Genomic DNA, 120,383 nt, shown 5'->3' on the forward strand with positions numbered 1-120,383 from the left:
AGAAAATGTACATGGAGAATACACAATGAAAGAGAGAGAACAATTGATAAAGGAAGGATATAGTTTTCATTGGTTTGCCTATTTACAATTGTTAGAAAGATATAAAATGGACAAGAAAATGTATGGGTTTGAAATAAGTAAATCTGATTTTGAAATAGGTTTGTATACAAATGATGAAAACATAATTGCAAAAATGTATAAACTTTTATTGAAAATGGATATGGAGGAAGAACAAGTAAAAGAGTGCATGGTAAAGTGGGCAAAAAATTTTGGTCATAACATACAAATGGATCAATGGGAAAATATGTGGAAAAAAGGCTTGAAATTTACATTATGTTATAATCTTAAAGAAAATTTTTATAAAATGATGTACCGTTGGTACATGACTCCAGAAAAGCTGTCAAAAATGTATAGTAATGTCTCTAATGTTTGTTGGAAATGTAAACAACAAGAAGGATCTTTTTATCATATGTGGTGGTCATGTAAAAAGGCGAAATTATTTTGGGCACAGATAGGTAGGAAGATGCAAAAAATTTTAAAGATAAATATTCAGTCAAAACCAGAATTTTTTTTACTGGGTTTTATGGATAAACAAATAGAAAAGAAATATGGAAGAATATTATTATATATGATTACGGCAGCAAGATTATTATATGCACAAAAGTGGAAAATGGAATCAATACCAACAATGGAAGAATGGCTATTGAAATTAATGGACTTAGTAGAAATGGATAAATTGACGTGTTTACTTAGAGAAAAATCGACAGATACATTCCTTAAGGATTGGAAGCCTCTCTTAGACTTTTTGTCGAAAGATCAAAATAAAATGATGATACTGGGATTTGATGATTAATTAAGACAGCTTATGGAGAAAAGGGATTCTGTATGTACATATTAAGGGACAGGTTTGATGTATATTGTATACTTATAGCTGATCTGTGACAAATCGGAAGTCAACCATTTTATTTTCATTTTTTGTTGTAGTATTGTTATGTTTTTTCTTTCTTTGTTTTGTTTGTTTTTTGGAAAAATTTGAATAAAAACTATATATAAAAAAATAAAATAAAAAAAAAAGATAAAAATCTTAGCTTAAAGATGGAGCCTGGGTAGGGAACATTTAATCTAGCCAGCTCACTTCTGGCAAAAATGGTGTAAGTGCCCTCAGGCCAGGCCAGTCAGCGGATGAGCATTGTAGGAAGAAAGGAGCCTAGTGTTGTGGAGATGTTAGATGAGAGCACTCGGGAGTAAAGTTGGATGCCCCCAAAGGCTGCAATTCTAAACACACTTACTAAGGGACTAAGCCCTATAGAACTCAATGGGACTTACTTCTCTGTAGATTTGGTTTGGATTGTGTTGTTGGTAAAGCTTGACTAGGGATTCTCTACAAAGATATCCATATCCAAGTAGGGTTGGCAACCCCCTGCCAGCAATGCCCTGCCCCTACATTTTAATATCCAAATTTCTTTACAGATTTGATCCTATACTTCAGAATGAGGTCTGAGCAGAGCTTGGAAGATTACTTTTAAAAATTAATAAATTACAGCTACAATTACTTGGCCCAAAAAAGTAGTAATTGCCATCGCAATTACAATTGCTCTGAAAGTAACTGATTACTTTTTCTCAAAAGTAATCACTACAGTTACATTTCAGTTACTTAAAAAAAACACCTACAAGGTGCTGGCCTTGGCTGCTGCACATCTAAGTAACTTAAAACAATATTAAAAATAAACACACACACAGGGGGTAGTAGAATAAAAAAAATATCCATAAGATTAACAGAATGGCATAACAGAATCTTACATCCCCCAGCCCCCAAGCAATGATGATACCCCAACACTTGAAATCAAAATTTACACTTGAAATGCTGCTTTTATAGTATATTTCTGTTATGTCTGAAGAGAACAAGATGCTCAAACAGCACGTCAGACAAGGAATGTCTTTTTACAGTCATTACATTATCACCAGTACTGAACAGACATTCTACTGCAGCACTTGAAGGCATGCCTGTGTTGTGCTGCAAAAAACAATGGAGCACACTTGGAAAACCATGGAGTGATGACAGTTCACTGCTGGGAGACCTCATGTACTTCAACAATTCCTCATCAGCAGTGTCCACTGCTGACTTCTTGCCCTGGGACTGAAAGTTAAAGAAGTCATTTTCCAAATCATCTCCTTCCTGGTCTTTGTCTGAAGACTGATCACTGTCCTCATTGAGTGCACCCATCTTTATTTCAGCTTCCATTGTGTATCTAAGAAAGAGAGAGGATATGTTAACACATATATGTTAGGAAACCACCACCTGCTCTTGATTTCCTGATGCTTGTCATGTCCCCTGGTTCAGGGTCCAACTGTCAGCCTGAGACTGTGGGTGATGACATGAAAGGTGACCAAGTCACCACACTCATGGGGCAGCACAGAAGGTCCTTAAGGATTACCTGCAGCAACCCAAGGTTGTGATGAGGAGCCCCAGGAAGAAAAGGCCCAGTGCTGCCTACCACCTTAAGCCCTCTGATGCCTCCCTTGAGACAACATTTCCCTTGGAGTAATCCACCCAAAGGACTTCCCTAATGTTCTTACTTGTTGGTATGGGTGGTTGCCTGGCACGATTCAAGCCACTCTAGTTTGAAGCGAGGGTGTAGGCAGGCTGCCAGAAGAAGACTCTTGTCCTCCCAGATAGCTGCAAACCACTTTCTTAGGGCTTCACGCACCTGAAAACAGTATATGTACCTCACAGGTTTGTTTTCCAGCCCTTCTAACTTGCGGTCCAGATTGTAGAGCGTAGGTAGCAAATACCCCATGAACATGCCATTCTCCCATTGCAGGATGTCTAGGGACTGGGCTAGTGGCCCCATAATCTCTGTGTATTTCTGCACCACTTCAATCTCAGCAGCTGTGATTCTGGACAAGGAGCAGTGGTCCATTATGGAGTGCATTTTTAGTGGCACTGTTGACAGGAGCTCATGTTGTTGCTTCAACACATCAAAGGTGGAATTCCATCTGGTCTTATTTGGTACCTTCAGATACACACCACATTGCGTATGGATGTACTCAGCAATCTGTGCTGACTGGTTCTGCTTGGACCACAATGTGCTGCACTTTCCCATCAAGGAACGAAACTGTTTCTTGAAAGAATCAAGAAGACTACTTTTGGAGGAGTCAGAAAGCATGGCCTCTGTGTCTTGTGCTGCCACGAGGTTGAGGGTGTGGCTAGCACATCTCTGGTGTGGTGGTAAAACAAAATATTTTCCCGAGTCTGCAGCTTCTTCCTCTGCCTCAGGTCCTGTGTCCAGGATCCACCTCAGCCTCCTGGTTACCACCATCATCGTCATTTGCACTGGTGCCTGCAGCTTTCTGCTTCCTGACTCCTAACAGAGCAGAGCACAGAAGAGCAGAGCAGAGCAGAGCAGAGGGAGCTGTCTCAGTTGATCTATGGGTTAGGACATATAAGCAAGCCAGCTTTCAGAGAGAGAGCGAACAGAGCGAATGAACAGGCAGAGCAAACAGGAGTTTGACAAAGGAGCTGTAGCGAGGAAAGGAAAAAGGCGAGAGGGCTCTGAAGCCATGTGCTCTAAGCCGTGTGCTCTGAAGGGCTCCATAGCAGCTTGATTGGAAGGGGTGTGGCCTGATAGCTATTGGCTTCAGGTCGTGGCCCGAGATCTGCTGAGAGCAACAAGCAGCAGCTGTGTGTGCTGGGACTCTCAGTCTGCTTCCTGACTCCTAACAGAGCAGAGCAGAGGGAGCTGTCTCAGTTGATCTACAGGTGAGGACATATAAGCAAGCCAGCTTTCAGAGAGCGAGCGAACAGGCAGAGCAAACAGGAGTTTGATAAAGGAGTTCGACAGGGGAGGTCAAGGGGAAGTCCCTAAAACAACCCAAACCAATCTATCAAATTACTAATTCTCCTTGTACAGCGCACTGCATACTAGTGGGACTCTCAAGGTTACCCTGAAGTAGGACAGGCCACTCCAAAACAAGTAGTTAGAAAGAAACAAAAGGTAGAAGAGAGTATGAATGGGAAGGATTCTCTAGTGGTTGTGACCTGCAAGGTGTGTACCATGTTTGTTTTCTTGCCTGAGAACAACATGGCGTACACCTGCAACAAGTGCAAGGCTGTGGCACTGTTGGAAGAAAAGGTGAGAGGCCTGGAATGGCGGGTGGCCACACAGGACTATAAGAGAAGATGAAGAGTTCTTAGACAGAATGCTGGATCAACAGCAGCAAAGAAATGTGGAGGTGGAGGAGCAACAGCATGTGGTAGCAGAAGAGGAGACTGCTTTGGAGAGGAATAACGAAGTGGAGGAAACTCCATGGGAAAGGGTGACAGTTAGGAGCAGAAGAGCTAGAAGACACCCTTCACCAGTGGAGCTATGGAACCGCTTTCAACCACTCGAGGAGGAGACTGGAGAACAGCCTGTGGAGGAAGAATTACAGGAGACTCCATGCGACAATGAGCAAGAGGCTGAAGCTCAATCAAGCAGGGACAATGAAACCACACCCCACAACCAGAAGAGAAGAGTACTAGTAGTGGGAGACTCTCTACTGCGTGGGATTGAAACCCAAGTATGCAGAGAAGATCCGTGGACTTGCCAGGCATGCTGTCTACCAGGAGGACGGATTAGAGATGTGACGGAAAGGTTGCCATCACTCATCAAGCCCACGGACAGGTATCCCTTTCTCCTCATCCATGTGGGAACAAATGACACTGCTAAACGGAGCTATGAAGAAATCACATCAGACTTTGAAGCTCTGGGAAGGAAACTCAAGGACCATGGGGCCCAGATAGTTTTTTCATCCATCCTTCCAGTACTTAGGAGTAGAAAGGGAAAGAAAAATACTCCGTGTGAATGAATGGCTATGAAGGTGATGCAGACGTGAGAGATTTGGATTCTGGGACCATGGGCTATGGTTCCTGGAAGATGGACTGCTGGCAAGTGATGGATTGCATCTCACAAGGACTGGGAAGAATGTGTTTGGCCACAGCATGGAGAAGTTCATCAGGAGGGCTTTAAACTGAATCCTAAAGGGGAGGGAGATGTAAACTTGGTGGTAACGACTGATGAAGGCTTATGCACAGTAGCGGGACCAAAGAGATTGGCTCTAATAGGGCCCAGTAACAGTCCTCAGAAAAATGTAGTAAGGAAGCCAAGCCATAACTCACATGGTCTTTGATGTCTGTATACTAACATGCAGAGCATGGGAAACAAGCAGGACGAACTTGAACTCTTAATACAGGAGGGCAATTACAACTTGATAGGTATAACTGAAACTTGGTGGGATGACTCCCATGACTGGAATACAGCAATTGAAGGATCCAACTTGTTGAAGAAGAACAGAAGGAATAAAAAGGGAGGTGGAGTCATGCTATATGTTAAAAATATATATCCCTGCACAGAAATACAGGAAGATGAACTTGGTAGCTCCATCGAGAGTATCTGCATTAAAATTAATGGGGCAAGTAACAAAAGGAATGTGGTGCTTGGAGTCTACTACCGACCACCCAATCAAGGAGAAGATGAGAATGTAACTTTTGAAAAGCAAATTGCCAATGTTTCGAGGAGGCATGATATAGTAGTAATGGGGGATTTCTATTATCCCGATCTCTGTTGGGAGACAAATTCTGTCAAACACACACACCCCAAGAAATTTCTGACTTGTGTTGCAGATAACTTCCTCCTACAAAAAGTGGAGGAAGCAAACAGAGGATCAGCTATCCTGGACTTGATTCTAACCAATAGAGATGATTTGGTGGATGAAGTGGCAGTTACGGGTACTCTGGGGGAAAGTGACCACACCATACTTGAATTCTTGATTTTAACAGAAGCGAAAGCTGAGATTAGCCATACACGCACCCTGGACTTCAGGAAAGCTGATTTTAATGAACTCAGAACAATTGTAAGTACAGTTCCATGGCAAGCCACCCTAATGAGAAAAGGAGTCTAAGATGGGTGGGAGTTTCTAAAAAAGGAAATTCTAAAAGCACAATGGCAAGCAATTCCAACAAGGAAAAATGGGGGGAAACAGCAGAATAAGGCAATGTGGCTTCACAAAAAGCTTAGAGATGACCTGAAAACAAAAAAAGACACATACAGTAAGTGGAAAGAAGGCCAGGCCACAAAGGAAAAGTACACGCAGGTATCACGGAATTGCAGGGATGGTGTCAGGAAGGCTAAAGAGGAAACTGAGCTGAGGCTAGCGAGGGATGCTGAAAGCAACAAAAAAGCTTTCTTCAGGTATGTCCATAGTAAAAGACAGAGAAAAGAAATGGTGGCACAGCTACTCAATGAGGATGGCAAAATGATAACAGATGATAAAGAAAAGGCAGAAGTGCTCAATTCCTACTTTGGCTCAGTCTTCTCCCAAAAAAGGGCCTATGACCCTCCCGGGAAACATGAAGTAGAAGGGGCAGGATTGGACCTTGAGATGGATAGACAAACGGTCAAGGAATACCTAATCACTTGAATGATTTCAAATCGGCAGGGCCAGATAAACTGCATCCTAGAGTATTGAAGGAAATGGCTGAAGAACTCTCAGAACTGCTGTCTATTATCTTTGCGAAATCATGGAGGACTGGTGAAGTGCTGGATGACTGGAGGAGAGCTAATGTTGTCCCTATCTGCAAAAGGACAAGAAGGAGGAACCAGGAAACTACAGACCAGTCAGTCTAACATCAATCCCTGGAAAAATTCTGTTCTGGAGCAGATTATAAAGCAGTCAATCTGCAAGCACCTTGAAAACAATGCAGTGATTACTAGGAGACAACATGGATTTATGAAGAACAAATCCTGCCAAACTAACCTTATCTCATTTTTTGACCGGGTAACCTCCCTTGTAGAATGTGGGAATGCTGTGGACATAATATATCTCGACTTCAGCAAAGCTTTTGACAAAGTGCCCCATAATATTTTGATTAGCAACCTAGCTAAATGTGGGCTGGATGGAACAACTATCAGATGGATCCACAATTGGCTCCAGAATCGTACTCAAAGAGTGCTTATCAATGGTTCCTTCTCAAACTGGGTGGAAGTAACGAGTGGGGTACCACAGGGCTTGGTCCTGGGCCCAGTGCTTTTTAACATTTTTATTAACGACTTGGATGAGGAGGTACAAAGCATGCTTATCAAATCTGCAGAAGATACAAAGTTGGGGGGCATAGCTAATACCGTGGAAGACAGAAACAACATTCAAAGGGACCTTGATAGACTGGAGCATTGGACTGAAAACAACACAATGAAATTCAACAGGGATAATTGCAAGGTTCTACACTTAGGAAAAAGAAACCAAATGCACAGTTATAAGATGGGGGTTACTTGGCTCAGCAGTATGACATGTGAGAAGGATCTTGGAATTGTCGTTGATCACAAGCTGAATATGAGCCAACAGTGTGATGGGGCTGCAAAAAAGGTGAATGCTATATTAGGCTGCATTAACAGAAGTATCATTTCCAAATCGCGCTGTCAGGCCCAGGATGTGACTCAGGAACCAGACCAACGTCTGTAGTTAATTTGTGTTTTATTAGGGTAATGTCCAAACAAAGGCTGCGTTTTCTCATGAAGCAATACAGGGATACAGGTCCTGCGGCATTGGGAGAAAGTTGACAGAGCAAGGGACTTGTTCCCACCTGTTCTTTAAGAAGGGGCCAAACGGGCGCGTAATCTTTCGCTCCTCCTTAACTGCCCCTCAGGTACTGCCCGCCTTCCCCCCCTTCTCTCCTGTCTTTTCAGCTGTCTGCGTGTGCGTGGTGAGGGGGGAAGCATCACCCCCTCCTCTTCTGAAGTTTCCGATTCCAGGATGGGGGATAGGGGAGGGGCTGATGGTAAACTGCCTCCCCGCTTTTCGGCTGTGAGCAGCCCTCCCTCTTTCCCCTCTTGCTCTGAGCCTGAAAGAGGGGGAGGCGTGAGAATGTCCAGGGAGGGCTCAGGCTCCCCGTTGCTAAGCGACCTTATCACTGGCAGTTCCTCTGTTTCGTCTTCGCTCCAAAGGGGGGAAGTTCCTCCCCCTTCCCTCTGCCATCCATCCGAATACTCTTCTCCCAACTCTCCAGGATCCAGCTCCCCGGGATTGGGACCCCAGCTCTGCATTCTGACACCATCCCCCCTCCCAGGCTGTGCCCCCCTCCCCTTGTCTGGCTTGGGACGGTGGGGAAAACGTTGATGGAAAAGTTTTACCAATTCTGGAGCATGCACATCAGCTGCATCTTCCCATGATCTGTCAGCCACCCCATAGCCTTTCCAGTGAATCAAGTACTGCAGCTTGTGGCGTCTGATCCTGGAATCTAAGATCTCCTCAACTTCAAACTCAAGCTGCTCATTTACCAGGAGTGGAGCTCCGGGAGGTTCCTCCGGCCGTAACTCACTGGGAGGGGCGGCTTTCGTTAAGAGGAATCGATGGAACACAGGATTTATTTTAAACGTGTCAGGCAGCTTCAGTCGGTACGCCATGGGATTGATTTGAGTTTCTATTTCGAAAGGACCCACCCTCTTGTCTTGTAATTTTCTACATTTGCCCGGCATCTGGAGGAAGCGGGTGGACAGCCATACCTGGTCTCTCGGTTGAAGGGGGGGGGCCTCCTTCCTGTGCAGGTCAGCAACTCGCTTGTACTCCGTTTTGGCTTCGTTTAACTGCTGTTTCAGTGTCTGTTGCGCCGCTTGCAATTCCTTAAGGAAGTTCTCAGCTGCCGGTACCAGCATTCCTTCTGAGCTGCTTGGAAAGACTTTAGGATGGAATCCATAATTAGCGAAGAACGGGGTTTGTTGAGTGCTGGAGTGCAGAGAATTGTTGTAGGCGAACTCTGCAAAATGCAAATATGATACCCAGTCAGTCTGTTGATAGGACACATAACTTCGTAAATATCTTTCCAAAACGGCGTTCAAGCGTTCCGTCTGCCCATCTGTCTGGGGGTGATGGGCGGAGGAGAGTTTTAATTCCGTCTGCAACTGTTTCCACATTGCTCTCCAAAATTTGGCTGTGAACTGAGTTCCTCGGTCTGAGACTACGCTGTTTGGCAATCCATGCAGCTGGTAGACTTCTTTTATGAATAACTTGGCCGTTTCTTTAGCCTCTAAGGCCCCTGCACAAGGAAGAAAGTGTGCCATTTTGGTAAGTAGATCCACCACTACTAAGATGGCTGTCATTCCTTGGGACTTGGGTAGATCAGTTATAAAATCCATGGAGAGGTCCTTCCAGGGTTCGTGCGGGACAGGCAACGTTGTAACAGTCCTGCTGGTGTCCCTGTTTGTGTTTTTGTCCGCAGACAGACAGAGCAGGACTTTACATAACTCTCAATATCCCGACGCATTTTAGGCCACCAGAAGTCCTTGGCCACGTTCTGAATGGTCTTGTAAATCCCAAAGTGTCCCGCTGTGATGGAATCATGACACTGGCGTAGGATTCTGAGCCTTAATTCCCCTTCTGGCACATATCTGGCGGTTTTGAACCATAACAGTCCATTTCTCCAGTGAAAGGTTACTTCTGAGTCTTGACCTTGTCCCGTCTCCTGCTGATATTTTAGCATGTCTGCATCTTCTTGTTGTGCCTTTTTGAGTTCCTCTTCCCATGAAGGCTGGCATACTCCCAACGTTAATTTCTCTGGCGGGATTACGTACTGAGGCTGGTCCTCAGATTCACTTTCTTTGTATTGTGGCTGTCTGGATAAGGCATCCGCTCTCTGGTTTTTGGCTTGGGCATGGTAAGTAATCTTGAAGTTAAACCTAGTGAAGAACTGGGACCATCTTATCTGTCTCTGGTTCAGCTTTCTGGCGGTTTGGAGGCTTTCAAGATTCTTGTGGTCGGAGCGCACTTCAATTCGATGAGAGGTCCCCTCTAGGTATTGTCTCCAGTTTTCAAAAGAGTCCTTGATGGCCAGCAGGTCCTTCTCCCAAACTGTGTAGTTCTTCTCTGCAGGCTTTAACTTCCGAGAGAAGTACGCACAGGGGTGCAGCTCCTTCCCTTCTTGGTCTAATTGTAGCAGGACCCCCCGATGGCAAAATCTGAAGCATCTGCTTCCACTACGAAACGGCGGTTCGGATCAGCAAAGCGCAGAATGGGCTCAGTAGCAAACCTTCTCTTCAGCTCCTCAAAGGCCTCGGTGGCGTTCTCTGTCCATTGAAACTTCTTCTTCCCCCTTAAACAGTCAGTCAGAGGAGCTGTTAATTTGGAAAACCCTGGAATGAACTTTCTGTAATAATTGGCAAACCCCCAAAACCGTTGTACATCCTTTTTGGTGACAGGTTGGCCCCAGTCCAATATGCAGCTTACTTTCCCTGGGTCCATCTCCATGCCTTCCGCTGAGATTCGATATCCAAGGAAGTCTAGAGACTTGAGGTCAAATCCACATTTCTCTAATTTAGCATACAGGTGATTTTCTCTCAGTCTCTTCAACACCGTCTTCACATGCTGGTCATGGTCTTCCTGGTTCTTTGAGAACACCAGGATATCATCTAAGTAACAGATTACATACGTGTCCAACAAGTCTCTAAACACGTCATTCATTAATTTTTGAAAAATTCCTGGCCTTCCACAAAGTCCGAACGGCATGACCAGGTATTCATATTGTCCGTAAGCGGTCAAGAATCCTGTTTTCCATTCATCTCCCTCCTTCATTCTGATCAGATTGTACGCTCCTCTCAAATCCAACTTCGTGAAGATTTTTGCAGAGCGCAGTCGGTCCAGCAACTCTGAGATCAGCGGCAGCGGGTAGCTGTTGGGGATGGTGATCTGGTTCAATGCGCGATAGTCGTTACAGGGTCTGAGTTCCCCCCCTTCTTTTTCACAAACAATAGTGGTGCTCCAGCAGGGGATTGTGAGGGGCGTATGAATCCTCGCCTCAGGTTTTTATCCAGGAATTCCTTCAGGGCCTCCCTCTCATTCTCTGTGAGAGAGTAGATTCTCCCTGATGGGATGCTGGCTCCTGGCACTAGGTCAATCGCACAGTCGTAAGGGCGGTGGGGGGATAAAGTCTCTGCCTCTTTTTCATCAAACACATCTTTGAATTCTTCATACTTTGGCGGCAGGGTCACTTGCTCGATCTCTTGCACTGCCCCCGCTAAGGTGTTCTTGATTCCTTCAGGTTGACAGTTCTCCTGGCAATACTGTGAGGTGAACCACACCACCGCCTCCTTCCAACTTATTTTGGGTTCATGCTTTGCTAGCCAGGGCATTCCCAGAATCACCTCAAAGTTCGAGAGATCTGACACGTATAGCGAAATGAACTCTTCGTGCCCAGGGATTTGAAGTTTCACTTCCTCCGTGGCTTGTGTCACCCCTCCTGACTTCAGGGGTCTCCCATCGATAGTCTCCACAGCTAGGGGAGCGTCCAGTTTCCACCGGGAAATTCCATGACGCTTGACTAACTTTGCATCAATAAAATTTGTGGAGGCTCCACTGTCAATTAAGGCAGTGGAATTAAACACCACTCCTCTGGAAGTTGTAATCCGAATAGGTAAGACCAACACCCCCTTTGAGGGAGGTTGGATCGTTGGGGGGCCTTTATACAACACTGCCCCCAGTCCACCGGCCTGCATGTGGACTGGGTGTTCTAGTTTCCCGACGGCTCGGCTTTCCCCCCTTTCAGTCCACAGTCTCTGGCCACATGGCCTGGCTTTGAACAATAAAAGCATAAACGTTCCCAGCATTGTCTTTCCTTTTCTTCTTCTGACAGTCTTGGCCTAGCCCCTCCCTGTCCCTCAGTTGCATTACCTGCCATCCCTGCAGTGGGAAGGGTCTTGTTGCGGGATGCCGAGGCTGAGTATCTCGGGACCTCCTGCTTCCTTTCCAGTTGCCTTCCTTCCATCCGGTGATCTATCTGTAGGCATAGCCGGATGAGCCCTGGTAGGTCAGCGGGGGGGGAGGTCCTGGCCAACTCATCCAGGATTTCAGCATTTAATCCAATCCGGTACATAAACATCAGGGCGGCGTCATTGTAACCAATTTCCTGGGACAGAATTTTAAAAGCGTTAGTGTACTTGGAAACAGTCTCTTTAGCTTGCTTCAGAGCGCCTAGTTGCCGCGCTACTGTTTCAGCCCTTTGCGGGTCTTGAAACATCTCAGTCATCTCCTGTATAAATCCTCTGTACCTTGCTAAGACAGTATCCTTTCTCACGAGATACGGAGTCACCCATTTTGCAGCTTCTCCCTCCAGGAGACTAATCACGAAAGCTACTTTGCCCCATCATCTGGAAATTCCGTGTGCCTGACATCCAGATAGAACTCACATTGAGCCACGAAGGTTGCCAACTGATCACTTTGTCCCGCATATTTTGGGGGCAATCCAATGGGAACCTTTACTACGGCAGCTGGAGGGGCTGTTCGCATCTGGTCTATCGTGGCCTTCAAGGTTCGATTATCCGTCTTCAGCGCCTTGACTGCTGCTAGCAGGGCTTGAACATCCGTCTGCAAATCAGCTACCTTAGTCCTCAAGAGTTCCACTTCTTCCGTCTCAGAAGTGGGGTTCGTCCCCCCCGCTGCTCCCTTTGACATCTTGTCACAGTCAAGTGAAGAGAGCGTTGAGGGTGATTTAGGTGGCTCTGTCAAGCTGTCAGGCCCAGGATGTGACTCAGGAACCAGACCAACGGCTGTAGTTAATTCGTGTTTTATTAGGGTAATGTCCAAACAAAGACTGTGTTTTCTCATGAAGCAACAGGTCCTGCGGCATTGGGAGAAAGTTGACAGAGCAAGGGACTTGTTCCCGCCTGTTCTTTAAGAAGGGGCCAAACGGGCGCGCAATCTTTTGCTCCTCCTTAACTGCCCCTCAGGTACTGCCCACCTTCCCCCCCTTCTCTCCTGTCTTTTCAGCTGTCTGCGTGTGCGCAGTGAGGGGGGAAGCATCACCCCCTCCTCTTCTGAAGTTTCCGATTCCAGGATGGGGGATAGGGGAGGGGCTGATGGTAAACTGCCTCCCTGGTAAACTGCCTGTGAGCAGCCCTCCCTCTTTCCCCTCTTGCTCTGAGCCTGAAAGAGGGGGAGGCGTGAGAATGTCCAGGGAGGGCTCAGGCTCCCCGTTGCTAAGCGACCTTATCACTGGCAGTTCCTCTGTTTCGTCTTCGCTCCAAAGGGGGGAAGTTCCTCCCCCTTCCCTCTGCCATCCATCCGAATACTCTTCTCCCAACTCTCTGGGATCCAGCTCCCCGGGATTGGGGCCCCAGCTCTGCCTTCCGACACGCGCGAAGTATTAGTTCCCCTCTATTCAGCACTGGTTAGGCCTCATCTTGATAACTGCGTCCTCTCCGCACTTCAAGAAGGATTCAGACAAACTGGAATGGGTTCAGAGGAGGGCAACAAAGATGATCAGGGGACTGGAAACAAAGCCCTATGAGGAGAGACTGAAAGAACTGGGCATGTTTAGCGTGGAGAAGAGGAGACTGAGAGGAGATATGATAGCACTCTTCAAGTACATGAAAGGTTGTCACACGGAGGAGGGCCAGGATCTCGGTTGTCCCAGAGTGCAGGATATGGAATAATGGGCTCAAGTTGCAGGAAGTCAGATTTCGACTGGACATCAGGAAAAACTTCCTAACTGTTAGAGCCATACAACAATTAAACCAATTACCTAGAGAGGTAGTGGGCTCTCTGACACTGGAGGCCTTCAAGAGGCAGCTGGACAGCCATCTGTCGGGAATGCTTTGATTTGGATTCTTGCATTGAGCAGGGGGTTGGACTTGATGGCCTTATAGGCCCCTTCCAACTCTACTATTCTATGGTTCTAATTCTGACCAATTTCACAAAGTTGGAGCCATTGTCTGTAGTAGTGCACATAACTTTGTTGTGAATCCTGTACTGCACATGCACATCATGCAGTGCTTTTGCATGGATATCGTATGTATGACGCCCCTTCAGATGCTTACAAGCCAAGGTCCTGACCTCATGTTTCAAGGTAGTTGGGTTGATCCAGTGGGCTGTTACCCCAAAGAGGGAGAGAGCAGACGGTCGAACAAAAGAGAAAGGGGAAAGGGTGGAAGGAGGAAGGGCAGATAAGCTTCCCTAAACATATCAGTCTGCGAGGGAAGGAACTCAGTCAGAGCATCACAGGTAAAGGCAGGCAAGCCTAGCCAGGAGTTTCATCTCAGAATTATGGCTTCTAAGGTTTCTGGCGTCCAAGAGGTCCTCTGTATCTTTAAAAGTTGTGCAGGGGGAAGGGAGAATTCCACCTTGTGGTTTTTCTCATTATAGTGTTGCAAGAACACCTGCACTTGGCTGAATTTCTCTTTTCCTAAAGATACAGGATCAATCTCAGGCCATGAACCTGGCAACCCAAGGTCCAGAAAATGGTTGATTGAGAGAGATGATGCTTGTTGACTGAGAGTGCATGCGTGTTATTGAACGTGTTGCTGTACTTCACATATTCACAGAAACAGAAGCAAAAGAAAAGAATTTACCACAGGAAGATTCACTAAAATTGCAAAGTAAATCAAGAACATAAGAACATAAGAACAGCCTGCTGGATCAGGCCAGTGGCCCACCTAGTCCAGCATCCTGTTCTCACAGTGGCTAACCAGGTGCCTGGGGGAAGCCCGCAAGCGGGACCCGAGCGCAAAAACACTCTCCCCTCCTGAGGCTTCCGGCAACTGGTTTTCAGAAGCATGCTGCCTCTGACTAGGGTGGCAGAGCACAGCCATCATGGCTAGTAGCCATTGATAGCCCTGTCCTCCATGAATTAGTCTTACCTTCTTTTAAAGCCATCCAAGCTGGTGGCCATTACTGCGTCTTGTGGGAGCAAATTCCATAGTTTAACTATGCGCTGAGTAAAGAAGTACTTCCTTTTGTCTGTCCTGAATCTGCCAGCATTCAGCTTCTTTGAATGTCCACAAGTTCTAGTATTATGAGAGAGGGAGAAGAACTTTCCTCTATCCACTTTCTCAATGACATGCATAATTTTATACACTTCTATCATGTCTCCTCTGACCCACCTTTTCTCTAAACTAAAAAGCCCCAAATGCTGCAACCTTTCCTCATAAGGGAGTCGCTCCATCCCCTTGATCATTCTGGTTGCCCTCTTCTGAACCTTTTCCAACTCTAGAATATCCTTTTTGAGATGAGGCGACCAGAACTGTACACAGTATTCCAAATGTGGCCGCACCATAGATTTATACAACGGCATTATGATATCGGCTGTTTTATTTTCAATACCTTTCCTAATTATCCCTAGCATGGAATTTGCCTTTTTCACAGCTGCCGCACACTGGGTCGACATTTTCATCGTGCTGTCCACTACAACCCCGAGGTCTCTCTCCTGGTCGGTCACCGCCAGTTCAGATCCCATGAGCGTATATGTGAAATTCAGATTTTTTGCTCCAATATGCATAATTTTACACTTGTTTATATTGAATTGCATTTGCCATTTTTCCGCCCATTCACTCAGTTTGGAGAGATCTTTTTGGAGCTCTTCGCAATCCCTTTTTGTTTTAACAACCCTGAACAATTTAGTGTCGTCAGCAAACTTGGCCACTTCACTGCTCACTCCTAATTCTAGGTCATTAATGAACAAGTTGAAAAGTACAGGTCCCAATACTGATCCTTGAGGGACTCCACTTTCTACAGCCCTCCATTGGGAGAACTGTCCGTTTATTCCTACTCTCTGCTTTCTGCTTCTTAACCAATTCCTTATCCACAAGAGGACCTCTCCTCTTTTTCCATGACTGCTAAGCTTCCTCAGAAGCCTTTGGTGAGGTACCTTGTCAAACGCTTTTTGAAAGTCTAAGTACACTATGTCCACTGGATCACCTCTATCTATATACTTGTTGACACTCTCAAAGAATTCTAATAGGTTCCTGAGACAGGACTTTCCCTTGCAGAAGCCATGCTGGCTCTGCTTCAGCAAGGCTTGTTCTTCTATGTGCTTAGTTAATCTAGCTTTAATAATACTTTCTACCAGTTTTCCAGGGACAGAAGTTAAGCTAACTGGCCTGTAATTTCCGGGATCCCCCCTGGATCCCTTTTTGAAGATTGGTGTTACATTTGCCACTTTCCAGTCCTCAGGCACGGAGGAGGACCCAAGGGACAAGTTACATATTTTAGTTAGCAGATCAGCAATTTCACATTTGAGTTCTTTGAGAACTCTCGGGTGGATGCCATCTGGGCCCGGTGATTTGTCAGTTTTTATATTGTCCATTAAGCTTAGAACTTCCTCTCTCGTTACCACTATTTGTCTCAGTTCCTCAGAATCCCTTCCTGCAAATGTTAGTTCAGGTTCAGGGATCTGCCCTATATCTTCCACTGTGAAGACAGATGCAAAGAATTCATTTAGCTTCTCTGCAATCTCCTTATCGTTCTTTAGTACACCTTTGACTCCCTTATCATCCAAGGGTCCAATTGTCTCCCTAGATGGTCTCCTGCTTTGAATGTATTTATAGAATTTTTTGTTGTTGGTTTTTATGTTCTTAGCAATGTGCTCCTCAAATTCTTTTTTAGCATCCCTTATTGTCTTCTTCCATTTCTTTTGCCAGAGTTTGTGTTCTTTTTTATTTTCTTCATTTGGACAAGACTTCCATTTTTTGAAGGAAGACTTTTTGCCTCTAAGAGCTTCCTTGACTTTGCTCGTTAACCATGCTGGCATCTTCTTGGCCCTGGCGGTACCTTTTCTGATCTGCGGTATGCACTCCAGTTGAGCTTCTGATATAGTGTTTTTAAACAACTTCCAAGCATTTTCGAGTGATGTGACCCTCTGGACTTTGTTTTTCAGCTTTCTTTTTACCAATCGCCTCATTTTTGTGAAGTTTCCTCTTTTGAAGTCAAATGTAACTGTGTTGGATTTTCTTGGCAATTGGCCAGTTACATGTATGTTTAATTTAATAGCACTGTGGTCACTGCTCCCAATCGGTTCGACAACACTTACATCTTGCACCAGGTCCCAGTCCCCACTGAGGATTAAGTCCAGGGTTGCCATCCCTCTGGTTGGTTCCATGACCAACTGGTCTAGAGCATAGTCATTTAGAATATCTAGAAATTTTCCTTCTTTGTCATGACTGGAACACATATGCGGCCAGTCTATGTCCGGGTAGTTGAAGTCACCCATTACTACCACATTTCCTAGTTTGGATGCTTCCTCCATTTCATATCTCATCTCAAGGTCTCCCTGAGCATTTTGATCAGGGGGACGATAGATCGTTCCCAGTATTAAATCCCTCCTGGGGCATGGTATCACCACCCACAACGATTCTGTGGAGCAGTCCGCCTCTTTGGGGGTTTCGAGCTTGCTGGATTCAATGCCTTCTTTCATGTATAGAGTGACACCACCACCAATACGTCCTTCCCTGTCCTTCCGATATAGTTTATATCCAGGGATAACCGTATCCCACTGGTTTTCTCCATTCCACCAGGTCTCCGTTATGCTCACTATATCAATGCTCTTCTCTAAGACCAAGCACTCCAGTTCTCCCATCTTGGTTCGCAGGCTCCTAGCATTAGCGTACAGGCACTTGTAAGCAGTGTCTTTCTTCAAGTGTCTTTGGCACTTGTGGTTTGGCCTGTGGTAATCTTGCCCTTCTGAATTGATATCCTGTGCCCCTGCTCTCACAATGCCTACTTCTAGGCCTACCCCTTTTAAAATTTCCTCATTTGTTTGGTCTTTATCCCAGGGGAGAGGTTTATTCCGAACCGGACCTTCCTCAGCTCCTGTCGGGTTTCCCCCCTTGGTCAGTTTAAAAGCTGCTCTGCTACCTTTTTAATTTTAAGTGCCAGCAGTCTGGTTCCATTCTGGTTCACGTGGAGCCCATCCCTTTTGTACAGGCCCGGCTTGTATCAAAATGTTCCCCAGTGCCTAACAAATCCAAACCCTTCCACCCAACACCATCGTCTCATCCACGCATTGAGACTGCAAAGCTGTGCCTGTCTGGCTGGTCCTGCGCATGGAACTGGTAGCATTTCAGAGAAAGCCACCTTGGAGGTCCTGGCTTTCAGCATCCTACCTAGCAACCTAAATTTTGCTTCCAGGACCTCACGGCTGCATCTCCCCATGTCATTGGTGCCAACATGCACCACGACCACTGACTCCTCCCCAGCACTGTCTACCAAACTATCTAAATGACGGACAATATCCGCAACCTTCGCACCAGGCAGGCAGATCACCTTGCGGTCTGCACGCCCATCACACACCCCACTGTCTATGTTCCTAATGATCGAATCACCCACTACAAGGATCCCTCCACCCCTGGAGATATATCCTCAGCACGAGAGGATAGCTGCTTATCCCCCAAGGAATGGGTCCCTTCTAAGGGATCGTTTCCCTCTTCCTCAGCTGGATGCTCTCCTTCCCTGAGACCATCGTTCTCCATGATAGCAGGAGAGCTATCATCGTTGGAGTGGAACACAGCTATAACGTCCCTGAAGGCCTCCACACACCTCTCTGCCTTTCTCAGCTTTTCCAGGTCCGCCACCTTGGCCTCAAGGAATGAAGTTGTTCCCGGAGAGCCAGGAGCTCATTGCACCGAGAGCACACCCACGATTTCTGTCCAAAAGGCAGATAGTCGTACATGCTGCAGGCAGTGCAAAACATGGGAAAGCCCCCACAACCCTGCTGCCTTCTTACCTGCATAGTTTTGTTTAAGGTTTATTACATTAATGGGTTGGAAACTGCTGTTTAGTTGAGGCCAGGGAACAGATGGGCAGAGTGGGGGGCCCTGGCCTCCTCGCCCTGCTGCCGAACTCGCTCTGCTGCTTAACTGGCCTAGATGCTTCGTCAGTTGGGGCTCCCTGTAGCTCGTAGAACTTGTTGGCTACATTCACACCATACATTTATTTCACTTTCAATGGCCACAGCTTCCTCCAAAGAATCCTGGGAAGTGTGTTTTTTTCAGCTGCTGAAAGTTGTTAGGAGACTCCTATTCCCCTCACACAGCAACAATTCCCAGAGTGGCTTAATAATCAATACCTCTTCCCAGGGAACTCTGGGAATGCAACACAGTTCATCACTTACCTATTGCCTCCACTCCGCTCCCTCCACTTGTCAACATGTGTTGTTACTCCAGGTTCTTTAGGTCCTTCAGGGCTGACAAACTGTCTTCAGGTAGGCTGCCTTGTACTCCACAGCCACCATTGACCAACCCACAATCCCTGGAGTCCGGGAAGACTCCTGGAAGAGAGATTTGGGCCTGTTGTTGAGCCCCCTGGCTTTGGAAGCAGCTGCATCCCAATGGGGAGGAGGCAAGGAGGAAGTTACACTAGGGCTCACCCTGTGACATCACTAGGGCCCACCCCCACAATCTCAAGGTTTGGGATGCTCCTGACCTGGCCACCCTGGGACGAAAGAGGAGAAGGAGGCAGCAGCGGAATGGAGATGGAGATGAAGTACTGTGGAGGTGAGAGAAGATGACGTGTATGTGTGTGTGTGTTGATACTGTGTTTGCACTAGGCACATAAAGTAGCCTCTGCCACCCTCTGTGGCTACTTTGTTGCATTTGCAGTGTTTTAACTTTTTTGCACTCCAAGGGTATACCTTAGTAGGTGGTAGGGCAGGGTCCAGGAGATGGTTGAGTGAGAGAGATTATACTTGTTGGCTGAGAGTGCATGTGTGTTATTCAAAGTGTTGCTGTACTTCACGTAAAGTGTTGCTGTACTTCACATGGGCTCCTGTTGGGAGGAAGGGTGGGATACAAATCAAATAATAAATAAATAAATAACATTCACAGGAACAGAAGCAAAAGAAAAGAATTTGCCATAGGAAGGTTCACTAAAATTGCCAAGTAAATAAAAAATATTTAAAGTGAATATCTGAACTACAGCAACTATTGTTGCTTCCTCCTTACTAAAATGAGACCAGCACAGCATAGCACCTGTCTTGTTTCTGTTATTTGGGCTGATTGCAGGTGTTGCCCGCACTCACCATATGCTCAGAGGCAGGTTACCAAATTCTTCCAACCTACACAGGAAGTATATTGGACTGTGAAAGACCAACCCAAATTGTGTTTGCATTTTACACATTTGTAGGCCAGTACAATATCTCAGAAATGAGATCACATCTCCTGCTCGCCTGGTGCATTCACTATAGCTGCTCAATTTCCTTGCTTTTTGAAGTTTGATAGAAATAGCTGTGACTATAGCTACCTTCTTAAACTGCAAGGTTTTTTAGCTATTAGTGAATTATAATGAGTAGAGCAGGATTGGGTGCTTATTGCTAAAGGGTGAAATAAAGATACAACTTAAAGTGGTCTGAAAAATGGCTACCCTTTACTCTTTTAAAGCATTCACTATATTCAGAATTATAGTGGCTATTTTTTCTTATTTTTCTTGATTACTTGATGGCAAAGCATGAAAACAGCCCTAGAGAAGTAGAAATATTGCTGTGTACACTACAGTTAGCTAGAGATTAGCAAGGCTAGAAGGATGTACTCTGAAGGAGGAGTTGAAAAATAGTATTTAATTTCTCTCTGCCCTTCCCTAAACTTGTAGTATGGACAAGTTTGTTTTTCAGGTGAAATCTAAAACTGAGATACTTGGTGCAGCATCAAAGCCAAACTCAGGAGCTCACTGTCTTTAACAAACTAGTAGGCTCTTATTACAAAGAAGGGTGGGATATTATTTTAATTAAAAAATAAGTAAAAAATAGTTCAATTCATGAAGAATCAGTAACACGGACAGGTGAAAGGGGACTGTAGCTATAGGCAAAGTCAAGCTTTTGAGTCTGGTATTCCTGGGGACCTCTCAAAAAAGGGTGAGATAATTCAATAGATTAAACTTCATTCATGTAAGGTAACCACTCTCTGGATGGCGGAGGAGTAAGGGGAAGATCACTGCCTTTCCCCTCATATCCTCTCCACCAGTGAGAGGTGGGGTATTGGCTGGCACTATGCACCTCCCCCCCAAATGCTCCACCTAGATATGTGGCTGCCCCACCTATCAAGGAAGGCTGTCTATAGGGCTGGTAATAAGGTATATAACTCTAGTATCATAGGGAAAAAACAGAACAGAAATAGATGCTGAATAGAGGGGAACTAGTACTTCACACAATTTGGAAACTATACTTCTGTTAATGCAGCCTAATATAGCATTTGCCTTTTTTGCAGCCACATCACACTGTTGGCTCATATTCAGTTTGTGATCAACCACAATTCCAAGATCCTTCTCACATGTCATATTGCTGAGACTGCTTTATATTTGCCTAGGCCCTCACAGGCACTGCCCTTCAGCACATAAATACAAAAGTTAAAAAAAAATTAAACAAAGAACTAAATACGATGTTGTTTTAGAATAAAAGGAAATCTTTTTTAAAGAGAAGGATTATGATAAACAAATGCTGTTTTATTTGAAAAATCTGAATGTAACGTTAATGGGGAATTTTATATATCCACACATATATAATCATAGATATTAAGAAGGTATATGTTTCATAATCACAAGGAGTTAAGCATAGGCTTGTAGGCTTATTAAGACCTGAGATTCAGTCTCACAGAGAACCCTAAATTTCCATAGGCCTCAATCAGATCTGTGAGAAAGCAGGCAAAGTAAACTTATTTATTTATTTATTATTTAATTACACTTTTAAACCACCCTATAGCAACAAGCTCTCAGGGCGGTGTACAACAAATTAAAACCACATTTAAAATCTGAGTAAGTGTGGTTAACACTATACAAAGTTAAAATACAATAACAATAAAATTTACAGATTGCAGTTAGATTTAAAATTGAAATTAAAATTAAGCTTAAAATGCCTGGGCAAAGAGGTAGGTTTTCACCTGGCGCCGAAAAGATATCAAAGAAGGCACCAGGCGTATTTCGTCTGGGAGGGCATTCCATAGTTCGGGGGCCACTACTGAAAAGGCCCTAGATCTAGTTGCTGTTCTCCGGGCCTCCCTATGAGTTGGGACCCGGAGAAGGGCCTTGGATGTTGAGCGCAGTGAACGGGTAGGTACATAGCGGGAGAGGCATTCCATCAGATATTGCGGTCCGATGCCGTTCAGGGCTTTATAGGTAAGAACCAACACTTTGAATCTGGCCCGGAAACATATTGGTAGCCAGTGCAGTTGGGCCAGAATAGGTGTTATGTGGTCAAATTTTCTTGTCCACGTAAGAACTCTGGCCACAGCATTCTGCACTAGCTGAAGTTTCCGAACCGTCTTCAGAGGTAACCCAACGTAGAGTGCATTACAGTAGTCCAATCTAGAGGTTACCAGAGCATGAATAACTGAGGCGAGGTACTCCCTGTCCAGATAGGGTCGTAGTTGGGCTACCAGGCGAAGCTGGTAGAACGCATTCCGTACCACCGAGGCTACCTGAGCCTCAAGTGACAGGAGCGGATCTAATAAGACCCCCAAACTACGGACCTGCTCCTTTAGGGGGAGTGTAACCCCATCAAGGGCAGGTCGAACATCAACCATCTGGGCAGAAAGCCCTCCTACCAACAGCATCTCAGTCTTGTCAGGATTGAGTCTCAGTTTATTAGCCCTCATCCAGCCCATTATCGCCGCCAGGCAGCGGTTTAGTACATTAACAGCCTCACCTGAAGCAGATGAAAAGGAGAAGTAGAGCTGCGTATCATCAGCATATTGCTGGAAACGCACTCCAAAACTCCTAATGACCTCACCCAGCGGCTTCATATAGATATTAAAGAATATGGGGGACAGAACTGAGCCCTGCGGAACCCCATATTGGAGTACCCAAGGACTCGAGCAATGCTCCCCAAGCATCACCTTCTGGAGACGATTCCCGAGATAGGAGCACAGCCACTGCCAAGGTGTGCCTCCAACTCCTAACTCCGTGAGTTGTTCCAGAAGGATACCATGGTCGATGGTATCAAAAGCCGCTGAGAGATCAAGGAGAACCAACAGAGTTACACTCCCTCTGTCTTTCTCCCGACAGAGGTCATCATACAGGGCGACCAAGGCCGTTTCTGTACCAAACCCCGGCCGAAAGCCCGATTGAAATGGGTCAAGATAATCAGTTTCATCCAAGACAGCCTGGAGTTGACGAGCGACCACACGTTCTAGAACCTTGCCCAGGAATGGAACATTTGCTACCGGCCTATAGTTGTTAAGATTATAAGGGTCCAAGGAGGGTTTTTTTAGGAGCGGTCTCACCACCGCCTGTTTCAGACAGGGTGGGACCACTCCCTCTCGTAAAGAGGCATTAATCACCTCCTTGGCCCAGCCGGCTGTTCCATTCCTGCTAGCTTTTATTAGCCACGAGGGGCAAGAGTCCAGAACAGAGGTGGTCGCCCGTACCTGGCCAAGCACCTTGTCCACATCCTCGAGCTGCACCAACTGAAACTCATCCAATTAAACAGGACAGGACTGTGCTCTGGATACCTCATTAGGTTCAACTGCTACAATATTGGAGTCAAGGTCCCGGCGGATGTTCGTGATCTTATCTTGGAAGTGTCTCGCAAACTCATTGCAGCGGGCTGTAGATGGTATTGTTACGTCCTGAGAACCAGAATATAAAAGTCCCCGGACAACTTTATAAAGTTCCGCTGGGCAGTTACAAGGTGACTGTATTGCTTCTTCGCTGCCCTCACCGCCTTCACATAGCGCTTAGTAGAGACCTTCACAAGTACATAATTACAGCCGTCGGGAGTTTGCCTCCATTTGCACTCAAGCCTTCTCCTTTCTTGCTTCATCACTCTTAGCTCCGAGGTGAACCAGGGAGCCAATTGAGTTCTGCACAGGAGAGGGCGCACCGGGGCGATCATGTCAACTGCCCGGGTCATTTCCGTATTCCACAGAGTGACCAGGGTTTCGACAGGATCGTCAGTTTTATCAGCCGGAAAATTCCCCAGAACCTTTTGAAAACCCTCAGGATCCATTAGTCTCTGGGGACGGACCATCTTAATTTGTCCTCCACCCTTGCAGAGGGAAGAAAACAATGTGAGTCTAAACCTCAATAGGCGGTGATCTGTCCATGACAAAGGAATAGATGTAAAATCCCTCACTCCCAGATCACCATCCCCTAATCCAGTGGCAAAAATCAAGTCTAGAGTGTGCCCCGACACATGCGTAGGGCCAGTAGCAAATTGAGACAGCCCCATGGCTGTCATGGAGGTCATGAAGTCCTGAGCTGCTCCAGATAAAGCGGTCCCGGCATGAATGTTGAGGTCCCCCAACACCAAAAGTTTGGGGGATCGCAACAGCAAATCCGAGACCACCTCTGTCAGCTCAGTTAGGGAGGCTGTTGGGCAGCAGGGTGGACGGTACACCAACAGTAATCCCAGTCTGTCTCGCTGACCCAACGTAATGTGCAGACACTCCAGACCATTAGCCACCTGGATAGGGTGCCTAACCAGAGGGATGGAATTTCTATAGACCACAGCGATTTCCCCTCCCCGACCCTCGGATCTACCCAGATGCTGGACCGAATACCCAGGTGGGCACAGCTGGGAGAGATTAATGCCTCCCAGATCGCTCAACCAGGTTTCGGTAATGCATGCCAGATCGGCCATCTCATCCACAATTAAAACTTAGTTTGAACTCTTATGTTCTTGCCAAATTGGCCAGTGCATGACAGGTATTAATTAGCCTATTGTTTAGAATTAGAAGAGCATATTGGTTAGAATTAGAAGAGCATATAATGTGGGAAAAGCTGTGATTAATGAGAATAAGTAGAGACCGCTGGTATTTGATTCTTGGGTAAAGCAATAATGCCATCTAGGGGGAAAAGTTTGTAACAAGTATTAGGTGTTTTAATGAAGAGAAACAGTGAGATTTCACAATGATTTTAAAATAATTCAGTGTGTTATATTATATTTATAACTTTATAAGTGTGTTTTCATTAAGAAAAAGGTACTCTGGGGTGGCCTGCCTCCTCTATATCTCTGAGGCTGAAAGATACTAGTTAGCCAGAGTCACCCAGTCTTTTCCTTAGTCTGTGTGGCTTCAAAATGAAGCTCAAGTGTTTTAAATAAAATCCCCTCTCTTGAGCTATGTATTTTATAAGTAAGGAAATGGGATTTCTGAGAAAGGATAAGGACATAAGAACCCCTATGGCAAAGGAATAGAACTGGGGGTGCTCATACATTCCCAAACACCCTACGTTGAGGCAAACTTAACTCACGGAACCTGTTCAAATATCTCCAGGTGTACCTGGGTCAGCGTAGCCGATCAGAACAATGAAAGTACAGGGATGCATGAAAGAACATTCACACTAGCAGAATGTAAGTGTATGACAGAAACTGGTCCCAGCTAGCCCCAAAATTCATTAGTCTTGAAAAGACAGCAGAACAATGGTGATCTTAACAAGATGGACAGGATCTTGGAATCAGGAGTAGAATTGCCTATGCTTTCTGATTGGTTTGGAATGATTGCTGTAAGGAGGAACTGTGATATTATGAGGGAAACAACTTGTAGGATTGGTGAACTACTGTCACATGCTGTAACTGTACTGTAAAAAAGAGCCTGCACACAGTGCCTCAGTGCAGTCTCTCCTGGATGTTTCTAGGAGGCTGACCCTGCATATGCTTGTAAAGAATAAAGGCCTACCTTTTTGCTTTAAGCCTGTGTTCTAAGTCCTAAAATATTTTTAAGGACCCCCAGCAAAAGATCCCAATGGAGAAAAATTCTCCATCAACGTTTTGTTATAAAAAAATGTTACTTTAAATAAATGATTTATTGATTTTATTTGCCTCTCTTTTATGTGCTTTTAATAATCTTTCTGTTGGCTTCTACTATAGTATTAATCCATGAAGTGATTGATTTCAAGTATTTTGTTCCCCCACCCCCACCAGGGGGGCAGATGGCTCCTTAATAATGGGTAGTCAATTACAGCCTCATATCTCTTCGGCTCAGTCACTAAGGTTTTTCACAAGAGCGGCTCCAAGCTATTGGTAGGTGGAGGTTTAGGGCCTATAAACTGTATATTAAGCCTTGCAACAAGCTTCCAAGCCTTGATGTTTAATTGGTTGCAATTTGTTCTCCTTTTGTTGATGGGTTGCTGAATGGGATCAGACTGTGTGTGCATCCTACTCTGCGGGCACAGTATAGACTTCTGGGCTGGTTATAGGATGGCAAAGTCTCAGTTTGGTTCGTAGTTGGGGCTTAACCAATGGGCTACAGTTCAGTGGTTGGGCAACGGGGATGCACTGTGATGGGCTTCTACCCATATTGTCCCAGCAAACTTTGGTGCAGACAGTTCTGCATGTTCTGGTCATTCACTTCGGGAGGATGATCTTGGTTTGTTGAAGGGCAAGGCCCTTAGTTTACAGGCATGCCATGACTTCTGGGACATCAAGCAACATTGGCCTCATGTTTGTTTGGTCTTGTCTGATATCCTACCTTGTAGGGTTGAACTGTTTGGGGATCCGAGGGGCATAAATAGGACCTGCAAGAAGGTCAACCAGGAGCTTAGATTGGCTCTCCTTGGGTTGGGGGGCTTTGTCTTACATCGCCCTGAGATCTAGTACACTAGGGTTGAGCTATATAGGCCCGATAGCATTCACCGGACAGATGAGGGTAACAACATATTTCTGGCAGACCTGAAGGAGATGCCTTTGAGACATTGTTCTCAGATGTGGCATGAAGGGGGTCTAAATTGAGATTTGTCCCCTTCCTGTGGCAGGAAGGTGTGGGAAGGGGAACAGATTAGGACAGCTAGGTGGCCCTCTTAGGCACCTGTGGAGGTGATTGGTGGTTCCGGAGGCCTGCAGTTCAGGGCTATAGGGCCCGGGGGGCAGGATATGTGCTGCCTTTGGGGTCAACTTATCTCATCTGCCTGGAGATGTAGGGCTCCATGGGGTGGTGATGTGGAAAGGCCCCCCAACTCACTTTCAGGGTGTGGCTGGGGTAGAGGGTAGGCAGAATGGCTTGCCCTTGCCCCATTAGGGGCTGGTCGCCCTATAGCTGTCATTCCGCAGTTTTGCTCATAGACAGCCGCTGCACCTATGTTTGCCTTCTGCAGGTTTAGTTTAAAAAGTTGTGTTTAAAGTTTAGTAAAGTGGCCCTTAATTCAACCCAGCTCATGGTGTTTGTGTCTTATTTCAACGTTCTGCTGCAATAGCTGCTCATCCCCAAAGGAATGAGTCTTTTCTAAAGATTCATTTCCCTCTTCCTCAGGGGGATGCTCTCCTTCCCCAAGACCCTCATTCTCCCTGACAGCAGGGGGAACTATCTTCGTGGCAGTAGTATACATAGTACAGTGTTTACAAACTTTGCTGGAAGAAGACACAGTAATACCCCAGTTAACAAATCCTTCAGGAAAGAAGTGTCTTTTAACGAAGTCTTCTTTTGGGGTGCGTGGAGCAGGCATACTCCTACGTAGTCAGAATGTGGCTCCTAGTCTCCTGGATTGTGGCTGCTGCAGGCAGCTCTCTCACACCTGGAAGCACTGTTTACTGCAGACACGCCTGCTTCAGTCTGGAGGAGGATGGCAGAGAGGGAGGGAGGGAGGGATAGGGGGGAGTGGGGAGTGGGGAGAGGGAGAGAGGGGCACAGGATGGTGGAGAGAGAAGCACAGGATGGTGATGGTGGCTACCCTTTGCCTTCCTGCTCGAGTGTACAGAGAGGAGAACTGTGCTCAGAGCTCTGATTGCTATAGCAAGATGCTACATGATAAAATGAAAAAAGGCAAGGCAGGCATCTCTGGATGCATTTTGGAAGAAGCCTTCAAGTGGTCTGTATGCAAGGCTGACCTGACCTGGTTGTTTCATTTCAGACATGCATATTGTTAGTTTTGAGTAAAACGTTTGCTGAAATATGTTGAACTGCTTTTCTTCTTTGTGGTGTAGGAGCCTATCCCTTTTCTTTCCATGTTTTTCCTACCTTTTGTACCAAAGTTTCTGTTAAAGAAGTAATGTCTTGAATGCAGTGAATCTGTGGTCACATAGCAGAATCATTCCATGCCCAAGTGACCTTGACAGTCAAGACAAATGTCTTGTCTTGACATCATGTGCTACACGCAGCATATATATTAAATGAATACAAATATATCCAGTAGGCGCACATCCTAGGTGTTTATTATGTGTGCCAAAGAGCAACACTCCATGCACAATACACATCATGTCACATGCGACATGAGAACACAAAACCATGCATAAACAAAAGGCTTTTGATTTGATTTTACAAACAACACCAACCTCTACAAATTCATTGTGAGGTGAAAGAGGGCTGCAGTACAGTGAATGTTGCTCACATGAAATTAATTCTGTTTTTCAAGACTGTGATCTTAGAGATGATTCACCCTGTAAAATAACATAATTCCATTATATGCAGATTAATGTGCAAAGTATGTGCTTCCACTGAAGTGTATTATGTTTGCATTGGTAACAGGAGATAGGAAAGCTTGATGGAATATTTTTGCCTATGATATTTGATCTGCGATTAGGGATGCGTGAGAAATTTGATTCAGTTTCATTTAAAGCTGAATCTATCACATTTGCACTTTCCGAAACAATTATGGGAACCAGAACACAGCCATCCTTTGAAATGTGCACTCATCTGAATTTTGTGATGAAGTTCTCCAACCAAAGAAAGTTGATAAATATATATATTAAGAGAAAGTATGCATGAATGCTGCACAATTTTAAGGAGGATTTCTTTTTAAAAAATTGCAAATTGCTGTGGAAATGTGGAGAACTGAATTTAAGATTGGAAAAATGAGAAACGGAGAGAACCAAAAGTGACAAATCCTTCCTTCCCAATCTGTGACATTTAGACTCATTTAGAGTTTAACTAGTTTGGGAATGCATGACAGGGACTGGATCTCTTCACGCATGCTGCATATAAGAAATCATGCCTGTGCAGGATTTTTAATTTTTGTCATGAACAGAATATAATCCCCTTGTATGATTAGAGTCAGGAAGGGCCTATTGAATTTCATTTCAAGGGGAAAGGAGATGGGAACCTCTTCAGCAATGGTGGTGGCTGCAGCTTCAGTGCCATTCTCATGGACATTTAAATAAGCTTTGTGAATAGCCTGCAGAGAAAGTAAGCAAGAATTAGTGCAAGATAGAGACTCAGATTTTATTATGCAAACATCTAGTCCTTCAAACAGACCTACTCCTTGAATAACTTAAGAGACTGCAACATGGTCATTTCTCGCCTGGTTGATCTATTGCTCTCACTCTCCAAAACAATTCTCAGCATCATATTCTTGAAACAATTAGTCTCTAGAACTGCCCTGCTCCCAAATGATCCTTTGTGATATGCATCCTCCTCCTTCTAAAAAAGGAAATTCGAAAAGAGCAACGGGAAGCAATTCCAACAAGGAAAAAAGGGGTAAAACAGCAGAAGAAGCCAATGTGGCTTCACAAAGAGCTTAGAGATGACCTGAAAACAAAAAAGGACACATACAGGAAGCAGAAAGAAGGTCAGGCCACAAAGGAAAAGTACAGGCAGGTATCACGGAATTGAAGGGATGGTGTCAGGAAGGCTAAAGCTCAGAATGAGCTGAGGTTAGGGAGGGATGCTAAAAGCAACAAAAAAGCTTTCTTCAGGTATGTGCATAGTAAAAGACAGAGAAAGGAAATGGTGGAACAGCTACTCAATGAGGATAAAAAAATGATAACAGATGACAAAGAAAAGGCAGAAGGGCTCAATTCCTACTTTGGCTCAGTCTTCTCCAAAAAAAGATCTATGGGTCTCCCAGGAAACATGAAGTAGAAGGGGCAGGATTGGAGCTTGAGATTGACAGACAAAATGGTCAAGGAACACCTAATCACTTTAAACAAGTTCAAATCGGCAGGGCCCGATAAGCTGCATCCTAGAGTATTGAAAGAATTGGCTGAAGAACTCTCAGAACTGCTGTCTATTATCTTTGTGAAATCATGGAGGACTGGTGAAGTGCCAGATGACTGGAGGAGAGCTAATGTTGTCCCTATCTTCACAAAAGGCAAAAAGGAGGAACCGGGGAACTACAGACCAGTCAACCTAACCTCAATCTCTGGAAAAACTCTGGAGCAGATTATAAAGCAGTCAATCTGTAAGCACCTTGAAAACAATGCAGTGATTGCTAGGAGACAACATGGACTTATGAAGAACAAATCCTGCTAAACTAACCTTATCTCATTTTTGGATCAGGTGACGTCACTTGTAGACTGTGGGGATGCTGTGGACATACTATATCTCAACTTCAGCAAAGCTTTTGACAAAGTGCCCCATGATGTTCTGATTAGCAAGCTAGCTAAATGTGGGCTGGATGGAACAACTATCAGGTGGATCCACAGTTGGCTCCAGAATCGTACTCAAAGAGTGCTTATCACTGCTTCCTTCTCAAACTGGGCAGAAGTAAAGAGTAGGTTACCACAGGGCTCGGTCCTGGGCCCAGTGCTCTTTAACATTTTTATTAACGACTTGGATGAGGAGGTACAGTCAACAGTCTTCCTTCCTGAGCTAGCCGGGGTGGTCTCGGGGTTGATGTTGCAGTCCCCTCGGCTTGTGGTGCTAGGGGACTTCAACATCCATGCCGAGGCCGCCCTGTCTGGAGTGGCTCAGGACTTTATTGCCTCCATGACAGCCATGGGTCTGTCCCAAGTAATATCTGGCCCCACTCATGTTGCTGGCCACACCCTGGACCTTGTTTTCTGTGTGCAGGGGGATTATGGTGATCTTGGTGTGGAGGAACTTTCTGTAGTTCCGTTGTCATGGACAGACCACTACCTGGTTGGGTTTAGACTCACTGGGACTCAGAACCTCTGCAGGGGTGGGGAACCGATTAGGATGGTCTGCCCCAGGAGGCTGATGGATCCGGATGGTTTCCTGATGGCTCTTGGGGATTTTCCTGTCACCTCAGCAGGCGATTCTGTCGAAGCTCTGGTTGACCTCTGGAATGGGGAAATGGCCAGGGTGGTGGACACCATCGCTCCTGAGCGTCCCCTCTCATGAAGTGGAGCCAGACCAGCCCCCTGGTTTACCAAGGAGCTGGTGGTGATGAAACGAATGAGACGGAGACTAGCGCGACGTTGGTGGAAGACTCGGAGTGAGTCTGATCGAACACGGGCTAGAGCCTATTTGAAGGCCTACTCTGTGGCAGTACGGGCAGCAAAGAAAGCATTCTTTTCTGCCACTATTGTGTCTGCAGGGAGCCGTCCAGCAGAGCTGTTTCAAGTGGTCAGAGGTCTTTTACATCTTGGCCCCCGTAGGGATAATATAGACCATTCAACAGACCGCTGCCAAGAATTTGCACTGCACTTTGCAGATAAAATCACTCAGATTCGTTCCGACTTGGATGCTATAGTTGATACAGTCTCAGTGGATGTAACTTTGGCTCCTGCCTGTCCAATAATAATGGATTCTTTTCAATTTGTACAGCCCGAGGATGTGGACAGGATCCTTGGAGAGGTGAGAGCCACCACATGTCTTCTAGACCCCTGCCCTTCCTGGCTCATTCAATGCGCCAGAGAGGGACTGGCTGAGTGGGTGAAGGGAGTGATCACTGCCTCTTTACAACAAGGCAGAGTTCCAGTGTGCCTAAAGGAGGCAGTTGTAAGGCCTTTGTTGAAAAAGCCCTCCCTGGATCCCTCCATAATGGATAATTATCGGCCAGTGTCCAATATCCCATTTTTGGGCAAGGTAATAGAGCGTATGGTGGCCTCCCAGGTCCAGGGATTCCTGGATGAAACGGAGTATCTAGATCCATTTCAGTCTGGTTTCAGGCCTGGTTATGGGATGGAGACGGCTTTGGTCACCTTGGTGGACGACCTACGCAGAGAACTGGACAGGGGGAGTGTGTCCCTGTTGGTGTCAGCTCCACACTGCATCAGCAGTGTCAGGGGGGGCTGGAAATTCCTGGGTCTTTGGCAGGGAAGGAAAGTCCTTAGCCAGCAGTCAGGTTGTAAATCTGCCAGGCCTATCCGAAGCGTACTTGCCAAGTCAGAAGTCCAGAAGCGAGGTCAGTGGAGGTCCGGGATCAATTGCCAAGGAGGTCAGTCAAAGAGATGCTGCAGGGAAACTAGGTCTACACAAAGCCACGCCTGACGTTGCAGTCAGCAACAAGCTGCAGCCAAGGTGTGCCTTATAAAGAGCAGGATGGACAGCAGGTGTGAGCCCTCAGTGTTTGGGCCTTAAGGAGACAGGCCTGCCTCTCTTCTGCCTGACCTTCTGCTGTCTACGTTCTGCAGGTGAGGGGGGAGTATCTTGTTCACTGTCTGTGTCTGGCTGCAGGGCCTCTGCTGTCCCTGGGGTGCTCTGCAGCTGAGGGGCAGAAGGAGCTGGATTCTCAGGAGGCTCCTCCGTGTCTCCTGCTGCTCCTGGGTCTGCTGCTGTTACTCCCGAGTCGTCCTCATCTGAGGAGTCCTCTGACGGGGCCATGACACTTGGTTCTGCTGGACCTCTCAGTGGCTTTCGATACCATCGACCATGGTATCCTTCTGGGCCGCCTTGCTGGGATGGGACTTGGGGGCACTGTTTTACAGTGGCTCCATTCCTTCCTGGAGGGACGAACCCAGAAAGTGGTGCTGGGGGATTCCTGTTCAACTCCTTGGCCGTTGGCCTGTGGGGTCCCTCAGGTCTCAGTTTTGTCCCCCATGCTATTTAACATCTACATGAAACCACTGGGAGAGGTTGTCCGCGGGTTTGGGGTTCAGTGCCATCAGTATGCTGATGACACCCAACTCTACTTCTCCTTTCCACCTAACTCCAAGAAAGCTGTCTTGGTTTTAAACCGGTGTCTGTCATCAGTGGTGGACTGGATGAGGGCGAACAAATTGAAGCTTAATCCAGACAAGACAGAGGTGCTCCTGGTCAGTTGAAAGGCAAATCAGGGAATAGGGATTCAGCCTGTGCTGGATGGGGTTACACTCCCCCTGAAGATGCAGGTTCGCGGTTTGGGTGTGCTCCTGGACTCAGCTTTAAATTTGGAGGCCCAGGTTTCTGCAGTGGCCAGGAGTGCTTTTGCACAATTAAGATTAGTGCGCCAACTGCGCCCGTTCCTTGAGCCGTCTGATCTGGCCACGGTGACACATGCCTTAGTTACATCCCGTTTAGATTACTGTAACATGCTCTACGTGGGGCTGCCTCTGAAGACTGTTCAGAAACTTCAGTTGGTGCAACGTGCTGCAGCCAGAATGTTAACTGGGCTGGTTACAGGGACCATACGACTCCCCTGTTACAAAAGCTCCACTGGTTGCCACTCTGTTTCTGGACACAATTCTAAGTGCTGGTGATGACCTATAAAGCCCTATATGGCTTAGGTCCAGGCTATCTGTCAGACCGTATCTCCCTATATGAGCCTGCCCGGGCCCTGAGATCCTCAGGAGAGGCCCTTCTCTCAATACCTACGTCCTTACAAGCACGACTAGTGGGGACGCGAGATAGGGCCTTTTCGGTGGCTGCCCCGAGGCTTTGGAACTCCCTTCCTAGGGAAGCAAGAATGGCCCCCTCTTTGCAGTCCTTCCGTCGGCAAGCAAAGACTTTTTTATTTCAGCAAGCCTTTGGAACTGAAAGCTGTTAAGGACAGGTCTTGAAGGGTGCTGCATTGCTGTTGCCTAACTGTATTATTTTAAACTGAGTTTGAATTATTTTAACTGTATGTATGAATGGTTTTAATACTGTAAATGGTTTAATTTGATTTTAATCTAGACTTTTGTATGTTTTTAATTATATGTGTGCTTTTATCTGGAAGCCGCCGTGAGTTCCAGTTTTGGAGAAAGGGCGGGGTAAAAATAATAATAATAGATAAAAAATAAATAGAGCTGTGCATGACCCCCTCCTCCAACCTGTGGCCTACCCATTCCAGATCCAGGCCCTGAATTGATTATGAAGCCCACCCTGATGCTTAAAATTAGGGTTTAATTAGGGGGTTGGGGAAGGAGAAGCTGCATTTCCTTTCCTGCTCCCAACCACATGTTGAAGTAGGGTTTTAAAATCCGAATTAAACATACGGTCGGGAGGGAGGCGGAGGAAAAGAGAAGTAATTGTGGCTACCTGGGGGGCAGGCAGGGTAGTGTTGCTTACCTGGCTTTTTGCTGCCTATTACTAAGGGTGGGAGGGAGGGGCAAGGCAGTGGGGAGCTCCCTAGAGGGCAGGCGCAGGCGCAGGAGCATTAGATCGGTTCCACCACTACGCCCGCACTACACAGAACTGCTGGCTGCCTCAACTCTCCTCAACCAGAAATGGCAGATGGCCTTGGGAAGCCAAGAAAGCCATGACGTCTACCAACGCCGTCCCACCAGCTCCTATGGCATGCATGCTTAATTGAAAGGAGCTCCCAGCAAGATATTCAATTTATAGCCTGCCCTTCCTTCCAAAGGAGCCCAGGGTGGCAAAGCCCAGAGATAAAGGACGCTTACCTTCGAGTAAGAATATGTGCCTATCCCTCCTTACCACCCATTGCCTGACTGCTTCCACTACTTCTGGAAAGATAGAAAGGTGTGCATCCGTCCACATGTGACAAATTGTGCAAGGGTCTATGAGGCTGCAATTGCATCCATTGGCAAAGCTACTGTGGAAATTGATTATTTTTACATGGAGACAATCTTCATTGGTGATGCAACACTCGGAGGCAGATGCAAGTACTGTAGTCCCCAAATGACACTTCTTTGAACTTTTAGACAGGATGGCACCTCTGGCCTACAAAGAAACATGCCTAACAATGCTTCTTGCAGCATGATGAACTTTGAGAAGCCTACCTTGGAAACCTTCAGCTCTGGCTTCCCAGTAATTCCGGAGAGGTCTGCTTGGTCTGTGAATACATCAGTAATGCCCATTCTTCTTAATATCCCTTTGAGAGCATAGCTGCCAGAGATTGAGATCCTTGGAAGGGATAGACGTATTACTCTGTTGAAAGAAGAACCAGAGGCCTGTGAGATACCACTTGCAGAAAATATAGAATACAAATAATAGGATTTTACAGTTTGGCTAGATTAAAAATGTTTGAGAATAACTTATTAAAAGGAAGCAATTTAAATGGAAGATATTAATGTCTTTTTATAAGAATGGGACTCAGAGACAATGTATTGAAATCAATAGACATGACTAAATTTGATCCACTGCTTACAGTGGGTCTGCACTGAGTAGGATTAGCATTAAATGCAACTCTGTGTGTGTATACACCCACACCCAAACATACACACTCCAGGTCATACACTCTTTCCCCTACAGCCTTACATACCCTGGTTTCAGTGATTGCAACCATTTTGACAAAACGTCTTTCCCCAGAGCGTCTTCCACCTGCTTCAGTTTTCCTTGGTCAGGCAGAATGAATAATGCTGAAGCATTGCCCTTGTAGGGGAGCTTCACCACCCGACAGGACAGATCCTGATCATAGTAAGTCTCAAAGATGCTGTCTTTGTTCATCATAGGGACTTTCACCGTTGTTTGCTCATCCACGAAGAAATCATCTTCTCTAGTGCTTAGATAATCGAAAGGCTTTTCCCAATACGCTTATGAAAAGAACAAGAGCACAGAGGTTATTGGAGAGAGCGCCAAGCAATTTGTTCATGTTTAGGATGGAAAACTACTTTACCCAAATTCAACATTCAGTAATATGTTAGAATTTGAAAATAAGTATTTGAAAGTGTAAAAAATATTCCTTTTGCAAATTAAGGGCTGAATTACATGGATACCCATAAATCTTAAATCATGTTAATGGATTTCAGGGCATGAACATTAATCATCAGCTATTCTTAATACTTTTGCAGTTTTCTGTTTTTCATTTTTAGAGATCTTAAATTTAATGGTTCCAATAGCCAGGACTGATGAAAACAGCGTAGCTCCAAAACATTTTAAATCTTGTAAGCAGATTTTGCTAGAATTGTTTAACTGTCTGCAAATTTTGAATTTTATCCCCTGATCCACCTGCCTGGTGGAGATTTGGATGAAGTGGAGGTGTCCCTCCAGTTAGACCTCCCTCACTCTGACAGGCTCCACTAGTATGGAGCTCTTCAATGCATCCAACCAAACAGTGCATGGAAGCTATTGCTAGCTTTACCCTTATAGCATTAGCTAGTGGAACCCCCTGATACAGGGTGTTTTAGGGAGGTGAGGGGGTGGAACTAGGTCAGCCATGGATCCACTGGATTCTGAGCTGACCTTGCTGCCATCACGTGACAGGAGCAGGCCCAAACCAGGCATTTGTACCATGCCAGCCTGGGAGGTGGTGGAGCAAAATGATATTTTTCCTGATTCCCATCTTCTTCCTGGGCAGGCACAAATGTCAGAGCTGTGGATGCAGTAGTGGCAATGATGCTCCATTAAACCTTCCACTGCTGTGAGTGCCAGGCTGCTTTCACACATGGAGCTGATTGCGTTAGTTTAACGGATTAAAAGGGTAGTGCTTCTGTCCTGCTACTATCTGCACCAATGCTAGAATATCGGTACAGCATTTGTCAGGCAAAAACAACAAAAACCCTGCTTGACTAAAGGGCGGGAATGCACTGCATGCTGGGATTCCTGTCACATGAGTGGCTGCAGCTACGCAGAAACCTCCAGCTTTCTTCCAGGTTCCCAGCCTTGCTAACGGATTATTGCTGGTATCATTTATCAAGGAAATTTGCACTAAACTTGCACTACATTCCACTAGAATTCTGGAGCTAGCTTGTGCATTGTATGAAAGATCAAATATAATGTGCAAATTACCAGGTAAGAAATAGTCAGAATAAAGGAATAAAATGCACTGTGAAAACACCCCCAGTCAATGGTTTGGATAGCTCTGTAAGATCCAAGTTCAAGATGGTGGTTTTGGTGTACAAAGCCTTATACAGCTTGAGACAAGGATACCTGAAAGACCATATTGCCCTTTATATACCCAGTCGATCACTGAGCTCTGCAGGTGAGGCCCTCCTGCAGATACTATCTTATCAGGAAGTCTGTTCTGCACAACATAGAAAACAGACCTTTAGTCCTACCCTTTGTAATTCCCTCCCCTTAAATATTAGACAGTAGTCATCTTTTTGGCGCATACTAAAGATTTCCTTCTTTCAACAAACCTATTAAGTAGAGACTTTGTTCCAGTCTGTGTCTGTGTTGGAATTGTCTTTTAAGATGTTTCTAAAGCTTTTTTAAAAAGATGTTTTGTTTTAATATGTTTCTAAAGATGTTTTATAGTAATATGTTTTAAAGTCTGTTTTTATGATGTTTTAGAGTATTTTTGGTGCTTTTGTTTGCTGCCCTGGGCTCCTTCTGGGAGGACAGGAGGGATATAAATCTAATAAACAAACAAATAAATAAAGTTAGCTATTTAAATCTTTAATATATTTATTGACATACTAAGGGGCTATTGGGAAAAGCTTGTGTTTTAGGAGCACTTTATTATGCTGAAATGCCGGTCTTTGTAGCTCTGAATTAGCTATTTAAATCTTCAATATATTTATTGCCATATGTTGGCACTGTGAGTAGGTGATTCCCAAGTCTGGATAATTGGCCTGCTCCCTCTGAAAGAGTAAGTTTATAGTCTGGTGGTGTTCCTGGATCCACCTTTGTTGCTAGACGCCCAGGTGACCTTATGTCATGGCCCCGTCAGAGGACTCCTCAGATGAGGACGACTCGGGAGTAACAGCAGCAGACCCAGGAGCAGCAGACTCAGAAGGAGACATGGAGGAGCCTGCTGAGAATCCAGCTCCTTCTCCCCCTCAGCTGCAGAGCACCCCAGATACAGCAGAGGCCCTGCAGCCAGACACAGACAGTGCACAGGATACTCCCCCCTCACCTGCAGAAGGTAGACAGCAGAAGGTCAGGCAGAAGAGGGGCAGGCCTGTCTCCTTAAGGCCCAAACGCTGAGGGCTCACACCTGCTGTCAACCTTGCTCTTTATAAGGCACACCTTGGCTGCAGCTTGTTGCTGACTGCAACGTCAGGCGTGGCTTGTGTGTTCCTAGTTTTCTGGCACCCTCTTTCGGACTGACCCCTTGGCACTTGATCCCGGACCTCTACTGACCTCACTTCTGGACTCCTGACTCGGCAAGTACGCTTCGCACAAGCCTGGCCCTTATCAGCTCCCCTCCTCCTAGACCTGGCAGATTTATGGCCAGACTGCCGGCTAAGGACTTTGCTTCCCTGCCAACCACCCAGGAATTTCCAGCCCCCCACCGGCACCTTATTGGCTTGGAGTACCTTTTACCAGCTTCAGTTAGTAAGACAACTGCGGCTGTTTCTGGAACAGGATAGCCTGACCACAGTTGCCTATGCACTAGTATTAGGGTTACCAGACCTCTGGCTTTGGGGGTGCTCTCCAGACCTCGGTAAGATCACCCCCCCATGTCCCTGGACCTCCAGAGTTTTTGGATTCCCACCCAGCCACGCATGCGTGTTCTAACTTTCAGACATGTATAAGCCAAATCCCCTCAGGCTTCCACATCTCCTTCCTTTGCCTCAGTGGGGACGGGTGGGAGAAGAGGCACGAACTGCCCCCCAGGGTCTCCCTGTCTTTGTTTTGCACGCATGCGTGCCACTCCAAATTTTCATGTATGCACATTGTGTGGAGAGCGTATCACGGCGGGACAACGCTCGCCTGCCTCAGAAGTGCTGCCCTCGATCAAATCCTCGATCAAAGGGGAAGAATCCTTGAGAGAGTGGAAAGGCATTGCAGGAGAAACAAGCTGTGCCACCTCCTCCGGATTCCAGCCAACCAGAGAGGCTGGATCCCAGTCCCTCCTCCTGGATGGGGGGAGTTGAGTGGCTGACTGGAGAGAGATTGGAAGGGAGGGAGGAAATCCAGAGTCCCACCGGCCTCCTCGTTGACTCTGCTATGATTGGGGAGCTTCACAGAGCTCTGCTGCTTCGACGGCAAGAGCTCCACATGGGGGCTGCCCTCGAGGCTGCGATCCTGCATGCACTTTACCTGGGTGGGACTGAACCCCCTTGAAAAGAATAGGGCTGACTGCTAAGTGGACCCACTTAAGATTGCGCTGGAGGAAGTCTCTCGGCCTCAGTTCCCCCCCCCCAATAAGGGCGCAAAGCCACACACAACTCAGGGTTAGAGTTACAGAAGCAACGAGGAAGCTTGTCGCCCTCCAGATGTTGCTGGAGTATACCTCTCATCATAGCTCCCGTCCAATTGATATGGGAATAATAATATGGGATAATTTTATTTCTTCCCCTGCAGGAAGCATTTCCAGGGTGGTTGTTTTTTTGGCAAGCTCATTTGTGTCACACACACAAAATAATAATAATGAAATAATAATAAAATAAATAATGTTTATACCACACAAGAAGATGTGAAGCGAAACAGCTCCTGTAAGACGCAAGTACTCATATTGATTTTTAATTGTATTTGTATTGCTTCTTTTATATCTTATATAGTAGGGGGTCCTAAACTGTGGTCCGTGGACTACCTTCAGGTGGTCTGTGGTATGTTGGCATTTAACATTCAAATTGATATTTATTTTTATTGCTTCCTTTATTTCTTATGTTGTATTTTATTGTATTACAGTTTGAATTCTATAGACTTTATTTCTGTGTAAGAAATTTCTATGTAAGAAATAAAAGAAGCAATAAAATACAGTTAAAATCATACAGCATTTAGCACCGCACAATTGCTAAAACAGACAGAAAAAATCATTAAGTGGTCTGAAGCTGCCAAAAAGAGTACAATGAAGGCACCTGCTAATGTCAATAGTCAGGGAGTTCCAAGGAATAAGTGCTGCCACACTAAAGGATCGGTTTCTTACAAGAGCAGAACAAGTACTATGTGACACCCGTAACATGGAAAGCACACCTTGAACTTGGCCTGGTAGCAAATCAGCAACCAGTGCAGATTTCAGGGCAGAGTTATTATATGCTAATAGGGTCTCACTCATGTCAGCAATCATGCCTCAGCATTCTGCACTAACTGTAGCCCCTGAGTCAGGCTGTGCTGCATGGGGATTTCTGTGACCTTGGCTGACTGGCTGCCAGGATTTTTTTAGTTTTGGGTTTCGGTTAGGAATCCTGACTGGTTGTGGGAAGCTTAATTTTCTGCCTTACTCATAGGAATCTTGTTGTGGTTGGTACGGTATTGTATTTAAGAAATCATCACTATCTTTTGTTTTTCTATTGGCATTTCATTTCATTTATTTATTTATTATTTGATTTATATCCCTCCCTTCCTCCCAGCAGGAGTCCAGGATAATTTACCTTTATCCTCACTCTCTTTCATCTATAGAAGAAACAACAGTGGTTCCATGCTCTCCGCTCAACCATCTAAAACCCACTGATGATGCACCTTGTTGTTCGTTTCTTCCCCAATAGTAGTAAAAGAGAATTCACATACTGGGCAGCAAGGCTGCAATTGTTGTTGTTCCCAAGCTACTACCTATGACGGTAGACCAAATCATGTGTGCATTCTCTCTGTGCTGCCTCCGCAGGGTTAGAATTGTATATAGAGATACTCCTGTTGTGTTAAATAAGACATTTATTTGGTTAAGAGTTATGGAATTCTAGAGGGCTGTCTCTATGCTCCCCTAGCCTCACAGTAACTTCCTGTCAGGTGACATCACCCCTCTCTTTAATTGGTTAGTTATTTTTTCCCTCCAAAAACCTGCCTCAGTTTGTTCCAGTCATCAGTGAAGCTAGCAGCAGGCCTAGTAGCACCAGAGGACAACACTCCTTTTTTACCTATCTCTCTCGCAGAAGCTATCTCTCTCGCAGAAGCTATCTCTCTCGCAGAAGCTATCTCTCTCGCAGAAGATACTTCTCTACCAGAATTGCCTCTTGCAGAAGCTTCTCCCTCAGAAGGTAACTCTCCTCCATTTAATCTAGCTCATCAACAATCCTACAATATAATTTACCTGCTACCAATCTTCTTCATCATCATCACCCTCCTCAGTTCATCATCCCCAGAGACTGTATGCTTTCCTTTAAGTTTTTGTATACCTTTGTGTTTCCTGGTTTAATAAAATAGTCCTGATTAAAACAGAGAGATTGAGTTGACTGTCTGGCAAAGTGGGTTTCAGAACCACGGGCTCAGAACACTCTCTGTCAATTATATTGACTAGAATTGGGTGGGCTGACTAAGTGAGTTTATAGCAGCCTACAGGGGAGACAGAAAAGGGTAGAGAATCTTCTTACTCATTTCTCAGACCTCTTTCTGAAGTGAAGGGTCAAATCTGTAAAGAAATTTGGATGTTAACATGTAGGGGCAGGGCATTGCTGGCAGGGGGTTGCCAACCCTATTTGGATATGGATATCTTTGCAGAGGATCCCTAGTCAAGCTTTACCAACAACACAATCCAAACCATCTCTACAGTCCTCTTGAGTTCTATGGGGCTTAGTCCCTTAGTAAGTATGTTTAGAATTGCAGTCTTCAAGGGCATCCATCTTTACTCCTGAGTGCTCCCATCTCCACAACACTAGGCTCCTTTCTTCCTACAATGGCCTTCTGGTGACTGGCCTGGCCTGAGGGCACTTAAACCCTCCTTGCCAGAAGCAAGTAGGCTAGATTAAATGTTCCCTACCCAGGCTCCATCTTTTAGCTAAGATTTCTATCTTAATTTCCAATCCAAATGTTTTTGTATGAATTGTATGCGCCAAGCAACTGTGGTTGATGCTTAAAGTATCATAGTTAATGACATCACCTGGGCCCACCCCATGACATCACTCAGACCCGCCCCATGACATCACTTGGACCTGCCCCATGATGTTACTTGGACCCACCCTGTGACATCACTCAGGCATGCCCCATGACATCATTAATGTTCATTAATGACCTAGAATTAGGAGTGAGCAGTGAAGTGGCCAAGTTTGCTGACGATACTAAATTGTTCAGAGTTGTTAAAACAAAAAGGGATTGCGAAGAGCTCCAAAAAGACCTCTCCAAACTGAGTGAATGGGCGGAAAAATGGCAAATGCAATTCAATATAAACAAGTGTAAAATTATGCATATTGGAGCAAAAAATCTTCATTTCACATATACGCTCATGGGGTCTGAACTGGCGGTGACCGACCAGGAGAGACACCTTGGGTTGTAGTGGACAGCACGATGAAAATGTCGACCCAGTGTGCGGCAGCTGTGAAAAAGGCAAATTCCATGCTAGGGATAATTAGGAAAGGTTTTGAAAATAAAACAGCCGATATCATAATGCCATTGTATAAATCTATGGTGCGGCCACATTTGGAATACTGTGTACAGTTCTGGTCGCCTCATCTCAAAAAGGATATTCTAGAGTTGGAAAAGGTTCAGAAGAGGGCAACCAGAATGATCATGGGGATGGAGCGACTCCCTTATGAGGAAAGGTTTCAGCATTTGGGGCTTTTTAGTTTAGAGAAAAAGCGGGTCAGAGGAGACATGATAGAAGTGTATAAAATTATGCATGGCATTGAGAAAGTGGATAGAGAAAAGTTCTTCTCCCTCTCTCATAATACTAGAACTCGTGGACATTCAAAGAAGCTGAATGTTGGAAGATTCAGGACAGACAAAAGGAAGTACTTCTTTACTCAGCGCATAGTTAAACTATGGAATTTGCTCCCACAAGATGCAGTAATGGCCACCAGCTTGGACGGCTTTAAAAGAAGATTAGACAAATTCATGGAGGACAGGGCTATCAATGGCTACTAGCCATGATGGCTGTGCTCTGCCACCCTAGTCAGAGGCAGCATGCTTCTGAAAACCAGTTGCCGGAAGCCTCAGGAGGGGAGAGTGTTCTTGCACTCTGGTCCTGCTTGCGGGCTTCCCCCAGGCACCTGGTTGGCCACTGTGAGAACAGGATGCTGGACTAGATGGGCCACTGGCCTGATCCAGCAGGCTCTTCTTATGTTCTTATCACTCGGGCTCGCCCCCAAAATCTCAGGGTTTGGGATGCTTCTGACCAGGCAACCGTAACTGGTAAACTCCAGCCTGGATTACTGTAATGTGCTCTATGTGGGGGCTGTTCTTGTAGTTGGTCCAGAAGCTGCAGCTAGTGAAAAATTCTGTGGCGCGACTGCTCACTGCGGCAAGATATTGCCAACATGTTACCAACTGCTAGAATAATCACACTGGCTGCCCATTAGCTTCTGGGCCAAGTTCAAGGTGCTGGTTTTGGTGAACAAAGCCCTATACAGTTTGGGACCAGGATGACTGAAATATTGTCTTATCCTTTATATACCCAGTTGATCACTGTGTGCTGCAGGAGAGGGCCTGCTGCAGATACCATCGCATGAGGGATGTGTTCCATACAACATAGGAGGCAGGTCTTTAGTGTTGTGGCACCTATTTAAGTAGAGACCTTATCCTAGTCTGAGTCTGTTCTGCAATTGCTTCCCCCAGGCACCTGGTTGGCCACTGTGAGAACAGGATGCTGGACTAGATGGGCCTGATCCAGCAGGCTCTTCTTATGTTCTTAAGAAGGGCGGGACAGAATATTATTAATATTACTACTACTACTACTTCTGTGAGCCACTGAGGAAAGCTGCTGTTTTTGTGGCACCTTGTTGTGACGAAATACCTGTGTTTACAACTCAGCTCCTATTCCAGTACCCAAATACTGCATCTTATTATCAGGACAAAAGTACCAGCACTATATTAAATATGTCTTGATAATGTTGGAGAAGGTCATTTTCCCCCTTGATTTAGGAATCTTCTCTGTGATGAAGTCTCAGACGTTTGAGTTCATATGATAGGTCCAGACTAAAGCAGCAACAAATCTGTACCTGGAACCAACGCTTAAGGCTAGGCCTTAAATTGTAAACATTTGAGAAAAAGTAAAGGGAGGTTACAACAGGGTATAAAACAACATCTGACTTACCTTTCATGAAAATATAGTTTACAAGGACCATTACAACCTCTGGGTCAAAACCCTTAACAACTTCAACCAATTTTCCATGAGTTTTCTTTTCTATGTAGCTATTGATCTGGCTCTCAGCTTCTGTTGAATTCTTGAAGTTAGTAGGACAAACTTCTGTCTCATAAAAATGTTGGGCATCATCCAAGAACTTCTTTAGGGGTTTCATTCGGGCATCTGTGAACATGGCATTCCCAATGCTCAACTGGATTTCAGCAGTAGGGCTATTTAACAGATGGAGGAGATGATGGAATCCTTCATGTATTTCCTGCTCACTAATGTCAGTCTGGTTAAAGCCAAGTCCTGACAAAAGCTGACTCCGTGTGGTGGATCTAGCTCCCATTAACAACAAGGCCAAGGAAGTGGAAATGCTCAGAGGTGAGAAGAAAATGTTCGTATTAGCACCCTCTGAAGCAAGCTGGTGGAAGAATTTCATGGCAAACTCAGTATTGCCTGAGGCTATCTTTGAAGAGATGGGATCACTGTGATCTTCAGCAGAAGGATGGTCCTCATGGTGGTCGGGGACGTGGTGACAGTGGGCAAAAGCAAAGAGCCCAGCAAGAAGTAAGCTCAGGTAAAACTGAGGCATTGTGTTCATCTGGGAGGAACCTGTACGCAAAGAATGACATTTAAAATTTCTCATTACATTGATATGAGGAAGGATGTTTGTACTGTGTTTCTATCTGTCTCATATTAATACAGCAAACAATTTCTATTTGTTGCTTGAGTTGTTTCTTCTGTCTCCAGGCTTAATTGTACAGGTGGATTTATAGGGATTGTTCAGTGAAGGGTGCTGGCTTCCATTTGTTAGTTATTCATATCTTATATGCTTTTCCAGGACAATTTTGTTTAAAAAAATATTTTCTTTTAACAGAATATTACGAGCAATGTGATCTTTGCAAAAACCTCTATTCGTGAGTCAGAGTGCAAAGGGGTAGAACACAGCAAGGTTCTTTGCATCTTCATTCAGGTTTGAGTTTCTGTGGGAACAAGCGGTACAGCAAACCTCTTTCACATCTACCTGTAACTAGCAAGCTGCTGTTTGGCATTTCTCTTCTTTCTTTTAAAATAATGGTATTGGTTTTTTGCTAGAGGTAAAAAAGTATCAGACCTTTGCAGCAAAACACACCAAAGAGTCTTATGGCAGCTTAAGGACACAACATAATCCACCAATGTCTTCTTAGAAGCAAGTCCGATGAAATTCAGGTAACTGGGGTTAGGATTGCAGCCTTTTCTTAATGGCAGAAGCTTTACAGCAGTAATCTTCAATGTTTTCAGATTTTATTTCAAAATTATTGGACCTGTTAGTTTCTGAATAAATAATAGTTCTCACAAAAATCCATCAGTTTCTTTGTGTGCACCTTCCCTAACATACACAGACAACTTTCCTTACTATTGTTTTAGGATTGAGGGTTTGGTCTGGATGCTGTGTGTGTGTGTGCCCTCCTAGCCTGTCATTTTGTCTGTTTGGTTGATGAACCTGATTTTCATGTCTGAAGACATGAGGAAAGCAATGCATTGCCATAGAAACAAAGGTATCTCTCTCCCCCTCATCTGGTTGGGGCAGGATGTCGTATTTATGTTAGTCTGGGGTGAAGCTGGAAAGTCACAGAGAGGCTTCCTCACTCTCTGGATTGAATCCATAGCTCTGGGAAGCCTCCCTAGAAGCCAGATGGGGAAGCAAGTTCTGTTGGGGTGTTGATGCTGTGAGCCCCTCTATCTTGCATTCAGGTTGTATATATGTGTAAATAAACCCATATATCCTAAAGAGACCACAGCCTCCTAACCTTCATTCCAAGGAAATCAAACTGTGAGTAAGGACTGAAACCCCGGAAGTTTCTCACCACTCAGAGATTGGGGTGTGTGCAAAAATACTATGCATTTTTGTATATTATATTAGTAAGTCAAATCTTTGTTACGGTGCAAGACCAGCAATGTATATTATATTCAGGCCTGCACCAGCAGGTGGCCAGGTCAGAAACTGGCCAAGGGCCCCTGTGGCCTAGAAGGACCCCTCCACATGCTGGCAGGGTGAAGCTCCCCATCTGCAGTCTGTGCTAGCATTGAGTCATGGGGCAAATCACACCCAGCAACCTGATGCTGCTGCAGATTGCAGAGCAGGAGTCCACTCTCCCAGGCAACACTTGCCATGCAGGCAGTGCTGGCTTAAATAGGCTTGCCCACCCCACCTACCTCCTGCACCGCTGCATCAGGGTGCTGCACGCACATGCCTTCCATCACCCAAGATTTGTTTTCTTGCTTGAAAACAACATGGCACACAAGTGCAACAAGTGCAAGAAGGTGGTGCTGTTGCATGAAAAAGTGAGGGGTCTGGAAGGGCGGGAGGCCACACTAAAGAGTATAAGAGAAGACAAAGAGTTTGAAGATAGAACACTGGAACAACAGCAGCAAAGGGAAGTACAGGAGGTGGAAGAACATCAGCGAGTTGAAGCAGAAGAAAAGCCTGTTGTGGAGAATAACAATGAAGTGGAGGAAACTCCATGGAAAAGAGTGACAGTAGCAGAAGAGCTAGAAGGCACCCTTCACCGTCGGAACTATGGAAGTGCTTCCAGGCACTTGAGGATGAGATTAGAGGACAATCTGCAGGGGAAGAATTACAGGAGCCCCCCACAACAGCAAGAGAGAGGCTAAAGCTCAGTCAAGCAAAGGCAATGGAACCACACCCCACGACAAGAAGAAGAGAAGAGCAGTAGTGGTGAGAGACTCCCTGCTGCATGGGATTGAAACCCAAGTGTGCTGAGAAGATCCATGGACTCACCAGGTATGCTGTCTCCCTGCAGGACGGATTAGAGATGTGAAGTCTACTCCTGATGATCTAATGAAGGAGAAGACAAGGATGAAACTGTTGAAAAGCAAATTGCCAATGTGTTGAGGAAGCATGATATAGTAGTAATTGGGGACTTCAATTACCCCGATATCTGTTAGGACACAAATACTGCCAAACACAGTCCTTCCAAGAAATTCCTGACTTGTGTTGGACTTAACTTTCTCCTACAGAAAGTGGAGGAAGCAACCAGAGTTCCCCTCTATTTGACACTTGATTCTAACCAATAGAGAAGACTTGGTGGATGAAGTGGCAGTTATGGGATCTCTGGGGGAAAGTGACCATGCTATACTTGAGTCCTTTATCTTAAAGGAAGCAAAAGCTGAGAGTAGCCATATGCATATCCTGGAGTTCAGGAAAGCTGATTTTAATAAACTCAGAACAATGGTAAGTAAGGTTCCGTGGCAAGCAACCCTAATGAGAAAAGGAGTCCAAGATGGGTGGGAGTTTCTAAAAAAAAGGAAATTCTAAAGGCACAATGGCAAACAATTCCATCAAGGAAAAAGGGGGAAGACAGCAGAAGAAGTCAACGTGGCTTCACAAAAAGCTCAGAGGTGGCCTGAAAACAATAAAGGACACATACAGGAAGTGGAAAGAAGGAAAGAAGAGTACAGACAGGTAACACAGAATTGCAGAGATGGTGTCAGGAAGGCTAAAGCTGAGAATAAGCTGAGGTTAGTGAGAGATGTCAAAAGCAACAAAAAAGCTTTCTTCAGGTACATCCATAGTAAAAGACAGAGAAAAGAGATGGTAGTACAGCTACTCAGTGAGGATGGCAAAATGATAACAGATGACAAAGAAAAGGCAGAAATGTTTAGTTCCTACCTTGGCTCAGTCTTCTCCCACAAGAGGGTCTATAAGCCTCCTGGGAGACGTGAAGCAGAAGGGGCAGGATTGCAGCTGGAAATTGATAAACAAATGGTCAAGGAATACCTAATCACTCAGAATGAGTTCAAATAGGCAGGGCCTGACCAAGTGCATCCTAGAGTATTGAAGGAACTGGCTGAGGAACTCTCGGAACCACTGCCTATTAACTTTGTAAAATCGTGGAGGATGGGTTAAATGCCAGATGACTGGAGGAGGGCTATGTTAGAATAGGCAAACGTGCATGTTCCCTTTAAGGGATATTTGGGGAAATATCCCATGTACCTGTTTACCATGATGTAACTTCCTAATGGGTGGGATTAGTTACCTGGCTTCCTCCTCCTTTGTCCTGGAGATTCCTAAATAATCTCCATTACTGATCTTTTTACCTCTGGGGGTGGCCGCATGGCAGATGCTCTCCTCAGAGCATCACTATCAAAAACTAAGATGGACTAAGACTTCTACTCTTTCTTCCATCTAAGCTAGAGCCTATGTTTCTGATCATATGAAAGGTCGTCAGTAAATATTTGTTATCTTTTAACCTAATAAGGTTGTGTCTGCTGTTATTTGTGCCTAGGGAAAGGTGTGGACTGGTTTACATTCTCACTGTGCTGCTTGCATTTATATCTCTGCTAAGAAATAGGACCACGAAACTTAGTTCCTATTTCATTTTATAATTTTAAAATACCAAACAGGTTAATGTTATCCCTATCTTCAAAAAGGGCAAAAAGGAGGAAACTGGAAACTACTGACCAGTCAGTCTGATATCAATCCCTGGGAAAATGTTTGTTGTGAGCCAAGTAGAGACTTGGCGGGTAGATGAGGGCAAGACAGATGATGAGGGCTTGGACTGGAAACCTGGGGAGGACACACTGAGTGTTGCAACCCCTGTCTTTGACAGCTCAGTCCCCAGCTGCTTAGGACACGGAATAATGGTCTCAAGTCACAGGAAGCCAGATTTCGACTGAACATCAGGAAAGACTTACTAACTGTTAGAGCAGTACTACAATGGAACCAATTACCTAGGGACGTGGTACACTCTCCAAGACTGGAGGCATTCAAGAGCCAGCTGGATTGGCACCTGTCGGGTATGCTTTAATCTGGATTCCTGCATTGAGCAGGGTGTTGGACTCAATGGCCTTATAGCCCCCTTCCATGATTATGACTCTGTGAGTCTAAGATGGTGGTGGAGGTGTCCTTAAGGGATTGATGCCCTATCCGCCATCTTAACTGATGGCAGGTATGCCTTTGCAGCATGCTGATGTGGAAAATGGGAGATGGGGCAGGTGGGCTTATTTAAGTATGCTCTGTCTGCATTGAGAGGGGGTATTGGGCAGCAACCAAGTGCCCAGTCATACCTGGTGCCAGCCCTGGTTATATTCACAAATATATGAATTTTTATGCACACTTTCTCCTAATATATATATTTTTGTACTCATCATTTCTTTGGAGAACTGCATTACGTAAGTCAGAGAAGTGTGGATTTTGAAGTATAGCTGTGTTTCAGTCTGTGTATGGTTTTGGGAAATGCAAATTAAGTAAGTTTGGAAATATATTTCCCTCCCATCCCTAATCCTAGATGATGAGATGGCCAAATGATTGGCTCAGTGAACAGAATCACTTTAAACAGAAGGATGGGGGGAGGGCAGTGAAGGACTGAGGAGGACAACCAGGACTTTGCAAGCAGAAGAAATCCCAGCCTGGAGAAAAGGAAATCAATTTCATTTGCTCAACAGAAACACACACTGGCAGTTGGACTTGGCCCCATTTCTATTTTACAGGGAAACAAACAACTGGAAACGTTCCTTTCCTAGCTGTCCAAATCCGCCTGCTTCAGCCCAATGGAAATAGGAGGGAAGATATTGCATGGGGGGGGGTTTCTTTCATGTTTTTTATTTATTTATTTATTTATTGTACTTATATACCGCCCCATAGCTGAAGCTCTCTGGGTGGTTTACAGTAACTAAAAACATTAAAACAAGTATACAAATTTAAAAACACATCTTTTAAGAACAATTTAAAACACAATTTAAAAATTTAAAACAATATAAAACACATGCTAAAATGCCTGGGAGAAGAGGAAAGTCTTGACCTGGTGCCGAAAAGGTAACAGTGTTGGCACCAGGCACACCTCATCAGGAAGATCATTCCATAATTTGGGGGCCACCACTAAGAAGGCCCTCTCCCTTGTTACCAGACTCCCAGCTTCCCTTGCAGTAGGCACCCAGAGGAGCGCCTTTGTTCTTGAACGTAGCGTACGGGTGGGTTCGTATCAGGAGAGGCGTTCCATCCGGTATTGTGGTCTCAAGCCGTGTAAGGCTTTATAGGTTAAAACCAGCATCTTGAATTGAACTCGGAAACACACAGGCAGCCAATGCAAGCGGTTTTATATGTTTGGACCGTCTGGTCCCTGTTACCAATCTGGCTGTTGCATTTTGCACAAGCTGCAGTTTCCGAACCGTCTTCAAAGGCAGCCCCCACGTAGAGTGCATTGCAGTAATCTAATTTGGAGGTTACTAGAGCATGGACAACTGAAGCCAGGCTATCTCTGTCCAGATAGGAACATATTTGGGCCACCAACCGAAGTTGGTAGAAGGCACTCCGCGTCACCGAGGCTACCTGAGCCTCAAATGACAGAGATGGTTCTAGGAGAACCCCCAAGCTACGAACCTGCTCCTCAGGTGGAGTGCAACCCCATCCAGGACAGGTTGGACATTCACCATCTGGTCAGAAGAACGACCAACTAGCAGCATCTCGACTTCCGGTTTGACTCTCTTTCCGGTAAGATGTATTTCTTTGAGCTCCTGCTTACTCTGTTTTATTTTGTTATGTTTTAAACCTTTTTAGTAATTCCCTACTAAAGATTATTGGAGTGTAAAGATGTCTAAAGGGGACTTTTTATTGTATTTAAAATTTTACAATCCTTTGGCTCCTCTGGCTCCTCTCGCTTTTCGGAGCTCTGGATTCTAACCTCTGAGACAGTTTTATTGTTTTACAACTTTCAAGCTTCGTCAGCACTACCCTAAGAATTCCAACTCACCATTCCTGGTTTATGTGGAGATAGTAATTTGCGTAGCTATCTGTGCAGTAATTTGTGCATTCATGAACTGGATATATTTGAAGCTACTCCCTGAACTTTTATAGGGGTTGGTAAACTCTTATTTCTTCGTTTTTGTGCTGTGATGCTTCAAATGGTAATGACAAGGAGTAACTCACAGCTGCAGGGAGTTCTTTCAGAGGATGATCGTATGGCAAGAACTACACAATCTAAAATCACAAGCTTTTTTCCATCTGTGCATGACTCATCCCTTGCAACCCTGCAGTGCCCTTTAAGAGTTCAACCAAATACTCCGTCAATTAATTCACATGACTGGACGTTAGAACACCCGCTCTCGGTTAAATCCTCTATGAACCCTCCCACTGCCAAAAATCTTGCAGAGGAACTACAGGACGCTGGATTTAATAATTCACTGAACTTTTGTAATGAAACACCTCCCTCAACTTTTTAAACTATTGACTCCTTTTGTCTATCCAGGGGGCACACGACGTCATCCTCTGATAGGAAGGAGCAGTCTCTCCCAGCTCAGGACTTTGTACAGACAGAGCAGACATTGCTGCTAGATGAACTAAGACTTATTAAAACTTATATTTCGGAAACTAATCAATTACTCATCACATTGGTACAGGCGTTCCGATCTTTTACTTCTATACCCCAGGGAGATCAGAATGACTCCTCCAACTCTTCGGGAAAGTATAACCATAAGAAAAGATCCAGGAGAAACTCATCCATTTCAGTACACGTTAAGAAATCTAAAAACATCAAAAACCCCAAAATGGACTTCTCTAATAAGATGAATGATAAGCCCCTGTTTAAATTGCTGGACCCTCAAAAGCCGACGATCTCTGTAAAACAAACGCCCACGACAAACAGGAGAAATTGCTGTAACTTAAATTCCGTTTCTTCTCATGTGAATCTGAACACTCGGGCCTCCAACCCCCAGAATGATGAGGGAGAGACTATTGCCCTGTCCACGTGTGGCTTCCAGCCTCCTCCGAAGATATCCAATTATTATTCTAATTGTAATCTACTATCTCCGTCGAAACTAGTTCTGCAAACTGATAAACTGGCTATCTCTTATAAGTCTATAGTTAATGAGCGGTGTTACTCGATACCTAGTATCCCCTTTTTGGATGTCTGTATTGGTAAAGCCATGTGTGCCCCCAGATGTATCAGTTTTATAAGATCTATGAAAATTCTACATTTTACCCCCTACGAATGGCGTGTGATTATTACCTGCCGTTCCCGCGATGTAGCAAATCAAATTCTTCCCTCAAGGAATTCCCTGGGCAAAATGGGTTTCTCTGTGCAAAGATTTTATTTAGATTTGTCTCCTCCTACTCCTCTGGATATACCTTTTAGGCAACCCGTACATTGCAGTTTCTTATCTCCAGTTACCAAAACAAGTAATACTGTTTACTCACCGCCTGTGTGTGAGCGTATTTCCACACCAACTAACCATTATGAGAAGGGGGATTACTTACAATCTCCAGGGACATTATCTCAGGAATTGGAACCTGAGGAAACTCAGCTTGCGGAACTATACTCCTCATTACCTGAGTCCGAAAGAGTGTCGTTAATCAACAGGCCTCTACATTTGGTACTCGGACTTAGAACGTCATCTCCGGCCAAAATTACAGTAGAAACGTCGACCTCTACCAAAGCCTCAAAGTCAGAATGCCCTCAGCAAAACACTCTTGTTGGCTGTATAAGGAATCATAAAGTAAACACTCCTTTACAAGCAGGTGAGGAATGGGTCAGATCAAGATTCTTGTACCCTAATGAACTTGGATCTCCGTCAGGGAAAACGAAATCGTTAGCTCCCATAACTGACTATAATACAAAGCAGCTCCTTCGTATCAATAATGGTGCAATTTTCAGCGATGCTGCAGGTTCCTTAAACCAAATAATGGAACTAAATTGACAACTTCATGCAACTCTTAATTGCATAGCCCCTATTATTTCTACTTGTCTCCTTTCATCCCCAAAGGCTTTTAAGTCTGTCTCTACACCTAATCGGCTTTTACATTTACTTTCATGGAACATTGCAGGATGGAACGCTAACTCAACTGACCAAGAATAGATTACTTATCTTTCCAACTATGATATCATCCTTCTTCAAGAGACTTGGATTACCTACAAACCCTATTTAAACGGCTTTTCTACTGCATATCTCCCAGCGTTACCTCCAACGAAAGGCAGAGCAAAAGGGGGTATGGCAATTTCCCCCCCCCACCTCCTTGGATATTCAAATATCATATCTCCAACCCCTAGATTTCTTCATGATGGCAGCTCTAATATCCTTTGAGGCATTTTCTTTACTCCTTATTAATGTATATATGTCTCCCATGTCGCCGCGTATCTCCACAGAACACCATTGGGAGGAGTTAGATCAATACATATTAGATCTAGAAACGGCCCATCCTCATGCACATCTGATAATAATGGGTGACTTTAACGCAAGGATAGGTCCCAATAACAACGCTCGCCTCTAAATTATGGCGTGGTGAGGACTGTGACCACTCTGCTTTCCCTTTTCCCAGGAAATAGAAAGATTCAAAAATTAATACTGGAGGGATTTGTCTAGCACGTTTTGTAGCCTCTCACCATCTGACCATTTTAAATGCTCTTGAACAGGTTGATGACTATGTAGAATATACGTTTATATCCAAAATGGGAAGCAGTGTAATTAATTACGCGCTAATATCTCACAAAATACTGACCCTGATGGAAAAATTCGCTATCAGTACTAAACTAAATAGTGGTCACCTGCCCCTCTGTCTTTCATGCCGTATACCTGCGAGGTTTCATTTAACTTCCAATTTTAATCTCACAGTAAATCATTCTAATTCTCAATATAAGAGATTCGCTTGGACATCCTCATTAGCCTCTAGGATAGAAGTTTTTTTATAATCTCCAAAAGCTTTGATCACCAGAAGGCTTTTAATGAACTCAGACTCTTTAGATGCACTTTTTAATGTATATGCTTCTTTAATTTATATGTTTAACAATAAAATGAGTTTTGCGTTTGCCGACCCCAAGGCACGTAGGAATAGAGGCCCCAAATGGTTTGATAAAGAATGCTTATTGCTTAAACATCAGCTATTGCATGTTTATTTACAATATTGCCAACAACAACTGGTCCATCTCCCTCCAGTGTACTATTTAATTAAAAGAAGATACAAGGCAACTTTAGCTATTAAAAAGAACCTAGCAGAGAAAGAGGACTGGAATAGTCTCATTCGAGCGTTGAGGACCAAAAATTCAAAAAATTTTGGTCAATAATCTCGAATGCTTTTAGACCTTCACGACCAGTCATTTATAACATCTCTGCCCATACTTGGGAATGTTACTTTATGACCCTATATAATAACGACTGTTCTAAGGTCACTACTGCATTCCTTCCCCCAGAGCCCTCTTCGCTTACACCCTGGCTGCCCGTGAGTCCAATCGAAATTAAGAATTTGATCGCCGGGCTGAAAACAGGTAAAGCGCCTGGGCCAGACAACATTCCTCCTGAACTTCTAAAAAGTTTCCCAGACTGGTGGGCCCCGATACTTGCAAAATTTTTTACCAGACTTAACGAATCGGGTCTTTTCCTGGCATCTTGGCGAGAAGCAATAGTCATCCCCATTTTTAAAAAAGGGGATAGAGAGGATCCCTCTAACTACCGTCCTATCAGTCTTTTATCAGTAATCGCAAAACTATATGCGTCTTACTTGAAAGTAAAGCTCCAGAATTGGATGGTTGATCAAAATATTCTTGGTAAGGAACAGGCAGGATTTAGAAAAGGTTCATCTGTTTTAGATCACTGCCTTATTTTACAACATCTAGCGGAAAAGTACAGTAAACAGAAGGGCAATGGTTGATATGCCGCCTTTATTGATTTAAAGGCTGCATTCGACTCGATCCCCCGGGATATTTTGTGGTCTAAACTATCCAAAACTTCTATTGACAAAATACTTTTATTTTTGATGTACCACCTGCACCAGCAGACCTCCCTACGTGTCCGCTGTGGAAAAGAGGGTGGGTTAACCAATTCCATTCCCACGTCCACAGGGGTGAGACAGGGCTGTATACTTGCCCCTCTCCTTTTCAATTTATTTTTAAATGACCTGAACGAACGTTGCATTTCTCATGCTTTCCACACCCCCAAGATTGCGGATGAAAGATGTCCTTTGTTACTTATGCTGATGATGCTGTGATTCTCTCATTATCGAAGGTTGGCCTAAAACGTACACTAAGGGTGTTTATGTCCTATTGTACAGAGAACCATCTAATTATAAATTTTGATAAAATGAAAATTTTAGTGTTCTCCAAGCGAATAATCACCCCAGCTTGGATAGTCAATAAACATCCAATTGAACAAGTAACCCACTATAAATATCTTGGCATCACCTTCCACTCTTCAATGAATTGGTCTTTTCATATAAGAATGATGTTAAGGAGAATTAAGAATTCCCTAAACAGTCTGATTCGTTATTTTTACTATAAAGGGGGACAATTCATTCCTGCGGTCATCCAGATATTTAAAAATAAAATCGTTCCCCAAATTCTATATGGAGCTCCAATTTGGATCCACTCTATGGACCACACAGTTGAAGCAGTTCTTTCTTCTTTCTTACAACGCTTGATAGGTGTCCCCAGATGTGCGCCCTCAGTGGCGCTTAGATTAGAATGTGGGTTTAGTTCAATGTAAAGCCAAGCTTGGCTGGCGACTGTAAATTATTGGGTCAAAATATCAACTAATATTTCGTCTGGGCTTCTATTTTTATTTTGGAATGATAATTGGTCATCTAAATGGAACCATAAATTGGAAATGAAACTATTACAAATGGGTCTTTCGAAGGAATATTTACTATCTCATTCTCCAAGCGATGCTTTAGCTATAATACGCTCGCGAATTAAGGATATTGATTATCAAACTACAATCTCCCTAGCTTCTAAAACATATTCCCCATTGTATTTGAAATTAAACTTTCTCCCTGGAAAATTTAGTTCCTATTTAGGTTTGCTTACAATCCCCAAATTTCGCCTAGCATTTTCTAAAGCTAGGTTTAACTGCGGTTCTGGAAGGGAGGTTCAGGGGGGTTCCCTATGAGCAGCGTGTCTGCCCTTGTGGTGCTGGTATTGAAACCCTTCAGCACAGCTTTTTATCTTGCCCCTTGTATTCTCAGATTCGTTGTAAGTACCTTAATGATATATTGCTAAAAGCTTCCCATAAGTCGTCTGAAGCTTCCATTGTTTATCTACTATCTGGTTCTGATAAAGAAATCACCTTCCAAGTTGCCAAGTTTGTTTATGCGGCTCAGCAGAAACGCATTTCTCATACATGCACTTAATTTTTGCTGTTCGTACTGTATTTTCCCTTTTGTTTATATATATTGTGTATTGTTCTGAAATATGGGTCTATGATTGACTGTAAATAAACTACTACTACAACTAGCAGCATCTCAGTCTTGTCTGGATTGAGCCTCAGTTTATTAGCCCTCATCCAGTCCATTGTAGCAGCCAGGAACTGATTCAGCACATTGACAGCCTCACCTGAAGAAGATGAAAAGGAGAAATAGAGCTGTGTGTGATCAGCATAGTGATGGCAACGCACTCCAAAGCTCCGGATGACCACACCCAACGGTTTCATGTAGATGTTGAACAGCATGGGGGACAGAACTGACCCCTGCAGAACCCCATACTGGAGAGTCCAGGGTGCCGAGCAATGTTCCCCAAGCACCACCTTTTGGAGGTGACCAGCCAAGTAGGAGGGGAACCACTGCAATGCAGTACCTCCCACTCCCAACTCAGCCAGTCTCCCCAGAAGGATACCATGGTCGATGGTATCGAAAGCTGGTGAGAGATCAAGAAGAATCAACAGAGTCACACTCCCCCTGTCTCTCTCCCAACAAAGGTCATCATATAGAGCAACCAAGGCTGTTTGCGTGCCAAAACCAGGCCTGAAACCCAACTGAAATGGATCCAGATAATCGGTCTCATCCAAAATGTCTGGAGCTGGCCCGCAACCACTCGTTCAAGGACCTTGCCCAGGAATGGAACATTTGCTACCGGCCTATAGTTATTAAAATTTTCTGAGTCCGGGGAGGGTCTCTTCAGGAATGGTATCACTACTGCCTCTTTCAGGCAGCCAGGGACCACCTAGTCTCGCAGAGAGACATTAATCACTTCCCTGGCCCAGCTGGCTGTTCCATCCCTGCTAGAATTTATTAGCCAAGAAGGGCAAGAATCCAGCACAGAAGTAGTTGCACGCACCTGTCCAAGCACCTTGTCAACGTCCTCAAGCTGCACCAACTGAAACTCATCCATGAAATCGGGACAAGGCTGTGTTCTGGATACCTTGCTTGATTCACCTGCTATAACACTGGAGTCTAAGTCCTGGCTAAAGATTTTATTCTGCAAGTGCCTAGCAAATTCATTACAGTGCGCCTCAGATGGTTCTACCATGTCCCTGGGGCCATTCAAGGACCATGGGCTCCTTTCATCCACACATGAACTAGATCATGGTGAAATTGTCCTCTTCCTTCTGCTGCTTCTTTCATCAATTACTGTAAGGACAATGGAGAGAGGGAATGGTGAGGGGAGAGGGGGAGGCCAAGGCAGCAACAAGCCCGGCAGCAGTTGCTGGTGATATTTGGGCTGGGACTGGACCACTGTTTGGTAATCCCTGATTTAAAACATACACCCATTACTCCATATTTCCCTACATTCACAGTTGGCTACAGCTGAGGGGCAGAAGGAAGAGCCTGAAGTGGATGAAGCGGAAAAAGGGAAAGATACTGGTGGCTGAAGGAACGAGAAGAACACGACGGCAAAGGGGTTGAGGTAAGGAGTGATGGGTGAAACAGGCAATCAAACAAAGAGGTGTGGGAGAGACATTAGAAAGATGAGAGCCAGTGTGGTGTAGTGGTTAAGGTGCTGGACTACGACCTTGGAGACCAAGGTTCAAATCCCCACACAGCCATGAAGCTCACTGGATGACCTTGGGCCAGTCACTGCCTCTCGGCCTCGGAGGAAGGCAATGGTAAACCACCTCTGAAAACTGCTTACCATGAAAACCCTATTCATAGGGTCGCCATAAGTCGGGATCCACTTGAAGGCAGTCCATTTCCATTTTTCTATAATATTATATTATAGAAAATTATATTATATATTTATTTATTTATTATTTATTTCATTTCATTTATAAACCGCCCATAGCTAGTAGCTCTCTGGGCAGTGTACAACAAGATTAAAATACAATGTTACAATAAAATCTATCATGAGTATCAGCAAATTTAAGCTAAAACATTAAACATAAACATTAAAACATTAAAATGCCTGGGAGCATAGCCAGGTCTTAACCTGGCACCAAAAGGAAAGTACTGTAGGCGCCAGGCGGATCTCTTCAGGTAGGCTGTTCCACAATTCGGGGACCACTACAGAAAAGGCCCTAGATCTAGTAACAGTTCTCCAGGCATCTAGATGGGTTGGTACCCAGAGGAGGGCCTTAGATACTGAACGAAGCGCACGGGTAGGTTCATAGCGGGAGAGGCTTTCCACAAGATATTGCGGTCCCACGCCGTGTAAGGCTTTATAGGTCAACACCAGCACCTTGAATCTGGCTCGGAAACAGATAGGTAGCCAGTGCAAACGAGCCAGGACAGGTGTTATATGCGCGAACCGATCGGTCCCCGTCAACAACCTGGCTGCCACGTTTTGCACTAGCTGAAGTTTCCGGACTGTCTTCAAGGGCAGCCCTACATAGAGTGCATTACAGTAATCCAATCTAGAAGTTACCAGAGCATGAACAACTGAAGCGAGATCATCACTGTCAAGATAACAGCGTAGTTGGGCTACTAAACGCATTTCGTGCCACCGAGGCTACTTGAGCCTCAAGCGACAAGGAAGGGTCAAAAAGGACCCCCAAACTACGAACCTGTTCCTTCAAGGGGAGTGTAACCCCATCTAGAACAGGACGAGCATCTATCATCTGGGCAGGGAAAGAGCTCACGAACAGTGTCTCGGTCTTGTCAGGATTGAGTTTCAGTTTATTAGCTCTCATCCAGTCCATTATCGCGGTCAGGCAACGGTTCAGTACATCAACAGCCTTACCTGAAGAAGGTGAAAAGGAGAAGTAGAGCTGTGTGTCATCAGCGTACTGATGGCAACGCACTCCAAAACTCCTGATGACCGCACCCAGAGGCTGCATGTAGATGTTAAAAAGCATGGGGGACAGAACCGACCCCTGAGGGACTCCACAATGGAGAGTCCAGGGTGTCGAGCAGTGTTCCCCAAGCACTACCTTCTGGCGACGATCCGCTAAGTAGGAGCGAAGCCACTGCCAAGCAGTGCCCCCAACTCCCAACTCCGCAAGCCTCCCCAGAAGGATACCATGGTCGATGGTATCAAACGCCGCTGAGAAGTCAAGGAGAATCAACAGGGTCACACTCCCCCTTTCCCTCTCCCGACAAAGGTCATCATACAGGGCGACCAAGGCTGTTTTAGTGCCAAAACCGGACCTAAAACCGGATTGAAATGGATCCAGATAATCGGTTTCATCCAAAAGCGCCTGGAGCTGGCCGGCGACCACCCGCTCCAAAACCTTGCCCAAGAAAGGGACATTCGCCACCAGTCTATAGTTGTTCAAAATATCTGGGTCCAAAGAAGGTTTCTTTAAAAGAGGTCTCACTACTGCCTCCTTAAGACTAACAGGGACTACTCCCTCCTTCAATGAGGCATTTATCACCTCTTTGGCCCAGCCGGTGGTTTCAGCCCTGCCAGCCTTCACCAGCCAAGATGGGCAAGGGTCTAGAGCAGATGTGGTCGGCCACACCATTCCAAGCACCTTGTCCACTTCCTCAAGCTGCACCAACTGAAACTCATACAATAACAAAGGACAAGGCCACGTTCTGGACACTTCAATGGATTCATCTGTCATAACATGGAAGTCTAAGTCCCGACGGATGCATGCGATCTTGTCCTGGAAGTGCTCCGCAAACTCGTTGCGGCGGGCTTCAGATGTCTCTTTAGTATCATGAGGGCCGGAATGTAAAAGTCCACGTACCACCCTAAAAAGCTCCACTGGGCGGCAAAGAGATGATCTAATGGTGGCAGCAAAGTAAGACTTTTTTGCCGCCCTAACTGCCTTTACATACAACTTAGTGGAAGCACTTACCAAAGCATGACTACATCCGTCAGGAGTTCGCCTCCACCTGCACTCTAGCCTCCTTCTCTCTTGCTTCATCACTCTCAGCTCTGGGGTATACCACGGTGCTGTATGAGTTCTGCACCGAAGGGGGCGCACGGGAGCGATCGTGTCAATGGCCCAGGTCATCTCCATATTCCACAGGTCGACCAAGGCCTCGACAGGAGCGCCAGTACTATCAGCCGGAAAAACTCCCAGAGCCCTCTGGAAAGTTGTAGGATCCATAAGCCTCCGGGAGCGGACCAACTTAATAGGTTGAATATACACATATTCATGGGAATAATTTGAAGAGATTGGTCAACACAATGAAATAGGGGCCGTCCTGGCAAATCAGAAGTGTTGATTACACCATCATCAATTATCCCCTGTCTGCCCTATGGAGGATATTGAAAAGAAAGAACTGGAATTAATTGGCCAAAAACTGCTTTTAACAGGCCAAAAATGTCTGCAGCTACAATTTGCGATTGCGACCAAAGAAACGGAAAACATCAAATCTTTCCTAGAAGAAACTAACAACTTGTTAAGATTGTTTCTGGCAGAACTAACTAAACTAAAATCATTTCTAAATTATACCTCATCCTCACACAAAACAATCATATCGAAGATTACAAACTCAAAGAAAACTCGGACTGCTCCTAAAAGGAAAAAATCTGCAAATATAAAAAAAATTAAACCACCAAGAAGTAAAAAAATGAACTTCCAGAAGCTTTTTCAACTGCTTGCTGTCCAACAACAACCGAAATTACAAACAAAGAATTCACTGACTCCAGCGTTAAGATCCTCAGTCTCACACACAGCGAGAACACCCCCCAAAACCCATGATGATACTTCACTTCAAAACAAGACAAACTCAAACTCAAATATCTTAAAAATGCGTACACGTTCTGACCCGAAGATTGATGAAGAAAAAACTGCCATTATTAATAAGAACTTACAACAAGAAAATCCAAAGGAAAGCTGGTGCCTTAAATGTGACTCAAATAAGCTTGTACTACTGAACCTTCCTTTTCAAAGATACAGAGGAAAAGTAGCTACTTGGAAATACAGAGTTTATTATACACTCCAGTCATTAGGCCTAATGGCTTTATGGCCTGACGACATTATAAAGGTGGAATTCCTCTACAACCCCTCCTTAAAAACATCCGTCTTACTCACCTTTAAATCATCTGCTGTAACAGCTCGAATAATTGCAAATAAATTACTTCTTGGAAATTACGGAATTTCCATCCACAGACATTTCTCCAATCTAGCTAAACCTGCTCCTCTGTTCACAAAGAGAATACTATCAACAAATATAATAACCCCATCAAATGGGAGTGGAAATTCCCCACTAAACAAAAGAAATAATCTGCTAAAACCTGGAAACTTGGATCTACCTCCGGACCGGCTTCCCTCCATCAATCTGCTAAACTCAAACAGCTCTCTTTTACAAACAAATTCGATTGTGCAGAATTACAACTTAACTCTTCCAACCCCCTCCTCACAAGAAAAACAAAAACCTGAAACTTTCAACACCTTAGTCTCCAATACCACTTCGCTGCCATCCTCTCCTAATCTGGTAAATACTGAAGCTATTCAAGAAGCCCCTTTTGACTTTACATGTGAAGGGGAGGAAGAATTAATAAATAGCTTCCATACTTTCACAGATGCTGAACAGAGTGAAGCTATTAATAAAATGCAAAACCTATTAACCAACCTCAGAGCAAAAAGGACAAGCTCCAGATACTTGGAAGGCTCAGAACTGGGCTCATCACCCATAATTCAAATACTCCCTTCTAATAGCACTCTAAATGAACGTCCACCTTACTATTCAAATGTCTGCAGACCCAGTATGCTTTGCGATGCAATAGTACATGAGGCACCAGAACTAATTTGACAATCTTCATCAATACTTGCGAACTCCTTTTCAACTACTAAATCACCTGAGAGAAGGGTCAACCATCATCCCCATATAGCAAATTACCCAGGCCTATTTGCAAAAGAGACTGCCGATTTTAGTGTAACAAATTCTGACCCCTTCATAACGTTAGTACCCACCTCGCCCTATACATACCGTCAAAGGAGTCCTGACGTTAGGCCTATCCCAACACTGCTAGGCAAAGGGAAATACAAAAGACTAAACATCGCCAAATCTTCTAAAGATATCATTATTTCACGTTGCCTAGTAACCCCTACTCGAGTTAATCAACAAAAGGGACAACTTACTCCAGAAAAAGACACGCATTGATTACTCAATATTACTCTTTAATGCCAGATCAGTCAATAATAAGACTTCAATAATCTATGATCTTATCCTAGATGAACAGGCTGATATTGTCTGCATAACAGAAACCTGGCTTAACAATTTAGGCGGAGCCAACTTAGTTGGTATATGCCCGCCTGATTACGCTGTCTACCACCAACCTAGGTTGGATTACCGTGGTGGTGGAGTAGCGCTTATATACCATAAATCTATTCCCTTATCTAGAATTTTCCTCCAGCCTTCCCCTGGTTTTGAATCTCTTTGTCTGAAACTTGGTCATCATAATCACATTGTGATTCTTGTGATTTATCGTCCTCCCAATTCACCAAGCCGCTTCTTGTTTGATTTATCCAATCTAATTGCAGGTTTACTATTGGATTCTCCTAAACTCTTAATTTTGGGAGACTTCAATATTCACATAGAATCCTCTGCCTCAAGTAACGCTCTTGACTTTCTATCCTCAATGTCTACATTGGGGTTGCAACAGTTAATTTCAACCCCAACACATATTGCAGGCCATATCTTAGATCTTGTCTTCCTACCAGACACAGGTACTTCTGATTTCTGAATAGAGAATATAACCTCTACCCCACTATCATGGTCTGACCATTATTTAATTAGCTTTAACCTTCTTGTGTCACCTGTACCCCCCAAAACTAGAACTTCAACTAAATTATATCGCCCTAAGAGATTGTTAGATCCCGACCTATTCGCATCAAAGTTTAAGGAATATTCATGCCCCCCTACTGGAACTCCAATCGACACTTTGATCTCCTCTTGGAACAACATCATGACTGAAATTATGGATTCAATGGCTCCCCTTCACCCGTTAAAAATTACAAGATCTAAATCAGTCCCCTGGTTCTCCAAAGAATTGCTAGAAATGAAGCGTACCTATCGAAAGTTAGAACGCCGATGGCAAAAAACTAGGAGTCCATCCGACCGAGCTCAAACCAAGGAATTTGTGAAAACCTATACTTTGGCCAGACATGCTGCCCAAAAAGCATGCTATTCAACTGCAATCAATTCAGCCGGAAATCAACCAGAACAACTTTTTCAGATAGTTAACAGCCTCCTCCATCCTAAACAGCCGGTTTCTGATATAGTCCACTCTCAATCCCGTTGCCAGGAGTTTGCTACATTCTTTGAAACTAAGGTAGATCAGATTCGCTCCACCTTGGACTCTATTAAAATGGCAAAACATAATGATATTCCATCAGAAATTGATGTAGCTAAATTGGCAGAATCCAGTGACACTCCATCTGAAACTGTTCTTCCATCCCAATTTACGAACTTTCAACCTATCTCACCGGTTGATATTCCCCAACTTCTCACTAGAATGAGACCGACAAATTGCTCACTTGATGTCTGCCCTTCATGGCTTATAAAAACATCAAAAGCTGAACTTGCGAATTGGCTCTGTGTGATAATCAATGCCTCACTTCAACAAGGCCATGTTCCCCAGACATTGAAAGAAGCAATTGTAGTTCCATTATTGAAGAAGCCTTCCCTTGACCCCACACTTCTTACCAATTTCCGTCCAGTATCTAACTTATCTTTTATCAGTAAAGTTATTGAACGAGCTATAGCCACACAACTGCAAACATTTATAGATACTAATGATTGTTATGACTCCTTCCAATCAGGTTTTCGGCCAAAACATGGGACCGAAACAGTGCTAACGGCACTGGTAGATGATCTACGACTTGAATTGGATAGAGGAAATCTAACTTATTTAATTTTGTTAGATCTGTCAGCCGCATTCGACACTATCGATCATACCATTCTCCTAGACCGCCTCTTTAGTATGGGATGCCGAGGAACGGTACTACAATGGCTCCGCTCCTTTTTGGAGGGCAGACTACAAAGAGTTGTCCTTGAAAATTTCTCATCCAAGGTTTGGCTATTACGATACGGTGTCCCCCAAGGCTCCGTATTATCCCCAATGTTATTCAATATTTATATGGAGCCCCTAGGAAGGATTATCCGTGAATTCGGAATACACTACCATCAATACGCAGATGACACCCAACTCTACTACTCTTTCCCTCCAGATGCCATAGAGGCGGTTCGTCCCTTAAACCAATGCCTGGTTGCCATACAAAACTGGACTAATAGGAATAAACTAAAACTTAATCCAGAAAAGACGGAGGTTCTGTTAATTGGACAAAAACCGTCCCATGAAATCAAAAACCTACTTACCTTAGACGGGGTCTCACTCCCTTTGAAATCCCAAGTTCGGAGTTTGGGCATTATCTTAGATTCCGCTCTGACCCTTGAACCTCAAATTGCAACAGTATCCAGAAGTGCTTTCACTCAATTAAAACTAGTCCGTCAACTCCGTCCTTTTTTAGGAATGTCGGACTTGAAGCAAGTGACACAGGCTCTTGTGACCTCAAGACTGGACTATTGCGACTTCCGGGAAGGGTGACTTAGCCTGTGCCTGCTTTTGAGACGGGCTCCTGCCTCAAAAGAAGCTTATTCAGATATATCAGTCAGTTTTTTCTTTTTTTTTTGACTGATTAAACTTCTCCCGGGTAGGGAGAAACGAAGAGATTAACCTCAAAGCCTATTTTTGTTGGGACGACCAGATCTCATTAATTTATGGGACGAGGTCCAGCCGACGAAGGTGGGACGGATTTTCAACAGCAAGCTCTATCTGTTAAAGCGAACGTTCATCTTATCTTCTAAGAGAGAACGCACTAACAGGCAAGCACCCTTCTTTCTATATTTTTCTTTTACTTGACTTAAATTGTTGCTGTTTAAAAGAGATTTGCCAGATTGATCGGTTTTTGACATCTCACTGGGGAGCCGTAACTTCTCTCTGCTACGCACTAATTAATAGCTTATCTCTGTTTTTGTTGCAAAAAGCTGTCCTGGATTTGCATTCTAAAGATATACACAGAAGAGGGATTTCTATTCCAGATTTTTATTTTGAAAAATATTATACTGTTTTGAGACTACTCTCTTTTTGGTCTATTTTATTTTGACGAATCTGTTTCTTGACGATTGCCATTAATTGTTTCGATCCTGGGAACTGCATTTTGTTTACTTAACTATTGGAGAGATAAGGCTGTCTGCTCTGTTTATACTGTGATGTCACCAAGTTTGGAGTATTAACCCAATTGTTGCTGAAATAAGAAGTGGTTTTCCTATATTTTTCTTTTAAAATGGCAATTAAGAAAGTGGCTGAGAATCTGGAAATAACTATGTTTCAGAAAATAATGGATGAGATTGAGATAACGAAAATTGAATTGAGTAAAATGAAGCAGGAGATTAAAGATATAAGGGTCCCTGTGAGAGAGGTGACCCTGGAAGGGGTCCCTGTGAGAGAGGAGACCCCGGAGATTGGAACAGGGGTCCCTGTGAGAGAGGAGACCCTGGAGACTGGAATAGGGGTCCCTGTGAGAGAGGAGATCCCGGAGATTGGAACAAACGTGGAACAGGAACAAGATTTGGAGTCTATGGACTTTAGAAATAAAATCTATTGTTTGGAACTCAATGTTATCTCTGAAGAAATTAATGAAGATTCTAGAGATAAAGTTATCAATGGCATGGATTATCTTCTGGACTGGAATGATGTGATGGAGCCCAATATAGAGAAAATCTATGGAATTAACTGCAGCCATGTGACAATGGAAAAACTTTTAAGAGATGACCCAGTGTATTTTGAAAAAAAGAACAGAGATATGATTTTACAGCAGTATTTCAGCAACCTATTCAGAATGGATGGCAAGAAAATATTTGGGATAGAGGTAATTCCCATCAGACTCTTACTATATGACTATGGCTTTGACAGCAAGATTATTATGGAATACTGATAATGGAAGATTGGATATTGAAATTACTGGACTTAACAAGACTACTGAAGATGGAAGATGGAAAATGGAACTAATAGAGATAATAGAACAATGGCTACTGAAATTACTGAACCTAACAGATTCTGATGTGATGGATTAATTGAAATGTTTATTTTGACTATGGTTATGACAATAAGATTATCATAATTAGTAATGAGATGGATTAATCGATATGCTTATCTGGAAAAAAAAATTGATAGATATATTTCTTAAAGAATTGAAACCTCTCTTTGACTTTTTGTGGAAAGAATAAAGTAATGTTTATGAGATTTGATGATTAAGTAAGATAACTACTGGAGGAAAGTGATTTTATAATATGACTTAAGAGACAGGATTGTTATATATTATAGACTTATAACTGATTTGATCTTTGACAAATGGGAAGTCAATATTTTACTCTTTATTTTTTATTTTTGTTTTTTTTTTCTTTTTTTCTTTTTGTTTAACTATTTTTGATTTTGTTTTTTGTCTTTGAATGTTTTATGATTTTGTTTTGTATGTTTTATGAAAATCTGAATAAAAATTATTGAAAAAAAAAAAAAAGACTGGACTATTGCAACTCTCTTTATATTGGACTATCTGCAAGATCACTTCGCCCGCTTAAGCTGATACAGAGAGCGACGGCAAGAATGCTGACCAGAGCAGGTCCACAAACACACACCACACCTCTTCTTTATTAACTTCATTGGCTTCCGATCTCATTCCGTCATCAGTTTAAAATTTTAGTATTAACTTTTAAAGCTCTAAATGGTTTAGCACCAATATATTTATCAAATCGTATTCTGGAATTTAAACCTCAGCGACCGACAAGAATACATTTCGAACACTCTCTCATCATCCCATCCACCTTTATAATCCGCAGTGCCAATACTAGAAATAAAGCCTTCTCGACCATAGCGCCCATCCTATGGAATAATCTTCCACCAGAGATCCGACGTTCTTCTTCACTCATGGACTTTCGCTGTCAGTTAAAAACTTTTTTGTTTCTTCTAGCTTTTAAACATTTAATAGTTAATTGATTTTTAATGATTTTATTGTACTCTTATTATTTTATATTAGATTGTATTGGACATTGTTTTTTGTTCGCCACTCTGAATTCTATGAACTAGGGCGGGGTATAAATTATTAAAATAAATAAATAAATAAATCATCATTAGTACAATTCCTGCACTGAGCAGGGGCTTGGACCCAATGACCCAACTGTCCAATTCTATGATTCTATTTATATCCAGTCCATTCTCCCAGAGGAGTCCAGGGTCTTACTTTGCCTACAGACACTAAATACAGGCAAATCTCTGTCACAGCAATGTCAGAAGAACAAGTTAATTTGATACTTACCTTACATTCAGAGGTGACTCTCTGAAGAAGAAGGGCAAGATATTTGCATTGGTCTATCATTTAAATAAGTCAGGGCATTTTGAGAAATGTATGCTCTCCATTAAACATTAAACAGATCCAAGAACAACAAATATTGATCAGGAGTTGCATTTCCGGACAACAGCAGTCCTAAGTCTGCAAAGCCTACTGTCCCCTAGAGTGAGGATTCACTGCGTGGGGCTAATGCTTGTTTCAAGACAGTAGGGTTGCTTAGAGCGTCAGATAAACTGTGCTTTAGAAACCAACATACCTTTTCTTTAAATAAAAGTTGTACAGAGCTTTCTCGATTAGTGTCCTCTATATCCTTAGACCAGTGGCAGTAGGTGGTTGTTCTTACATGCATTCAAGTCGATTACAACTTAAGGCGACCCTATGAATCAGCGACCTCCAGTAGCATCTGTTATAAACCACCCTGTTCAGAACTTGTAAGTTCAGTCTCTGGCTTCCTTTATGGAATCAATCCATCTCTTCTTTGGTCTTCCTCTTTTTCTAATCCCTTCTGTTTTCCCCAGCATTATTATCTTTTCTAGTGAATCATGCCTTCTCATTACGTGTCCAGAGTATGATAACCTCAGTTTCATCATTTTAGCTTCTAGTGATTTAGTTTCTAGTGACTGGTTTAATTTGTTCTAACACCCAATTATTGGCGTTCAAGGTATGCGCAAAGCTCTCCTCCAATACCACATTTCAAATGAGTTGATTTTTCTCTTATCTGCTTTTTTCACTGTCCAACTTTCACATCCATACATAGAGATCAGGATACCATGGTCTGAATGATCCTGACTTTTAGCGTTCAGTGATACATCTTTGCATTCAAGGACCTTTTCTAGTTCACTCATAGCTGCCCTCCCCAATCCTAGCCTTCTTCTGATTTCTTGACTATTGTCTCCATTTTGGTTAATGAATGTGCAAAGGTATTGATAATCCTTGACAAGTTCAATGTCCTCGTTGTCAACTTTAAAGTTACATAAATCTTCTGCTGTCATTACTTTAGTCTTCTTGATGTTCAGCTGTAGTCCTGCTTTTGTTCTTTCCTCTTTAACTTTCATCAGCATTCGTTTCAAACCATTAGTGGTTTTGCTAGTAGTATGGTATCATCTGCATATCTTAAATTATTGATATTTCCCTATCCAGTTTTCACACCTCCTTCATCTTGGTCCAATCCCACTTTGTGTATGATGTGTTCTGCGTATAGATTAAACAAATAGGGTGATAAAATACACCTCTGTGTTACACTGTTTCCGTTTGGGAACCAATCGATTTCTCCATATTCTGTCCTTACAGTAGCCTCTTGCCAAGGGGAAGGAGTTGCTGTGGCACCCCCATTTCTTTTAAAGCATTCCATAGATTTTCATGATCTACAAGGTCAAGGTCTTTGCTGTAATCCATAAAGCACAGGGTGATTTCCTTCTGAAATTCCTTTGTCTGTTCCATTATCCAATGTGTTTGCGGGAAGATCTCTGGTACTCTTCCCTTTTTAAATTCAGCTTGGACATCTGGCACTTCTCGCTCCACGTATGCTAAGAGCCTTTGTTGTAGAATCTTGAGCATTACTTTACTTGCATGGGATATTAAGGCAATAGTTGGATAATTACTGCATTCCCTGGGATCCCCTTTCTTTGGAATTGGGATATATATTGAACGCTTCCAGTCTGTGGACCATTGTTTAGTTTTCCATATTTGTTGACAAATATTTGTCAAAAATTGGACAGATTCATTCTCAGTGGCTTGTAGCAATTCTATTAGTATGCCATCTGTTCCTGGTGATTTGTTTCTTCCAAGTATCTTAAGAGCAGCTTTCACCTCACATTCTAAAATTTCTGGTTCTTTATCATACAGTTCCTCTATGAATTAATCTGTCATTCTTTCATCTCTTTTATAGAGTTCTTCAGTGTATTTCTTGCCTCTTCCTTTTATTTTATGTCGGTCAGTCAGTGTGCTCCTCTGTTGATTATTCAAAATGCCTACTCTTGGTTTAAATTTCCCTTTAATTTCTCTAATCTTTTGGAACAGGGCTCTTGTTCTACCCTTTTGTTGTCCTCTTCTATTTCTATACATTGACAATTGTAATAGTTCTCTTTGTCCCTACTTACTATTCACTGCATTGTTGCATTTAGGGTTCTGACTGTGTTTCTATCTGCCTTTGCTTTCTTTCTCTCTTTAACCACTTTAAGAGTTTCTTCTGTCACTCGTTGAGGTCTTTCTTTTTAACTAGAAGTATTTTCTTTTTGCATTCTTTCCTGATAATGTCTCTGACTTCAGTCCATAATTCTTCTGGTTCTCTGTCAACTAAGTTTAAAGCCTCAGATAGGGCTCTTGTTCTATCCTTTTTGTTGTCCTCTCCTATTGTAATAGTTCTCTTTGTGCCTAGTCATTGTATTGTTGCATTTAGGATTCAAACCGTGTTTCTATCTCCTTTGATTTTGCTTTCCTTCTGTCTTTAACCATTTTAAGGGTTTCTTCAGTCATCCATTGAGGTCTTTCTCTCTTTTTAACTAGAGGTATTGTCTTTTTGCATCTGTTGGGACAATGTCAGGGTAAGGCCTCAGTTAAGTCTTAACCCAATGGCACAACAAAACAGTAGAACCAAAGTTACAAAGCATCATGGGCCCAACTGGCAGGAAAGCACTCTTTAAGTTTCGTTTCTTCACTGTGGGAACGTACGTGATATGGTGCCTGCCAGGCTGCAACAATGTTCCGGACAAGATAATCATTCAGCTGTCCTTGACTGTTTTATTTTCCTGTACTCTGTGTATTCTCACCCCCTTTCATGCCATGCTGTTTTCCTCCATAATAAATGACTACAGTCTCCCCCAATGTGTCAATATCCCTTTAGAAGTGTGTAATAGAATATTCCTTGAGGATAGTTCTCAGGGCCATATGTATCTCTTTGTATATGTGTCTTTCGTTTATGGTGCCCCAAAGTGTTACTTCACCCCAACATACCATTCCTTATCTCAGGATGAGATGGACATGGGTCCTGATTTTCAAAGAGAAACTTCCTGACTTTGATATGTAGCAAGTGATATGTAGCTTAGGCCTGTTACTTTTCTCTTGTTTTAGTTACATTTTGTTTATTGATAGTACGTTTCAGAATACTATATATTGTCATGCTGAACAATAAAGAGTTGCTCTCATCCTTGCCAGGCTGTTGTGCCCATGTGAGTGTGAAAGCCCTTTTTGATCAAGAAGTTGTCTGTGTCTTACTTGATATCTGGGTGGCTCTTAGCCAAACGAATAATTAGGATTCTATCTCAGCTCGCACTCCTGCCTGGGTGCTTTGAGGTGAGCAGTGGGCATTCTTTGCCATTTGAAATTTCCTCAACAAATTGGGGGCTCGTCCGGGATCAAGTGCGCTCCCTGGGTTCCATGGGAAAGCTCTGTGCACACACGGTCAGGCGCCAGGAGAGATTTCTCTCCCGTCCGTGTCAGAGTCAACCACCGATCCTACGGGGTAAGGCATAGCCGAGAATTATCCCACCAGATATCATGGGTCAAACGCACAGTAAAATGTGTAACAATGCTGATGCTGTAACCCCTTTGAGTCTTATGTGCAGGTTCTGGGTTGAAGGATGTTTGCCAATCAAGACAGGTATGAGGAAGAAAACCATGGTAAAGTTATGTGTCAATGAATGGACACGGATGACCGTGGTCGGGGGCCCTGAACACCGATGGCCTCGGGATGGATCCTTTGATGCCGTTTGCTTATCCGGGGTAAGAAAACGGATAGACATGGACCACCCCAGGCACTCCAATTTCTGGCTCCTGTGGCAAGCAGGAGCACAGAAATGGACTGGCATAAAGGTAATGATTGGAAGGTCTGTTTCTGGAAATGAACCCCCCCTGGCTGTTTTGCCGACGACCCACCTAGACGGCAGGTAATTTGCCGATCCATTATTCCATCTGCCCCATCGCCACCACCTCCTCAGGATGGCAGGTCCCCGCAGGGACAGATGGACGACCCGGATACGCAGGTTGACGGATTTCCGTTTAGGCATGCATCCGAGGTCAAACCAGACCTCCCTAAGAAAGAGGAAAAGCCAGGGTCGGGGGGGTTCCTGAGGACCAGAGAATGCGCTTGCGATCCCATGACCCAAAACCCCCAGCCACTCCCAAGCTTTCGTGCACATTTGGTACGCCCAGAGGAGCAGACGGGGCAAGTGCGATGCTCCCCCTGGTAGTCCATGACCAGCGTTACCTAGACGCCCAAGGGCTACTGCAACATGTTGCCCTGGCGGAACACAAGGCATGGCTGGAATGGGATCTCAAGGAATGGAGCCTACTGGAAGGTACGTTTGAAGAAAAACCCAGGAAAATCCAGAGTCTCTTGCACAGACTGTTCGTGAGCCACAATCCCACTTACAGCGACGTCAACTACCTCCTGGACCGAGTACTAACAGGTGAGGAGTGCAGCAGACTTTGGGCTCTCGAAACAGCTTGGGCAGTCGAGGACCTGACCAACCAGAGGTCATGGGACAGACGCACTGACGAAGCCACAACTTGGACAGGTAATGACTGGACAGGAGAGAGAAGGACCCAACTTACGGATATCAGAGAGCGGCTCCTTTCCCACCTAAAACAAATGTCTCAAAAACCTCCTAATCAAACCAAATTTATGGCTATTAAACAAGAAACCACTGAGCCCCCATGAAAATTTTGGACGAGGTTATTGGAGGGGGCCAGAAGCCATACCAATCTGAATCCAGAAAAGCCGGAGGATCAGCCGTCTCTGGTCGCGTCTTTCGTTCACCAGGTGCTGCCCTACATCAGAGACTATTTCCAACATTTCAGGCCAGGGTGGGGAGTGGAGCCGATCACTGCAATTCTGGAGGTGGCAGATGTGGTTTGGGAAAACGAGAAGGAGAAGGGGAAGAAAAAGGAGAAGAAAGAGCAGTATCAACTGCTGGCCACGGCCATACGCGGTGGTCTAGGGATTCGTTTCCCTAGAGGAGGGAGGGGTCGGAACCAGCAGGGACAAGGCAGAGCACAGACAAGGCAGACATGGGCAGGAGGAGGCGGGGGAAGGGGGTGCTTCCGATGTGGAGACCTGTCGCATTACAAACGGGACTGCCCGCTGGCAGCAGGAGATTTTATTTTATTTATTTATTTATTATATTTATTTATTTATTTATTAAATTTTTATACCGCCCCACTAGCATAGCTCTCTGGGCGGTGAACAACAAATCAATAAAATCCAATAAAACATACAGCGAAATACAGAGAATGAAAGATCTAAAAACAATTACAGCACATTTTAAAATTAAATTAAGTTAAATTAAAAGCCTGTCAGCTCTACACTGCATTAGCAGTGCCGGTGGGGGGCTGGAAATTCCTGGGTGGTTGGCAGGGAAGCAAAGTCCTTAGCCAGCAGTCTGGTCATAAATCTGCCAGGTCTAGGAGGAGGGGAGCTGATAAGGGCCAGGCTTGTCCGAAGCGTACTTGCCGAGTCCAGAAGCGAGGTCAGTAGAGGTCCGGGATCAAGTGCCAAGGGGTCAGTCCGAAAGAGGGTGCCAGGAAACTAGGAACACACAAGCCACACCTGACGTTGCAGTCAGCAACAAGCTGCAGCCAAGGTGTGCCTTATAAAGAGCAAGGTTGACAGCAGGTGTGAGTCCTCAGCGTTTGGGCCTTAAGGAGACAGGCCTGCCTCTCTTCTGCCTGACCTTCTGCTGTCTACGTTCTGCAGGTGAGGGGGGAGTATCCTGTTCACTGTCTGTGTCTGGCTGCAGGGCCTCTGCTGTCCCTGGGGTGCTCTGCAGCTGAGGGGCAGAAGGAGCTGGATTCTCAGGAGGCTCCTCCATGTCTCCTGCTGCTCCTGGGTCCGCTGCTGTTACTCCCGAGTCGTCCTCATCTGAGGAGTTCTCTGATGGGGCCATGACACTGCCCTAGAAAAGAGGAAGGTTTTAACCTGGCGCCGAAAAGACAGCAGCGTCGGCGCCAGGCGCACCTCATTGGGGGGACTGTACCACAGTTCGGGGGCCACCACAGAGAAGGCCCTAGTTCTTGTTACCACCCTCCGAGCCTCTCTGTGGGTCAGAGCTCGGAGGAGGGCCTTCGATGTAGAATGCAGTGGACGGTCAGGTTCATATTGGGAGAGGCGTTCCAACAGGTATTGTGGTCCCGCGCCGTATAAGGCTTTATAGGTCAAAACCAGCACTTTGAATCTGGCCCGGAAGCAAATTGGAAGCCAGTGCAAGCAGGCCAGAACAGGTGTTATGTGTTCAGACCGCTTGGTCCTTGTTATCAATCTGGCGGCCGCGTTTTGCTCTAGCTGTAGCTTCAGAACTGTCTTCAGAGGCAGCCCTACGTAGAGCGCATTGCAGTAATCCAATATCGAGGTTACCAGAGCATGTACCACTGATGTAAGGTCCTCCCTGCTCAGATAGGGACGTAGCTGGGCTACCAACCGAAATGGTAGAACGCATTCCGTGCCACTGAGGCTACTTGAGCCTCCAGTGACAAGGAAGGATCTAAAAGAACTCCCAGACTACGAACCTGCTCCTTTAGGGGGAGTGTAACCCCGTCCAGGACAGGGTATATATCCAGCGTCTGATCAGAGAAACCCCGCACCAACAGCATCTCAATCTTGTCTGGATTGAGTCTCAGTTTGTTAGCTCTCATCCAGTCCATTATCGAGGCCAGGCAACGGTTCAGCACATTGACAGCCTCACCTGAGGAGGATGAAAAGGAGAAGTAGAGTTGCATGTCATCAGCATACTGATGACAGCACACTCCAAAACTCCTGATGACCGCACCCAATGGCTTCATGTAGATGTTAAAAAGCATGGGAGACAAGACCGACCCCTGCGGGACTCCACATTGGAGAACCCACGGTGTCGAGCAATGTTCCCCAAGCACTAGCTTCTGGAGACAACCTGCCAAGTAGGAGCGGAACCACTGCCAGGCAGTACCACCAACTCCCAGCTCTGCGAGCCTCTCCAGAAGGATACCATGGTCAATGGTATCAAAAGCCAAGACGGGTATGATAACTCTTTTAGTTTTTCAGACACCAGTGCACTGCCTCCCCCGCCACCACCAAGCGCGCCAACTCAGCAACAACAGCCACCGCGGCAACTGACACCGGCCGCATGGAACCAGCTGGGAGCAACACCACGTCGTCCCCCTCAACCATGACTATCTAACGAACAGCTGCCCAGCGCCGGAGGGGATTGGGGAATGCTTGCCTTGTTGTCTCTGGCCGGCACCTTTCTTTCCCTGTCTTCTGCGACGACCGAGCCGCTCCTGACAATGTGGGTCGAGGGTGTTGAGTTCTCCTTTCTCGTAGACACCGGGGCGACCTATTCCCTCCTGGATAGGGTGCCACATGCGTGGCTCACAAAGGATTTCAAGCTACCAATGGGGATGGGTGGGGTCCCACAAGCATTGTATGTAACGAAGCCATTGCGAGTCGAGCATGAAGGGAAAATGTTTGATCATGTGTTTCATGTGGTGGCCCCCGAATTATGGAATAGTCTCCCCGAGGAGGTATGCCTGGCGCCTACTCTGTTATCCTTTCGGCACCAGGCCAAAACCTTCCTATTCTCCCAGGCATTTTAATTCATTTCTATGTATTTTAATGTTTTAATTACCTTTAACATTAGGTAGTCTTATTATGTATCTGTATTTTATATCTTGCGATTGTTGTTGATTATTGTTATTATTGTATGTTGTACACCGCCCAGGGAGCCATTGGCTAAGGGCGGTTTATAAATGAAATTAAATAAATAAATAAATAATAAATAAATAAATTTCTGTTTTCCAGTGCCTGTCCCATCTCCCTAATGGGACATGATATGCTTTGTCAACTTGAGGCTACTTTAACCTGCACTCCTGGGGGGGTGGGATTACTCCTCAGTGTGTTTGGGATAAGGGAATCAACGGCCCCCTTAGGAGATCTAACTTTGCCCGAGGACTTGAGCGATTTGCCCCCATCATTGTGAGGAACCAAAGACACTGACGTGGGACTGTTGAAATCAGTACAACCTGTCCGGATACAGGTAAAACTATTGCTCCCCCCGCCTTGCATCCAACAGTATCCATTGTCTTTAGAAGCAAGGGAAGGCATACGGCCCATCATAGACGGGTTCATACAAGAAGGGATCATACGCCCACAGCGCACGCCCTGCAACACCCCGATCTTACCCATAAAGAAACCCCCCAAGAAACCAGGAGACCCAGTCAAGTGGAGGTTTTGCCAGGACTTGCGCACCGTGAATAAGTATGTAGTTCCTCTACACACAGTAGTTCCAGATCCAGCCACTATTGTGAGCCAAATACCATGGGACGCCCGGTGGTTCACCGTAATTGATTTGAAAAATGCTTTCTTTAGCATCCCTTTGCACCCAGACTCGCAGTTCTTGTTCGGGTTCACCTGGGACCACCGCAGTTTCATCTGGACCCAAATTCCACAGGGCTACTGCGACTCTCCAGGAATATTCAGCCAGTGCCTAAAGGGCGACCTGGAGGACTTCAGCCCATCAGAAGGATCCAGTGTGGTGCTGTACATGGATGATGTTTTATTAACCAATGCAGTGGCTGACAGATTGCGGAAGGACGGTAAGGAGTTTTACTCTACCTACACTCCCGGGGACACAAAGTAGACCCCAAGAAGATACAGTGGGCCAAACAGAAGGTTAAGTATCTGGGTTTTCTCCTCACCCCAGAAGGCAGACATATGGACCCCGGCAGGGTGGCGGCAATCCAGCAATGTCTGCTGTCCTGCACCAAGAAGCAGCTACGGGGGTTCCTTGGCATAATCGGCTTCTGTAGGCAGTGGCTGCTGTCATGCGGGGAACTCTGTAAGCCCCTACACGCCTTCACTGCGAAGAAAGCCACAGATCCTCTCACATGGGACCCCGATTCTATTATGGCATTTGAGTGGTTAAAAGAGAGCGTGGCCATCTCTATGTCTCTGAAACCGCCCAATTACTCCAAACCTTTCCAGCTATTCGTGCATGAGCGAGAAGGAGTGGCCAGCGGAGTCCTAACACAGAAATGGGGTCCCAACCATCTCCCAGTTGCCTTCTATTCACAGCAAGTAGACAGTGTAGCGAAGGGTACCCCCTCCTGCACACGCACGCTCATGGCTGCAGCACTGCTGGTTCGGAAGAGCAAGAGCCTCACTTTAGGACACAACACCGTCATCTGGACTTCTCATGCTCTGTCCGCATTACTCAGGAGGGGAACCACACAGGTTTTCTCAGCACAACGCCAGCAGCAGCTAGAGGCAGAACTCCTAGAGGACCCTAATCTGACGTTTGAAAGATGCGGCCCCCTTAATCCTGCTACCCTGCTTCCCGATTTGCCTGCGCCTCCAGACGACCATGATTGCGTGGCTGTCATCAACACCACTCTGCAAGTAAGACAAAACCTGTCTGACGAGCCTTTGCTTAACCCAGATCTTGTCTTTTTCACTGATGGGAGCTCATTTTACAAGGATGGGATCTGATACACGGGATACGCCATCACTAACCAGTGGGAACCGGTGGAAGCGGCTTCCCTACCAGGATGATGGGGAGCACAGGCCGCCGAGCTGTACGCGCTGACAAGAGCCTGTCAGTTAGCAGTGGGTAAGACCGTTTCCATCTACACCGACAGCAGGTATGCGTTTGGAGTAATTCATTGTCACATCCACCTCTGGAAATACAGGGGATTCCTGACCGTGGGAGGGAAGCCCATACAACACTTATCCCTAGTGCAGAAGCTCCTGGATGCAGTGCAGCTGCCGACCGAAGTGGCGGTCGTACATTGCAGGGCACACACGAAGGAGCAAGATCCAGTGACTTTGGGCAATGCTCTAGCTGACCAGGTGGCTAAGGAAGCAGCCCTACTGCCGCTCGCCCTCCCCACGCTAGCCCTCGTTACTGATGACTTCCGCCCAGCAGACAGCACCTGCGTGACCACCAAAGAGGTACAGAAATGGGAAGCGCTGGGAGCCAACCACTGCAACAGCTTATGGATCATGCCCGACGGAAGAGCATGTCTTCCTCACTCCTCTTACCCAGTGGCAGCGGCTTGGCATCACCAAAAGGGGGGCATTACGGGACTCATGCCCTAGTAGACACAGTCACAAGATACTGGTACGCCCCCAGGCAGCATGTACAGCAGTTGTGAAAGCATGCCACCTATGCCAAGCAAACGGACCAGCTCGGCCCAATAGGGCACCGAAAGGGGGGCACCCGAGAGCCGCTGCCCCCTTCCAACACCTACAGATGGATTTTGTAGACCTACCAAAGGCCATGGGTAAGAAGCATCTTCTTGTAATCATTTGCACCCTCACCTCATGGGTGGAGGCCTACCCCACAACCAACACTACTGCCCTAACCGTTGCGAGGCTCCTCCTAAAGGAAGTCATTCCCAGGTTCGGAGTGCCTGAAACTATCGACTCGGACCGAGGGACACACTTCACAGGGCAAGTACTGACCCATGTAGAAGAGGGATTAGGCATTTCTCCCCTCCTACACACCCCTTACCACCCCCAGTCTTCAGGTAAGACCGAGAGACAAATTCAGGAAATTAAGACATATTTGTCTAAATACACACAGGAAACAGGGTTAAAGTGGCCACAGGTGCTTCCTCTTGTATTGTTTCACATGCGTACTCGGCCCACCAGGGCTCTGGGGTTGTCACCGTATGAATTGGTATTCGGGCATCCGCCCTCCAAGGGTGGGGCCTTGCCAAATCCAGATGTTTCCCTTCTGGGGGGGAACCACATGACAACTTCTCAATTTCTTTCCTTACATAGCAGGTTGCAAGAGCTGTGGTGCACGGCCCGGTACTCGCAGACCGTTCCGCTGGAGGAGCAGGTCCATCCATTTCAGCCCGGAGACATCGTGTGGGCCAAGAAGTTTACCCAGTCAACTCTGCTCCAGCCGAGATACACGGGTCCACACCAAGTTTTGCTAACTACCCAGTCGGCAGTGTTCCTTGGAGGGCCAAAAGTCGTGGATCCACCATTCACATGTCAAGCCAGCCATGACGGATTTCAGCCCTCCTGTCGAGCCAGACCCCAGTCCCGGAAAAGAGTCGGAGCTGCTCACCTCGGAAACCCGGATAGTGCCGAAGTTGCATTTACGACGAGATCCAGTGACTGATTTGTGGGCACCCACCACCGTTCCCTTCCGTGACGCAGAGCCATGATAGACAGCAGCCACCTCCTGGCTCCGAAAGCAGTGACTCTGACTTTCCTCATGTATGCAGGACTGTTTTCAGTTACACCCCTCTGTTGCCCGGACGGAATAAAGATTTGTACCACACCTGATTATAACATGCCCCCGGCAGGGACCCAAATGGGACTCCCTGACCCAAAGGTCCCAGGAGAATGTCCCGACCCATACATGTATCGCATCTTTCAGACGCACAACCAATCCTTTGTTGTTGATATTGCCGGATGGAAAACCAGGTGTCAGAAAGCAGCAGTGGTGTTCCAGCACAGGTACTTGGGCCCTGAAGTTACACACTGTGTGCAGGCGGAAGTGGCATGGGCGGTCCATTTGGCCCTGGGTTGTGTTAGGCCAAGGGGACTAGCCAGATATTCTCCTTGCCCTACAAACATGGATGCCTTCTCGGTGGTTCAGGAATATGCCATGTTTACCTATAGGGAGAAAGGAGCTCCCAAACCAAAGTATTGCATTGGGCTAGAACATACCACATGTTACAACATCTTGAGGGAGGTAAGAGAGAAGGGACTCACGGCCAGATACCAGTCTTCCCCGGAGGAACCCACCTTTGTTTATCAACCCTCGCCACCTCCTCCAGTCTATCAAGGAGATAGCTGGAAGGCCAATGTCTTCCTCTCCCTTTTAGAAGCCACGGCACCAAAAAACGGCACATGCTACGTGTGTGCACACACACCCACACACGGAGCGGCAGAAGTCCCCCTAATAGGCACACCTCTCTCCCTTGAAGAGATCCCCACTTTTTTGCGATGAATGCCCGCCAAAGAATTGGATGGGCCCTTGGAAACCAGCGGCCCATTACAGGGGGAAATTTGCATAAGCAGCAAGCCAAAGGCTTATTCTGGTATGCACTGCCGTTTCACTATAAGCCAACTGGAGCCAAATAAATGGGAATCTTCAACGATACTCATTTTCTTAATGCAGGTCTCCTGAAAAACACCACCTGGCTGCAGGCATGGTACACATTTTTGTCCCAAGATTCCCCCAACCTGGAATTATTCCCTTTCTTGTTTCATCTACAGACAAGACCTACCCCGAAAGGTCTCTGGTGGCTGTGCGGTCATCAGGCACTACGAAATCTGCCAAAAGGAGACAGTTGGACCTGCACCTTGGGGAGGGTGGTCCCTGGACTCCACGTAACAAATAACCCCCCGGTGGCCCGACATCGAAACCGGAGAAAGGCAGGGGAAGCGGTGCTCAGGGGCCTCTTTCCACAGTATGGGGCAGGGCAAAACTATATGGACTTAATAAAATTGTCCAATTCCTTTGAGGATTTCCTAAATGACACCACAGTCTCCATCAGGGACCTGACCAATGAACAGGGGCAAATTAGAACGGTTGCCCTCCAGAATAGGTTAGCCATAGACTACCTGTTGGCAAGTTCAGGCGGCATATGCGCGTTAATTGGAACTGAATGCTGCACATCCATCACTGACACAAAAGCTGATGTTTTGCAACATCTAAACCACCTTGATAAGGTGTATAACGATGTTGAAAAAATCAAGGAATCTTCCCTCCTTCCTAATGTCGCTGAGTGGTTTGACAGCTGGCCCAGCTGGCATAAAATACTGACTTACATCATCTTTGGAATATGCGCTATAGCTGTTTGCTGTTGTTGCATCCAATGTTTGCCTAGCCTTTTTTCCACGTTCTCCATTTGTTGCGCCAAGTGCACTGCGGCATGTCTAAAAAAGCTTCTTTCGGTAACGGAGTTGGCTTTACAAGATATGACTTTTCGCTTAATGTATGAGGCGCCATGGCCGGAGGAGGATGAAGCAGCTATCTATTAGACGCAGGACGTCTAATAGCGCTGGAAGGGGGGAATTGTTGGGACAATGTCAGGGTAAGGCCTCAGTTAAGTCTTAACCCAATGGCACAACAAAACAGTAGAACCAAAGTTACAAAGCATCATGGGCCCAACTGGCAGGAAAGCACTCTTTAAGTTTCGTTTCTTCACTGTGGGAACGTACGTGATATGGTGCCTGCCAGGCTGCAACAATGTTCCGGACAAGATAATCATTCAGCTGTCCTTGACTGTTTTATTTTCCTGTACTCTGTGTATTCTCACCCCCTTTCATGCCATGCTGTTTTCCTCCATAATAAATGACTACAGTCTCCCCCAATGTGTCAATATCCCTTTAGAAGTATGTAATAGAATATTCCTTGAGGATAGTTCTCAGGGCCATATGTATCTCTTTGTATATGTGTCTTTCGTTTATGGTGCCCCAAAGTGTTACTTCACCCCAACATACCATTCCTTATCTCAGGATGAGATGGACATGGGTTCTGATTTTCAAAGAGAAACTTCCTGACTTTGATATGTAGCAAGTGATATGTAGCTTAGGCCTGTTACTTTTCTCTTGTTTTAGTTACATTTTGTTTATTGATAGTACGTTTCAGAATACTATATATTGTCATGCTGAACAATAAAGAGTTGCTCTCATCCTTGCCAGGCTGTTGTGCCCGTGTGAGTGTGAAAGCCCTTTTTGATCAAGAAGTTGTCTGTGTCTTACTTGATATCTGGGTGGCTCTTAGCCAAATGAATAATTAGGATTCTATCTCAGCTCGCACTCCTGCCCGGGTGCTTTGAGGTGAGCAGTGGGCATTCTTTGCCATTTGAAATTTCCTCAACACATCCTTCCCTGATAATGTCTCCAATACATATTTCTTCTGGTTCTCTATCAGCTAGGTTTAAAGCCTCAAATATGTTCCTTATTTGATCTTTATATTTTTCTGGGATGTTATTTAAATTGTGTTTTGGCATTTTGATTGCTTTGTTGTTCTTCTCTGGCTTTACTCTGACTTTTCAATATGACCACTTCATGATCTGTACCACAGTCTGCTCCTGGTCTTGTTTTTGCAGAAAGTATGAAACTTCTCCATTTGCTGCTACCAATTATATAATCAATTTGATTCCTATATTGACCATCTGGTGATGTCTCTGTGTACAGTCGTCTTTTTGGTTGCTCAAAGAATGTGTTTGCAAGAAACAAATTATTGGCTTCACGGAATTCAGTCAGTCTTTCTCCTGCTGCATTTCTATCTCCTAAGCCCCATTTCCCCACAATTCCTAGTTCTTCTCTGTTCCCTAATTCCAGTTCCCCATGATTCTCAGCACATCTTCTTTTGGTGTGTGATCAATTTCTTCCTGTACTTCTCCATAAAATCTCTGATTCTTGTTCTTCTGTGTTTGCGGTTGGAGCATAGACTTGGATGGTGAGTGGCAGTATATGTTACTTTTATTATTCCTCTCTCCTCCCAGGAAGCACAAACCCACTCAGGCTGTCTCTAGTGACTCTTTCATATTGTTACATATTGTGAAGAGTAAAGACTGGGCACATGTTCAGTCTCACCATTTCCAGGGTGGTGAGAGACAGAGGGAGTAGTTCATTCTACTGGAGTGAGAGGGACCCATTGACCCAACATGTAACTGTGCCCTGCTTGGGAGACCAGAGGGAGGGATGTGGGGTTGTGTCTGATAAATGTATATTGTGTCAAGGAAAGGGGGGTGAAGAGTATGTGTGCCATCCCTATGGTGGTTGGTAGAGGGTGGTAAGGAGGTGGGACACAGAGGGGACAAGGAGGGCTAGCTACATCAAAGCTATTGCTTCATCTTCTTGACCTCCTGAATTTCAGAATCTGGGATGCCGGTCAACTGATCCCCTACTCTGTTGTTGATAAAAGCCAGGTTTGCCCAGAGTAAACCATCCATCACACATGGTATGATCACGCATGAGAGGGCCACCCTGGAGTGTATAACAAGGTCTGGGCAGCTGGGCTGTATGTCTCTGTGTTAACCCAGCTGTGTCCCCTGATTCCTGAATGCTCTGGGGAATTTTCTGAATGACATGGCTGCTGCTCCTGTCCAGGCTCTTCTGACACAATGGAATGGTGAGATGCATAGAGCCATTTGGGACGATTGCTTCTGAGTTCCCTTCTCTTTGCTGTAGTGCATGCCAGTGACCTGTAATGGGAATGCTGATGGTTAGAGTTGTTGGCATCAAGGAGGTAGCCCGTATTTGTCCCCCATTTTCATCCAGATTCACTATTTCTGGGGAAGGTCTCTGTTTTTTAAAAAACCTTTTGCCTAGGACCCATTTAAAATATTAAAACCCCTTCCAGGAAGCATCTAGATCCATCTGTCTCCCTCTCTCTGTTTGTGGGGAAGGCCTTAAATCAGTGGTAGAGCATTTGTTTTGCATGCAAGAGGTGCCCGGTTCTCTCCCTGGCCTCTCCATGTAGGGACTGGGAGTATCTCCTGTCTGAAACTCTGGAGAGTTGCAACCAGTTAGTGAAGACAGTACTGAGCTAGATGGACCACTAGTCTGACTGAGTATACAGCACCCTCCCCTTCACACACACACACACAAACACACACACACACTAAGCATTGCTCACAGCAATGAGGAGAGTTAGAGTGTTGTTTTTAAACATCAATAACTGGTGATTAAAGTTGCTTCTCTACTTTCTCCTTCGAGAGAGATTTCACAGCATTGCCCACAGGGACTATGTGTAAAAAACAGCTCTGTGGACAGAGCTGTCCCCTCCCTTAATTCTTCACTCCCCAGCCCCCCTCATTTCTTTTCCATGTGAAAAGCAATAAACCTAATGTAAGCCAAGGAACCATTTGCTAGAGGGCTTGGGATGCTCACCAATAAATTCGGATATTTGCTCTGAGTTGCTGGCTTGCTCTTAGCTTCGAGGCCTTTAGCTGACAAAGATATCTTTTGATTCTTCTCGAGCACAGCCGAAAGGCACTTCCCCCAGCTTTGCCCTTCTGCTTCTCCTCAGCATGATTGGGAGAGAATGTATCTCTTTGTCATCTCAAGCTACTGGAGGTATGGCATACAAAGATCGGCAAGCACCCCAGAGGTGCTCCCCCTATAGAAGGCCTTGCTAGCCAGCCCGAGATAACTCCATCATGAGCTCTGCCTGTGACTTTGGTCCTCTGCTTGATCCTCAGTTTCTCTGACTCCTGTTATATGTACCAGTAGGGCGGAAGGATATGCCCAATTTGCTTCTCTCTGTTTCTCATTTTTCCAATCTCAAATTGAGTTCTCCAGATTTCTGCAGTAATTTGAATTTTTTTTACAAACAGATCCTCATGAAAGTTCTTCAGCATTGTCGTTTGAATTTCTCCTAATAAACACATTTCTGTATTCAGTGTTGACTAATCAACACATTTTTGCCAGCAATTTCCCATAATATAATGCATTATGTATGCTATTTTCACTACTAGATTCACCTTTATGCATACATCTTCCAAATATATACATTTTTGTAAACATTCTTTGGCTGGAGAATTGCATTGCAAAATTTGGATACCTTCAGAAACCTCTTGACTAAAATAGTATCCTGTAGAAAAGTAAGAGTCACATCTGTTACTCGACCCACCTTTGTCTCTGGCCCCAGCCCATTAGTGGATGTGGCCCCTGGAAGGATGACTGGAAGGGAATGTGGCCCTTGGGATGAAAAAGCTTCTCTACCCTGGCATAGTCCATGGGCCCCTCCTCCCTCCTGTTATCTACCAACATCCTGTTTCTCCCTTTGCCACTTTATCTCCTCCCCCCATCTGAGTCTCTTTGGGTCTCTCTCTTCTCCACCTCTATCCTGTTTCTCCCTCTTCCATTACCTGGTCCCATCCCTTTGTCATCCAGTCAGCTGCTCTGTCAAGGAAGAAAAAGAGTAGAAACCCACCATACATTTAAAGCACATAGCTTACCACCAAGAATCCTGGGAACTGTAGTTTACTCCTCACAGAACTACAATTCCTAGCACCCACAACCAAACACAGTTCCCAGGATTCTTTATGGGAACCCATGTGCTTTAGCTGTATGGTGCGTTGCATACACAACCTAAGGGCTTATCCACATGGGAGCATTACTTCCTACTAAAGATGCTGTTTTTATCTCCACAGTAAAGATGCTGTTTTTATCACCACAGTAAGGGCTCAATGCTAGCTGCAAACACAATGTTTTCTATGTACACTGAGGTGAAGGATCAATCAAGCAGTTTCCTAATGACCAAGCCCTCTAATTTAACATTTCTACTCCCTCTGGTTGCTTGACAAAAAAGCATGCTGCAATGGGTTCCTTTTAAACACAAACCCGGAAGGGTGAATATGTGTTTGCCCTAGTAGGGTACAGCTGAAATACAAATTTTTGTTTGAGCAGTGTTGTGCTTTTGTGCACAAGTTAGTGGAAAAAAGAAAATAGGCACCATCTGCAGCAACCTAAAAAGGACTAGCAGAATGGAGGATAGCAGCCAGAAGTTGATTGTCAGCCTAGAGAAGATATAATGAAAGAGGGAAGAGGAGGGTGTGGGCATGGAGAAGGAAACAATTGACCCAACAAAAAGCATCAAAGCAAAGTGTCTGCAAGCACTAGAGAAATGGAATGAAGAGGTTTTTTTCTTCCCTTTTCATATTAGCTTCTGTTTGATGGTAACATCATGTGAACCATGTGAGTTAAAAGGAGATGTGAGTAGCACCAAACTCACAGTAACCCACCATGTAGATGAGCCCTAAGATATAGCTGAATGAGATTCTAATGGGGGGAATCTGAATTTATGTACGCATTTATTATTTACAGCATATCTTCCAAAGACCAAGGCTCTCTCCATTGTTTTCAATAATAGTAAAATATAAACATATACCTGTACCTACGAGTAAGCAGTGGTGGGTGCTGGAAAATGGTGTAATGTGCACAAAAGCAGGACTGCAGCTGAACGTCAAGAAGACTTAAGTAACGATAACAGAAGATTTATGTAACTTTAAAGTTGACAACGAGAACATTGAACTTGTCAAGGGTTATCAATACCTCGACACAGTCATTAACTAAAATGGAGACAACAGTCAAGAAATTAGAAGGCTAGGGCTGGTGAGGGCAGCTATGAGAGAGCTAGAAAAGATCCTCAAACGCAAAGAGGTATCACTGAACACTAAAGTCAGGATCATTCAGACCATGGTATTCCCGATCTCTATGTATGAATGTAAAAGTTGGACAGTGAAAAAAGGGATAAGAGAAAAATCAACTCATTTGAAATGTGGTGTTGGAGGAGAGGTTTGAACATACCATTGGCTGCGAAACAGACAAATAATTTGGTGTTGGAACAAATTAAACCAGAACTATCACTAGAAACTAAAATGAAGAAACTGAGGTTATCATACTTTGGACATGAGAAGACATGATTCACTGGAAAAGACAATAATAGTGGGAAAATCAGAAGGGAGTAGAAAAAGAGGAAGGCCAGACAAGAGATGGATTGATTCCATAAAGGAAGCCACAGACCTGAACTTACAAAGTCTGAACAGGATGGTTCATGACAGATGCTCTTGGAGGTCTTCATAGGGTCGCCGTAAGTCGCAATTGACTTGAAGGCACATAACAACAACAAAAGAAGCAGAACCTTGCAGCAAAATGTACTAAAGGTCTTCAGTGTTTTCAGACCTGGTACCTATCGGTTCGTGGTAACAGCTTCTTCAGGTTCTTGTACCCCAAATTGTGTTATTGTTCCTAAGAACAATGGTTCCCTTTGTGAGTAAGCAAGGCCTTATGAAAGAGTCTCCAATACCTTTCTTAGTATTATAGGAAAGACAACTTATTTTGAAGAAGAGCTAGCAAGAACAACCATGAATGATACAACTCTATTTTATTTATCTATCCCTAATACAGAAAATACCTTCCCTAAGAATGATTAAAAGAGCACTGATCAGTGTGATGTTCCTATATTAATGTATATATGGTAAGTGTTGTTGTTTAGAAGATACATGGTAAGTGGAGTGAAAGAGGAGGGGGAGTGAATGGGCAGTAGAATGCTAGATGATTGGCTGAGTGTTTAAAATGGCTGAACGTATAAAAGGAAGAGTGAGAGTGGAATCTGGGGGGAGAAGAGAAAGAGTGGGTTGTTTGGTGGGTTTGAGAGAGTGGTTTGCCAGGAGAGAGTGGAGAAGGAGGGGGGTGGAGTTTGGATTAGTATTGAGTAAAACCATATGCTTATGTGCCTTAAGAAGAAATCTTGTTAATCTTGTTAGCTTTGTTATCTTTAATAAATACTTAATTTGGTTTACCAAAGGCCTGATCCTTGGGTGGGGTTTCACAGACCAGAAGGGAGGGTAAGGTAATGACCAAGGCTGAAGGGAAACTGTAACAAATGGCGGCAGCGGTGAAGAGAATAACAATACCAGTATTCAGAGTCTCTGGGAATACTAGTATTAGGACGTGACTGGTGGTTGCCTAGCAGGGGGATCTGTTGAGATCTGTGCTAGAGCAGGGAGAGAAACAATAAAAAAGGACAGTCCGGACTGGTGGAGTCCCTGGTGGTGCCTAGTGACAGGCAGTAGCTACGCGCAGGTAGGAACCTGACAGGGAGAGCCAGGGAAGGGCGTCACAATCAGGTCTTACAATATAAAAGTATACCTTACCAAGCCTGGGTCTCCATCTCGCAACCAAGTTAGAGAGCACCCTTACAATCTAAAAAGCTCCTTGTATACTCTTCTCCCCTGTCTAAAAGCCACCTCAACATAATAACTTGTCACTACATAGTGCTAATAATATTCCTATAAAAAGTGGTTAATAAGACATTGGTTTCTCTACCTACTAAGCCATCAAACCACTAAACCATATGCTCCTGCTATGTATGTTTGAGACATTCCAAATCTAGGATTTGTATTGGGGAGAATCACAATAGTTCCTGGGGTGTGTGTCTGCTTAACCCATGCCTGCATCTCTGATCTTTTTACTGGCTTATTTATTAAAGCAGGACAAGTTTCAGACATATTTTTACCACTCTCCCGTGACACCGGTAACCCAAATAGGTATGATGGCCTCACTCCTTATTTATTTACTTTTTTTACCATGGGTTGTATTCGGCTCGCTATTACTCACTGAAATTAATGGACCTAAGTTAGTTTCACAAAAATCCATCAGTTTTTTGTGTGCATTTTCCACAACAAATACAGCCAATTTTCCTCAATATTGTTTTAGGATTAGGGGTTTCATTTGGATGATGCCTGTGAGTTCCCTTTCAGCATGTCATTTTGTCTATTTAGTTGTTGAACTTGATCTACATGGTTGAAGACCTGAAGGAAAGCAATGTGTTGCCATAAAAAAAGGGTATCCCTCTCCAACTCACCTGGTTGGGGCAAGAGGGGACTTTTATGTTAGGCTGGGGAGAAGCTAGAAAGACAGAGGCTTGCCTCCCTCTCTGGGCTGAATCCAGAGCTATGACTGACTCAGTGAACAGAATCAATCCACATTGAAACATTGTTATATTTTCTTATTGTACATGATATGCCATTGCCATGTTTATAAAACTTGACTTCCAAATCCATTTTACAACCGTTTTCATTGACAAAGAAAAACAGTATTTAATTGCAAATGTTTGTTAGTGGGCCACTGACTCCATTAAAAAAAAGTGTAGGTTTAAAGTCTAACTTGCCTGTAAATCAGATTTGAAACTAGCCAGGAAATTTTAAACATAATACTTGTTTAATTTTTTAAAAAAAATTGAACTATGTTGTTTCTATGTTTTAAACAGTCTGGCAATAAAGATATGATTTTTAAGCAAGTTTAACTTTCAACATACACTTACAATCTCTTAAAATTAAGTCAGTGGCCCTCTATCAAACATATGGATTTTAATATTTCTCCTTGTTACTGATTCCCTAAAACAGTCCTGATGGCTCAATTGATTAAACTATATTACAGAAAAAAAGAAGAAAGAAATCCCAAAACCAACCTAATGTTGTGTGTGTGGGGGAATCTTCCTTACCTCAACAGCAGTGTCTAGCTATACCCCCAAAATGAAGTACAATTTATACATGACAGTTGTCAAAGGGAACTGTTTCTCAGCCATCTATCACATCTCCACTGTCAGCTACTGGACTGTGTTTGTCTTGGTCCAGCTGTGTTGAACCCCTGGGTGTCTCCAGACTAAGACTATAGGGGCTCTGTCCCCTGATCACTCTGCTCACGACCCCCTTGCCACCACTCTATGGTAAACCCCTAGACTTTCCCCTTCCCACCCCATGCAACTGCTAAGCCCAAAATGCAGCATTTATCTGGGAGTGAATCTTGTTGCACTCAATGGGACTTACTTCTGAGAAGACACATGTAGGATTGCACTGGCATTCATGGAAAAATGAGTCTGTCTGGGGAGTGTCATTTCTGTATTTGAAATTGCCACCAGACATTTTTATGCAGCATCACTCTCATGTACCTTCATTGATAACATTAAACTCAAAAAAGGCACTAATGTCAGGCCCTGTCGTATGATGGATTGTAAGGGATGTTTGGGTGCATCATTTAGGGTGACACAAAGCTTATTGTGGGGAGCTCACCCCTAGTTCCTTGTAGGGAACACTCCCTTGCACATGCGAGTGCATGATTTGTAGTGGCCCAAATACTTAGGAGGACAACCAGGATTTGGCAAGCAGAAGAAATCCCAGTCTGGGGAAAAGGAAACCAAAGACATTTGCTCAACAGAAAGACACACTGGCGGTTGGACTTGACCACATTTCTGTTTCACAGGGAAACGAAGTACTGCAAACTTTTCCTTCCTAGCTGTCCAAATCCGCCTGCTTCAGCCCGATGGAAACAGGAGGGCAGATATCACATAGGGGGGGTTCTTTTATGTTTTTTCAAGGACGATGGGCTCCTTTGATCCACACATCAGCCAGATCATGGGGAAGTTGTCCTCTTTGTTAGTGTTGCATTGTTGTTCTCTGCTTCTTCTTTCACCAATTAGTATAAGGACGATGGAGAGAGGGATGGTGAGGGGAGTGGAGGAGGCCAAGGCAGCAACAGGCCCAGCAGCAGTTCCGGTGAGATTTGGGCTGGGGCTGGGAAGGTCTTTGGACAGTTGAAACAAATTCTCCAGAGATTTGGCAAAACAAAGAAGAAAGGTTGTTGATAATTTAAGAGATTGGTTTCCAACCCTTTCTCCCACATTGATCACTTGAACATTGCTGAGGATCTTGTTTTTCCTTCCATATGTAGCAATTGTTATGCACAGTGCTAAATATCTTTAACTGCATTTGTATTGCACCTTTCAGATGATGTATTTTGATGCAGCACAATTTGAATTCCATGGAATTCCTTATAATTCAAATGGTAACTTCCTCTTCACAGATGGATCACAGATGACCTGAATGAAGCTTGTGGACCACTGGTGGTCCATGGACTATAGGTTGGGAACCCCTGATTTAAAACATACACCCCATTATTCCATATTTCCCTAATTTTACAGTTGGCTACAGCTGAGGGGCAGAAGGCAGAGCCTGAAGCAGAAGAAGGGGAAGATACTGGCAGCTTAAGGAATGAGAAGAACACAATGGCAAAAGGGTTGAGGAAAGGAGTGATGGATGAAGCAGGCAATCTATCAAAGAGGTGTGAGACAGACAAAAGAAAGAGAGCTGCTCTATAATACACTCTATAACATAATGCATACTTAGTGGAATAATTTGTAGAGATTGGTCTATGCAATAAAAAGGGTCATCCTGGCGTATCGGAAGTGTTGTCTACATCATCATCAACATCATCATCATCATCATCACTTATATCCTCCCAGGATCTTACTTTGCCCAAGGACACCAAATACAGGAAAATCTCTGTCATAGCAGTGTCAGAAGAACAAGCTAATTTGATACTTACGTTACATTTAGAGGTGACTCTCTGAAGAAGTAGAGCAAGGTCTTTGCATTGGGCTATCATTTATATATGTCAGGGCACTGTTGAGAAATGTATGCTCTCCATTAAACATTAAACAGATCGAAGGAGAACTGATATTGATCAGGAGTTGCATTATCCTGACAATGTGACAACAACTTTAATGGTTCACAGTTGGAGGCCAATGGTAAGGTAATTGTGTCCTCAATAGGGCAATTTCTTTCATCTGTGTAAACTGGGAGCTTCCACAGCACAGGGGTTGAATACTTTTGCAAGCAACATGTTTCAGTTTTTTATGTTTTTTACAAACATTTCCCAGCATAAAACCAATGTCACCTTGCAATAATTGATTTTGAGATTCAGTGTTTCAAAATTAGATACCATACAGAACGAAATTACAACGTACCATTTGTAATTCAGTAACATAAGAGCATTGGTCAGGGGTTTGCAAGGCATTCTATGTCAGGGCATTATTGAGAAATGCATGCTCTCCATTAAACATTAAACTGATCCTAGAAGAACAAATATTGACCGGGGGTTGCCTTTCCGGACAACCGCAGTCCCAAGTCCACAGAGCTTACTCTCCCCTAGAGTAAGGATTCACTGCATGGGGCTAGTGTGTGTTTCAAGACAGTAGGATTGCTTACAGCATCAGACTGTGCTTTAGAAACCAAGATATGTTTTCTTTAAATAACAGTTGTACTGTACAGAGCTTTCTCAGTCAGTGGCCTCTCTGTATCATTAGGCCTTATGTTACTTCTATCATTTCCTGGTTTCTCCCAGGAAGCACAAACCCTTTCTGTCTGTCACTCGTGACTCTTTCATATTGTTTTTTTTTTTTTTCAATAATTTTTATTCAGATTTTCATAAAACATACAAGACGAAATCATAAAACATTCAAAGACAAAAAACAAAATCAAAAATAGTTAAACAAAAAAAAAGAAAAAGAAAAAAAAAACAAAAATAAAAAATAAAGAGTAAAATATTGACTTCCCATTTGTCAAAGATCAAATCAGTTATAAGTCTATAATATATAACAATCCTGTCTCTTAAGTCATATTATAAAATCACTTTCCTCCAGTAGTTATCTTACTTAATCATCAAATCTCATAAACATTACTTTATTCTTTCCACAAAAAGTCAAAGAGAGGTTTCAATTCTTTAAGAAATACATCTATCAATTTTTTTTTCCCAGATAAGCATATCGATTAATCCATCTCATTACTAATTATGATAATCTTATTGTCATAACCATAGTCAAAATAAACATTTCAATTAATCCATCACATCAGAATCTGTTAGGTTCAGTAATTTCAGTAGCCATTGTTCTATTATCCCTATTAGTTCCATTTTCCATCTTCCATCTTCAGTAGTCTTGTTAAGTCCAGTAATTTCAGTATCCAATCTTCCATTATCAGTATTCCATAATAATCTTGCTGTCAAAGCCATAGTCATATAGTAAGAGTCTGATGGGAATTACCTCTATCCCAAATATTTTCTTGTCATCCATTCTGAATAGGTTGCTGAAATACTGCTGTAAAATCATATCTCTGTTCTTTTTTTCAAAATACACTGGGTCATCTCTTGAAAGTTTTTCCATTGTCACATGGCTGCAGTTAATTCCATAGATTTTCTCTATATTGGGCTCCATCACATCAATCCAGTCCAGAAGATTATCCATGCCATTGATAACTTTATCTCTAGAATCTTCATTAATTTCTTCAGAGATAACATTGAGTTCCAAACAATAGATTTTATTTCTAAAGTCCATAGACTCCAAATCTTGTTCCTGTTCCACGTTTGTTCCAATCTCCGGGATCTCCTCTCTCACAGGGACCCCTGTTCCAGTCTCCAGGGTCTCCTCTCTCACAGGGACCCCTGTTCCAGTCTCCAGGGTCTCCTCTCTCACAAGGACCCCTATGTCTTTAATCTCCTGTGTCTCCAAACAATAGATTTTGTTTCTAAAGTCCATAGACTCCAAATCTTTTTCCTGTTCCACGTTTGTTCCAATCTCCGGGGTCTCCTCTCTCACAGGGACCCCTTCCAGGGTCACCTCTCTCACAGGGACCCCTATATCTTTAATCTCCTGCTTCATTTTACTCAATTCAATTTTCAGCTCCTTACAACCCTGTCGCAGGTTTTGTTTCGTTATCTCAATCTCATCCATTATTTTCTGAAACATAGTTATTTCCAGATTCTCAGCCACTTTCTTAATTGCCATTTTAAAAGAAAAATATAGGAAAACCACTTCTTATTTCAGCAACAATTGGGTTAATACTCCAAACTTGGTGACATCACAGTATAAACAGAGCAGACAGCCTTATCTCTCCATGCTTAAGTAAACAAAATGCAGTTCCCAGGATCGAAACAATTAATGGCGGTCGTCAGGAAACAGATTCGTCAAAATAAAATAGACCAAAAAGAGAGTAGTCTCAGACAATATAATATTCTTCAAAATAAAAATCTGGAATAGAAATCCCTCTTCTGTGTATATCTTTAGAATGCAAATCCAGGACAGCTTTTTGCAACAAAAACAGAGATAAGCTATTAATTAGTGAGTAGCAGAGAGAAGTTATGGCTCCCCAGTGAGATGTCAAAAACCGATCAATCTGGCAAATCTCTTTTAAACAGCAACAATTTAAGTCAAGTAAAAGAAAAATATAGAAAGAAGGGTGCTTGCCTGTTAGTGCGTTCTCTCTTAGAAGATAAGATGAACGTTCGCTTTATCAGATAGAGCTTGTTGTTGAAAATCCGTCCCACCTTCGTCGGCTGGACCTCGTCCCATAAATTAATGAGATCTGGTCGTCCCAACAAAAATAGGCTTTGAGGTTAATCTCTTCGTTTCTCCCTACCCGGGAGAAGTTTAATCAGTCAAAAAAAAAAAAAAATCTGACTGATATATCTGAATAAGCTTCTTTTGAGGCAGGAGCCCGTCTCAAAAGCAGGCACAGGCTAAGTCACCCTTCCCGGAAGTCCGTGACTCTTTCATATTGTTATATATTGTGAAGATTAAAGACTGGGCACATGTTCATTCTCACCATTTCCAGGGTGAGAGTCTGGAGCTGGTCTGGAGTGGTGAGAGTCAGAGGGAGCTGTTCATTCTTCTGGAGCGAGAGGGACCCACTGACCCAACATGGCACTGTGCCCTGCTTGGGAGGCCAGAGCGAGGGATGCGGGGTTGTGCCTGATATCCCTGCCACGGATCACAGGGAGGGAGCTTCCAGGCAGCCTGCCCATCTGCTTGTTCCACCTACCTCTCTTCTGTCTTCTGCTGCTGTGTATACAAGGCTGCCATCAACCAAGATGGTGGTGGAGGCTTCTTTAAGGGGCTAAAGCCCCTACCACCATCTTTGTTGATGGCAGGCATGTGCATGCACGGAGCGTACTGTGCTTGCGTGCCATCAACCAAGATGGTGGCTGGGGCACCAGCCCCTTAGAGAAGCCTCCACCACCATCTTGGTTGATGGCAGCCCTGTAGGTGCACTGCACGCAGCAACAAAGATAGGAGAGACGTAGGTGGAACAGGCAGGAGCCACGTGCCCGGGGCAGGCTGGTGTCCAAGGGTCCACATATGCCTGGCGCTGGACCTGCACCCTTACCACCCTAAACCTCCAAACCTGTAGCCTACCCCTTCTGTGTTCCTTGCATTCCTATTTGTTGGATAAAAATGGACTTTGAAGAAATAAAATTGATCTCGGTTTATTTGCCCCTCACCTAACCCTTCCCAGGTAACTTTACAAATATAATTTGATTCACAATATACAAGAGGAATCCACACCTCCATGTTTATTGAGCCTTACCAGAGACGTGTCAAGGGATGAAAGCCTTTTGCCCCACAAGAATGTATTCTGTGCAAGCCTAAGATCTTTTGCCTTTTGCCTGCTTGTTTTGATGTCCCCTGTAATCTTCTCCCAGGCATCCTGGCACCAACTCTTATCTCAAGGCTGTATAATATGCAAGACTGATCTCGAGAGGGAGTAACATGTCCCTGGTATTTGTCCTTTCTTATGCCCCTCTCCCTCCCTCCGACCCCTGCCTTGGTATGTAGTTTTTCTTTATGTTTTATGACGTTTTACTCCCCTATGCTGTAACCTCTTGGGGAGGGTATATAATCTGAACTCTTTCAATAAACAAGGTTCCTATCTCTGGAAACCATCTTGCTGGAAGGATTGGGACCCCTTTGCAAAGGTATATTTTGTTGTTGTGTCTTCCTGAGGCCTCTGGCAGTGGGGATAGATCCCTCAACTCCGCACCCTCCCGGGGTGAACGAGAGGTGAGTAGGTTGTGACGGCTCGTGGTTGAGTTTGGACCTAACATATTCAATACAGTACATTTAGAGACACTCCTAATTTTTTTCTGTCCATCTTCTGTTCTGGCCAATTATCTCTGGATAGCACAGCCAATCACAGTCATTGCCATGGTGCTACACAAGTCTCCTAGTAGAAGTGGCTTAAAGAGGGCATTTTGATATTATTTCATGTAGAATAAGCTGTAACCAATCAGGAGGAGTCCCTCAGAAATGCATTGGATGTTCCATAGCATTAGGGCAGGATTAGGAGGAGCCTCCCAAATGCATTTCAGTCTGAGCCAATCAGAACCAATCAGATGCATGCATTTGCAATCTGCATTGGCTCTTCTCTGAGTTTGCATTGCTATTCCCTCACTTTTGCAAGCAGCAGACTAAAGGTGCAGGAATCACAATTCTTTCTCTACATCCAGCCTTTGAAAGCGGCAGCAAGATTTCCGTGTGATTTCAGGTCAGTATTTGATTGTGTAGAGCAGGTAGGAGGGTGGATGTTGCTGCCACAGAGCAAAGGAGAAAGCTGCAGAGTGGTGCGGGGGATAGGCCATGGCGCTGGAACTGATGGGCCTTTGGCTGTCTGTTGGAGAGGGAGGGAGGGAGAGGAGGAGGATGGCAGTAGTGGTGATGGAGTGGCCTTGTCCCTGACCGGCTTTCTGCAGCCTGCTGGAGAGAAAGGGAGAGGATGAGGGAAAAGCAGGACCCAAATGGATCGATGTGTGTGTGCGTTTGGGGAGGGGGGTGATTGATGTTTTGTATGTCACGAGATATAGCTTGAAGGCTACTATGTTGCCTGTCTGTGTGTATGTAGGCAGGCAGAAGGAGGCGGTTGTTTAAAAGAGTTTCTAGTGTTGTTCATGGCTGAATGGGGATTGTCCAGATCCTAGTCCAATGCTCTAATAATTGTGTTTAATACTACAAAAATGCTCATTTTGTTTTATCTATAATTTTATTGTCTTGTATGGACCACTTCTAAACAAAAGTAAGGCACTACTTTTAGTCGTGGATGTGGCCCCTGGAAGGACGGCTGGAAGGGAATGTGGCCCTTGGACTGAAAAAGCTTCTCTACCCTGGCATAGTCCATGGGCCCCTCCTTCCTCCCGTTATCAACCCACATGCTGTTTCTCCCTTTGCCACCTTATCTCCTCCCCCCCCATCAGAGTCTCTTTGGGTCTCTGTCTTTTCCACCTCTATCCTATTTCTCCCTTTTCCATTACCTGGTCCCATCCCTTTGTCATCCAGTCAGCCTCTCTGTCAAGGAAGAAAAAGAATGGAAACTCGCCATACATTTAAAGCACATGGCTTTCCCCCAAGAATCCTCGAACCATAGTTTACCCTCCCAGAGCTACAATTCCCAGCACCCGTAACCAAGTACAGTTCCCAGGATTCTTTGTGGGAAGTCATGTGCTTAAGCTGTATGGTGCACAGAGTACAGAGCCGAAGTTATAGCTGAAGGAGATTCTAAAGGGGATAATCTTCATTTATGTGCATATTTATTCTTTATTCTTTACAGGAAGGACCAAGCTTCCCTGCATTGTTTTCAATAATAGTAAAATTTACAGATACCTGTGCCTATGAGTGAGCAGTGGTGGGTGCTGCATGATGGTGTTATGTGGCTTTTGCCCTGAGCTTCTGTTTAGTGTCCAAAAAGGGGGACACAAATGAGTATGGCTAAACTGGATGGCCAAACGAAATGACCCCCTGCTTGGACTCTATGTACAGTCTCTTGCATGGCTTTCTTTTTGCTTCACCTTCTTCCTAGAAGACGTCAGCAAGAATCAAGAAGCTGTTTGACCTCCTGAGGAGGCTAGGGACATGAGATGATTGATTAGTATTAAAAAAGGGCACCTGGTGGTGCTGTGATAACCTGAACCTTCTGGTTTTAGACTCTACAGACAGGCTGCTTCAGCCAACTGGGAATCCCCATAGAACTGCAAATGCAAACTAGATACAACAATGGCATCACAGGATAAGTCAGACAGTGTGAAGCTGAGATACACACACCAGGCAGCGCCCGGTTTTGACTCAAGCTAAAAATCCTGATGGGGTAGCATGTTTTAGGGATCGCAAAGAGGGTCCACATGAGAGTCCCCAATACACACTTCTATCAGACCCCATGTGTTAACAATGGATGAATGGCTGCATGCTAAGGGATGTATATGGATGGATGGGAGAGGGCACGGATGGATATGTGCGGGGGGAATGGTAGACACAGAGAGGAGATGCTGAAATCTTATTCCCTGATGGAGAACCTTCTAGTGCCACATGCCAGGGTAGTTGGAGCCAGAGCCAAAGCCCAAACAGGGTGGGGCCAAAGCCACAGATGCACCCCATTCACCACACATGCACAATTCATGCACATGCACCTGTACAGAGCCCAATGCACATGCACTCATTGAACTTTCCAGTCTCTGTTATCTCTCTCCCCCAGTTTCTAATATCTCCCCCCAATGCAGGAATGCCACTTCGAAAAAAGACCCAGTCCTGCAAACGGAACCTTTTCTCCTAAGCCTCATTGCTTTGTGGAAGTGCAGTTTTGGGAGGGGCAGTGTGTGGGGAGGATGTTCCCTTCCCTTCCAAGCTCCCCCCACCCAAATTGTCCCCAATGGGGCAACTAGTCCTAGGAGAAAATGTCCCATTTGTGCAAAAAGGAATTTTTTTTTCCTAATGCAAGATTGGAGCATTTTGACATTGACAATTAGACATTCTTCAGATTTGACCTTTGATACAGAAGGAACACCACATGATTTCACAGACATAGAGACTCCATCAGTGTTTAATTCTTTTGGGAATACATGACAGTGACTGGATCTTTTCACACACGCTGTATATTAGAAACACTTTGTTGTCTGTGCTGCAACACTAGTTATGCCATCATGTCTCTGTAGGATTTTTAACTCTTCCCATGAAAGCTATTATATTGTCAATGAAGATATACACCAAGAAGGGATGACGGAATTTCATTTCAAAGGGAAGGGATATGGGAATAATTTCAATGACAGTGGTGGCTGCAGCTTCAGTGCCATTCTCATGGACATTTAAATAAGCTTTGTGAATAGCCTGCAGAGAGAGTAAACAAGAATTAGTGCAAGATAGTGATCCAGATATTATTATGCACACATCTAGTCCTTCAAAACAGACCTAAGCATTGAATAAATTAAGAGACTTCAACATGGCCATTTCTTGCCTGGTTGATCTATTGATCTCACTCTCCAAAACAATACTCAACATCATATTCTTGAAACTATTAGTCTTCAAAACTGAAGGTGATTCCTCAAAACCTCCCTGCTCCAAAGTGATTCTTTGTGACGTGAATCTCCTCATCCCTTTGTCTTGGCTAGAACATAATTTAATCTTTTTGAATGTTCCTTTGAAATGTTCCAGACATCTTGAGAAGTTTCTTTGAACATTCAAAAGGAAACTTTGAAAAACCCAAATGGCTTTTAAAAAGGTTCCCATCCCCTTGAACCCAACCTTAACTATCACATAGTGGTCAGGATGAGACTCCGATCCAATCCATGGCTGATTCAACAAATATCCAGGCTCTGAATTAATTCAGAGGCCAGCTTTAATTTTCTGAGTTTAATTTTCTGAGTTTAATATTCAGTTGTGGCTCCCAGACTTCAGAATTCCCTGCCCCAAGATGCCTGCTTTGCTCCCTCCCTGATGGTCTTCCGGAAACTTGTAAAAACTATTTTGTTCTGGAGAGCCTTTGGTTGGGACTGACGGGTCAGCCTGACACTGTTTAAAGTTTTTTATCTTTTATTTTTATCTTTTAAGTTCTTTTATTCTTTCTTATACGTATATGCACATATATGCATGCATTTATGTGTGTGTATATATGCATAATGCATTTTATGTATTTTAATTGTATTGTATGCATTTTAATTTACTGTAGTGTTGGTATTTTTATTGTGTATTTTATTATATCTGTGTGCTATTTTATTGTAGCCACTCTGAGTGCCCTATTGTAGGGTAGAAGGGTGGGAGAGAAATATTTTTAATTAATTAATTGGGGGTTTTAAACCCTAATTAACCATGTGTTTGGGAAGGGTCCGGAAAAAAGGAGAAGCTGCATCTCCTTTCCCCTGCTCTCAACTACATGTTTAATCAGAGTTCTGAAACCCAAATTAAACATCTGGGTCGGGAGGGGGCAGAGAAAGAAGGAGCTATAGTGGCAAGGAGGATGATGCAGGCAAGGTGGTTGGTATTGCTCACCTGCCTTCCCAACACCATGTTGCTGCCTGCTACTGAGAGGGGGAGAGGTAAGATAGTGAGTGGGGAGGTCTGCACAGTGCGGGCACAGCGGCCAAAGCATCCGATGAGCTCTGCCACTGCACCTGCATTACCCATAGCTCCTGGCTACCACAACTCTCTGTAACCAGCAGTGCCACTTGGCATTGGGAAGCCAAGTACACCACAAAGCACTGCCCACCAGCCCCTACTGAATGCACACATAATTGCAAGGAGCTCCCAGTGAAATATTATTTATTGAATTTTTATCCTTCCTGCACTGACCTCCCAGCAACCATGATGATGATGATGGTGATTCAATTTTATACCCACCCTTCACCAGCAGTCCTAGGGTGGGTTCCACCATCAAAACAGTTAAAACAAATATGGGTCCGGGCAGGTAGAAGTGACCCGTGGTGGTTTAGGACTTTTTCAACCGATTCGGTCCAAGCCCAGATCTGCCTGAATACTGCCAGTTCAGCTCAGGATTTGGGCTATGGTGATGTAGTGCACAGCCCCACTGTCACAGCTGAAATGTCATCGAAGAGTGGTATATAGATGTATAAAATAAATAAAATCAGTGGCTGGTCTTTCAGTACATGTTGGCACAAATACTGCTCAGACTGAGAACGGCACATACACCACACAAATAATGTTTTACAGTTTTGTTTGCCTTCTGGGAGAGGTAGGCCAGAGCATTACAGGGATAGCTCAAGGAACAGGAGACACCAATGAGCCCTACACTCTTCAGTACAGGACTGTAAACAGAGTTGTGGGCATTGTCCTACATCTGGTTCTGTCTGGAGAAGGTGGAGCAAGGAGGAGGTACTTCAGCAATTGTAGAGATGCCTGAGGAGGTCGATGCCTGGGCAGCATTGCCTCAGCAAGGAGCTTCTCTCTAAGTTGCTTCACACATGACCATTTGCCCCTATTGAGATAAGCTCTGGTTGAAGGAAGGAAAGGTGTGCATCCTACCACATGTAACAATTTATGCAAGTGCCTATGATGCTGCAATTGCATCCATCTGGAACACTCTATGCACATGGATTTTTCGCACATGGAGACAATCCTGAGGAAGGGTGGGATATAAATCAAATAATAACAATAATATAAAAATCTTCACAGATGAAACACTCAGGGCAGATTCAAGTACTGTAGTCCCCAAATGACATTTCTTTGAACTTTCAGACAGGATCACACCTCTGGCCAAGAAAGCAACATGACTAACAATGCTTCTTGGGGCATGATGAATTTTAAGAAGCTTACTTTGGAAACCTTCAGCTTCGGGTTCCCAGTAATTCCAGAAAGGTCTGCTTGGTTTGTGAATACATCAGTAACACCCATTCTTGTTAATATCTCTTTGAGAGCATAGCTGCCAGAGATTGCAAACCTTGGAAGGAACAGATGCATTCTTCTGTTGAAAGAAGAACCAGAGGCTGATGAGAGACCACTTGCAGAAAATATAGAATACAAATAATAGGAATTTACAGTTTGGCTAGATTAAAAATGGTTCACAATAACTTGTTAAAAGCAAGCAATTTAAATTGAAGATTCTAGTTTCCTTTTTAAACAATGGGCTGTATCTAATGTTAGTCCCACTCAGAGAAATGTATTTAAATTAATGGCTATGACTAGCTTCAGTCCATTACTTTCAGTCGGTCTGCACTAAGTAGGACTAGCATTTAATACAACTCTCTGTGTGTACAGTACACCCACACCCAAATATACACACTCCAGGTCGTACACTCTTTCCTTGCAGCAAACTTACATACCTTTGTTTCAGTGATTTTGACCATTTTAACAAAACGTCTTGCCCCAGAGCATCTTCCACCTGCTTCAGTTTTCCTTGGTCAGGCAGAATGAATAATGCTGAAGCATTGCCCTTGTAGGGGAGCTTCACCACCTGACAGGACAGATCCTGATCATAGTAAAACTCAAAGATGCTGTTTTTGTTCATCATAGGGACTTTCACCGTTGTTTGCTCATCCACGAAGAAATCATCTTCTCTAGTGCTTAGATAATCGAAAGGCTTTTCCCAATACGCTTGTGAAAAGAACAAGAGCACAGAGGTTATTGGAGAGAGCGCCAAGCAATTTGTTCATGTTTAGGATGGAAAACTACTTTACCCAAATTCAAAATTCAGTAATACACCAGGATTTGAAAATGAATTTTTGCAAGTGTAAAAATTTATTTTTTCCTTTTGGGAATTCAGGGTGAATGATATGGATACACTTAAATCTTAAGTCTTCTTAATGGATTTTGGGGCATAAATATTAATAATCAACTAGTCATTCCCAATACTTTTGAATGTTGTTTTTCTTTTCAGAGATCTCAAATTCAACAGCTCCTATAGCTAGGACTGATAAAAAAGGTATTGCCCAAAAACATTTTAAAACTTGCAAGCAGATTTTGCTAGAACTGCTTACGTGTTATCAAATTTTAAATGTGCACAATGCATACCTATTCTACAGTATTTACAATCTCTATCAGGGAGGAGAGATCCAAATTCACCATAAACATGAAGACTATCATATTATGATAAGCTATTACAGCAATTCATTCTGTGTGGGTCTAAATTCACACTTTATGAGCTTACATATGGGTAACACTGATGTGCATCTCCCCCTACATCCCCACATTAATAGTGGGTAATTTATTTAAGAACATTTCTGAATCACTTCTCACAAGAGAGTATCCTGAAGTGATTTATAAATATAAAATACAGTAATAAGCAGAACATACACAGAACTTATTGAAAACCTAATTAGAATTTAAAAAATCCAAACACTGCTTCTGCTGAAATGCCTAGGGTGGGAAATTGCTTGGTGCCAAAAGGATAAAAAAGGTGGTGCCAGGAGGGCCTCCCAGGGGAGAGTATTCTGTAAACAAAAAAGACCCCGTACTCTCATCACCACCCTCTGGACCACTCTTGAAGGCAACACAGAGAAGACTATCTCAGGATCTGAGCAAATTCATATGGGGAGATTTTGGGTGGGGCAATTGCCCTTGTTGCCTACCCAGCACTGCACAATTGTCTCTCAATGCTGTGGTTTGACTTGGCTAACTGGCCTTTGTCTTGGTCATAGGCAAGTAGTGCAGGCAGGAAGAAGGAGATTAGGATGAGCACTGGTGAGTGCTTGGAGGCATCCCCAGGTGAAGTGATGCCTTCCCCACCCTCCTCCCTTTGCCTGCTAGCTCGAGCAGAGGGGTGCATCATGTGGGGCCCAAGAGGCTTCTATCCCCTTAACATCCTATCCTCTAAAAGGGGAGGAAGCTTTCCTCGCCATCTTTTAACCTTAAATGTATATACTGTGCCTTGCAGAGAAGAAAGATCAAAGTTTCCTTCTCTTTGTTATGGTTGTAAGATCCACAGTTTTAATCTGTTAAAAATCAACTCTAAAAAAAAAAATGTAATAGTGCTTAGAACATTGATTACAATATTGCCAAAAATCTATATGTCAGAGTTAGCCATTTAAATCTTCAGGATATTTATTGACATACTCAAGGCCATTGGGAACAGCTTGTGTTGTTGGTTGTACCCTGCTGTGCTGCTATGCCTCTCTTTGTTGCTCTGAATTAGCTAATTAAATATTCAGTATATTTATTGCTGCATAAGGGTGCTGTGGGTATGTGATTCCCGAGTCAAGATAATTGGTGAATTGCAGTATTGCCTTCTCCCTCTGAAAGAGCAGGTTTGTAGTCTGGGGGTGCTCCTGGATCAACCTTTGTTGCTAGAGGCCCCATGGTTGCTAGAGACCTCAATGGTTGCAGCAGTTTCTGGACCGGGATAGTCTCATACAAAATTCGGTGACATAAGTGCTCACTGGGGCATGGTATCAGCAACATGTTATCCCGCTGCTCAAAGAATGGCACTGACTGCCCATTAGCTGATGGGCCAAGTTCAAGGTGCTGGTTGTGCTGTAGAAAGCCTTATACAGCTTTGGACCAGGATAACTGAAAGATCGTCTTACATACCCAATCCATCGCTTTGCTCATCTCATGAAGAAGTGTGTTCCATGCAACATTGGAAGTGGGACTTTAGTTTTGTGGCACCTACTCTTTGGAATCCCCATCCCATAAATATTAAGCAGGAGCCATCTCTGTTATCATTTCGTCTCCTACTGAAGACCTTCCTCTTTTAACTAGCCATTCAAGTAGAGACTTATCCCAGTCTGCGTCTGTTTTGCAATTACTTTTTAAGAAGTTATTAAATTTTTTAAAAAACATGTTTTTAAGAGTTTTTTGGAGAGATTTTTAAAGATGTTTTGTTTTTAAGATGTTTTGTGTTTTGTCCCTTGTTTGCCTCCCTGGGCTCCATCTGAGAGAAACAGTGGGACAGAAATGTAATAAATAAATAAATAAATATACTCAGAGGCATTGCAGAATGGCAATGGCACCTTGCTCTGCTGAGATACCTCTCTTTGTAGGTCTGTTCCTGTTCTAGTACCCAAATACTGCATCACATTACCAGGACAAGGGTACAAGCAATTATATGCAATATGTCTTGATAATGTTGGAGAAGGTCATTTATGTTCTTGATTTAGGAAACTTCTCCGTGATGAAGTTTCAGAAGCTTGAGCTCATATCATAGGTCCAGGCTGAAGCAGCGACAAATCTGCACCTAGAACCACACCTTAAAGCTAGACCATAAACGTTTAAGAAGAAGCAAAGGGAGGTTACAACAAGCCCATCTGACTTACCTTTCAAGAAAATATAATTTACAAGAGCCATTACAGCCTCTGGGTCAAGACCCTTGACAACATCAACCAATTTTCCATGTGTTTTCTTTTCTATATAGCTGTTGATCTGGCCCTCAGCTTCTGTTGAATTCTTGAAGTTAGTAGGGAAAATCTCTGTCTCATAAAAATGTTGGGCGTCATCCAAGAACTTCTTTAGGGGTTTCACTTGGTCATCTGTGAATATGGCATTCCCAATGCTCAACTGGATTTCAGCATTGGGGCGATTTAACAGACGGAGGAGATGATGGAATCCTTCATGTATTTCCTGCTCATTGATCTTAGTCTGGTTAAAGCCAAGTCCTGACAATAGCTGACTCAGTGTGGTACATTTAGCTCCCAGTGACAACAAGGCCAAGGCAGTGGAAATACTCAGAGGTGAGAAGAAAACATTCGTATCAGCACCCTCTGAAACAAGCTGGTGGAAGAATTTAAAGGTAAACTCAGCATTGCCTGAGGCTATCTTTGAAGAGTGGAGATTACTGTGATCTTCAGCAGGAGGATGGTCCTCATGGTGGTCGGGGACGTGGTGACAGTGGGCAAAAGCCCAGAGCCCAGCAAGGAATAAACCCAAGTAAAACTGAGGCATTGTGTTCATCTGGGAGGAACCTGTACAGAAAGAAATATGTTCACAATTTCTCGTTACAATGATATAAGGAAGGATGTTTGTATTGTGTTTCTCTCTGTCTCCTATTAACATAGCAAACAATTTCTATTTGTTGCTTGAGCTGTTTCTTCTGTCTCCAGGCTTGATTGCACAGTTTGATTTCTAGAGGGTCCTGGCTTGCATTTGTGAGTTGTTCATATTTTATACACCTTTCCAGGACAATTTTTTAAAAAACCATCTTTTCTTTTAACAGAATATGGGGTAAAAGATTCTTTGTGTGTTCAAGTTTGCATTTCTCTGTGATAAGAACAACCAGTGATGAATAGGGTTTTCATGGTAAGCAGTATTCAGAGGGGGTTTACCGTTGCCTCCTTCTGAGGCTGAGAGGCAGTGACTGGCCCAAGATCACCCCGTGAGCCTCATGGCTATGTGGGGATTCAAACCCTGGTCTCCCAGGTTGTAGTCCAACACCTTAACCACTACACCACACTGGCTCTCTGTAGTGGGGAAAAAAAATCTTCCTTACCTCAACAGCAGTGTCTAACTATACCCCCAAAATGAAGTACAATTTATACATGACAGTTGTCAAAGGGAACTGTTTCTCAGCCGTCTATCACATCTCCACTGTCAGCTACTGGACTGTGTTTGTCTTGGTCCAGCTGTGTTGAACCCCTGGGTGTCTCCAGATAACTAAGGCTATAGGGGCTCTGTCCCCTGATCACTCTGCTGCCCACCCCCTTGCCACCACCCTATGGTAAACCCCTAGACTTTCCCCTTCCCACCCCATGCAACTGCTAAGCCCAATACGCAACATTTATCTGGGAGTAAATCTTGTTGCACTCAGTGGGACTTGCTTCAGAGGAGACACATGTAAGATTGCACTGGCATTCATGGAGAAACAAGTCTATGTGGGGTGTCATTTCTTTATTTATTTGAAATTGCCACCAGACAATTTTATGCAGCATCACTCTCATGTACTATAGCATCTTCATCGATAACATTTACCTCAAGCAATGCACTAATGTCAGGCACTGTCGTATGATGGATTGTAAGGAACATTTGGGTGAATCGTTTAGGGTGACACAAAGCTTATTGTAGGGAGCTCACCCCTAGTTCCTTGTAGGGGACACTCCCTTGCACGTGCGAGTGCATGATTTATGGTGGCCCCAATACTGAGGAGGACAACCAGGATTTGGCAAGCAGAAGAAATCCCAGTCTGGGGAAAAGGAAACCAACGTCATTTGCTCAACAGAAAGACACACTGGCGGTTGGACTTGACCACATTTCAGTTTTACAGGGAAACAAAGTACTGCAAACTTTTGTTTCCTAGCTGTCCAAATCCGCCTGCTTCAGCCCGATGGAAACAGGAGGGAAGATATTGCATTGGGGGGGTGTTCTTTTATGTTTTTTCAAGGATGATGGGCTCCTTTCATCCACACATCAACCAGATCATGGGGAATTTGTCCTCTTTGTTAGTGTTGTTATTATTATTACTATTACAATAGGGCCCCGCTTACCGGTGCTCTGTTTTGCGACGTTCCGCTGATGCGGTGGCTTTCAATTCGGGGAAATTCCCCATTTTAAAGCTGATTTTGCGATTTTACGGCATTTTGCGACATTTTTGCATCATTTTCACGTGATGCGGCCCATTATAGTAAATGGGTTCTGCTTTACGGTGATTTCCACTTTACGGCGGGGGCCTGGTCCCTAACCCGCCGTATAAGCGGGGCCCTACTGTATTGCATTGTTCTTCCCTGCTTCTTCTTTCACCAATTAGTATAAGGACGATAGAGAGAGGGATGGTGAGGGGAGAGGAGGAGGCAAAGGCAGCGAGAGGTGCAGCAGCAGTTCTGGTGAGATTTGGGCTGGGGCTGGGAAGGTCTTTGGACAGTTGAAACAAATTCTCCAGAGATTTGGCAAAACAAAGAAGAAAGGTTGTTGATAATTTAAGAGATTGGTTTCCAAACATTTCTCCCACATTGACCACTTGAAAATTGCTGAGTATCTTGGCGGACCACTTAATGGTTTTTATTCCAGATGTAGCGATTTTTATGCTGACTCCTAAATATCTTTAACTGCAGTTGTATTGGCCTTTCTGATGATGTATTTTGATCTATTACAATTTGAATTCCATGGAATTCCATAGAATTCAAACTGTAACTGTCGTTTTCACAGACACATCACAGGTAACCTGAATGAAGCTCGTAGATCACTAGTGGTCCATGGACTATAGACTGGAGCCCCTGATTTAAAGCATACACCCCCTTACTTCATATTTCCCTAACTTTACAGTTGGCTACAGCTGAGGGGCAGAAGGAAGAGCCTGGAGCAAATGAAGCAGAAGATACTGGCAACTGAAGGAATTAGAAGAGCAAAATGGGAAAGGGATTGAGGGAAGGAGTGATAGATGAAGCAGGCAATCTATCAAAGAGGTGTGGGACAGACATAAGAAAGAGAGCTGCTCTGTAATACACTCATGAATACATAGTTATGGGAATAATTTGTAGAGATTGGTCTACACAATAAAAAAGGTTCATCCTGGGAAATTGGAAGTGTTGACTATATCATCATCATCATCATTTATATCCTGCCCATCCTCCCTGAGAAGCCAAGGATCTTACTATGCCCAAGGACAACAAACACAGACAAATATCTATCATTGCAGTGTCAGAACAAGCTAATTTGATACTTACGTTACATTTAGAGGTGACTCTGAAGAAGCAGGGCAAGGTCTTTGCATTGGGCTGTCATTTATATATGTCATGGCACTGTTGAGAAATGTATGCTCTCCATTAAACATTAAACAGACCCAAGGAGAACTGATATTGATCAGGAGTTGCATTTCTGAACTACAGTAGTCCCAAGTCCACAGAGCCTACTCTCCCCTAGAGTGAAGATTCACTGGATGGGGCTGATGTGTTTCAAGACAGTAGGATTGCTTAGAGCATCAGACAGACTGTGCTTTAGAAACCAAGATATGTTTTCTTTTATTTCCTGGTTCCTCCCAGGAAGCACACACCCAGTCATCCTGTCACTAGTGACTCTTCCATATTTTTACATATTGTGAAGAGTCAAGACTGGGCACATGTTCAGCCTCACCATTTCCAGGGTGAGAGTCTGGAGCTGGCCTGGAGTATTGAGAAGAAAGAAAAAGGGGGGGGACCCAAAATGCTTGAAAAAAATATGTTTATTATGACAAACGCCCACTCAGTGGTTTGGCCTTTGTCAGGGGATAAATGGGTCTAAAATATTCTTCTTCAGCAAAACTACTCCCACTAATAATGACCAATATTTTAGATCCATTTATGCCCTGATGAAGGCCAAACCACAGAGTGGCCGAAATGCATTGGGCGTTTGTCATAACAAACATTTTTTCAAGCATTTTGGGTTTCCCCCCTTTTTTCTTTCTTTTTGCTTTTGGATGCTTGCCACCTTTTGCTGCTGGAGTGGTGAGAGACAGAGGGAGTAGTTCATTCTACTGGAGCGAGAGGGACCCACTTAACCCAACATGCAACTGTGCGCTGCTTGGGAGACCAGGGTGAGGGATGTGAGGTTGTGTCCAGGGCCGACGAGAGGGGGGGGATAGCCAGTTGAGATTACTGGGGCCCTGCACTCTGGAATGAGGCCTGGGGCCCTACTATGTTGCATATGTTTTTGTCTTTCTCGGTATTATCATTATTTGTCAATTGTTTAGATATCCATTGTAAAACCGGTGAATTTCAAAGAAAATAATAATGATATAAAAGATTAATGTGTACAGATTTTTAGCCGGTCTGTCCTTGCAGCGGGGCGTGAAAAATTGTTTTCACCGGGGCCCCAACCTGCTCTCGGTGGCCCTGGTTGTGTCTGATAAGTTTATATTGTCAGTATCTCCTACTATGAGGTCCCATGACATGTCATTTGCTTGAGCGTTGTCTCTTTCCTAGTATGTTATGAGAGGTGGGCCTAGGGAGCTATGCTAAGGAAAGGGGGGTGAAGAGTGTGGGTGCCATCCCCATGGTGGTCGGTAGAGGGTGGTGAGGAGGTGGGCAAAGGTACACAGAGGGGAAGAGGAGGGTTAGCTACATCAAAGTTCTTGCTCCGTCTTCTTCACTGCCTGAATTTCGGATTGTGGGAATGCCAGTGAAATGATCCCCTTCTCTGGTGTTGATAAAAGCCAGGTTTGCGCAGAATAGTAGAGGCCCTTAATTAAGTATAGGTGAAGCACTGCCAGCCCTAACCATCCTAAACCACCGAACCTGTAGCCCAGCCCTTCTCTGTTTTTACATTCATATTCAATGCAGTACCTCACATTTAGAGACACTCTGAACTTGTTTCTGTCCATCTTTTGTTCTGGCCAATCATCTCTGGATAGCACAGCCAATCACAGTCATTGCTATGGTCCAACGTCTGTCTCCAAGGTTAAATTTCTAGTAGGAATAATAATAATAAATAATAATTTAATTTTTAGGCCGCCTATCTGGCCGAAGCCACTCTAGGCGGCGTACATATTAAATTCAATAAAATACCAAATACAGTAAATACAATAAATACAATAAAATACAAATAATCATCAGTGACAGAATAGCAGCAATTGTAATACATAGCAGCGGGGATTGAGTATATAATTAGCCCATCCCGATAGTCTCAAAGGCCTGACCAAACAGCCACGTTTTTAATGCTCGGTGGAAGGTATCCAGGGAAGGGGCATGTCGAAGATCGAATGGGAGGGAATTCCAGAGAGTGGGGGCCGCCACCGAAGAAGCCCTCTCTCTAGTCCCCACCAACCTAACTACTTTTGTTGGTGGGATTGAGAGAAGGCCCTGTGTGGCAGATCTTGTCGGGCGGCATAGTTGGTGACGCTGGAGGTGCTCCTTCAGATAAACCGGGCCGAAACCATATAGGGATTTAAAGGTTAACACCAACACCTTGAATTGGGCCCGGAAAACTACTGGAAGCCAGTGTAGATTAAATAATACTGGTGTAATATGATCACGGCGACGGCTGTTTGTAAGTAAACGAGCCGCCGCATTCTGCACCAGTTGAAGTTTCCGGACCGTTTTCAAGGGTAACCCCACGTAGAGCGCATTGCAGTAGTCTAATCGAGAGGTGACCAGGGCATGTACTACCAGTGGGAGCTGATGAACAGGGAGGTAGGGTTGCAGCCTGCGTATGAGGTGTAGTCGGTACCAGGCTGCCTGGCTCACTGCCGAAATCTGAGCCTCCATGGACAGCCTGGAATCAAGAACAACCCCCAGGCTGCGGACCTGGTCCTTCAGGGGCAATTGTACCCCATTAAACCTCAGGTCAACAGAACCCAGCCTACCCCTGTCTCTCACAAGCAGTACCTCGGTCTTGTCAGGATTTAGTTTCAGCCTGTTCCTTCCCATCCATCCACTCACGGATTCCAGGCACTTGGACATGGTCTCCACAGCCAACTCTGGTGAAGACTTAAACGAGAGATAGAGCTGTGTGTCATCCGCATATTGGTGACACCGCAGCCCAAAGCTCCTAATGATAGATCCCAGCGGCTTCATGTAGATGTTAAATAGCATGGGAGAGAGGATAGAACCCTGTGGCACTCCACAAGTGAGGGGCCAAGGGTCTGAAACCTCATCTCCCAATGCTACCTGTTGGTGCCTGTCAGAAAGAAAGGAACGGAACCACTGTAAAACAGTGCCTCCAATTCCCAGTCCTTCCAGGCGATCCATCAGGATACCGTGGTCAACGGTATCAAAAGCCGCTGAAAGATCTAGGAGGACAAGAAAGGTGAATTCTCCCCTATCTAATGCCCTCCTCATATGCTTTCTTCACAGAAAAACTTAAATCTAATGCCCTCCTCATATCATCCACCAGAGCGACCAAGACTGTTTCAGTTCCATGTCCAGTCCTGAAACCCGATTGGTATGGATCCAGATAATCTGTTTCATCCAAGTGTGCTGACAATTGGTTAGCCACCACTCGCTCAATGATCTTGCCCAAAAATGGTAAATTCGAAACAGGGCGGAAGTTGTTCAGAACTTGGGGATCCAAGGAGGACTTCTTTAAGATAGGTTTTATAATTGCCTCCTTGAGGGCCAGTGGCATCACACCCTCCACTAAGGATGCGTTTACCACCACCCTAATCCCTTCGCCCAGTTTCTCCTTGCAATTCACAAGGAGCCATGATGGGCATGGATCAATCAGACAAGTGGTAGGCTTCACAGATGAAAGCACCTTGTCCACTTCCTCAGAAGGGAGAGGCCGAAACCGATCCCACTGGACCGGATTGCAAATGGTCAACTCTGGTTCATTCACTGCATCCACGGCGTACGGAATCGAGCTCCTTAGGTGTTCGATTTTATCAGCAAAGTGTTTTGCCAATTTGTCACAGGAGGTCTTAGAATGTTCCAGGGGTACCTGAGCAACTGGACCGACCAGGCTTCGGACCACCTGGAACAACCTCCTGGGACAACACTCTGCGGATGCAATAGAGGCAGCAAAGAAATCCTTCTTTGCCGCCTTCACTGCCACCTGGTAGGCAGCTACTGCTGCTCTGACCTGTGTCCGAGCACCTTCGGAGCGAGATTTCCACCACCGGCGTTCTAGTCGTCTCACCTCCCGCCTCAGATTGCGCAACCGTGGTGTATACCATGGCGCTATCTGAGTTCTGTTCAGGGGGAGAGGACGTTTTGGGGCAACTCGGTCCAATGCCCTGGTGATCCCCTCATTCCACTCCATCACCAGGGTTTCGACCGAGCGACCTTCAGCAGGTTCCAATTCCCCAAGCGCAGTCAGGAATCCATCAGGATCCATCAAGCGCCTGGGGCAGACCATTCTAATAGGTCCTTTGCCCCTGCGGAGGGCGTGTGGCAACGAGAAATCTATATTCACCAGATAGTGATCTGACCATGACACAGGGGTATAAGAAATAGCCCCCACTTTCAGAACACTTCCCTCCTCTCCCAGGACAAATACAAGGTCGAGAGCATGACCGGCTACGTGGGTGGGCTCAGTATTATTAAGGTGCAGTTCCCAGGAAGCCATGGTTTCCAGGAAATCCCGAGGGGCTCCAACGAGAGTGGTCTCAGCATGCACGTTGAAGTCCCCGAGAATTAATAGCTCTGGGGACAGCACTCGTACATCCGAGACCACCTCGAGCACCTCGGCCAGGGAGTCTGCTGTGTTGCGGGGCGGGCAGTACACAAGCAGGATCCCTAAACTGCCCTTTGGGCCCAACCTCCAATACATGCAATCAACAAACTTGGTCCTCGGGAGGGGAGGTCTGGTAAAAACCAAAGATTCCCAATAGATGACTGCCACTCCCCCTCCCCGCCTTCCCACCCTCGGCTGCTGGGCGCAGCGGAAACCCGGTGGACACATGGCCTCAAGAATGGGGACTGAGGCCTCGTCCAGCCAAGTTTCCGTAACGCACACCAGGTCTGCGCATTCATCCAAAATCATATCATGGATGATAGATGTTTTTTGTGACACAGACCTGGCATTACACAACAACAGTCGAAGGTCGGTAGGAATCCTGCGTCTCCCAGTTGTCTTCTGGATTTGGGCAGACCCGGAACAAGGGATGGATATTATACATCTATCTCTTGTTCCTCTAGACTGACATGGTCTGCCCCCAGCATCAACCCAGCATCTGCCGCCCAATCTTGATATAGCTTGGCCCCCCTCCCTCTCTGTCATAACTCCCCCGGATCTACACATGCCCCTAACCCTGTCCGCTTAATGGACAGGCCACCCACCCTAAACAATATACAAAACGGAGGCCTACCTCCATAATACACGCTGACAGCAATCAGCTAATCCCTCAATTAATGGGAGGGTACATCCAACTGCAACAACACTACTAAAATATAAGAGTTATAACCACTACACCTACATACATTCTCACATACAATTCTTGTCACACACATCTCACATTCCACACCTTACACACACCATACACACACCCACTCATCCAAATTAAATCAACACAACAACCACAGTCCGAGACTCTGTGCACGTAAATAAAAATAAAATAAAAATAATAAAAATATAAATACAAAAAACTGATATACACAATATACACATACCCACTCATCCAAATCAAACCAACATAACAAACATAGTCCCGCACTCTGTGCGCGTAGGCGCCAACTCTGGATCTCTCTCCTTCTCACGAAAAACGCTACCTCCGAAGGATCCAGATGGCGATGATAACAGAAAAGTATAAGTCTTTTCAATATGGATTAAAAACCCTCCTCCATAGCAAGCCTCGTCTGCAGGAGGTGCTGTCCTTCACAACGTTCTCCTGCTGCCGCCGTCACCGCCAGCCGGGCCGTAATGACAGCCTGGTCTCCTCCAGCGATGCTCTCATCACCGCCAGGCCAGGATGCCTCCTCCAGCGGTGCTCTCACCACTGCCAGGCCAGGATGTTTCCTCCAGCGGTGCTCTCACCACCGCCAGGCCAGGATGTCTCCTCCAGCGATGCTCTCACCACCGCCAGGCCAGGATGTCTCCGGCAGGACCCCACACTCAGCCGCTCCGTGCGGCGCTCTCTCACCGCCGCCACTCCATGCCAGCCGCCCAGAGCCGCGCCCAGAGCCTAACCAGCCTATCAGCTCTCCTGTTGGGCTACATTCAAGCAGTGTCCTCCTCCACTCAAGACTGCTGAATCATAGATAACAAAGCATGGCCTACAGAGGCCTCTCACAAACATTCATCAGCAGTATTCACCCAACAGGGTGGAACCAGCTCAACAGTCAAAGTAGATGATAAACTTAAAATATCTTTTTGTCTTTTTCTTCTTAGTTCCACAGTGATTTAGTTATAGTGTGGGTTAACTCCTATGATGTTCCTTTCTGAGTTGTTTTCGGTTGCTCTCAATAGCAACCCCGGCTCTGAGCTGCTCTAAGCTGCTGTAGACGACCAACAGATAGTATGCCACTCCCCGGCTGCAATCTTATCTTCAAGGCCGCTCAGTGGCGTTTTATAATCTCATCCAAGACAGAGTGTAATTAAATAAAAACTCTTAACTTACACTCTCCTCGGGCAATGTTCCTTTATAGGCCCCTTCCCAGCTGCAAGCAAGTGCTGTTTTGGAGTTGGAAGACAATGTTTTGGTCTTTGCCACAGGAGAAAGGAGAAAGCGTGCCTCTCTTCGGCTCTCCCGGCTGTTAGCATCCAAGCACGGTTTGAGGCTTAGAGAGGGCAGGGGTCCCCTCAGCAGCTCCATTTTGTTGTTATTTCACGTAGAATAAGCTGTAACCAATCAGGAGGAGTCCCTCAGAAATGCATTGGACGTTCCAAAGCATTAGGGCAGGATTAGGAAGAGCCTCCCAAATGCATTCTAGTCTGAGCCAATCATAGCCAATCAGATGCATACATTTGCAATCTGCATTGGCTCCTCTCTGAGTTTGCATTACTATTCCCTTGCTTTTATTTATTTATTTATTTTATTTAATTACATTTCTAGACCGCCCTATAGCAGAAAGCTCTCAGGGCGGTGTACAACAAATAAAATCACAATTAAAATATGAGCAAGTGTGGAAAACATATATATATATAGTACAATTATAAAACATTAATAAAATTGCCATTGAGATTTATAAATTAAGATCATATTAAGTTTAGAATGTTAAATTTAAAATATTTAAAAATTTACAAAATTTAAAAAGCCTGGGCGAAAAGGTAAGTTTTTACCTGGCGCCGAAAAGATAACAGAGAAGGCGCCAGGCGTATCTCGTCTGGGAGGGCATTCCATAGTTTGGGGGCCACCACCGAGAAGGCCCTAGATCTAGTTGTTGATCTCCGGGCCTCTTTATGGGTTGGGACCCAGAGAAGGGCCTTCGACGTCGAGCGTAGTGAACGGGTAGGTACATAGCGAGAGAGGCGCTCCATCAGGTATTGCGGTCCGATGTCGTTTAGGGCTTTATAGGTAAGAATCAACACTTTGAATCTGGCCCGGAAACATATCGGTAGCCAGTGCAGCTGCGCCAGGACAGGTGTTATATGGTCAAATTTCTTTGTCCCAGTGAGAACTCTGGCCGCAGCATTTTGCACTAGCTGAAGTTTCCGAACCGTCTTCATAGGTAGCCCCACGTAGAGTGCATTACAGTAGTCCAATCTAGAGGTTACCATAGCATGGATAACTGAGGCAAGATGCTCCTTGCTCAGATAGGGTCGTAGTTGCAGAGTGGTGCGGGGGTTAGGCCATGGGCTTGGATCTGAAGGGCCTTTGGCTGTCAGCTGGAGATGGAGGGAGAGGAGGAGGATGGCAGTTGTGATGGGAGGTAGGCCTTGGCCCTCGCCCTGATGGGTCTTTTGCTGACAGAGGGGGAGGGAGACTAAAAAGCAGCAGACTAAAGCTGCAGGAATCATGACTCTTTCTCTACATCCAGCCTTTGAAAGCAGCAGCAAGATTTCTGTGTGATTTCAGCTCAGTATTTGATTGTGCAGAGTAGGTAAGAGGGTGGATGTTGCTGCCACAGAACAAAGGAGAAAGCTGCAGAGTGGTGCGGGGGTTAGGCCATGGGCTTGGATCTGAAGGGCCTTTGGCTGTCAGCTGGAGAGGGAGGGAGAGGAGGAGGATGGCAGTTGTGATGGGAGGTAGGCCTTGGCCCTCGCCCTGATGGGCCTTTTGCTGACAGAGGGGGAGGGAGAGGAGGAGGATGGCAAGGGGGTGGTTAGGGTTGCCATATTCCAGTTCCACAAATCCGGGCAGGCTAATTTGCATATTATGCAAATTATTTGCATATTAATATTTTGATTGTCCAGTTTTGTTTTTGTGCCTAGGAATTACCACCAAAAACTGGGGAAAGATGGGAGAAATCTTTTTTTTTTAAAAATACATTTTCAGCCTTAAATGCCTAGACTCTAGTTTCCAGCACTATGGAATATTTATTGATTGATTAAGAGGATTTATATCCTGCCCTTCTGCAGTTAAAAACAGAGCTCAGGACAGCTTACAAATATAATAAAAACAATAAAAATACACAATCAATATAAAAACACAATAAAAACACAAAATAGCAACAAACATAAAGTAAGTCAGGGCACCAGTACGGTTAACCATTACATATACAATATATTTCAGAGATGTGGTGGGTGGAGAAAAACAAGAAGCCAAAATGTTAGAAAAAGGAGTCTTTCACACCACATGCTCAGTTCTAAATACTGTAGCAGCAAGTTTTACAACTTCCTCCAATATTCCACTGGTGCAGGCACTCAGACATTCAAAGTATCTGTATGTTTCTTAGGTGTTATAAAAGCAGAGCTTTGCTTAACTCAAAATTTATTTTCCCTTTGATCAACCACATCTACACAGGTTCCACCTACCTACTCAAAATGAAACTGGGCCTGGAAGTGTACAACAACCCCACACATACCTTGCTAATTAGATTACCAATGCCAGGATGTCTGTCTTATCGACTACTCTCCTGCTTCCCCCCCCCACCGAGCATCATGAAAAACCCAATCCTGGATGTGAAAGTTGGACAGTGAAAAAGGCGAATAAGAGAAAAATCAATTCATTTGAAATGTGGTGTTGGAGGAGAGCTTTGCTCATACCATAGACTGCGAAAAAGACAAATAATTGGGTGTTAGAACAAATTAAACCAGAACTATCACTAGAAGCTAAAATGATGAAACTGAGGTTATCATACTTTGGACACATAATGAGAAGACAGGATTCACTAGAAAAGACAATAATGCTGGGAAAAGCAGAAGGGAGTAGAAAAAGAGGAAGACCAAACAAGAGATGGATTGATTCCATAAAGGAATCCAGAGACCTGAACGTACAAGATCTGAACAGGGTGGTTCGTGACAGATGCTCTTGGAGGTCGCTGATTCATAGGGTCGCCATATGTCATAGTCGACTTGGAGGCACATAACAACAACCTCTTCAAAGTACTGATAAGCCTCTTGTTTTAATTAAAATAATAATTATAAATTCTTGCTCTTATCACTAATGGGAGTTAATTATCTTGCATATGCCCATAGTAAATTTTCAGATACTTTCAGACCCTCAGCAATTTATGTAGAAGAAAAGTTTGGGAACCCCTGGTATAAGACATCTGCTTATGTCCCTATGCTGCTCTCACCCCTCATTTAGGTGCCTGTGATACACGCGTGTGGACATACCTCCTTACAATTATGGAAAGTGATTCTTAATAATAAGTCTCCAGACACAAAGTTACATAGGTATTTATCAGTTGTTTAGTAGAAAATTCAGAAGTGCAGAGTCCCTTCATGATAGTTGCAGCCACATACACCCTTTTTTGCTCCTGGATTAAGAATGAGATCTTTGTTAATGCATTCTCTCACAACAACAAACATCTCTAGGAGCCAATCAGCATGTAAGTGGAGAGCGTTAGCAATTGAGAAGAGTCTTCTCAGTGGCTGACTCACCTCCTATCACTCTGACTGGCTCCAATCAGCAGGAAAGGCAAGGAAGCATATTAGAAGTCTCTTCTCAGTGACTAACACACTCCCTTTTCATGCTGATTGTAGGATGCTTGGAGACATAGGGACCCTGCTCCCAGAAAAGCAGAGAGACTAAGACCCCTGGGCGACTACACTCCTGGTGCTTATGGACATGACCGTAAAATATTTTGTGACATGCAAGTTCGATATGACATTATTTATTAGGTGTGCTTAGGATCACACTGATGGCATTCCGAAATATGTACTTTCACACAGACTTTGGTTTTCTATAACACAATGTTCGTCCAAGCCTCCACACTTGGGGGGGGGGCACTACTTGCACACTCCTTCCATAAGCACATCAAAGTTGGATACACACCTGAACCAAGACCCAGACAACAGGGCACTCAAAACAAAAAGGTTATTACAGTGGCTGAGTAGATCTTGTACAGTGGTTATACTGACTGGGCAGCCACTGTCCTTCATATTTTACAAAATACTTTTTCCTATACAAAGATTAAATTTCTGTGTATAAATACATATAATAGTTTATTGTTAAACCAGTTGGTCATTGCAGAAAAATCAGTATTAGTTTTAAAAAAAATCAGTATTAGTTTCCTACAGAATAAATACTATAATACCTGCCTACTTGCTTTAAAAAAGGACTGGAGAGGGCCATAAAAAGTTAGAACACAAACACAATGCTTTTTTACATTCACTCCAAAGTCCCATTAATTTACAGCACATTCATAACCATGTCTACTCAAAAGTAAGTCCTATTGAATTCAATGGGATTTACTCTGGGCATATGGGATTAGTATTGCTTTTACCCCCACAAAAGCAAGTATTGGGAAGGTTTTGAAAACACTGCCCAGGATCTGACTCCTGCACACAAGAGGAAAAAAATCAAACTGAAATGTATATACTTACCCAATTTATGAGATTTTCAGATAAACGGGGGAGGGGGGGACAACCATTTTGTTTTCTAGACACTGCCTCAGGTGAATGGAACTGAAACTGAATCCTGGCTTCAATGATTGGCTGCAATCCTGAACGGGTGGGGTTAAAGCTAAGAAGTGGTACTGTTTAAAGAAAGATTTAACAGTCGGGGGGTGGTGGCTGACGTTTTTATGTATATCTCGAGAACCGGACCACCTAGAAACTTAATTTTTTTTAAAATTAAAGCTGAGAATCCGGGCCACCTAAGGGGCTAGCCGGGCGCCGGGTGGCATGCAAAGAATCCGGGCAAAACCCGGCTAACCGGGCAATATGGCACCCTAGGGGTGGTGGACTTGGCTTTGGGCCTAATGGGTCTTTTACTGTCTGTTGGAGGAGGAGGAACAGGAGGAGGAGGATAACAGTGGTGGTGATGCGGTGCCCTTGGCCCTTATGGTCCTTTTGCAGCCTGTTGGAGAGGAAGGGACAAGGGGAGGGGAAAGCAGGACCCAAATGGAACTGTGTGTGTGTGTGTTTGGGAGTGGTGGTGATTGATGTTTTGCATCTCATCAGATGTAGCTTGAAGAAAAAGAGTGGCTGTCTGGATGTAGGCAGGAAGGAGGCAGCTGTTTAAGAGTTTCTAGTGTTGTTCATGGCTGAATGGGGATCGTCCTGATCCTAGTCTAATGCTCTAACCTTTGTGTTTACAAATATAAAAATGCTCATTTTGTTTTATCTATAATTTTATTGTCTTGTATGGACCACTTCTAAACCAAAGTATTTAAGTTTCTTTAGGTTTTGTTTGTAAAACTGCAATTCTTAAGCATCCACCAGATCTTTCAATGCCGGAGGATGGGAAGAATACCAGACCTTGGCCATGCTCCTGTGATGCCATTGGCCACACCCTGTGATGTCATAACAGCCCCACTAGTTTTAGAGGGCACTAGCCACTAGCCCAAAATAAATCATCTGTCACACACGGTTTGATCATGCATGAGACGGCCACCCTTGAACAGCGATAGGCACAGTTTTGGCAATAATTGAATTTACCATTGAATTAATTATTATTTCTGATATTCTATATCATCGCAGAGAGAATTTTGAAGAAGCAACTCTCTTCACCTGGTTTCCAATTTATTCTTCTTGTTTTTCTCCAATTCTTTTTTTAAATTGCTTTGAAATCCTCGATAGAACTTTTATTGATTTACTTTCCGTTTGAGGTCTTCAAATGTGAATAAATAGTGATTATTATATCGATAATTTTCTGCAACTTAAAAAAAATATTGGAGTCGATGGGGAAAATGAAAAGATATCAGAGGAACACGGCATCAGATCATTAACAACCACCAGCTGGTCACACTTAAAAACAAATTGTAAAAAAGGACTGTATAACAGAGATCTGGACAGATGGGCTTGGTGTCCCTGTGTTAACCCAGCTGTGTCCCCGATTCCTGAATGCTCTGGGGAATTTTCTGGATGACATGGCTGGCGCTAGAGTTGTGGGCATCAAGCAGCTGGCCCTTATTTGTCCCCCATTGTAATCCAGAGTCACCGTTTCGGGGGGAAATCCCTGTTTTTCAAAATACTTTTGCCAAGGACCCATTTCTGACCTCTGAATGACCCATGTAAAATGTTAAGCCCCTCCCAGAAAGCATCTAGATGCATCTCTCTCGCTCTCTCGCTTTCTGCCCAAGCACTTGTGCTGGGGATGCCTTCTCCTCTTGGTGGTAGAGCATTTGGTTAGTATGCAGAAGTTCCCCGGTTCTCTCCCTGACCTCCATGTAGGGACTGGGAGTGTCTTCTGTCCGAAACCGTGGGGAGTATACAACACCCTCCCTTTCACACACATGTAAACACACATTCAGCATTGCTCACAGCAATGAGGAGAGTGAGAGTGTTGTTGGTTGTAAACATCAACAACTGGTGATTAAAGTTGCTGCTCCACTTTCTCCTTTGGGAGAGATTTCACAGCATTGCCCACAATGACTGTGCGTAAAAACAGCTTTGCGGACAGGGCTGTCTGCCCTCCTGCTTAATTCTCCACTACCCAGTTCCTCCCAGCATATATATTCCACTTGAGCTGAAGGGCACATTCCCCAGCTCCTGCTCAGCATGATTGGGAGAGAATGTATCTCTTTGTCATCCCAAGCTACTGGAGGTATGGCATACAAAGATCGGCAAGCACCCCAGAGGTGCTCCCCCTAGAGAAGGCCTTGCTAGCCAGCCCGAGATAACTCCGTCATGAGCTCTGCCTGTGACTTTGGTCCTCTGCTTGATCCTCAGTTTCTCTGACTCCTGTTATATGTACCAGTAGGGTGGAAGGATATGCCCAATTTGCTTCTCTCTGTTTCTCAATTTTCCAATCTTAAATTGAGTTCTCCAGATTTCTGCAGTAATTTGAATTTTTTAAACAAAATATATACTCATGAAAGTTCTTCAGCATTGTCGTTTGAATTTCTCCTAATAAACACATTTCTGTATTCAGTGTTGATTAAACAACACATTTTTGCCAGCAATTTCTCTTGATATAATGCATTATGTATGCTATCTTCACTACTAGATTCACCCTGATGGATACATCTTCCAAATATATACATTTTCGTAAATATTCTTTGGTTGGAGAACTGCATTGCAAAATTTGGATACCTTCAGAAACCTCTTGACTAAAAGTAACATCTTGTAGAAAAGTAAGAGTCACATCTGTTACTCGACCCACCTTTGTCTCTGGCCCCAGCCCATTAGTGGATGTGGCCCCTGGACGGAGGACTGGAAGGGAATGTGGCCCTTGGGATGAAAAAGCTTCCTTCCCTGGCATAGACCATGGGCCCCTCCTCCCTCCCATTTTCTACCCACATCCTGTTTCTCCATTTGCCACCTTATCTTCCCCCCCATCTGGGTCTCATCGGGTCTCCTTGTTCTCCACCTCTATCCTATTTCTCCCTCTTCCATTACCTGGTCCCATCCCTTTGTCATCCAGTCAGCCTCTCTGTCAAGGAAGAAAAAGAATGGAAACTCGCCATACATTTAAAGCACATGGCTTTCCCCCAAGAATCCTCAAACCATAATTTACCCTCCCAGATCTACAATTCCCAACACCCGTAACCAAGTACAGTTCCCAGGATTCTTTGTGGGAAGTCATGTGCTTAAGCTGTATGGTGCACAGAGTACGGAGCTGAAGTTATAGCTGAAGGAGATTCTAATGGGGATAATCTTCATTTATGTGCATATTTATTCTTTATTCTTTACAGGAAGGACCAAGCTTCCCTGCATTGTTTTCAATAATAGTAAAATATACAGATACCTGTGCCTATGAGTGAGCAGTGGTGGGTGCTGCATGATGGTGTTATGTGGCGTTTGCCCTGAACTTCTGTTTAGTGTTCAAAAAGAGGGACA

General features: G+C 44.5%; 2 protein-coding genes and 1 long non-coding RNA gene across 8 annotated transcripts; all 3 read right to left on the reverse strand.

Moving 5' to 3' along the window:
• Positions 1 to 27,835: 27,835 nt before the first annotated feature.
• Positions 27,836 to 67,019, reverse strand: LOC133377636 (alpha-1-antitrypsin-like protein GS55-MS). 6 transcript variants are annotated; one of them, XM_061612045.1, is made up of 8 exons: positions 66,919 to 67,018; positions 47,186 to 47,260; positions 46,295 to 46,351; positions 43,480 to 44,124; positions 40,029 to 40,148; positions 34,954 to 35,224; positions 34,472 to 34,619; positions 27,836 to 28,821 (listed from the first exon to the last, which is right to left on the reverse strand). In XM_061612045.1, exons 4-8 carry the CDS (start codon positions 44,111 to 44,113, stop codon positions 28,636 to 28,638), a joined length of 1,359 nt encoding a protein of 452 aa, XP_061468029.1. In that variant the 5' UTR covers positions 44,114 to 44,124; positions 46,295 to 46,351; positions 47,186 to 47,260; positions 66,919 to 67,018; the 3' UTR covers positions 27,836 to 28,635. The 6 variants fall into 6 exon arrangements, with proteins under 6 accessions (XP_061468029.1, XP_061468031.1, XP_061468033.1 ...); XM_061612047.1 differs by lacking the exon at positions 46,295 to 46,351 and having other exon boundaries at positions 66,919 to 67,019; XM_061612049.1 differs by lacking the exon at positions 40,029 to 40,148 and having other exon boundaries at positions 66,919 to 67,017.
• A 13,464-nt stretch (positions 67,020 to 80,483) lies between these two features.
• LOC133377643 (uncharacterized) lies at positions 80,484 to 89,972 on the reverse strand. The gene is made up of 2 exons (XR_009760759.1): positions 89,786 to 89,972; positions 80,484 to 82,098 (listed from the first exon to the last, which is right to left on the reverse strand). It is a non-coding gene; the product is annotated as an uncharacterized LOC133377643 (long non-coding RNA).
• A 6,886-nt stretch (positions 89,973 to 96,858) lies between these two features.
• On the reverse strand, positions 96,859 to 106,444 carry LOC133377640 (alpha-1-antitrypsin-like). The gene is made up of 5 exons (XM_061612055.1): positions 106,370 to 106,444; positions 103,034 to 103,678; positions 100,106 to 100,376; positions 99,600 to 99,747; positions 96,859 to 97,160 (listed from the first exon to the last, which is right to left on the reverse strand). Exons 2-5 carry the CDS (start codon positions 103,665 to 103,667, stop codon positions 96,975 to 96,977), a joined length of 1,239 nt encoding a protein of 412 aa, XP_061468039.1. The 5' UTR covers positions 103,668 to 103,678; positions 106,370 to 106,444; the 3' UTR covers positions 96,859 to 96,974.
• Positions 106,445 to 120,383: the final 13,939 nt, after the last annotated feature.

Source organism: Rhineura floridana, chromosome 2, assembly GCF_030035675.1.
Source record: "Rhineura floridana isolate rRhiFlo1 chromosome 2, rRhiFlo1.hap2, whole genome shotgun sequence".
NCBI classification, from domain to species: Eukaryota; Metazoa; Chordata; class Lepidosauria; order Squamata; family Rhineuridae; genus Rhineura; species Rhineura floridana.

Bases quoted from the DNA above. Each gene is read 5' to 3' on its own strand.
- LOC133377636 (XM_061612047.1), bottom strand. From the start codon at position 44,113: ATGAACACAATGCCTCAGTTTTACCTGAGCTTACTTCTTGCTGGGCTC. The intron at 40,149-43,479 runs GTAAGTCAGATG...TTAACACAACAG, and splicing joins AAACTATATTTTCATGAAAG to GAGTATCTCTATATACAATT. The intron at 34,620-34,953 runs GTATGTAAGGCT...TTCTTTCAACAG, and splicing joins TTGCAATCACTGAAACCAGG to AGTAATACGTCTATCCCTTC.
- LOC133377640 (XM_061612055.1), bottom strand. From the start codon at position 103,667: ATGAACACAATGCCTCAGTTTTACTTGGGTTTATTCCTTGCTGGGCTC. The intron at 100,377-103,033 runs GTAAGTCAGATG...TCTTTTCACAAG, and splicing joins AAATTATATTTTCTTGAAAG to CGTATTGGGAAAAGCCTTTC. The intron at 99,748-100,105 runs GTATGTAAGTTT...TTCTTTCAACAG, and splicing joins TCAAAATCACTGAAACAAAG to AAGAATGCATCTGTTCCTTC.